General features: G+C 41.9%; 1 protein-coding gene across 1 annotated transcript; it reads right to left on the bottom strand.

Moving 5' to 3' along the window:
• Positions 1-33,204: 33,204 nt before the first annotated feature.
• On the bottom strand, positions 33,205-101,098 carry RNF130 (ring finger protein 130). The gene is given in 11 exon segments (XM_050961594.1): positions 33,205-33,475; positions 35,424-35,517; positions 37,701-37,905; positions 38,958-39,054; positions 51,929-52,011; positions 53,988-54,059; positions 65,308-65,558; positions 85,288-85,482; positions 100,614-100,881; positions 100,883-100,989; positions 100,992-101,098. Coding segments are annotated over 11 exon segments (1,467 nt in total). The 5' UTR covers positions 101,035-101,098; the 3' UTR covers positions 33,205-33,423.
• Positions 101,099-102,094: the final 996 nt, after the last annotated feature.

The raw sequence follows: 102,094 nt of genomic DNA, 5'->3' as shown, positions 1-102,094 counted from the left end.
CGTGCCGCAGAGACCCCCCCCGTAACGGACCCTCCAGTGCCGCAGAGACCTTCCCCCCGCCCCGGGGAACGGACCCCCCCCCCCGTGCCGCAGAGACCACCCGGGGAGCGGATCCCCCAGTGCCGCAGAGACCTTCCCCCCGCCCCGGGGAACGGACCCCTTCGTGCCACAGAGACACCCCCGCCCCCGGGGAACGGAACCCCCCCCGTGCCGCAGAGACCCCCCGGGGAGCGGATCCCCCAGTGCCGCAGAGACCTTCCCCCCGCCCCGGGGAACGGACCCCCCCTGTGCCACAGAGACCCCCCCGGGGAGCGGATCCCCCGTGCCGCAGAGACCCCCCCGGGGAACGGACCCCCCGTGCCACAGAGACCCCCCCGGGGAGCGGATCCCCCAGTGCCGCAGAGACCCTCCCCCCGTCCCTGGGGAACGGACCCCCCTAGGAAAGGACCCCCCCATGCCACAGAGACCCCCCTGGGGAATGGACCCCCCCGTGCCGCAGAGACCCCCCCGGGAACGGACCCCCCAGTGCCACAGAGACCCCCCAACCCTGGGGAACAGACCCCCCGCCCGTGCTGCAGAAACCCCCCCTCACCCCAGGGAATGGACCCCCCATGCCACAGAGACCCATCCCCCAGGGAACAGACCCCCCCCCATTGCCACAGAGACAGGGCCAGTGCAACCATTTAGGCGGACTAGGCGGTTGCCTAGAGCGCCGAGACTTGGGGGTGCCAAAAAGCCCCCCCAATTTTTTTTTAAATGGTTGAGCAGCCGCTGCTGCTGGGACAGAGGGAGTCTGAGCTGCCGGCAGCAGCCGGCAGCCCAGGGTATCCCCTGGGTCAGGGCGCCGCCGCGGCAGCCGGCAGTCCAAGGTGTCCCCTGGGTCAGGGCGCCACCGCGGCAGCCGGCAGCCCAGGGTGTCCCCCGGGTCAGGGTGCCGCCACGGCAGCCGGCAGTCCAGGGTGTCCCCTGGGTCAGGGCGCCGCCACGGCAGCCGGCAGTCCAAGGTGTCCCCCGGGCCAGGGCGCCGCCACGGCAGCCGGCAGTCCAAGGTGTCCCCCGGGTCAGGGCGCCGCCGCGGCAGCCGGCAGTCCAAGGTGTCCCCCGGGTCAGGGTGCCGCCACGGCAGCCCGCAGTCCAGGGTGTCCCCTGGGTCAGGGCGCCTCTGCGGCAGCCCGCAGTCCAGGGTGTCCCCTGGGTCAGGGCGCCGCCACGGCAGCCGGCAGTCCAAGGTGTCCCCTGGGCCAGGGCGCCGCCACGGCAGCCGGCAGTCCAAGGTGTCCCCCGGGTCAGGGCGCCGCCGCGGCAGCCGGCAGTCCAAGGTGTCCCCCGGGTCAGGGTGCCGCCACGGCAGCCAGCAGTCCAGGGTGTCCCCTGGGTCAGGGCGCCGCCGGGGAGCTGCTGCAGTGGTGCCTGCGGAGGGTTCGTTGGTCCGCGGCTCCGGTGGAGCTGCCGCAGTCGTGCCTGCAGACGGTCGGCTGCTTGCGCGGCTCTGGTGGACCTCCCGCAGACACCACTGCGGCAGCTCCACCGGAGCCGTGGGACCAGCAGGCGGGGCGGCGAAATTGCTGTCCGCCTAGGGCGCTTAAAACCCTAGCGCCGGTCCTGCACAGAGACCCTCCTGCAGGGAACAGCCCTTGTGCCCTGTGACACAGACACCATCCTCCCACCCCTTAGGGGGAATGGCCCGTCCCTAATGCCAAGACAGAGATCACCCTCAGAGGAATAGCCTCCAAAGTGCCACACAGAGATTGCCCCCTCCTTCCTCCATCCGCTTACAGGGGAATATCCCTTCCCCCAGTGCCACAACAGAGGTCACCCATGGTTGTGCCAGCTCCACCTTCCCCTCCCCCCCGAGAATAGGGAGTCCCCTACACAGCCTCCAGCTCCTAAGCTCCCTCCTTCCTCCCCTGCTTAATGTTGCCTAAGCACTCAAATACTATGATTTAGCCCCCCCCAATCATTAATGTTGTTCATAAAATAATCAGGGTCCTTTATACAGTATTTACATTCTGGTGCCTGAACCTGGAGCTGGGCCTTCAAGCAAAACACCAAATATTGTGAGACTCATGCCAACATGAGAGTTGGCACCACTGGAATAGGACACACCCTCCTTCCCAGTGCTCCACTCCCCCTGCCGAAGAGCAGGGAGAGCCTTTCCCTCCTCCTGGGGAAACGGGAGTATGCTCTGCACCAAATATAACCCTACTCCCAGGAAATGACCCTCTGGGAATGGGGGTAATGCTGCCTACCACAGACAAGGAGCATCACTTTTGTGCCACCTGCAGACTCTGGGCAACAAGAAACAGTTCCCATGTCCCAGCCCTCTTTGGTAAAGGAACCCCTGAGAACGTAGCTTGGAAGGGAACCCTCTGCGTTCCACCTACCCCTACAAAGGGATTAGGGAGGGCTCCTCCTCATGCTTTCTTCACCCAGATGGGCCACAGAAAGTGTGCTTCCCTCCAAAACAAACAAAAGTCTCATCTTCCTGTGAGAACAGGTGGTGGTGTTCCTTCCCGTATTTGCCAGATTATGGAAAGTATGCATCTTCCCCCATGCCCAGGCCCTTAGGAACATGAAAAAGTATTTGCCCAAACATCTCCTGTGCCCCTGAGGAAACAGGAAGCATCTCTTCTCTGTCCCCCCTAGTGAGGTTGTGCTATCTCCATCATTGGAGATTTTTAAGAGCAGATTAGACAAACGCCTGTCAGGAATGGTCTAGATCAGGGGTAGGCAACCTATAGCACACGTGCCAAAGGCGGCACTCGAGCTGATTTTCAGTGGCACTCACGTTGCCTGGGTCCTGGCCACCAGTCCAGGAGACTCTGCATTTTAATTTAATTTTAAATGAAGCTTCTTAAACATTTTGAAAACCTTATTTACTTTACATACAACAATAGTTTAGTTATAGACTTATAGAAAGAGACCTTCTAAAAACATTAAAATGTATTACTGGCACGCAAAACCTTAAATTAGAGTGAATAAAGAAAGACTCGGCACACTACTTCTGAAAGGTTGCCGATCCCTGGTCTAGATAATACTTAGCCCTGCCACGAGTGCACAGGACTGGACTAGATGACCTCTCAAGGTCCCTTCCAGTGCTATGATTCTATTTTGGACTTCTGTTCTCAGGCTAATGGCTCATGACGGTAGTCTAAGGACGATGCTTAGAGAGGCACAAAGATGGTGATAACTCCTTATGTGCATTTGAAGGAAAGGGTCAAAGAGGAGATGGCCAAACAGGTTATGTGGGATAGGAGAGAGCAGCCCCAAACTGGTTTGAGATGGTTTAACTGAGTGCCTGGAAGGATTGATAAAGCACAGTTACCATGGACTAGAGGGACAACTTGGTGGGGCAGTATGGAGACCAAAAGGCTGACATCTGCTGAGGTAGAGACAAGAGGGACAGAGGGAAGGTTTTCCATCACTCAGTGTCCCTGGTTCCTGGCCTCCTTCCCCTCACATCTACCATCTAGAGCAAGGATTGTCTCCTATTATAGCTCCCTCATTCAGTAGCTGGAAGAACAGGGATAGGACCAATAAGCCCTTCAGCCCAGAGGAACAGGAATCATTGCCCTAATTTTTCTCTCCAGTCATGTCTCCCCTGGAGCAACCAGGATCAGCCTCTTTGCTCAGTTGACCCCCAAAGCTATCAGGGAAGGAGCCAACAGCAGCTTCATTGCTAGAGTGAGGTTATTTTATATTCATATTTTGGCAAGCTAATTCTGAAAACATGCGTGCCCTTCCCCCCCCAGTCTTGTTCCTTTCATTTGTGGAGTCAGCCTACACAATATGGTTGCAGCAAGTTTCTTTACAAAAGGCATTTGCTGAGCTCATGCCGATTTCCTCTTTTGCACTTGAATGTCCTTTCCAGCAGAACTATAATTTGCCAGAGAAATGCACTTCTATGGTAAAATTTCCGGCAGCCCCCTTGGGGTCCACTGAAGCTGACATTAACTACCACTGGTTTAAATGCTCTTTCCCGTTGTCCGCACTGCTACTTAATGGCAGGGAACATCAAAAGCAGTGTTGTAAGTGGCAAAGGCCTTCTTGTCAAACTCCCACTCCCAGCATTTATTCTCGTCCCTTCTCTTGTTTTCATAGAGCGGCTAGTAAACAGGAGCATGTTCAGTTTCTTCTTGGCTGTGTGGAATGGGTTCAGAGCCACTGCAAAACCTGGACTCTAGGGCAGCCAGCTTTCCCATTGCAGTATCTAACCCAGAAATTCAGAGTTCACATTGTGTGGGCCTTTCTTAGAATTTATTATACAGGTCTAGATTATTCCTGTATCAGCCTTTATCTGCCCCACTGAGCATGTAGGAAGATATTTTATACTTCTATCTGAAAGGTACACATACCACCTCCACTCTAGCCCTTCAACTTTGACATGCCAACCTTTTTAGAACTGTTACGCACCTGGTCAGGCCTGTGGAGCTTTCATCCTAACTCCAACCATTTTCATGTGTTAAGGCATTTCTGGCAACAACACCGTGAAGGACAATCTTTGTTTCAAAGCAGGAAAGGTGATTAGGATAGATTGATATTTCCCCTCTGTTATCTGCAGAGAACTTTCATGCTCAGTTGAGTTTCCCTTCATATTTTTATAACTGTTACTTGAGAGAATTTCTTCAGATTCCAAAAGTGGCATGAAGGAAAAACACTGGCAATTACTTTCTCACACTCTCACTAGCAAAACACACAAGAAGGCGGCAGTGGCATAGCTTCTTTCGGCAATGTTATGTCTTCAAGGCAGGGATCATTTATTTTCTGTGTTCATATAGCTACCCATGACAAAAAATATTTATTAATATTAGAAATAAGCTAGCCTAAGCCTAGACCCTAGTATTGCACTGGAATAGAATGAAGAGGATTCTGTATGTTGGCATGTGCATGAGTACATTAAGGAACCTGTTTTGCCTCAATTCCTTTATTTTTGGGTGAAAGGTGCCAAATCGATGGTGCTGGAAACCAAAATCCTCTATTTATTCACAGCACTGTGCAGGCTTCTCCCATCCTGCCCCACCAAACTGCTTCAACCCTGACCTAGAAGGATAAGCTCTTGGGTTAATACTGATGCAGTTCCACCAGTGCAAGCAATAGTGGAATGGGTAGTCTTGCAGCCAGCATTTAACCACCACATCTTCTAACCCTGCTTATTGATAACCCTTCTAAGCACCTGCTCTGGCACCTTGTCTACACTAGCGCTCTCACTGCTGCTGTTACTAACAGAGCTGAACCTGTGATAGCAATAGAGGGAAATTTCTGGCCAAAAAAGCAGATAAAATCTTGGTGTTGAAGGGTATGCTTGTGTTCATTTTGGATAAAATGTGGTTTGCAGGGTGCTTATGCATAGGGAAGCATGCTGTGGCTCCCCAGCCTAGGAACATTCTAGAGAAGGCCAGGGGGAGAGGGGTGAGCTCAGCATGTGGAATGGAGAACTATGAGCATGTGAGAAACAAACCCATATATGGAAAGGTTAACTCTGATTGGTTAGATGTTCACATTATGTAACTTGTTATGCAAGTGCCATGTGCTATAACATAGCAAGGGGAGGGGCTCCTTGCTGGAGGGACTCTGCCTGATTTTTCCTACCAGGGGCTCTCCTTGTGCACATATTGAATAAAGCCTTGTTGAACTGAATTGTATCGAATCGAAGTCCCTTGATTCTACCCAGCATCAGACTCACTGGGAACCACAAAATCCCAAGAGTGTGAATGGAGGGTTCATTCTCTCATTTAGTCCTTAGCCTCTACTTAAAATGTCAGCAATTTGTGACAAATGAAATGGCTTTGTGAAGTGGCTAGGGATCAGCAGCCTGCTTCACAGTCAACCCCATAGAGATTTTTGTATTGGAGCAGGATTTACAGAAGCCATGAAAGGATTAAAATAAAATAGAAGCTAACAGGCAGTTCAGGAGAGCCCTTTCAAAGGAAACATTCTGCCGTCATTTAAAACAAAAACAAGATTTAAGGTCCCAAACACCTAGCAGAACATGTGTAGATTTTGCAAGTTGGGGCCACTCAATGCTTCATAGGAGAAGTTTAGTGCCTTGCCCCATTGCCCAGAGAGACTGAGATTTCACTGCCCTTAAAGCAGGTGATTTTGGTTAGGCCACGTTTAAACTGTTCTGATACTAAAATATTATATATTTAGGTATATGGATATATTAAATATATTTTAAAAACCCACTTTGCCTGTAAGTCTTAGGAAAGTTTGGACTATAAGGGCCTGATCCAAAGCCCATGCAAGTCAATGGGAGTCTTTCCATTGTCTTGTGTTGGCTTTGGATCAGAACTGCCAAAAATGTGGTCAAACATGAGACTGTAAAGGTTTGATTTACTTTGAAAGTTGCTCAAAGTAACCTCCTCCCCCTCCCCCACAAAAGGAAAAAGGACCTCCATTTATAAAGAATGTTTGCTTTTCTTGGAACATTGCATTGTAATCCACTTTTCATGCTGGACAGCCAATGGTAATGGTAGCTGTATTCACTGGCAGAATGAATATATATATATATATATAAATATAAAACAGTATTTACAGAAGCCCTAACTAATCTAGAACCAGTAGTGCCAATTTTATACTCTGCCATTTAGCTACAGAGAACAGTCAGGAAGATGCTTTTTAAAATGACACAGTCCAAGCTGCTATGCAGTGGAGACTGCTAGTTTTAGGAGCTGTGGCACCTGAGAGTGCAGGAAGCACCATCAGCAAGAGTTATGTTCCTTTTAAAAATGGGGAAAGACACAAATGACTATGCTGATTCAACTGTACTGTTGAACTTCCAGCATGCTCTTTTTTGGAGATGAAAGCAAGAACTAATTCCTCTTCCCTCCTTACTACAGGTACCCCTTGATCTGTATCTCAATCACCAGTAGTGATCCCCCACCTCAAACCCCCACCAAGTAAAGAATGGAGAAATAAATGGAGTGTAAACAACAGTAGGATTTATTAGAATGACTCGGTAGTTAACACAAATTCGGCATGAACTCAGGGCCCCAAACTATAAGTGGATTAAAAAGATAAAACTGTACATCACCATGTTCACAAAGACACAAGGGAACAGAGACACCAACAGGACTGGGATCACGACTGGACCAGAAACAGGAGAAGACACTGATCGGGAATACCACAGACAGGATTACGAGGATCAGGAACAACCAGGAACAGAATGAGGACCACATTCGGGAACAGATAAGTCAATCTTCTTAATGATATGGCAGGCACTGGGCTGCCACTGGGGCGGATAGCGATCTTCATGGCACGCAGGGATTTTATACTCTCCTGTTACCAGGCAGATTATCCCTAAGTCACATGACACAATTTTCCCGCTCTAACTGAAAACGTTGATGAACAAGAAGCGGGGGGGGGGGGGGGGGAGACAGGGAGAAACAACAACAATGCAGACAAAATGGTGAAAACCAAAACAAGCCCTACATTAGCAGATGTGCCAGGGTTTTTAACTTGTTTCACAGGGACCAAGTAAAATTTACTAGAAAAAATGTGAAACCATCAATTGTTTGACAGTGACATGTTATTACCTTTACAGCACCTATTGCCTTGGCAGCCAATTGCTGTGATACAGACTATTAACATCATACGACTAACACAGTGCTGCCCACAACGGGCAGAGAAACTTTCCTTGCACTCTGGATCAGCTAATTTCAATCACAGAGCAATTTTTGCAGGGGCTCTACGTGGTCTGATAATGACTAGACAAGTGCTGAACTGTGATTACTGGCACTGATTAGCTTAAAATTGCATGCACAGCTAGTCTGTGCTAAAACATCCCATATTTGTTACTTTCAGCTTCCCCCCTCACTGCCTGCTTATTTGCCTCATCAACCTGTAATGTCTAGTCTTTTAGATTGTAAACTCTTTGGGGATAGGGACTACCATTTCTATATATTCATACTTCACTTAGACCAGTGGAGCTTGAGATTTATAGCATAATCACAATATAACAAAACAATAATTTCCTATACAGAGAATAAAACCAATTCTGCTAGTGGATCTTCAACAAAGATATGTCAGACTGTTCCATAAACTGCTGGGACTCCTGTCCAAGGGTAACGATCTCATCCTCCCAACATGCATATGTACACACCTTTCTGAAAGACGCTAAGCTGACACCATTTGTATTTTAAATAGCTTTTTATTGAAATGTATTACATTAGCAAATCCTAAATTATAGATATACACTATTAACATATTGGCATATACCACACAGCTACAATACAGTATTATATTTGCATCAAAATATGTAGACCAAAAGGTTTTGCTGCTGTTGAGCTACACTTTCACAAGGGCTTGAAGGATCTGATTGTCAAGAGGCTAACATACCACCTCATCATGCCAAGGTTCTAAACAAGGCCATGGTCCATTTCACTTCGCAAAACCTGTGGTAGTTTGCTTGCAATTTTAGAATATATATTCATACCGATACAAACCACCCTGTGGCAAACAAATTGAAATGCATAGAACCTGCCTTTTTATTTCACGCATACACAAATCATTAATTTTTTTCTTACTACTTTCAGTCCCCAGATCCAAAAGAGTTTTCCTCTCTGTTGTTACAACGAAATAATTCCCACTCAGCTGGTTCTGTGCATAGTTAGCCCTAGCCTATAACAGGTGATCCCCATAGAGTCAGGGACACAAAAGTTATTAATTATTTTTTATTATTCTAACTGCTGCAGGTTCGACTAGACAATCGGATTAGAAATCATTTCACTTCACTTGTGTACATGGCTAACATGACGGGTCTCATCATCGTGACTTATGTATAAATGCATAAGATAATCACCAGGTGGGATGTTTCTGCTTTGGTTGTGACATTTCTCTTTTGGCATCCAAGCATGGGCTTTCCACATGTTCCTTCCAGTGTGCATACACACAAGGATCTGGATCATTTGTCAGGGAAGGATGGGGAGAGCACTTCTTCCACTGGCTATTATCATCTAGCTAGCCATCTCTGAAGCAGATGCTATTAGAGTATTCCAAGAATCTGCACATATCAAGTCTCTCTTTCCCAGAACTGCAGGGATGCTGTTCCCATATGTACTGTGCTAACCTTTACTGGCCTTGGAAGCAAGTGAGCCAAGGTCATTTCCAAACCCCACTTTCCAGTGCTGGAGTATGAAGTAGTTGCCAAGACACTCAGCTGGCTAAGCGGAGTCTATATTCCCTAACACAGTGCAACCTCATTAATTCACATGCTGGTCATTTGCAAACTTGACAGTCTGCAATGACTTTGGATCAATGCACCGTTTACTGTCTGACACATCCTGGCATTGTCCCCGGTTCATCCTCAGGATACAGAAGAGGAATTTTTTTTTTGCAATCAATTAATTAATTACATTTAGCATCATTCAACTGTTGACAAAGTTCAGTAATTAGCAAACCGGCTTCCAGTCTTGGGTGAGGATCTACTGCGTCCAGTGTTGTGAATATTCCAAAAGAGTTAGTCTAGAACAACCAGAGCCAAGCAACAAAAGTGACAGAACACGCAGAAAGCAGCAAAGAAAGGCAAACTGTACATCAGAGTAAACAGATAAAACAGATCACAAGTCATAGCTAAAATTGATCATGGCTCCTGAGTGGCCAAAGTGTAAAGTAGGCTTAGGACAGATGAAAAAAGATAAGCAAATAGGTTGTGACCTGTTCCACCAAGCGCAAATGACAAATAAATCTATGCACTTATACAGCACCTTCCATGCAAGGAGTTCAATGCACTTTACAGATATTACTGAAATAAGCCTCACACTGTCCCGTGAGGTAGCTATCACCCCCATTTTACAGATAGGGAAACTGAGATACAAAGTATGATTTGCCCCCGAAGTCTGAGAGAGTCAGGAATTTCTGCTTACACAACTCTTGGCTTCTAGGCTGATGCCCTAATCATATGATTATCTTCTTGTTTCTCATTGATGAAAAGAATCTAGGTCCCTACCATACCTCACACCTTACAGCCAGACTGGTGTACTGCAGGGCAACGTGCCAATACAAATCGTGCCAAGATTAGCAGTCTCAGTACACAGGAAGTTCTATTCCAGGTGGATTATTATTAAACTTTGGTTTGAGGAGCCTTTTTTTAGTTGCAAGGTTCCAGATGCTATCTAATGTTTCACTACAGAGCCCTCAACTGTGCCTGCCGCTAGGGAAAGTTTCTGCACAAGAGCCATGCCTACTCTATTTAGATTATAATCTTCTGGGGGCAGGAACTCTCTTGTATTATATACATGTCCAGTACCTAGCACAATGGAGCCCCTGTCACAGCTGGGTACTATTCCAGATACTACAATAATACAAATAAAATGTTAACTCAGCTACGCAACAAAACTCCTCTGCAGTCTCTAAACAGTCACAATTGAATACATCAAAATTAAAAGTTCATTCTTACATTGTAAACTCTTTGGGGCAAAGACTACCTTTCTGCTCTGTGTTTGTATAGTGCCTAGCAAAATAGAGTCCTGCTCCAGGAGTAGGGCTGGCAGGTACTACCACAATGCAAAATTTTCAAATGTATTATTTGTAATCTTAAACTTCAAATCCCATTCTATTGTAGTATTCATTTTGGGTTCCTCTGAGATCAGAAGGAAAAGTGAAAGGGTAATAATCTGCATAAATGAGTGTCTTGCAAATCTGGGTCACATTATCCATTTAATAACTTAACAGAGAATGACAAGGGATCACTCTACCTTCCACTGCACCAGTATTGCTGTTTCCACATGGAGGGTTAATTTTCTTTAGAGAGAGCAGGCAGTGCGGGGAAGGGAGCCAGCAGGGGATAAGCCAGGCTGAGAGAAACCTGACAAAGCTTGTTAGATAAAATAGCTGATTGGGAGGAATGCATATGGATTGTTTCACTAAATACCCAATGTCAGACATGGCTAAATCTGTTTGTCAGATCTGAACAGTCCTGGCATCAGACTGACAGAGAACTGAGTGAATGGTGCCTTTATTGTCCTAACAAGCAGGGGGGGAATATAAATAGAGAAGCTTCTTATCGGACCTTGGGAGTTGACTCACTCTGCCCTCCCCACTAGATGTCACTGCACGCAACTGAAAATTCACTACAGCTTCATTTGGTGAGCCAGACCCCACAGGTCAGGAAGAGGCTGCAGTTGTCTTTTCTCTCCTTTTGAATCATCCTGCAGGCTGCTCAGATGGCAGTAAAAGAAAGCAGCCTTGCTGACAGTAAAGGGTTTCTCAGAATGACGATGGGAACTCAGGTATCCAGACCTAGCAGCCTTTGTTACTGCAGACACGGCAGAAGTAACATGCTTGTCCAGTCACTGACAATGAAATACCCCAGGAGCAGCAAGCACAGGCTCCAGGAGGCAGATCCAGACCCACTTCAGCTGCCAAATAGGCAGTACATGTTCTGAGCACAAGAAGTGGCTCTGTCATCAGAAAGTCATTGAGGGGCAGAGACTGTAGTAGTTGACATATGTCCAAAAGGAGGCAGAATGATCCTCTCATCTGTCGGAGAGGTCAGGTTTCCTCTCCAGACTTCCATCTTGGATGTCTTTCCCCACTCTATTGTCTCTTTAGTTTGGGGTTATTTTTAGTTGTATTAGGTTTTATTTCCTTCTGACAAAACACAGTGAAACAGCAGTCACTGGAATCAGTTGATATTGACCACTGCCATGTGATGGGGTAGTCATCTTTTGTAACCTTAACCCATGACAGATGACGGGGGCCAGGAAGTGAAGTCCAGTCCCTTATTAGTTCTTCTACTTGTCACAGCTTCATTACAGACTTCTCCATTTTGCAGGAGAAAGACTATGGGTAACATTTTCAGAAGAGCATAAGGAGGCTTAAGTCCCATTGCAAGTCTAGTCTCTTTGGCACTTTTAAAAAACTTTACCAATTTCTCTGAAGAGGAAGAGGAAGCAGCAAGTGGCAACCGACAGAGAGCTTATGCATTCTTGATTCTTCCCATGGAGACACAGCGGCAGAACTAAGGACAAATCCAGTCCCTGGCCCCTCATCTAGCCATTAGTAAGTATGAGAGAGGAGTTTTCTTTTGATTTTACAAGACATACTGACTCTGCATCACACTCACTCCCCACCCTACAAACATTTTTTCTTTATAATCTGACATTTTCTGCATATATTAAATAGGAGCATTATACATATGCACAAAGCTTAATCTTTTATATTCCTCTTTAAAACACTTACGGTGAAAAAATAACACACCTGGTGTATGGTGATCAAAGCCCATGGGGCCAAGGTTTCACCCTGAATGAATTTAAAAGATGTATTTCCTCAATCCTCTCTCATACAATAGTAGTCCCCACTTTACTAAACCCAGCATTGAAGAAAAATGGCAAGGTTATTTAAAAAAAAAAGTGTGTGTGTAAACTCTCTTTTCAGTTACCACCAATTCTTCTGTACTAATAGGTTGGAAATTAAGAAACACATGGGAGTTATAACAAGAGAGGGTAAAAACCTACAGTTAAAGCTTCACCTGGTATGTTTAATTTCCATTTTACCAGGACGTGTAGTTCAGAGGAACACATCGTTTATTTACTCAAATTCTAAGGCTACACATTGCCCCGCAAGCTGATTGACTGTATGAATAAGTAACATCTAAAGGAAAGTTTTGACAAAACACATTCCCCACTCCACTTTTCTGTGGGAAAGTAGTTTTCTTGCCTCCCTAGCTCTAAATGCTTTCCTCTCTTTCTGTAAACACATCAGCAGGGGCAGAGAACCCCACCCACAGTGGATTAGAGCCTAGCATATACATTCATTACTTGGCACCAAATGACTTGGTTTCTGAGATGCCACATGACTTCTTTGGTTTTAAAAGCACACAAAGTACTCTCTAAGCAAAAAATTCACAGGTCCCACCATTAACTGTACCCACTCACCAGCAAGCAGATTGCACAGAGCTGCCTTAGGGAAACTTCAGCTAGATTTCTCTGCTCTTGCATCCCAACTCCATCCTCAGGCACAGAGTGGTGATATAGCCTCAAACACAGATTATGGTTAAGGGCATACCAGAGTGTTAACTTTGCCCCTGGAGCACCCTTGCTGCAGCATATTAGAGTAGCTGTCCCTGTGTCTAAACTTTGTGGTTAAAGACATTTGTTCTCCCACGCTTTTGAAATGGTTTAAATGAGCACTGCTGTTTTGATCACCTCATTTTATCAGATGCTTCTTGCAGAAGTGTAGGTTACATCCATTTTTTTGTAAAGCACAAGGGGATGCTCAGACAGCCAGTCAGATCACTTAGCTAAGTCTTTGGTACTGAAGAGAGATGTTGACTTGCCCAACGAAATGGGTCAGACTACTCCAGTGTTGTTTAAACAAGGAAGAAAACACATAAAAGTGTCTCATAATATATTCATAAGCACAGTGTGCATTTCTTTCACTATTACACAATTGTTTCAGTTTCCACTTAGCCAAGGCGGTGCAGTCTTCTGACATTACAGAATCATAGAAATGTAGGGCTGGAAGGGACTTCGAAAAGTCATCAAGTCCAGCCTCCTGCTCTGAGGAAGGACCAAGTAAACCTAGACCATCCCTGATAAGCGTTTGTTCAACCTGTTCTTAGAAATCTCCAGTGATGGGATTCCACAACCTCCCTTGGAAGCCTATTCCAGAGCTGAACTCCCCTTACAGTTCTGAAGTTTTTCCTAACATCTAACCTAAATCTCCCTTGCTGCAGATTAAGCCCATTACTACTTGTCCTACCCTTGAGTGGATGTGCAGAACAATCAATCCCCATTCTCTTTGTAACAGCCCTTAACATATTTGAAGACTGTTATCAGTCGTCTTCTCTCAAGACGAAACCTGCCCAGTTTTTAGTTTTTCCTCATAGTACACGTTTTCTAAACCTTTTATAATTTTTGTTGCTGTCCTCTGGAGACACTTAAATTTACTTACAGTTTTTTTTAAAAGTGTGGTGCCCAAACTGGACATCATACTGGCCTCATACCAGTGCCAAGTAGAGCAGGACAATTAGCTCCCCGTCTTTATATATAACACTCCTGTTAATATATCCCATGGTATTAGCCTTTTTCATAAATGCAGCACACAGGTGACTCATTCTCAGTTTGTGATCCACTATAATCCTCAGATCCTTTTCAGCAGTACTGCCACACAGTCAGTTATTCCCCATTTTGTAATTGTGCATTTGATTTTTGCTTCCTAGGTGTAGTACTTTGCACTTGGCTTTAGTGAATTTCATCTTGTTGATTTCAAACTAATTCTCGAATTTGTCGAGATAGTTTTAAATTCTAATCCTGTTCTCCACAGTGCTTGCAACCCCTCCCAACTTGGTGTCATCTGCAAATTTTATAAGCATACTCTCCACTGCACTATCCAAGTCATTAATGGAAATATTGAGTACTACCAAACCCAGGACAGACCCCTGCAGGATCGCACTAGATAAATTCCCCGTTTGACACAGAGCCATTGATAATTACAGTAACTCCTCACTTAACGTAGTTATGTTCCTGAAAAATGCATTTAAGTAAAATGATGTTAAACAAATCCAAATTTTCTTTGTCATGAAAGTGCAATTTACATATGTAGATTTTTTGTTACATAACTGCACTCAAAAACAAAACAATGTAAAACTTCAGAGCCTACAAATCCCCTCAGTCCTACTTCTTGTTCAGCCAATCACTAAGACAAAAACAAATTTATGTCAGCATGAGCTTTCCTGAGCTACAGCTCACTTCTTCGGATGCATAGAACGGAACACACAGACAGGAGATATTTATACATACAGAGAACATGAAAAGGTGGAAGTATGCACACCAACAGGAAGAATCTAATCAATTGAGATGAGCTATCATCAGCAGGAGAAAAAAAAAAACTTTTGAAGTGATAATTAAGATGACCCATAGAAGGTGTGAGGAGAACTTAACATAGGGAAATAGATTCAATTAGTGTAATGACCCAACCATTCCCAGGCCATGGCTACACTAGAGAGTTGCAGTGCTGGTGAGGGGGTTACAGCGCTGCAACTTAGGATGTGGCCACACTTGCAAAGCACGGCCAGCGCTGCAACTCCCTGGTTGCAGCGCTGGTTGTACACCCGGTCGAGCCTCGGGTGTAGCGATTCCAGCGCTGGTGATCCAGCGCTGGTCAGCAAGTGTGGACCCCACCAGTGCTTTTATTGACCTCCGGGGTATAAGGAGGTATCCCAGAATTCCTGTCCACAACAAACCGGAAGAAAGGGAGAGCTCGGAGTTCAGCCAAACTGCTTATTTAAAAAACAAACACAGCTCCTGTTTGCTGAGCGAGCGGAGGCAGGCAGGGGAATTACTTTGGAATGTTCACAGCTGTTTGCTTGAAGAGAGAAACAGCACGCTCACACGGCAGAGGGGGAGGGGTTGCTTATCTGGTCTGACGGGTATTTAGGAGTACATAATTTGCATTTAGTGAATGAGAGAGGAGTGGGGGAGGGGAGTCAGAAATTTTAAAATGATTGAAGGTAGGCACTGTGTGTCTTCCAGTCCTTAGAACTTGCAAGGCAGGGAGCTGAGAACAGTGTCAACTCCAAATATCCATTCTGTCTGTCTCCTCCACGCTCCCTGTCACATTCCACCCCACCCCCCTCTTTTGAAAAGCACATTGCAGCCACTTGAATGCTGGGATAGCTGCCCACAATGCACCACTCCCAACAGCGCTGCAAATGCTGCAAATGTGGTCACACTGCAGCGCTGGCAGCTGTCAGTGTGGCCACACTGCAGCGCTGGCCCTACACAGCTGTAACTACCAGCGCTGCAGAACTAAGTGTAGCCATCAGTCTCTGTTTAGGCCTGAGTTAATTGTATCTAATTTGCATATTAATTCGAGTTCAGCAGTCTCTCTTTGGAGTCTGTTTTTGAAGTTTTTTTGTTGTAAAATTGCCACCTTCAAGTCTGTCACTGAGTGGTTAGAGAGGTTGAAGTGTTCTCCCACTGGTTTTTGAATGTACGTTGGCCAAACCAGACCGTCTCTATGCGAAAGAATAAATGGACATAGATCTGACATCAAGAATCATAACATTCAAAAACCAGTGGGAGAACACTTCAACCTCTCTAACCACTCAGTGACAGACTTGAAGGTGGCAATTTTACAACAAAAAAACTTCAAAAACAGACTCCAAAGAGAGACTGCTGAACTCGAATTAATATGCAAATTAGATACAATTAACTCAGGCCTAAACAGAGACTGGGAATGGTTGGGTCATTACACTAATTGAATCTATTTCCCTATGTTAAGTTCTCCTCACACCTTCTATGGGTCATCTTAATTATCACTTCAAAAGTTTTTTTTCTCCTGCTGATGATAGCTCATCTCAATTGATTAGACTCTTCCTGTTGGTGTGCATACTTCCACCTTTTCATGTTCTCTGTATGTATAAATATCTCCTGTCTGTGTGTTCCGTTCTATGCATCCGAAGAAGTGAGCTGTAGCTCAGGAAAGCTCATGCTGACATAAACTTGTTAGTCTCTAAGGTGCCACGAGTACTCCTGTTCTTTTTGCGGACACAGACTAACACGGCTGCTACTCTGAAATAAGACAAACAAGTTTGTTTACACTGACAGGAGATAATGCTGCCCTCTTCTTATTTACAATGTCACCAGAAACTAAGAACACGCATTTGCATGGCACTTTTGTAGCAGGTGTTGCAAGACATTTAGGTGCCAGATATGCTAAACAATCGTATGGCCCTTTACGCTTCGGCCACCATTTGAAAGGACATGCTTCCATGCTGATGATGCTTGTTAAAAAAATAATGCATTAATTAAATATGTCACTGAATTCTTGGGGGAGAATTGTATGGCCCCTGCTCTGTTTTACCCACGTTCTGCAATATATTTCATGTTATAGCAGTCTTGGATTATGACCCAGCTCATGTTTGTTTTAAGAACACTTTCAAAGCAGATTTGACAAAATGAAAAGAAGGTACCAATGTGAGATTGCTAACGGACCCAAGGTTTAAGAATCTGAAGTGCCATCCAAAATTTGAGAGGGACGAGGTGTGGAGCATGCTTTCAGAAGTCTTAAAAGAGCAACACTCTGATGCGGAAACTACAGAACCCGAACCATCAAAAAAGAAAACCAACCTTCTGCTGGTGGCATTCGACTCAAAATGAATGTGCTTCGGTTCACATTGCTTTGGATTGTTATTGAGTAGAACCAGTCATCAGCATGGACACACGTTCCCTGGAATGGTGGTTGAAGCATGAAGGGACCTCTGAATCTTTAGCGCGTCTGGCACATAAAAACCTTGCGATGCCAGCTACAACAGTGCCATGCGAACACTTGTTCTCACTTTCAGGTAAACAAGAAGTGGGCAGCATTATCTCCTGCAAATGTTAACAAACTAGTTTGTCTTAGCAATTGGCTGAATAAGAAGTAGGACTGAGTGGACTGGCAGGCTCTACAATTTTATGTTTTGTTTTGTTTTTGAATGCAGTTTTTTTTGTACCTAATTCTACATTTGCAAGTTCAACTTTCATGATAAAGAGATTGCACTACATTACTTGTATTACGTGAATTGAAAAATATTATTTATTTTGGTTTTTTATAGTGCAAATACTTGTAATCAAAAATAAATATGAAGTGAGCACTGTACACTTTTTATTCTGTTGTAATTAAAATCAGTATATTTGAAAATGTACAAAATATCTAAAATATTTAAATAAATGGTATTCTATTATTGACACTGCAATTAATCATGCGATTCATCGCAATTAGTTTTTTTAATAGCTTGACAACCCTACTAAATTTTTTTTTAACCTTTTATTTCCCTATTTTGATTTGTGATTCTTTTACTTTGTTGTTAATATTAATTGTGTTAAGTAGCTGGTCACAATTAAGCCACACAAATTATACTAACACTATGACACTCCTTTTTAAAAGCAAGAAATATTGTGAGGTCAGATATTAAAATTCAAAGGCTCTTTTTTCCCCTCACAACAGGTTTTATGCATACAAATCCTAGTCCGGTAACCTCATATTCCCTTATCAGTGAGGCTCTAAACATCTTGGTGGGGAAAGGCCACACCAGTGGAGTCTATTTATTGATGATCAGTAATGCATTAGCTTGTTCTATCTGTAATATTCTCTTCTTGGCACTTGTGCAGCTTTGCACTGAAAGCCTGCAAAAGCGTTGTTGAAAAGGCTTCTGATCATTGCATTTCTCTTACAATGGTAATAAAACTATGAAATATTTTGCCTACTATAATTCTACCCTAAAGTAGTAAAATGTACCCTCTCCTAGGGTCTGATCCTATGAGATGCTTAGCAGCCTTTTATTACCACTGACTCAGTGTATTCAATTTTAGGCTCCAGTCAGAACTCACTGCATAAGCATTTCCTACTTGTCTTTTCTACCCTAGTCCTGCTGTAGCATTAAAGTGATTGAATACCCTAGGGGAAGAATTTGAGGGGCATATTCTCAATTGTATAGACAATGACTCAGCCACAAAGCTCTCCTTAGGAAGAGTAACAAGTAGTTGTTTAAGCCCAGCACGTCAAGGGAGAGAACACACCATAAAGTTGTTCTGTTTACCTGGTGTCTTTATAGACTTCTTTAGCAAGGGTTGATATTATTTTCCATATACAGAATCTTGTACAGGAAGAATTTGATTCCTGCCACTTGTCCTTTGAAAGAATGTTTGTAATTATTTCCTAGGCATGCTGATTATATTTTTATAAGAGTGACATTGTCCAGTAGTTTGGGCCTAAACTCAGGATTTGTTTTTTAATACACATTTATAAAACCCATTATTTTAATGATTTCTTTTCAGTTTTCTATTTGAATGTAAACATTGTAACATTATGCTAGAAGGGGAGGTAAAAGTGAAACTGACAAATCAGCTCTTTAGGGCAGAAACTGTCATATATTGTGTTCATAAAGCACCTAACACAGTATGACCCAACCTGATTGTGGCTTTTAGGTGCTACCACAATATAAATGTTAAAGTTTTCATTGTCCAAGCTTAATGAAGCAAAGAAACATGGATGTTGCAAAGTACATTAGATTTTAAGGTGTTTTAAGTTGTAATAATTTATTTTATTGTTGGTAACATACGTAAGAAACATGTTCAGAGGTTGTTTTTATCTTGAGAATATCCCTTGGAGAACACAAGTAAATCCTAATTTTACAAACATCTTGGGGGATGCAAAACTTCCATATAATTAGGAGCTGGGTAAAAATTGAGGGAAATACTATAGACTAACTGGGGAATGTAGGATTTGGGATAAAAAGGATTTAAATAAAATTCATAAAATTGGTGGAGTAGCTATCAGGCCTTTATTTGCTTTAAAAATATTACTTCAAGTAACTGGCACTCGCAGTGCTACATTTTACTTCTGCAAAGTGACAACCACCTGCGGTGTCACTACAGTAGAAAAAGGACAATGATGCTGGCATCTAGTTCCTTTTAATATTAAAAAGGAAACCCCAAAACTAAGAATGCTTCTCTGAAAAATCAGCCATGTTCCCTACACTGTCTCTTTCACATCCTTAATACGACCAAGTATAAGGACTCCCAATACCACATGTCAGAGCATGCATTCATGGATCAGTTTGAACTGACATTTAGCTTTCCTCACAGCACTGGAGTTTCCAAATGAGGAAGTGTCATTTACAAGTGTTAAACTTCAACCCATCCCTCAACTCACTTATTTTACTAGCTACAGCACCAGTAGATTCTTACAGTAGTATTGCCATCCCCAAGTTTTCAAAAATCATGCACCAGGCCCCCAAAAGTCATGATTGGCTTAAAAAAAAAATCAAGAGATTTAGTAATATAATCTTTAAAATTGTACTGAAGTTTTTATTTGCCCTCTGAGCCTTTAGGATTTATTTTTGCCAGATTTTTTCCACAACCATGAGGCTTAGAAACATTAGAAGCAGATCCTTGGCTGGTGTAAACGGTCATAGCTAGAGCAAAAGATCTGCTTCCTTCATTTAAAAAAAGAGTAAGCTGAGATTTTTCACATACTCACATGACTCCAGCAGCTGGAGCTTTAAGAAAAAGCAGCAAATATCACAAGAGTTAGCAACATTGTCAAATTTATCCAAAACATAAAAAGTTAGTGCAAGTTTTAATTAATCTATGGAATCAGAGCAAAGAAACTGACTTAGCAAAAGGAAAGATAGCACTGATTGGAATTCAGAATTAGTGATCACTGGACTCAGAGGATCAATATTACTTTGAAAAAAACCTGTTCCTGTGAGTGCTGATGAATTTGCCTCTTGTTTTATTGTTCTCTGGGGTACTGGGTTTTAAAAGCTAGAATTGGAAATAGAATTGTTTTCAAACCTATGGAGTTCTCTCTCGAGTGTTGCTCAGGCTGCCTTGTCTACACAGGAAATTTGCCCCAGTTACAGCTGTCAGTGACCAGCTCTGATACAGCTGCACTGAGGCAACCCCTAGAGCAAGACATGCAAAGATGCTGTATAAACTAGGATTTGCACAGTGGATTTTAATCCTGCTTAAAATCAGAGTAAATTGTACCAGTGCAAATAATAGTTCATAGCAGCTTTGCCTGCCTACGTTTTGTACTGCTGCAGCTACACTGGGCTGGACTCTCCTGCATAGTCAAGACCTTAGATGCAGGTAAAGAATATTACAGCTTGTGAGAGTGCCTACTTAGAGCCAATTGTAACCTGCCTGCCCTGCCTTGCTATTACAAGCCCTGCTAAAAGTCACTCTGTCCTTGAAAGATGGGAATTTTATTTCTTTGCCTGGTTTGGGAAGCTCGCTGTTTTTGCAGATCTGCATGTAATGATCACTCAGCTACAATGATGAAAACTAGGATTGCCCAATCAGCCCTTCTCGCTCCACTGTGCCTGAACTCAGTCAGACTCGAAAGAGTCTTAAGCCTGGTCTACACTGGGAGGGTAGGGGATGAAATCAATCTAAGTTATGCAACTTCAGTTACATGCATAACGTAGCTGAAGCCGATGTACTTAGGCCTGCTCACCGTGGGGTCTTCACTGCCGTGAGTCAACTGCTGCTGCTCCCATTGACTCTGCCTGCGCCTCTCATGGCACTGGAGTACAGGAGTCGATGGGAGAGCGTTTGGGGGTTGATTTATTGCGTCTAGTCCAGACGCAATAAATCAACCCCCACTGGCGGGTAGTGTAGACATACCCTTAGTTCAAGGAGTTTGGGGCTCAGGTGACCAGCTTCAGGACTGTTCACACACTAAATATCTGCTCTACTTCTCAGATTTAAAAGAGGAACAAATGCTGATTGTGGGCCTCTTTTACTTGAGTAACAGTGCTGACATCGTCCACCAACCTTCAGTTTCATATCCTCAATGCTGTGTGCGTTAAAACTGTGCTTCTTAAAAAGTTTTTTAAAAATGTTTCTCAAGTTAGCTGACTACAGTAAAATCTGTCAAATATAAACAAAGTGCTGTAAAAGGTAAAACACTTTAAACTCTGCACCACCCAGTCTAGAATTATCAGATTAAATTCAACTCAGCAACAGCCAAAGTTTGCTCTGCTAGAAGCTCACTTCCTCACTTTAGAGTTCTCTTTTGTTTTTAACATCTGCGTTAATGTCGCAGCTGCGCACACTTCAAGTCAGAATACATGCCAAGATGACTGATTGCTTTATAAAAAGAAGGCAAGTTTCCCCATCTACAGCAGAAGCTGTTTAGATTCAAAGTTAGCAGGCCATTTATGTTTCTTTTCAGTTTGCCATTTGTTCTAAATCACAATTTCTATATAGAGTGAAGATTTTGTTCACATTACAAAGGACACAAATGCATTTCTACATCTACAGTTACTCAGACTGCAATGGAGAAAATAATTACACAGCATTCAGTAGGAAAAGGTGCATTAGAGACACTGACTTACTCTCCAGAGCTGCTTTTAAAAGGAACGCTACTGAATCCTTAAAAAAAATCTTGTTTTCTATTTCGACATTACCCTTTTAGAAGCTTTAGGACAATATTCATTTCCCAGCCACTTTTTGTCACAAAAAACTGTTTTTTTTTCCTCCAAGTGTCAAAGCATGGGTGCTTTCCTTAATTCTTCTGCTTTCTGCATTCACATTACTGATGGCAGCAGGAAAGAACACAGCATTGAGAAAGTGTTTGTCACTTAACTGTTGCAGGTTTCATTGGGAGAACAGGGTAGGAAATTTACATTTTGTTCTGTGTACAATACCAACATGTTGGCTTCTCAAAAATCTTGGTAAAAAAAACTGGTGGATTTAAAAAAAAAAAATCAAAAGATAGCTAGCTAGATACCTGCACATTTCTCAAGAAGTCTAATGATTTTAAGGAAGATCAAATGGTGCGCCCATGAACATCAGCAGCATCCCTGTTGTCAAGAGATTCACTTGGGAGGAGGGCTAGGAATGGCTGAAGTTGCATTCTGTATAGGAAACCTTTATCCAGCTTCAGTGTAAACTGAAAAATTGAAGCATTGGGTTACTTCAAACCTTTCCTGGATACTCCAGACACAGCTCCTGTCTGAAGCTCTAATGCCAACCTGTTTTGCCATTACCCAGAGTTAAATGGGCAATAGGAAAATCAGTGCATTTCTACAGGTTCCCCTCAGACAGGGGACATGTCACAATAAGCTCATGAGGAGACTGAAAAAAAAAAAATGGGGTTCCTTTACCCCACTGGAAATTGGAATCGCCTCTACCACCAGGTATCTTGTCTGATAGTCCAGCAAACATGTGCATGATTAAAACAGTGGGAAGATCACATGCTTATTTAAGATGCACCTTTTCAATACAAACGTACTCTGGATCAGGGCAAGCCCTCTTTTGTACAGACTCGGCTGGACTGACAAACCTAACTTGCACTCCAATTCTGCAACTTATAACGGCCCATTTTGTGTATGCACATTGTTGTCCCAGAGATGGCATCCTTGGAGACAACCATAGTTGAGCTTCACCTTTGTCACTTGGAAGCCAGGCTTGTATTCTGGGAAAAGCAGCTCTTCTTTAGACAAAAGGACACCCATGGAAGGAGTACACAACAACAGGAATGAGAAACGAAAAAGGAAGAAACCAACACCACAACGCACATTCCTTTCAGGTTTTGTTCTCATCGTACATGTCCAAGGCAGGTTGGATTGTTGAGAATTCACTCTCATAGACCAGGCTCCGAGGAGACAAAGAATTGTGGTGAAAGAAGTGACCACCTACAAGAGGCAGAACAAAGAAACAACTCCGTTAGGAATTTGTACATATGGCTATAAAACGGGGGGACTGAGCATGCAAGGTCTTGTTTGTGGTTACCTATTCTCTTGCCCCTGCCCCAGTTCTAATAAAAACATACATATTCCTAAAAATTAACTTTCCTTTCAAAGTAAACCTGTTACAGTTTGTAGTATGAAGTGGCAGAGGAGACAAGTGTGAGGAAACCCAACCTTTGCTGCATCATCATTATTTTAGGATGCATGTGGATAGGGAGGGAAATATTTATACCTCAGTGTCAGAGCTGCAGGTGTGGTCCTCTTGTAATTCAAGTGTTCTCATGCTACTTTCCTTCTGCTCAGGACCATGGTCTATGCTGTGTGTAAGAAGGTAAACAGCTGTCCATTGAGGATTGGCCTATGGCCAAACTAATTTTCTCCATTAGGAGATAACGGACCAAACACGCCTCTTAACAAGTCCCGCCCCCTTTTGGTATTAAAAAGAAAAAGCTAGTTTTGCAAGCTCATCTGGGAAGACATTTTCTTTAAGAGCTGAAATGAGCAAGAATTGTGTGCTTATCAAAATGAAGGCCTAATAACAGTATTGGCTGGAGCCAGAAATAACGTGGACTGGCGCCATGGGAGCTTCCTCTTCCACAGCTCTGACAATACACCACAATCTTGATCTGCAGCAGCCTTGCTAGTTCTAGTCCTGAGACCATGGTGCTGAACTGCTCTGTGGTTTTGTGACGAAGACAAACATCTACTAAGGAATACAGCAGATTGAGACTGTCAAACATTCCCCTCCACTTCTGACTTAAATCACAGTCAGTCCCAGGTCTTCACTTGCTAGTATATTAATCCATTAAATTTGAAGGTGAATGCTCCTGATAAACGGGGGAAAAGGTGTTTGTGAATAATCTAATACCTCAATCTGCTGCAGTGAGTGTGAAACAAACTGTTAAATTCCACAGGGTCAAGTTGCTGACTCTGCCAATAAAGCATATACCCACAAACACACACAAAACGCCCCCCACACTGTGCTGGAAGAGGGACAGACCAGTCAATATGATAATTGAATTATTAGTGCTCAGTTTGTGGATTTGAATTCTATCCCAGACTTAAGCTTTCTGGAACTGTGCAATGCTGTAGTAAAAAGACAGATGTATTTATTTATATAGATCTGCATAGGCTGACAAATCCCAAAGAGATCACTCTCCAAACAAACCTGAACTCCACTATGAAATGCCTACTTAGGAACCACTAGGGATAAATTTGATATCCGAAGTCTCCTGCATTATGTGCCTGGCCCAATGTCACTATGCATCAGGTGCATTTAGATCTTGAGAATGCTGAATCCCATGTTACCCTGCTGCTGAAATGAGCAATGAGTAATGAATGCTTCATTTCCTCTCTCCTCCCACTGAAGTGTTACATATTGTACAAGCAACACAGAAGCAACACAAAGGGACTCTAAAGACTGAATGCTGCTCCTATTTGTTTTTATTGCACCAAATCAAAAAAGGAATTAGGAAGCAGACACCCTAGGCAATCAGTCTGCGAGAGAGAGAGAACGAACCTTTTCAATACAAAATTTGATGGAGAAATTTTAAACAGGCATAAGACCATAAACGTTTCACCTAACAGATTTTTCTTTTTTAATTACCAGTAAACTGAAAGCAGACACTGCATTCAGCATCTCTAAAATTCTTTGCTACTTTAAATGTCTTATCAAGAAGCAAGGAAACACAGAACCTGCCCTCCTCCAAAGAAGTGGTGTGTTTATATACAGGTACAGCCGACTGGTCAGCTTCAATAGCGCTCCTGGAACTCATATTTCATTCTCTTTCTAATGCTTCCTATTCAAATATCAGTTACACCAAACAGTATTTTTCAAATTCTTCCCTGCTTAGAGGGATTGTTTGTTCACCAGATACAGCCCCTAAGGATATCATTATTTTGAAAGACGAGATATTGCAAACTCTCTCCCCCAGATGCACACAACTAGATGGGAGCTCCCTTCCTTCTCTTTTCACCAGTCCCTTAAGCTGGAAGTTGTTGCTGTTTACCACGATTTCACAACCCCCCCCAAAAAACAGCACACCAGTCATTGTTAATCTTGTCTCAGAACTGAACTCTGTGTTTTCACACAACACTATGCAGCATTCCACCTGGACAGACGAGCCTAAGGAATGTTCAAAAGAGTAAACACATGGAGTGCTTAAAAGAGAGACTCTGCACTAAGTCATATCAGAGGAGATACTCAGTCTTATATCACCCAGCTCTCACATAGTGCTTTCATCAGTAGATCTGAAAGTGCTTTACAAAAGGAGGTCAGTATCATTATCTCCATTTTCCAGATGGGGAACTGAAGCATAGAGAGGTGAATGACTTGCCCAGGTCCCTCAGTAGGCTAGTAACAGAGCCAGAAATAGGACCCCAGTCTTCTGAGTGCCAGTCCAGTCTCTGTCCACTATGCCGCAAAGCATCTTCTTCCGGTCAGAAGCTATTTTGGAGGCTTCAATTTGACAAGCTACGTTTACATACTGTAAGGATACCAGAGCTTGAAAAGCAAAGCTCAGGCTTGTTTTGGTTTGTAGGAATACTTAGTTGTGTTAAAGGTTTAAAAGAATTACCGGCACCTTGACAGACGTGTTTCTTCCCCCCAATGCAGAAAACTGCCAGCTTTGTTTACAACCGTGGCATAAACACTCTTTGTAAACCCATTGCCATGTCAGGCATGAATATGTCTTGGCAGCAAGCAGCAACATGCACAGTTACAGACACACACCAGTGAAAACTTATGAGCTTGCTCTCCCTATTCTGCAGCTACTGATGAAATCGGGGAGATGGGCTGAAATGAGGTTTCCGCACTTTCAGTTCGGAAAGCAAACTGGAGAAACACACTTCAGGTTCAACAGATCAAAAACACGTATACAAGTCATACTTGCCATTATATTTCATTAGACTGAACCACTCTACTAACCTAATTATATTAAGCTAGGACATAAACCTCAGCCTGAAGTCTAAAATATCCCCACCATTATGGGTATGCTGCAGGAACGGGTACAGTACAAAACGGTCAATTGAAAAGTCTCTGCGTTGCTTTGACAAACTAGTTGCACAAACAACAAGTGCTATCCCGCAGTCCCTTTTTAATATTTATACTACAATAGCACTCGGAGATACTAATCAGTGCTTCATTGTGCTGGGTGCTCTGCAAGCACACATGGATACATAGTCTCTGCTCTGAAGAGCCTACTCTACAATCCCTTCCGAGACTTTTCTCTTGACACTGAGATACGGTCCGGTGCTCCCTAGGCTGTTTCCACTGTGTAATCTATTTGGATACTGGGACGGTGTAAAGCAGCATGAGAGCCAAATCTAGCACAGCGGAGGAAAAAACCACTCTAAATAGTGAAATTATTTCATAAAGGGTCCTTTACACAAAGCATGCTGTTTAACACCATGTTGTTGCTCCCATCTGAGCAGTACAGTATTACAGCATTATGTCTCCCAGTCGCTGCGGCAACATTTGGAAAAAAGGAAAAACAGGCTGTTGAAGGGCATGCTTCTTTATTTACTTGTGCACAGTCTCAACAATGAAATTAGCTGATGTGCTCTTGCTCCAAACACTTACACCGGAAAAGGCGGCAAACAACTCTGGAATTTGCTTCTCCTGTTTGTTCAGAGTAAACAAATGTGTTGACATTCACAAGATGGTGTAAAGTTCATTTGAGGGGATAATAGTAAGATATTTTTATCTTTAGTTTCAGCTTGGGGTTGAGGCCCCTGTAATTTCTGATTGACATCTGTCAACTAGTTTCTCTATTTTTTAATGGATGCAATTGTTAAAAGAGACAAAAACAATGCAAAGTGTGGAGGAAACTGGACCCTGGGTGGCCAAAGTTCCCAACAGAGGGGCAGGAACTAGAAACTGCTCCTGTTAACAGTTAAAAGGTTACTTTTCACCACTGTGCTGCTGCTCTGTATAAGAGACATGAAACAGACCTGTTTTGGGGAAAAAAGTTTACTCACCTTCTGGTAACTGTTGTTCTTCGAGATGTGTTGTTCATGTCCATTCCAATCAGGTGTGAGTGCGCAGTGTGCATGGTTGTTGGAAATTTTTTCCCTTAGCAGCTCCTATCGCGTCGTCTGGGGAGCCTCTTGGAGTGGTGCTCAATATATGACCCTGCTGACTACCCCCCTTCAGTTCCTTCTTGCTGGCTACTCTGACAGAGGGGAAGGTGGGTGGGTATTGGAATGGACGAGAACACATCTCGAAGAACAGTTAGTTATGAGAAGGTGAGTAACCGGTTTTATTTCAAGTGTTTGTTCACGTCAATTCCAATCAGGTGACTCCCAAGCTCTCCCCCGGAGGTGGGGTCGGAGTTAAGGAATCACTGACTGGTGAACCACTCTGCTGAAAGCTGCATCCTCTCTAGCATGCTGCGTGATGGCATAGTGAGTGGTAAACATGTGCACGGAAGACCAGGTTACTGGTCTGCAGATCTCCTGGATAGGCACCTGGGCCAGGAAGGTGGCTGATAAGGTTTGAGCTCTTGTTGAGGGGCCGTAATAGCTGGGGCTGGGACCTTGACTAGCTCGTAGCAGGTACAGATGCAGGCCATGATCCAGGAAGAAATGCGTTGTGAGGAGACAGGAAGCCCTTTTATCTGGTCTGTAGCTGATACAAACGGTGCAATTTCCAAGCCCTTCAGGAAATGCCCTATCATGGGGTTGGCAAACACAGAGCCCAGCACTGCCCCAGTGAATTCTATTCTTTGGGTCAGGGACAGCATCAACTTGTTAACACTGAGGATGAGTCCTAGTCTCTCAAAGATGGCTCTGACCAACCAGACCTGGGACTCCACCCGCTCCCTGGAGTGCCCCCACAGCAGCCAGCTGTACCTTCCTCTTGCGGAGAAAAGCTGCAACAACCGACATGCACTTGGTGAACACTCAGGGGGCTGTCAATAGACTGAATGGGAGCACTGTGAACTGATAGTGTTTGTTGTCGACCACAAATCTCAGGAAATGTCTGTGGGCTGGACAAATGGCTATGTGGAAGTACGTATCTTTCATGTCGAGGGCAGCGTAACAGTGTCCTGGATCCAAGGAAGATATGATCGTGCTCAGGGAGACCACGTGGAACTTCAACTTCACCATGAACTGGTTGAGTCTTCGCAGGTCTAGAATGGGTTTGAGACCCCTCTTCCCCCCTTTGCCTCGGGGATAAGGAAGTATCAGGAGTAGAATCCCTTGCCCCATAGCTCCTGAGGAACCTCCTCCATTGCCCCTATGGTGATGAGCGATTGCACATCCTGTTTAAGGAGTTGCTCGTGAGAAGGGTCCTTGGAGATGCACAGGGAAGGCGGGGGGGAGGGAGGGAGGGAGGGAGGGGAGGAGCAGAACTGGAGAGAATATCCCACTTCTACCGTGCGAAGCCATCTAGCAGCCTGATGTTATTTGTGATCAAGCACAGTAGAAGTGGGACAGATGGTTCAGGAAGCACGGGGAAGAATCCGGGATAGTGGCGGGTACACCGTCTTCGGGCGTCCCTTCAAAAGCCTTGTTTGGAGCCCAATGGTGGCTTGGTCGGGCCCTGTCCCTGCCCTGAAGGCAGGGTTGAAAGCCCGCCCCAGTTATTTCTGTTCCTATGGCAGTAGGAGTCCTGCCTTGGGTGGGGATGAGATTTGAAATGCTTGCACTGGGTAGCCATCATGTGCATCCCCAGTGACTTCAGAGTTGCCCTCAAGTCTTTCAGGTTGTGCAGCCTAGAGTCAGTCTGGTCTGAGAACATTCCTGCGCCCTTGAAGGGAAGGTCCTGCAAGATCCGCTGAACTTCCAGAGGTAACCCAGAGGATTAGAAGTTCTCCTCATGACCACCCCCGAGGAGATGGTATGGGCCACTGAAATCAGGTAAGTCGAGGGAGGCCTGGAGGGAGGTCCTCGCTACCGCCTTCCCTTCCTCAACCATGGCGGAAAATTCCACCCTTGATTCTGTGGGGAGCAACTCCTTGTCCTTGGACACAGAGTCCCAAGAATTAAAGTTACACCTGCTGAGGATAGCCTTCTGGTTGGCTATCCTCAGCTGGAGGCCTCCTACAGCATAGATTTTCCTGCCATGCATTTGGCCTCCTTAGCCTTGGGGGCCATTGCGCCTGTTGCCCCAATGCTCCTTCTCATTCACTGCTGAGACCACCAGGGAGCAAAGGTGTGGGTGAGAGAATACGTTCTCATATCCCTGAGATGGGACAAAGTATTTCCTCTCCATGCCCCTGGTGGTGGGCAGATTTGAGGGAGTCTGCCACAGGGTTTTATTACTTTGTATGGTCTTTATCAGCGGTAACACCACCCAGGAAGGACTTTCTGGTGCAAGAATGTCTACCATTGGGTCCTCCGCCTGCAGGCCCATGTTGCAGGCAATGCAGCAGAGCAGGTCTTGGCACATCCTGTGGTTGATGGGTGGGGGATCTGAAACTGACACTCCTGCCACCTCCTCATTGGGCAAGGACAATGATGTGGCAAGTGGAGGCACAGGGTCCTCATGGCCCTCTAGCTGCCCAAGTTGCTCCTGGACTGAACTAGGCTCCTCTACTAGCTCATCAGGGGCAGATGTCTCCTGGGCTATAGGTAAGTCCCGGGCTGGTACTGTCGACACCTCTGTAGTCTGAGAAGGCGGTCTGGAGAGGGCAGCTTCCACTCCCTGAGGGGCATGGCTATCTTTAGGTGACCAGGAAAAAATGGCATCCTGAGGTCACAGACCTAGAAGCTCTAGAAAGGGTACCCTGGGCCGGATGGTAAGCCCAGGGGGTCCAAAAGGGCCATCGTGTGGAGGGTGGCCACTATGGCTGCCAGGCCACCTGCACATCCCTTCAGCACCTACCAGGCCTATGCTGACTGTGCCGTGAATAGCATGAGTCTACATCAGACTCCGAGGATCCCGCGGGCGATGACCACAGCAGTGTCGAAGATGCCTGTGCTGGTGCTCAGTGCTGCATAGAGGAGGTAGGGGACTGGTGTCATGAATCAGTGCAGCTATCTCGTGACAGAGACCGGTGCCGTAGGTGTGGTGCCAGTCCCGTGAGGGTATTATGGAACAGTGCCGACCCCTCGTTGCTAGGGAGATAGATCGCCATGCCCCTGGTGCCATGCACGTTCTCGGTGAAGCCAGTGCCAGGGAATGGTGGTGTGGTGATGCGGACCTGTTGTGGTGCCGGTATGGAGACTGGGAGCTCTGCATCATGGTGGGCTTGCCTCGGGACAGTACCAATCTTGACAGTATGAAGGCTTGTCTCTAATGGTCATCTCAATGAGATTTCCTGCGGCCTCAAAAGTGTCTGGAGTGGAGGCTGGCTCCAACACCTCCATCTGGCACTGCCCGGATGGAGAGTCGCTGTGAGCCGGATTCGACGGTGTCTTGTGGGGCACCAGAGTCAACGGCATGGACTCTTGTTGCCTGGGAGCTGGGTCCTTCCTCTGGTGTAGCAAGGCATTCCCGGCAGTCCCGTAGCTCTCTGAGGAGAGCTGCCCTCTGTCAGCCCTTTTGCACTTGTGGGGCACTGGAGAAGTAGAGCAGCGCCAGGCATCGCCGGTGCTGAGGATCTCTTGCACTAGTGTCCTTCCTTGGCACCAATTCACGGACCGATGCAGGAGCGCTCTGCACCAATGTGCTCAAGCCTGGGCCTTGGTGGTCGGGGCCGCTGGATGGAGTGCAGCTTCCCTGAGCAGCTGCTTTAAATGGAAACCCCTTCTTTTTAGTCCTGGGCTTGAAAGCCCTGCAGATCTTGCAGCACTCGGACTGATATACCTTCCCCAGACAATTGAGGTAAGAGTCGTGGGGGTTGCTATTTGGCATGGGCTTGTGGCATACATTGCATGACTTAAAGCCATGCGCTTGCAGCATGCCCCGGAGCCCAAGAAGGGGTGAGGGGATAGGGACAATCCTGCTTACCAACATCTATGCTGACTATACTAATCTACACTAATGACAACTACTATACAAGAAACAAAGAGAGAACTAGATAACTAAGCTAGGAGAGCACTTGCAAGGCAAACAAGATGCAGTTTCAACGGAAGGAAACTGAAGGAATTGAAGGGGGGGAGGGGTTGGGTCAGCAGGGTCATACACTGAGTGCCAGGAAGGTGCCACTCCAGGGGCTCCCCAGCCAACCCAACGGGAGCTGCTAAGGGAAAAAGTTTCCAACGATGGTGCATGCGGCGCGCGCATACCTGATTGGAATCGACGTGAACAAGCACTCGAAGAAGAATCTGCTTTCTAGAGCCACACAGGTTTTCCCCAGCTAGCTCTCCACAGTATCTTTGAAAAGAGGTTTAAGACCATGATCCCAGCAGGTATAGGTGTTATTTGATTTAAAGCCATTTCAGTTGCCTTATGCTTTTAGGAAGTTGGTGAAAAATGTAATCCCCTTACTGTATAGTCTGTGCTTTACATCATACTGCACATCATTCATCCATCTTGGCAACAACATTCAGCTGATAAAACACTGATTCTAAAATGAGCCAATCCCGGAGCACAACAAGTAGGAGTTTTTTCCTCCACAAATCCATCCAACAAGATTTCCCAGATTTTTCAAAACAGATTCACTGCTCTCTTCATTGACTGCATTCATGTTTTTACAAAATTTCACAAAGACACTTTAAAAAAACCCTATTAACATTATTGAAACTATCAAACATACATTTCATTTCTAAAAGCTGCCTTCTCAGCTGAAGGCTCCTTGACAGCTACAAATTAAGTAAGTATTTTAATGCAGATTTTGGCTGCCTTCCTGAATTCCAAAAGTGCCTATACCTAAAAAAATTCCCTACTCCAAGTACATTTGAAAATCTAAATCCTATCATAGTTTAATAAAATGGTTCTCTTTGATAGCTGGAAATAACTGGTATATTTTAATTATAGTGTTAGATTTTGGATGTCTGTTAAATCTTGATACCAGAGAAAACTCTCAACAGATTTTAACTCTGATCAGCTTATAACGTTTTTTCCCCTCTTCAACTGATCTGCCCACTTCACCATCCAATCTCATTAACTCAGACATTAGCCTTTGGCTGGGAATCAGAGCTCAGCAGCTGTACAGACAATACTAAAGACTGTATGCATTTTTGAAGTGAATGTTAGGTTATTTCTTACTGTCTAGTTGGATAAATAAGCCTGTGTGAAAATGAAAATCCCCAGCAAAGAATGGCAGGAAAGGACACAATCAGAGTTACCATATTACAGTAAAGATCATTATCAATCTTTCCATCTTGCATAATCACCTATGAGGTGACATTAACCAGCACCATTATTCAGTAAGCTCACTGATCTGTGAGGAGAGTCAGCAACAGAAAGAGGAGGGGAAAACCACCTCTTCATGCAGCATTAGGTAGGAAGAGGTGGTGGGGGAATGACAAGGAAGATTAATCTTCCAATGCATTATGAAGAAGGAAAACAGAACTGCAAACTTTCTGTGGGGACTGGACTGAAAACAAGAGATCATAGGTAATGTGTCCCAAGGAAACACAAAAGAATATTTTAGTTCAAAACATGTAAAAAGGTCAAGAAAAAAGTCTGATATTTACAAACATTGGGACCAGTTATGTGACTAACTATAACAAAGTGCAGTTTCCAGTAATGCTGTCATTAATCACTATGCAAGTGGTGGGTGTCATGCTTATTTCTGTCCCAGAGTAAAAAGAGAAGCATAAAAATCTAGCAAAGATGAAGCCATTTGTGACAGGAGGTTAGACAATAAACACAGTGCAATAATATCTCACACACAAAACACTAGAGATAGAGAGTACTCAATGCAGAAGGTTCATGGAAAATAAAATTCAACTACAGAAAATTTTTTCATAATTAAAGTTTATTTCTTCTTTTTTTCTTAATACAAAGCTTTGGCATTAGCAAACTTTAATGAAAAATAAATGTACTAAATATAACTGCGTATGCTGCATGATCAAGAAATGATGCAAAAAAATAGGTGTCTCTCCAAGGCAAATCTGTCAGAGTGTGTTTCTTCAATACCATTCTGCTCTGTGGGGTAAGAAAGAGGACAAAATATTTATATTAGTTAAAGTTAATACTGAATGTTTAACTAAAAACTGTCAAAAGTCAGTGAGAAAATTATACAGGGCTAAAAATGGTGAATGCGGTCTGTGTTCCCCACATCATTGCTTACTATAATGAGCGAAGAATATCTGTTACTAGAATTCTTCACAACACTGCCGTAGGTTTGAGTCTTGCTTCTAAACCACTGGGAAATTACTGCCCAATGCCAGGAGCCTCTGGACTATGCAATGCGGTTGTGCAGTTGCTTTTGGGAGGCCAGTCTCAGGTTATTTCTGGTGATATAGAACAAAACTTGCTTATTATCTAAATAATTAACAGGCAAGGCAGTTGTGAAGTCAGACCAGTTCCTGGAAGTCTCCTAGGAATATCATGAGATGTTTTAAGGCCAAGTGAAAACAGCCATTTAATGAAGTGCCCCTTATCGTTATTCCCTTCTTATCATTATTATAAAAATGGTCATAGTTGTCTGGAGCTGTTTATCTTTTGTATATGCACAGGAACACAGCAACTAATGCCTTAAATCAATCTGTTTGAACAGTGGGGGGAGACAAAAGAGGAAGCAAGCAGCAGAGAATGTTCCCTGGAAGGGTTTCACTGACTGAGAAATGCTCTCTGAGAATTCCATCACAAAATGCTTAGCATCTTCCACTTGCTTGGTTTACTACTACTTCTCCTTCCTGCTTGTTTCATCTTCCAAGAGGAAAATGAAGTCCCTACCTTCATGTTTAATTATTGTTCACTGATTGCATGGACACTGTCAACATTCATTTTTATAGGGAGAACTGGGAAGTAAAAAGCTTTTCTGCTTTTCCTCCTTTCTTGCATCTATACTAGTGTGGCATTTCATGGAAATCACAACAGAGTCATGACGTATCTGCCAAATTGACCAACATAAGAGAAAACTTTTTGCCTGACATACTTTGCACATTAGGCAGCAGTGAAGCAATCAATCAAAAAATAGTTGAATGCATACACAGGGGGCAGGCCTAAACCAGGTAGCCTAACTTAGCAGCAGAGTCAGAGGTTGCTTAGACTCCAGTGAAATCCAGTGGGGAAGCCACGGAGGTCGGGAAGCTGCAGCAGGTACTGAAGTTCCGTGAAGAAAGGGGCAAATTTTTGCCACTCCTCTTTCTGTACTCTTTCGATCTTCACTAGTCTATTTCACTTTCTTTTTAAAAAAAAAAATATAGTGTTTTTAATATACTGACTAAGCTTTCAGTTCTACCACTGTTGCTGATAGTTCACATGACAATGATGCAGTCTTTGCCGGTGTCACTTAAATACTTTCCTGAACAAATTCCCTGAATGCAGTAGCTGGATGCAGAGTTGGTGTGAAATTTAACGCAATACTTCCTGCTGCTTACTAAAAGAAAGAACCGCAACCAACAGAGCATCAACAGGAAGACAAGATGAGGAACTGAAGGGGAAATGCCAGAAATTTAACTGGTTCTGCTTCTGAGTGTACATTGACTGAGTGTTCTCTAGCCTCTTCCTAATGCAGGTGGCAGTGCCAAGAAATGTAGAAATTGCTTTTCACAGGCACATGTACACAACTCCTAACAACTTCACTCCCTAGCCAGTTCCTCTGGCTATTTTTCACAGCCGCTGACTGTCTTAAGTATGGAGGTCACCATCTCTAATTTTGCCAACTCCCTGATAACTAGCTGCAATTTGATAGCTATAAAGCAAGAAGCAGCAGTGCAAGCTTCCCATTACTGCTCTGAAAGGAGCTCCTCTAGTGATGTAACATTCATATCCTTCCTCCTCTGTGAAAAGGAGTTCCAACAGTGAAAATGGGCTTTCTGAGCTGAAATCTGAGAAACAAACAGACTGAAGCTGCCAGAAAGCCACCAGATGGTAACAACTACTGGTCCCCAACAGGCAGAGTCTGGCCTGGTGGACTAAAGGTATAATCTTACTATTTAAATGTATCAGCTGATTAAATGCTAATTCAAAAACTACAGGGTCTAACCAGGCTCTATGATACCCCACTCTTTTTTTTTTTTTGCACTTCCCCTTTGTGGGGAGCTATTTTAGGCAAATCTAGCTACATGTGCATTAACAATTTCTAGTAAAGACTTTTACATAGAGAAGGCACTCACACTTTGAAAAACTTCCTCATTTCTCCCATTCTTCCCCTCCTGCCACTTCTTCACAGTGTTGCCTGTGACACAAGCACCAAAAACAAATATATAGACGCATATCTAAATATTTACTTACTCGTCAGCATTCAAGCTAGCTGTAGCTTTGATGATCATGTAGCAGAGTGTGAGGGCGCTGAGGAGGCCAAAACTGGCAATAATAAACCATTCTTCTGTTGATAAAGGAAAGGGAGGAAATCACTCGTGGGAGAAGGCTTATGTCAAATCGATGTGAACATTTCCCTCAAACGCCTCTGGCAGAAGGCGACAGGGTTCTAAGCCATGACTGGCACCAGGAAGTAAAGCAGAAGGAAGTTAGCCACAGAGTTACTGGTTGGAGAAGGCTAGCAAAGAAGAAGTGGAGAGAAGGTGTGGAAAAGAAGCCTGGCACAACAATATCTCCTGGCTGAGCCCCAGGGTTAGCAATCAAGAAGGAGCATTTAACAAAGTAAAGTGAAATGCAAGTCAAGAAAAATGTAAATGAAGGCTCTCTTCTCCTCCTGGTTAATATGGATATTGTCAGGGTTGGTTTGTAGCCCAAAATGTGACTTCATATACATGTGTATATAGACAAATATTTATAAAAAAAATTAAATTATTTTGTAAAAGCAAATACTTTAGTGCTATTTTTATTTAAACAAAGTTTGTGCTTGGCAACTGGCACTAAGCCACAACTCTAACAATTTTTCCACATAACGGAAGGATGTGATATTTGGAAAAGAAACAGATTTCAATTTCAATTGATTATAAAAATGTACAAATGCTTTAAAATAAGAAATATTTTGCTATGATCTTTTTAAAAAGGCATTCAATATCAAAGGCATTATTAAACAGACAATATGCTCTCTCTTCTCCTGAGAAGTTCTGCATTTGCAAATAGGTTTAATTACAAATATTCTGGTTTACTGAGATATATTTTAGGCTTTACTTGAGTGTGCCAGAGACACGTGTGTTATACAGAAAGTTAAAACCTGAAAAACTTTTTTAAAGAAACTTTATTTTATAACCACTATCAGTATGAACTGGTGCTTATATTTCTCTTTTCTTTACCATGGTGTTCCCTGTTGGAGTACCTGCCTTTCAAAGATGGAACAGACAGTCAACACACCGGCCTTCAAGGAAGTTGAGCAGTTAGCCTGGTTTAACTGCAAACTTCTCTCTCCTGGACGGGAACATTTTGAACTTTAAAAATTGTTACCAGATTTAGTCTGTGTTTGGGAGAGCTAAATAAGGAGTGGATTAGTAATGACAGATGCTGGACAAAGTGACGACTTGGTTTTGTGAACGAACTAGATTTGAAGTTTGGATTTGCCTTTCTCAGGCCAGCACACTAATGGATATTGGTAAATTTGGAGGAAAGGTGGGAAAAGTGGAAAAAGGAAAGTTTTCTATCACAAGTTTGCTTTGTTGTGGCATCATAAGAAATGTTCCATAATGCACTGTATTTAGAAGCTTTTTTTTAGTAACTCTGCTTATTAACATAGGTAAGAATACAAGCAGTATCCCTTGAGTTTATGAGATTGGGTGAATAGATATGAGTGAAGAAAGTATGAGAAAATCAACTGCCTCCAGCATGGATTTGAGTTCTGTAATGCAGTGGGAAACAAACACTTATCCATACATCAAATCATTAGCCTAAAACATTTAGAAAATGATGCAATGCTATGCATACTGTATTCTCAGGGTCTCTCTTTATACACCAGAAACCCCAGGTGGAATCTACTCAGTGGAATTTCCTCCCGTTTTTCCTTTGAAGAGAGCCTTGCAAATAGTTTGCTAACACTGTCCTACAATATCATACCACCACAAAACATCCAGATTACGCTGGGTTCCAAGACCTTCACGTCAAACACAAAAATTGTATGTTATAAAGGCAGACATGACAAATACTAGGGCTAATCCCTTAGATCTCTGCTCCTGGGCCTTGGGGTTCCAAATGCAATATACTAATTGAGAAAGCGTCTAAGTAACCATGATAGTACCTATAACCAACTTAGTAACTACTAATCAGTTAAATAATAGTCTTGCAGTATATTTTTGCTGTGTAAAAATAGTAGGTGCCTTTTTGCCAACCATGCTTCCCACACTGGTTACCAAATTAATTTTCTTCTTGAAGTTCACCTAATAATTGTATGCAGTTCTAAATGAATTTACCATTAATAAAGGAAGTGTTTGCAACAGTCCCTGAAGTTATCAGTTTCAATAAAAAACATGTAAGTTTCTTACATTGAGAGAAGTCACCTTTGTCTCTATAGGGAAAGCTTTCACTGTTGCCCTGCTGTGCAGAACCACAGCAAAACAGACACCACACAACAGGGAAACCATGAAACTATAATAAAAAACAAATAATGCTTACTTGTTACGGCAATGTTGATCTCCCCTGTCCTTGGAGTTATTTCCCCGTCCTGTGGAAGCTGTGACATCCCAGAAGTGCGCAGGGGCTCCAGGTTTAGTGAGTTGTCATTGGCAAAGTCACCAAGTGCTGATCGTCTATTGGCTGGCTGGCCTCTGGTGAGCCTTTCCATATCAAAGGCTACGTTATCTGTACATGGCACACTTGGCTGGAAAAACATTATTTCCATATTAAAATGTTAATTATTCTATACACAGACAACCTGCAAAAGTCTCCCTTGCTTAAGTTTTTTTTTTTTTTTTAAATAAAGACGACACTGAATATGTACAAAAGCCTATCTCTATCAGAGAGAGACAGGGTGGGTGAGGTAATATCTTATTTAACTAACTTCTGTTGGTGAAAACAAATGTTTGGCTCTTTAGGTCACTGTGTGTGGCTCAAAAGCTTATGACTTACCTCACCCACCTTGTCTCTCTAATATCCTGGGACCAATAAGGCTACAACAACAAGGCTAAAAACCCTTCTGTACATAGATCAGAAAATATCATTATGATTCAGAAGAGGGAGTTGAATATGTTGGTGTCCTATACACAACAGTAAAGAAATTTGTTACCATGGGCCATAAAAGCTGATTTCTTTGTACTCTACATCAATAGTGAGAGGTATTAGACAAGGCATGTCAAATTACATTGTTTCCTCCTTTACCAACTCAGGTATGTTAATTACAGAAGTAGCTTGCCCACAATATGTTATCTGCTGTTATTTCTAGAAAGTTTGTGCAGTTTGACACAGCTAGGAATGTGGGCCTGATTTCTCCCTTGCTGTGCTTGACCTGATGGTTACTATAGATGTGGCATAAGCTTTTCATTCCCCTTTATATGGAGGACATAATCTGTCTGAGAATCACCCTGCACTCAGAACTTCTCCCCAGACAGGAAAATGGGACAAATATCTCCTTTGAGACCATCCTCTAATGTCTCTTGGTTAATCAGCTAGCATACTGTATTCTGGTATTTGCGAATGGATTCTCTGAGCACTCAACCTCTCTATATGCATTTGAGGTCCTATGGCTGAAAAGACACAGATCAGAGGCCACACTCAAACCACATGAAGAAGGAATCCAACATGGCTGGGCAATATGCTCTTGCCAACCCACCATGCCTGCTGTGATGGATTTCTTATTATGAGATACTTTGTGTGAAGAAATTACTTGAACTGTCGTATCAGTTATGTAATAAAGGTCACAAATATGCAACTTACTACAATTCCCAGAGCCTTCAAAATGTTCAGTTTACACATAGGACAGGTACAGTGTTCGCTAAGCCAAGGATCCACACAGGCTTTGTGGAAAACGTGCCTAAAAAAGAATACACGGGCGCATACAATTTATAAACCTGCACAGAGAGTTTCACAGTGTACAGCATGAACAGTCTCACACTCAGATGAGATTTCAGAAATGAAACTTTCAATAAAACAATTTAGAAGCTTGCAGCACAAACTAAAAAAGAGACAAAGAAAATAACATCATGGACCTAACTGCAGAATTCATCCCTCTTACTGTTCTGTGCTGTCTGGACCAAGGAAATCTAAAGTTCTGCTTTCCTTTGCTATCAGTTAATTATGATTCATTTAGGAAAAATAGGATTTAAAGCCCTGGCTCTGCACTTGGGCCTGCACACGCAGACCCTTGGCACCTGCTGAAGCCTCAGTAACAGGATCAGTTTATAATGTGAACTACAGAATCTATATAGAACCACAACCTTGTCTTTAATGGATGTAAAACTGTGACATACTGAATATGTAGGCATTCCACCAAATAACAGTGCTAATAACTTTACACACCCACCTGTAGCAATAAATAACCTGTGATGCCTTTTAAGTATACTTCAGATTTTTGCAATACTTATATATTTTTTATTACTGATAATATATCATTTAGCTAAATATCAGGTATACAAATGAAGATCCTAATCCCACAATTGGATCATTGCAGGATTATTTTCTGCATATTATGTTCGGTTCTTCTGGATGTAACCACAGTACAAACTGCAGGGTAAAATTTACATGTATGTTTTCTTTTAGTACATGGTGCTAGTTAAGGCCCTGTATCTGTGTCAGACGATAATCCTTAATTTTAAACATTTTAAAAGGGGATATGTATAACAATTTATAAAAGTACCTTTGCAACAGTATTTAGGCACTGGCTCGATCTCAAATAGGGACCTGCCCCATTAAAATTGTTCAAATATGCTAGCTGGGTTATTAAGTAGTCAAAACAGGGCCAGAAACATTACAACGGAGAATAACTAATAATGGACACTGTCACCCCAACTTCCACCATCTCCTCTACCTTGACATAATAGTACTGTAATCAACTTTGGTGATTTTGCTGCTGCCTCTCCCAAGCAGAGGGCTAGCCTTTTTACTGCTTCTGTGCTCATCAAGAGGGATAGCTGCCACCTCTCTACTTTCCATCAGTTTAAATGGCTTGTGTGGGCACTGGCCAACCTGCTGACACTGACACCTTGAGGGAGCTTTCTCTTGCAGGTTCAGAAGATGACAACTTGCAGCAGCATCAGTGTCTTCCCTTTCCTGGTTGAACTACATTGGCTGTCTCCCTCCCCATGCAGTTGTAGCTGCTGGGACACTTTGTGGCTTCCCCATGCTGGATTCTTGGGATAGGGGAGCGACTCCCCTAAATACAGCTGGGTTGCTGAAATACAGCCCTGAGCAGCAGCAGCACCTCTCTGCAGCAGCTGCTTTCACACAAGTTTCTGCTTTCCTCCTCCTCCTTCCATGTCATTAAGCTCCATCCAGGACTTATTCTCAATTAAGTGGCAAGAGCACAGTCCCATTAGAAGTCAAGTTTGAACTAAAAATCAATTGTCTTATTACAATTAAAAGCAAACCAAACGTATTATGGATTAATTCTTTGCAGGCTTTTATAATTGGCAAAGATATGTCAAAGGGAGGAGAAACATTTAGAAGCTTTACCCTATCATACACACCTTGTGAGAACTGGAAAAACAGGTTAATCATCTTATATCGTAAAAACAAATCTAAAGATGAGAAAGCACAATGAGCTTCTACTTGCACAGCATGTTAATTTGAATTAGACAAGAGATTTGTATCGCCACCCATGTGGCTTGCAAAGACATGCTTTCAGACAGATTGATTTTGATATAAACTTAACAACAGTAAAGGACTGTACAAGGATAGTAACACCACACTCAGGCAAAGGAAGATGATTGGCCTTTCTTGACCTGTCACTTTACCTGTAGAACATTTTTGACAATGAGTAGTCGGGGAAGGTAATGGTATCAGTAGATTATCTACCTTAATACAACACAGCCATGCACTAAAATACTTAGTCTACACTGAAAAGTTGTACTGGCATAACTATGTCATTCAGGGGTGAAAAAAACCACACCCCTTGACCAACAGTTATGCCAACAAAATCTCCAATGTAGATGCAGCTATGTTGATGGCATAGAGCCTCCACTGATGTAGCTAATATCGTTCAGGAAGGTGATGGTCCTACATGAGAAGAAAAACTCCTCTTGGTGTAGGCTGTGTGGCTAGGTGGGTATAGCTAGCTGAGAAACAGCTTTGTTCTGACATATCTGAGAGAATGTAAAGTGCACCATCTATTCCAGGCTACCGAGCAACCCATAGCTGGCTATCAGAGCAGCTCAGAATCAGGGAAGTGCAGTGGCACTGTATAGCTGCCTTTACTTCTGCCTTCTATTCTGTGCCCTCTGAGATGCTGAGCATGGCACGTGTCCCCGAGTTCTAAAATCAAAGTAATACTGCTCATTCTTCCTTCTCTACCATATGAGACATTAAAAGCAGAACAGAGGAAACATGTTGCCAGGAAGTTACTAAGTCTCCAGGTTGACTTCCTGGAGAACAGCTCCTGAAAAAGTTTGTTAGTAAAAATGGAAAGTAGTGCATGTACAATAAAAATTTTATGTCCACAGGTATTAAGCTGGTGGCAATACTCAAGTGCATCAATGTAATTATGTTTAATCAGTAGTACTTGTTCAAACCAACTAAGGTGAGTGGGGATGTACAGGTGCAATTAAGAGTCTACTCTGGTCTGCAGAACCTTTACTACTGGTGATGATGCACAAGGAAAGATTTCAGCTTGACATTAATAATCAAGGTTGAGTTTGCACACGTGGCAGTTAGGAAAAAATAATTTTATTGGCAATAGGAGTACATCTGATATCTGCAATTTTCCAAAATATTAGATTGTGAATGTGTCTCACTCTAAAAGCCAGATTAGAGTTTTAAAAAGAAATTTAAGAGACGAAAAGCAATAAGTTGCCACCCTAAAGCAACAACAACATAATTTTATACACCACTGAAATGGAAGCCATTTAAAAATGAAGAGAAATATGGAACTCCACTAAGCTGGGGGGAGAGGTAGATACGCTGGAGGGTAGGGATAGGATCCAGAGTGACTAGACAAATTGGAGGATTGGGCCAAAAGAAATCTGATGAGGTTCAACAAGGGCAAGTGCAGAGTCCTTCACTTAGGACAGAAGAATTCCATCCACTGCTAAAGGCTCGGGACTGACTGGCTAGGCAGCAATTCTGCAGAAAAGGACTTGGGGATTACAGTGGCTGAGAAGCTGGATATGAGTCAGCAGTGTGCCCTTGTTGCCAAGATGGCTAGTGGCATATTGGGCTGCATTAGTAGGAGCATTGCCAGCAGATAGAGGGAAGCGATTATTCCCTTCTATTCAGCACTGGTGAGGCCACATATGGAGTATTGCATCCAGTTTTGGTCCCGTTACTACAGAAAGGATGTGGACAAATTGGAGAGTCCAGTGGAGGGCAATGGAAATGATATGGGGCTGGGGCACATGACTTAACAGGAGAGACTGAGGGAACTGGGCTTGTTTAGTCTGCAGAAGAGAAGAGTGGGGGGGGATTTGATAGCAGCCTTCAACTATCTGAAGGGGGGTTCCAAAGAGGATGGAGCTGGCTGTTCTCCGTGGTGGCAGATGACAGAACAAGGAGCAATGGTCTCAAGTTGCAGTGGGGGAGGTCTCGGTTGGATATTAGGAAACACTATTTCACTAGGAGGGTGATGAAGCACTGGAATGGGTTACCTAGTGAGGTGGTGGAATCTCCATCTGTCACGGAGTGGGGGAAATCAGGGCCCTGCACCCCTCTTCCTGCGATTCACCGTGACTCTCAGCCAGCCAGTAAAACAGAAGGTTTATCAGACAACAGGAACACAGTCCCAAGCAGAACTTGTAGGTACAACCAGGACCCTTCAGTCAAGTCTTTCTTGGGGGGAGGAGGGGGGGCGGGAGTTTATGGAGCTTAGACCCCAGCTCTGGGATTCCCTGCATTTCACCACCCAGCACAAAACTGAAAGGAAAAAAAACCCTCTAGCCATCTCTCTCTCCCTTTCCCCAGCTCCTCCCCTCCCTTTGTCCAGTTTCCCGGGCAAAGGTGTCACCTGGCACCAGCCCCGTCCTGGCTCCGGTTACAAGCTCGGGTAACTCAAGTAAAATCATCCCCTGCTATCCCATCCCCAGTGCAGACAGTCCCAGCAAAACCAGATGACATTCCCAGGTCAATCTGCTCCGCTCCCTACTGCGTAACATCATCCTTAAGAGGTTTTTAAGGCCCGGCTTGACAAAGCCCTGGCTGGGATAATTTAGTTGGTGTTGGTCCTGCTTTGAGTAGGGGGTTGAACTAGTTGATCTCCTGAGGTCTCTTCCAACCCTAATCTTCTATGATCATATTTTTACAGCCACTTTTGACATCAGAACTATACTCTACTGCATTCATGGGCTGGTTTGACATGGCATGGCATGGCTATCTGGCACGGAGAACTGTATTAACCAAGCTACAAATGTACTGCTGAATATGCTGGATTGTTTAATCAAGAAAATGTAAGAATCTCCATTAACCAGCCTGCTGATGTCCTTCCTTCATTCTAGAATCTTTATTAAGGCAATGAATGTGGGACAAACATAAGTGTGAAAAATGGGATAGGTACTCTGCTTATCCTTCCTGAGCAACTACATAAATAACTCCCCTCCACTCCCTATTTCCTTATTTCTGCTGTCAATAGTTATTAACTTTTTATTTGTATCACTCATGAGAGCACAGAAAAGATTATTCAGCTGTCCTCTGAGGTAGAAGTGAGCTTGCAATCCCATGGTCTATATAATGATGTTACTGTGTTGTGTTACATATTTTAATGCTTTTAGTCACTCGTATTTCTTTTTAAAACTCCACAGTCTAGATTTTAGAGTGGGACATGCATTTACAACAATCTAATATTTTGTGAAACAGCAGACATCAAGACTCCACATAAGTATGAAAACAGCTTTAATATGCTGTTATCAGCTAATCAGAGCTCAGTGCTATAAAACCACTCAGATCAAATCAGGCACTGAATGATATGGATTCCAGTGTGTACCTAGTAAATATTATGAGATTATTTTAAAGGGATATTAGTGTCTGATAAGGCGTTTCTGTGCATTTAAAACCTAACTACTTTTCTGATATTTTCCTTCTTTGCTATTGATTCTTAAACCTCTTGAACTCTGGGAAACCTTATAAATGTTTTCCAAAATTTACAACTCCCCCCAGAAATTTTAATTTTAATCAACATATTTTTGCCTGCTATTTCTCCCGCCCCTAAATATCCTACTGGCCTTGATATGGGGGCTCTTGATCTGTCCAGGTTTTTCTGTATTTCCAGGGGTTGAACAGCAGATACAAACTAATAAGACGATAATGCACAAGTATGAGTAATTTATAAAGTTGAGCTTGAAAGAGGAAATCCTTGTATCCACATCAGAGACCTTTTCCTCCCCCAAAAATACATGTGAATTAGTCCAATACGGAGCATTCCAAAGGGGGCAAACCTGAGTAGTTCTGAGGGAGCTGCTCTAACTCACATTAGCTTACTATGGTCTCCTAGAAACCTTATACCAGCAGGGGATAACTGGGTGCAGTGTGCTCCAGCCCTGTTCCTCCTCCTGTGCAGGGTGCTGCAGGAAAGGAGGCACAGAAGTCAGCTCTGTGGCAGCAAAGGACGCCCCCATGCTGGCAGAATTTCCAGCAAGTGACTTTTAATTAGTTTTGTTTTCCGTAGAATGCCTGAGCAAGTCAGCCTCTGCATGTGGGTATGTAAACAGTGACTGGATTCTATTGTACAATGTGATCTCTTTGAGGGGCAGCAAGCCTCACAGCCTCGGTTGACAGATTCAGGCTAGTGGGGCTCAGGTTAGCACTCTAAAAATAGCTGTATGGACAGCATTTGAAGCTGCTGTTTGGGCTAGAGTTCAGGCTTTGAAGCCCTGGGCTCCAGGCTGAGCTGTAACTTCAAAGGACAGTACTGTTGACCTGGGCTGGGAGGCTTTCTGCCACAGGCTGTATAGACATACCCTTTATGCCATTCCAGAAAGAGGAAGTAGGCCTAAACATCCCCCACAAAATAGCCTCATTATAGGGAGATTCTTTGGCTGGTGTAATGGTTCCCTACCATTCCCTGGTAAAGGGAGCTTGGGTGGAATGCAGTATACTCCAAACTATGTTGCTCCAGCATAACAGTCCAATAGATGGTTGGTACAAGCCATCTCAATTTACAGTAGCACCAGAATAAGGCAGGCACAGATATGGCTAGTCATCTTTGTCACCCTCTCCATTCCTGCACCTCAGACTCAGACTCTAGGACTGGAAGGGACCTCGAGAGGTCATCGAGTCCAGTCCCCTGCCCTCATGGCAGGACCAAATACTGTCTAGACCATCCCTAATAGACATTTATCTAACCTACTCTTAAATATCTCCAGAAATGGAGATTCCACAACTTCCCTAGGCAATCTATTCCAGTGTTTAACTACCCTGACAGTTAGGAACTTTTTCCTAATGTCCAACCTAAATCTCCCCTGCTGCAGTTTAAGCCCATTGCTTCTTGTTCTATCATTGGCATCACCTAGCGCAAAGGAAAATTAAGAAGCTGGCCCAAAATGTGTACGTACTTTATTTTAGCAGCAAAGAGTCCTGTGGCACCTTACAGACTAACAGACATATTGGAGCATGAGCTTTCGTGGGTGAATACCCAGTTCGTCGGATGTATGCTGTATTTTACTATATCTGATTGGCATTCAACCTTATAATAATATATTTTAAAAATTTGCTGCGTTGCTTTTGTTCTTCCTTTCCTTCCTCTCTTTTTGCTCTGTTTCTCAGTATCTGTTCCCTCTCTCCCTCTGTCCACTCTTCCCCTGCCTCTGGTGTCTCCCTCCTTTCCCTCTTCCTGACTTATTTTCAATTCCCGTCTTCCCTTCTCATTTTCTTTTCCAATCTGATTTCCTCAAACTCCTCTCTCCTCACTTCTAAAGCCATCTCCTTAGCTTCTCCTTCCTTTTTTTTCCACACCACTCATTACATCAACAACTTGCTACTTCCTCATCACCCTATCCCCACTCTGGTCTCCCTTCTTTTTCCTAGCCTCAATGCTGTGATGGAAAAGTGAAGAGGAATCGGAGTGGAAAAGTTATTTAAGAGATTTGTCTTTTGTTAGTGTCTTTTTGATGCATTTGTTTCATTGCTTGTTTTTAAAACTTATATAATAAGATAATACAATAGAAAAATTTTAAATAAATGCTCACAAGTCTAAACATGATGTCACCCTGTGTTGAGGGAGGTTGGGTAGAAATGGAGGCTCTTATGTCCTCTTAGCGCAAAATTCCAACAGCCATGTTTACAGGCTCTGAATATTGAAAACATTTCAGCTCCTGGAGCACGGAGATGGTGTAGGAGACCATGGCTTTAACTACAATATGCACAAGTAATACTATATTGTTTATATTAGTCATTTTCATATTTAATTAAAAAAAGTACATTCAGTAAAATTCTCCTTATCTGCCACAAAGCTCAACACCAAGGTGCACCAGAAACCTAGAGTCTTGCCACAGAATTTAGGTCCAACTTGCTACTTTAAACAGCAGAGCACAATTATAGCAGCTAGCAAAAGGAAATGCTACATTCACAATGGGCTATAAGAAGCAAACTGCATTGGTGTCATGTGTCATTGAAACCCACTGTCCAATGCTTACAGCTTCCTTAAAAGACGGAGGCCAACTCTTTCATTTGGTATTTCTTGGTCAAAATACAGCTCTATCCATTTTTCTCAACATTCTCTTGCAAGACATTTCTTCATGTCTTGCTTATTGACTGTACTGTTTTTATTGCTTTCTTACCGATGACAAATATGGTATGAAAATTAGAAGATGGAGTGGCAGGGAGAAGAGAGTGGAAAGGAAGAGATTAAGATCCTATAAAGGTATTTATTAGTACACCCAGTTCCTTACCTGTTCAGATCAAACAAGTCTAGAAAAGCCTATTATCTAAAGAATTCTGTTCAGTGCTTTTGTAATTTAATACGATTTTTGAACGTACTACGTAAAGAATGTGCAATCTTGTTAGTGATATGAGGGGGAAAATGCAAGCAAAACTGCACCCTAATAATATTACTATGCCACTGACATACCATTCTTTGTAATGCTTTCTTTTTTCAGAGATCAGTAAAAAATTTTTGTTACTACATGTAGCTGATTAATATGAGATCAATCTTTTACTATAACAATGTTCCATCAGGAAAAAATTAAAAATGAGCCAGTCAAGATACTTAAGTGATCTGAGAGCTGCACAAGCAAGATTTAAAGATAAAGTGAGAAGGGACCATTACGGTCATTTAGTCTGACCTCCAAAGATAACCACTTAATTGCAGAGAATCCTAATTGTGTTTGGCTGATCAGCAGGCAATTTTATACTCTATTTATATACAAAATATTCCCAGGCAAAAAAATTAGAAACATTCAGTCTAATTTTTGCAAAAACAACAGGAGTACTTGTGGCACCTCCTGTTCTTTTTGCGGATACAGACTAACACGGCTGCTACTCTGAAACCAGTCTCATTTTTGTATTTATTATTACATCTATATTACTGTAGATGAAAAAGGTAGTGAAACATTCTTTCAGATTGCTTTGTGTATTCGACAGCAGTTTCATAGTATCATTTGTGTGGATTTAAGGTTTTCATATAGCTCCAGAGAAGAAAAATGTTTAAACAGAGAAGCTAGGGTTGCAAGACAAAAATTTGTAGGGGGACCAATGATGGGTGAGGTAAAGTAATATTTTGTTGAAGTTGATATGATTCTAATTAAGAGTCACTACCAAATGTCCACAATACATTATATTTTACCCTCCATTGTTAAATGTTGTCTTATAAGCTCAGAAATAAATTTTTCCATGATCATTTTTTCTTCTGCCATCTGATAAACATGAGTTATCTTTTTGTTAGTGCCTTAGAGGCCAACACGGTAACCGATGATTTACTTCTGTCTGTGCACTAGGATTTTATGCTGACCTGTAGCTATTTTAACACTTTAGAAGCAATTTTGAGGGAGTTTCACTCAGCGTGTATATGCATGTGCAGTGTTCTGCTGAAAAGGAGGGTAGGATTCTGGCAGGGATGCAGAACTAGTTGGGGACTCCTGAAAGAGGCAGTCCAAACTGGTGAAAGACAGTTTAGCTTGTCTGGCCTTTCTTCTGTCTACTACTATAATCCTTGATACACACAGTTAGGCTGGGATCCAGAAGTAGGAAAACATGAATTATGAGAGGAGATCAATCTGGGAGGAACGGGCATGGAGCCAGTAGAAGCTCTATCAGGCTTTTGGGGCATGATACTCTATGCCTGCTTTATTGTTTGGGGATGGGAAGGACTAAGGAGGCTGGGAAGCACTTAGTTCGAGATGCAGAGCAAAGCTGAGGGAAAGCAATCTATTTTACTTTGTTCTGCTCCCTCCAACTAAGTCAAGTTTACTTTTCTTAGGGCTCTAAGTGTTAATGTCAGCAGGAATAGTTCTGGGAATTGAACCTGCACAGTATCAAACAACTGCCATCCACTTCATTCATTGTGTCCCTTCTGCAGCAAGATGAAATACATTATTGATTCATTAGTTGCTTAAGGTGAATAATACTGTGGATACCTTTTTATTTCTCTCTGGGACCAGGGGTGGCTCCAAGCATCAGCAAAGCAAGTGCATGCCTGCGGTGGCAAGCCACGGTGGGCAGCCTGCTGGTTGCTGTGAGGGTGGCAGTCAGGCAGGTTCAGCAGCCTGCCTGCGGGAGGTCTGCCGGTCCTGGGGCTTTGGCAGCAGGTACGCTGAAGGCGCGAGACTGGCAGATCACCAGAAGAAATGCCGCTGAATCTGCGTCCCCAGCGAACCGCCCGCAGGGATGCCGCTGAAGGCTGCCTGACTGCCGTGCTTGGGGCGGCAAAAAACCTGGAGCTGCCCCTATTTGGGATCAAAGCAGATTTAGGAAATTCATAGACAATTTATCACCATTTAAGAGGTCAGGGGTTAAGCCTAACTTGGTTGATATTCATTTCAACACAGTAACACTTGTTTAAGTTTACAGACCCTATATTTTGAAACCCAATAAATAAAACCAAGTTCTTCTCAGAATTAGATGTACTCCTTATTCCCTTCAGATGCCCTTTACATTCCATGTGTTGAAGTCTGTTGGTTTTCAAGACTAGCTAGAAACAAGTCTCAGAAAAGCACACCTCAAATAAAATCCCTGCTTCTACAGTGAAATAAGAGAACACATTTCATGGACAGATCATCTGACACCGTTTGGCTCTCAGTATTAAGCCATAATCTAATTATTGCAAACTGATATAAAAGAAATCTGAAAATACTTGTACTCAAACTTTGATGACTTTAGATCAAGGTAATTACACATGAAAAATCGTTAGAACACAAACTTTCTAGGATAATGGCATACATGTGAAGATGAGCATGAATCACTCAAAGAACAGCTAAATAAAAGTTTTAATGACAGGAGGGAAAGAAGTGGGAGAGTCTGGAGTCTCTAGATAATCTTCTCTAACCTGGACCCAAAATTAGTGTTTCTGTGATGTAATTGAAGGTTCTTGAACTATACCCTGAAATTACAGAGAATCAAACAGTCTCTGAAATCTCTATCCAGCAGCTAATAATAATTTATAGGGTCCTTGAGCACAGAATATTGTTGCGTAAGAAAAAATAAAAACTAGTGCATTTTTTAAAAAGTGTAATTAAAATTTGGGTAAAAAAATTAAATTTTGTAAAAACAAACCTTTACAACATCAAAGACCAAGAAAAATGCCCCCAAGTGGTGTTTTTTTAAACACCACATTTCAATGGAAATAGGTTCTAAACAAACATGGCTCTGCAGTGTTTGTTACCCAAGCACTGCAGCACCGAAAACCTAAAAATGAGACATTTCATTGATTTTCAATGTCCAAGACACACACAAAAAAGCAAGTAAATGAAGAATACAGGGAAAGTGAATTGATTTATAAAATCTTCCTGCCCCAGTAAAGAAAGGTGTTAACAGAATCATTCATGGTAAAGACGTTTTTATTTACTATATACAAATTATAATTTGAGATTGTTTCTTTAATCTTATAATAGCAAAAATTCATTATGCATTAGAAGAAAAAATTTCCAGCTATCTAGAACAGCTTGCAGGAGGATTTAGAAGACTGATAATGAGCTGCAATATGCCCCTCAGGAACATGGGACTGATGCCTGGTTCCAACACTGTGACTTAGTTGTTTCTTAGTGTATCATGCATATAGCTATTTATATACCAAACATAGGCCAAGTTGCTGGATCTTGGCTGCATGTATGCATAATAATGTAAGTATTTCTCTTTTGGAGGGGGGAAGAGGAGAAGAGAAATGTGTTATAAAATGAAAGGGAAAGATATCCTTGGTAACAGTCAAAGCTACCACAAATTATTAGATAATTCTTCCAAAAATATTCACCACACTAAAAAAGCAGTTAAATTGAAAATCTGCTACAGAAATAATGTCACATAGCTCTAAATCAAGATCTTTGGGATGGAGGAGAAATGGGAAGACCGAGGCAAGAGCGCAAGGATAGAGTTTGGTTGCTACACTTTAAGTGCCAGTACAGGATAGCCGAAACGATTTTCTTACATAGTCCTTGATGTCAACACTAAGGTGGAGATGAGGGATGGCAGCATTTTTAGTAACTGGGAAATGCTTGAGCAAGCTGGAATTGCTTAGACCTCTGGTTCTCACCTTTTTGGTCTCAGGACAGCCTATCGCAATCCAAATACCCCAAACTCAAAAACACTAAATACCTTTAGTAAAAGAAATGTCTGGCTTACTAAATATTTCTTACCCACATAATATACACACTTACATAGTAAGTACTAAATAAGTACACCATGAGTACCATAAAGGCAGGTCCTGCAGCTTCTGTCCCACAGTGCTCCATGCTCTGGGAATTGTGATCTCTAGGGTTGCAGTACTGCTCATGTTTGGTGGAGGCCAGACAGGTCAAATTTGTGAGAGTGGTGTTGTAACCTGGTGCATGCTGTCACTGAGCCAGTCAAATCTGGCCTGTCTGGTCCCTCATCATCATGACGGAGAGGTGGCTGGGCCAAATCTAAGCAGTGCTGTGACCCTGTATATCATGATGCAACACCTGGAGCAGACAAGTCAAGCCTAGTCAGCCTCATGGCACTGGAACCACAGAATGCAGGGTGGGCTCTGCAACCCCTGCCAACTCCCCTTACCTCAGTGGGCAGAATCCCTCCCACCCTAACCCACAGGTCTCCCATCTAACCCTTTGACACATTCTGGCAGCATAATTTTTGGTTGAGACCCACAGGCATAGCAGGATACCAGGCTGCAGTATCCACTGTGTGAAATTTTGCTTCTATACTTTAGTTTACTATAATTAATGCAAGTACTGGATCTGCCCAATCTTCAATCCTTAAAGCTCTCTCTCACTCTCTCCCAATTTTGTGCCTTTTTCATGGTCTTCACATCCCTTAAAAAAATTACTTCCTACTTCCCATACGCCAATCACCTGCCATTCCTCCAGACCCTCCTCTTCTTGCATAGTCTCCATTGTCAATAACTCTGCCAGCTCCCACCTTCACACCTAATTGTATTGTATTAATCTTATTTAGACTGCATGCTCCTAGGACAAGGGACTTGTCTAAACTAGGTATGTGTAAAATATTATGCACACCTATGTTGGCATATAAAAGGAAAGAGCAAATGCTAGATAAAATGAAACAAAGGGATGTAAACAAGAATCAGCATAAACATTTCTTAGGAAAAAAATCCATTACCAAGGGAAGAGAAATTGCTAGCTTACTTGCATGGCAGAATACGGACAACATCATTCTGCTTGTAACACTCGATACAGACAGCACAATGATCAAAGTCTGGGTCTGTTTCCTAAAATGAAGAGCACGAAAACTCAAGTCAAGAGTTAAGACTAAATTAAAAGGCAAAGTAGACATGATTAGTAAACAGGAATTCTACTGTGGCAGTGAGGATCCTGTGTCTATGGACAGGAAGAGGCAGAAAAGGGTGAAAAGGTTATTAAATAAATTCAAATATGCCTCACAAAGAAGATACAACACACACTTCACATGCATATCAAAAAGTCATCATCTAATTTAAAACTAGTATTTGTGTATATCTTAAATTTAAACTAGAATAAGCCAGCTATAATTCATTTGTATAAATAGTACTTTTCATATTGACTCAAAAGATGATATTTCCACAGGACTTTATTTCAGTTATAATCTAGTCTACATCATCATTACTTCATAAAATATAATTTATATTATAATAAAGCAGAATTCTTTCATCTCTTCCTATAATCAGAGCTAAAAAACTGCTTTATTTCACACTTCAGAAAGTTCAGTGTTTCCTACTCCTCAGACCCAAGAATTACTGATGTCATTCCTATATAGACATGCAGCTCAAGATCACTTGCTGGCTATACTTTGTTATAAAGGTTACAGTCTGATTACTGTTTCTAAAGGGATAAAAATAACTTCACATATTTTAAGTTTCCCTTTGAAGAAAGGCAGATTTCATGTAGATAAAGCCATGGCATTGGTAGTATACACTAAAATCTGTGGGCTACACAGACACACAGGCTGTGCTTTATTCCAAAAATCACACAATTCTTTTCAACACCAGCAAAGTACAGAAGGACATCAAAAACCACAGCAAGACAAAATTAACAACTCCACTGTTGGAAACAGGCAGTCAATATTTCATGCAGAGAACCCTGATGGCTGCACTGATGAATGGCAGGTTTATTCCTGTATTCCTTTCAACTACATACATGTCCCCACTGCCTGTTCTGCAACCTCCATATCACTTAATCTTGTGTCTATGTTGTGAGGAAAGCAGCATCTTCCCTTGTAGTATTAAGTTCTAAATATACACACATCAGCAAAGATCTACTGCAGAACATTCTTGTAACAAAATTGCCTAGAAACAAAAAAGCAAAGGCTTAGGAAAAGCCTTTTTCTCATATTTCTCTTCAGAGAAGCAAATTCAGGTGGCTTATCGTACTTCTGTTGCATTGGTAGGAAAGATGATGAGAGAGAGTCAGTGGAAGAACCAAAGGGAAATGTTTTTCTTTTTAAAAAGAAAAACCATAATCAGAATACCATTTAATTATAATCGGGTCTGTGCATTTTGCAAAAGGAAAGGGAAAAGTGAGCAAGGCTATAAATAAATATTACAGCCTGATAAAGAACTGATGAGTACTTGCAGCTTTTTAATTCACAGTTCATGATCAATTATTCTCTGACAGCCAAATACAGTTCCCCGTAGCTCAAGACTTCAAACTCAGGTATTTCAACTCAAATGAATACCCCTCCCCTAACCCAAGAGACTAATTTATAAAAGTGAATTCTCACAAGGACTCTTCTGCTTAGCCCCTCTATTTTTATTTTGCACAACATATATGCAACATTTCAAGTTTACAGTGTTCCACTTAACTAACACTAACCGTGGCTTTCTCTAGTAATGACAATTTATACAGAGTTATTAGGAGCATAGCAAATGAAATGTTGTCATGAAGGCTCAATACAAAGCCTTCTGCACTCCTGCCTGCAGAAATACTCAACCACTTAGCACAGAACAGCACTCACAATCAGAGTTACCAGATGGAGCTCAACTAGTCCCTAAGCAAGAGAAATTATCCTTCAGGGGAGCAAAGGCTACAGTATATAGAAAAGCTCTAGATATCACACTGAAATACTGTAGCAAAAGATGAACTCCTCAGCAAGTAAACCAGCATCAAAGATGAGAGAAGAAAGAAAAACAAATCAGATAAGTGAATTGTTTTTCCTACCAAAACAAGCCATGAGATTCAAGTATACTTTCCTGAAGTCTTATTACTATACCTTATCACCCTTCTTTACTGTCCTGGTTGTCAATTTGCTGATGGCTTTCTTCGCAGCATCTCCAAGACGACGCTATTAAATTTACAGAGAAAAGAACACAGGGATTAATGCTTAGAGTCTAACAATTTTTCTTTTAAAATGACTTAGTTTGACTAAATATTAATGCTACAATATTCTGCTATAATTGGCTAATATTCAAAGTACAGAGGATGTAGCAACGACAATCAGATAACCTGCACATAAGATCGGAGAGAAAATTCAACTGCAGACCATGTACATGCAGTCAAGGTAATCATCTACTATGGCAGAAGTCTCATAGGCTGTCTGAGCTGTTTTTTTAAAGCCACATCTACAAGCCATTAAAACACATACACTGGGATATAAATAGAGGCTCATGCCCTTCCATTAATTCCCACTGTACTCTGCTCTAATTACTTTTTATTCAATGAGCTGTATATCATCACTTGTTCTCTTCATAAGTTTTCTATTTGGGGCTTCCTTGAGTAGGGAATAAACCTGAAATTACCTCTAAAGGCAGACAACTCACACCCAAGCCTAATATTTATCTCAATACAACATAAAACCAACCAGTATCTACACATGCCAGAAAATAATTTAACGGCCATAAAATCAAAATTCAGTCAATACAGACTATACGTGAATAAAGCTCACATGAATACTGATTCCAAGACAAACCTGTTTGGTTGCAAAGGGTCAAGTTGTTTTTAATGGGCATCAGCGTTAGTTGGAAACAGCCATTTCTAGGCTTAAAGTGCTGATTCCAACTGCAATGCTCTGATCCAAGCCAATTAAGAATGGCAAGCTGCCAGTTAGTTCACAGATTTCAGGGCCAGGTCACTTTGAGCTGAACAAAGCTCACGTTTCCTTGTTTCAGTAACCACAACGCCCCACAGAAACAGGACGAGGTTTACATTGGATTGAGAGGAAAAAAGTTACTTAATTTTTTCGTTTAAAAATTCTGTAGTCCCACATACAATTATTGTGAACATTCTACCGTTACCACTTGTAAGGATAACTTGTAAGGAAAGATTTTATTTTCAAGCTTTCCTTTACTACTAGTGTTGGGGATGTGTCTTAAGCCACTCCTGTGAAAATCCACCCAAATTTGGCCAGTTTATAAACCTTAGAAAAATTGCTGTTTGCACATGCTCAGGAGAGACATGTTTACAGCAAAAGTAGTTGTTGAATATGTACTGAGCATGCTCCTCTCAGGGGTAGGACTTTGCTGCAGCTGTTTCTCCTGGCTGCTGCTCTGACACTGAACAGAGAGAACTCCCCCATTTTCAATGCTCCCCCTTGCTGGAAACCAGGCAGGGAAGAGTAGAAGAAAGTAACCTGACTGGAATGCAGAGAGGTCAGATATGGCGGGGATAGGATCTGGGATGAGGATTGACCCAGAAGAGGCAGGAGGAAGAGTGTTGCAGACAGAAGCACAGAGAGGTAGGGGCAGAAGGGTCTTTCCTCTAGAGCACACTCTCCTTCAGAACCTGGAAATGAACCCAGGAGTCCTGGGTCTCCACATTACTTTGCTATCAGCAAATAACTATGAAGCCCACTGGCAGAGTGTGTGTCCCATCTTCCTTCTAATGACTGGTCAATATAGAGGATAACAGCTTATGACTTTGATCAGTTCAAGTGGTAGACCTTGTGCTATAAATCTTAAGGTCCAATGCCAACTTTATGACTCATGTTTGGAGTTGGAGATCCATATGGTTCTGCATTACAGAATTTTTTATTTTAACTGGGCAATACACCGAAAAATTACATTAAAAGGACATTAAGATTGCAGAGTCAAGCACTCAAAAGTTAGGAAGTGCCAGAATTAATATTGCCCTGGAAACCTTTGTCCAGTCCCATTATGCATGTAACTTTGCATCCTAAATAACTTTCTTTGAATCTAGACTTTTGTATGTAATTATATGTTTTGGTATTACTGTGACTCTAAGCACCCCTGTATTCACACCTTACACACTACTGTAACCTTTGTATAAAATATGCCTTGTATCATTTGAAAATGAATTCACTGATTAATATTCTTGCATGAGATGCGTACACAGTGTGTATTAAGAGTTATGGATATATACTAGGGTTGTAACTAGAATGTGTTTAAACCAGGCATGTCAAGGGGAATTGGTAAATAGGTCTGCCCTGGACAAAGGAATGTATTTGCTGCTCTACCCAGCCTGGTCAGGAGGCAGAGACAAAGAAGGTACGTTTACATATAAGCAGTAAACAGGGTTATCACGCTAACAAGGAGTGGGTAGATTGCAGGAAACAGAATGATTTGCATTTTAGCAAATACCAGCTAGGGATGAAAGAGCATGGAGTTTCCTTCACCACCAGACTCCATGTCACCTTCCTCAGAGCTTGAAAAAGAAACTTTGAGAGTTGATCCTGAAAAGAATCAATTTCAAAGGGTTACCAGTCTATAAAGAAGTGGGGCTGAACCTTAAGTAATAAATAACAATAAACTGATTGTGTACAATATTACTGTATTATAGAAGTGTACAGAGTGAGGCCTTTTCTGAAAGCTAATGACACTGGTGATTAATATTGTGAAATGTATGTACACCTCTACCCTGATATAACACAACCTGATATAACAAATTCGGATATAATGCGGTAAAGCAGTGCTCCGGGGGAGGGGGCCAGGGAGGGGGAGGGCTGCGCACTCCAGTGGATCAAAGCAAGTTCGATATAATGCAGAAAGATTTTTTGGCTCCTGAGGACAGTATTATATCGAGGTAGAGGTGTATTAACACAGTGAGGAAATATTATGCTTTAAAATCTGTGGCCAATCATGTTCCCTCCCAACAAGGAGAAAAAGCAGCTATGTAAATTAAGCATGGTGAAATCAAAACAATGGAAGCCCTATTTATATACAGATGGATGGAAAGTCCACAGGAAGAGAAGAACATGAGGCCATCCTATTCTTGAAACAAAGTCATTTCATTTTGGAGGAAAGCAGCAAGGGCAGAAGACATATTTGGCAACCATCACTGGACAGACAAGAGATCAGAGCTCTTGCTAGCTGAGAAAGATGGGTCCTTCAACCACAGAAGGGTTTGAAGTCTCTGGAAACTAAATATGGTGAGAAACCTGCCTACGCAAAGATTTTTCACTTAGGAAGACAAAGGAAGCCAGCATCTTGTACTTCTGTAGAAGGTCCTGAAAGGGAAAGTCAGCTAGGGCTGGAAAGAATGAATGAATGGTGGGAGAAAGCATCTTGAACAAAGCCTGTACCTTACTAGATGAAGTTTTAGACGAGTGGTTTCACTTGTGTTCCCTTTCTAACCCTATTCCTTTTACTTGGCATCACTTAACCTATATACTGTTAATAAATGTGTTTTATTTTTACTATAAACCAACTCAGTACTGTGTTTTCTGGGTAGGGTGTATTTACCCCTGGTAAGTTAATAAACATTGATGTGCTTTTGTCTCTTTAAAGGAACAAGCAACCTTATTTTTTCTCTGAACTGTCTAGGAAAGGGCTGGACATTGCAGAGCACAGAGTTTTGGGAAACTTCTGGAGTGTGTTGGAGTCACCTTGCCGGTTGTAACCAAGGTTGGTGGAAGCCAGAGAGGGGCTGTAGATCAAAGCTGTTGAAACAGGGCTGTCTAGTGCACAGACACTTTGGATGTGACCTGAAGGCTTGTCAGCTGGTGCCAGGTTGTGAGCTACAACAGTGGGGCATTTCAGGCACCCAAGGTTACAGGGCAGGCAGTGACAACCTCTCACTGATGTGTATTGGATCTTCAAACTGTGTGACAACAACATATGTACCTGTGCTGAAAGTTATATTGTATGTATAAGAGTTCATTTTCTTTTGGAAATGTTAATATTTAACTTGGACACCTACAAAATTAACAGAGCAAGCTTGATCATTTAACTATCTTGTAACTCTAATAGCTGTTTGGAGATCTCATTAAGTTTCAGGGGTTGTATACTTTAGGGTTTATACCAATGTGAAAACAAACAGCATAGATGTGCTGCACTAGTGAGACTTATTCCAATTTGAAACCAGTGTAAACAGTACCAGTGCAGAGTATCTACACTTTTGATTTTCACTCATGTACTTACACTGATGCAAAAATTCCTAATGTAGACAAGCCCTCTGATGAACCAATATCCTGTGCGTCCCAGTCTTGCTATTTGTACCGTGGGTAGATGGAATTTTTGCTTTTAGACTTATGACTGATACTAACTTAAGGAAAAAGACATCACTAACTGGCAAACTGAATAACCACAAAAGGTGTTCAATGATTTTGGCCTAGTGGAAGTGCACGAGGTTAACGGTAAGGCACCTGTAACATACAGTTCTACCGATTTTTTATTTAAGAAACACAGCATCTGTTTTCAATGATTTCTGTAGAAAGGCTAGCGTGCTTCTACACACAATAGCTTAAAACTTGCACCGTTCGGAAATTAGCTGTTACTGCATCACTAAAAGCTCTGGCTTCTCCTTTACAATACATCAGTTCTAGCTGCTGTCACCTCCTTATTAAACTTTAATAAGCTACGCTTTTTAAACCACATAAAAATTTCATCAAGTTTCTCCTGACCTTTGAAAAAAAATCTAAAGAAAGTAAAAAAGGTCATAAGAGCACTTTCCTCACAGAGCCGCTGTTTTAAAGTATCTGCATTGGGAAGACGCCTACAGCAATATATGGGATGCAAGGGGAATAATTTGTCACTCAAGGAATATCCAAGGAGTACTAATTATATTTAACCTTTTAACATCCAAAGGGACCATGATGAGTAGCAGTTACAATGTGGGCACCTAAATATGATTATCCCAGGAAAACTTGCAGGGTCTGCATAGGACCTACCACACCGCAACCACTATTACTGGGAACAACTGAGAAGGAAATCTTTAGTCAGACTTTGTCTACACTTGCAAGTTCAGAGATGTTAAAAACACCTCAAAACCCCCCCCACCCCCCGAAAACAAAAGTTTTGTTGACGACAAGAGCCAGTGTGAACAGCGCTTTGAGCTCTCCTGCCGACAATGCTGACGCCACTTGGCGGGTGTGGAAGATGTGTGTCAGCAGGAGAGCTCTTTCCTGCCAACAAACAGCAGCTACTTGGTGCGCCTTACAGCGGCACAGTTGTAGTGACACAACCATGTCCTTAAAAGATATGTAGTGCAGACAGCCTCACTTTTGAAGCTTTAAAAAGCTTTGCATGCGTTAGGCACTGTCCAAGTAGCATTGAGCAGAGCTGTTAGAGCTTCAAAAGGAGCCATGAGTACTCATTTTTTTAACGGAACATATCCAAAGGGGCATCACAGAGCAAGTTACCACAGATGGACTTTAATGACTCTTGAAAATAATTAAGCAGTGATTATAGCCAAACAAATTTGAGTTTCAGAACAAACTGAGGACCTACAGAGGCTGCAAATTCTATCCTCAGCTTGGAGAATAAAAGAATGTCGAGAAGAATGCACGCAGGATTTGTTGACGCTTGTTAATCCTTCCCCATAAAAGAAATGGCACAGTATATGGGAACAGAAGCAGGAAGAGAATGAAGAAAAATTAGGCCATTAGACCCATGTCCATTTAACAAAGCTGTCACTTTCAGAGTCCAATTAATATCTGAGTAAGTGTCATGAGTGACTAAAGAATTTTTTTTTTCCAGTGGAGCCATATTTAGACAGAGAACTATAGACAAAATATTGGTGAAAGACAAAGTGATAGCACAATAAAGTTCAAAAAGACTGGCTAAGTTGGTTCATGGAGTTTTGTAGTACCAAGAGTCAGAGGCATTCTGCACCGTTAAATGGCATGAAGTCTACATGAGAATCCTTCTCTGCATTGACATCAGCCAGGTTTGCAATATTTTCCTTGGTTCTTTAGAATCCCCATCACTATAAGGAAGCCCTAACAGACAGGGCAATATAGTGGTTAAAGCATAGGACTGGGAGAATCAGGATATTTGTGTACTACTTCGGGCTTTCCCAAAGGTATCACACAAGAAATTACTGCAAATCACTTAGTCTCTCTGTGCTTCAGTTTCTTAATCTAGAAAATGGGGATATTTATTTAACTCACAGGAGCATTACAGGATTAATTCCTTAGGGCTTGTCTACATCAGAAAGTTGCAGCGCTGGTGAGGGAGTTACAGCGCTGCAACTTAGGAGGTGTACACATCTGCAGGGCACCAACAGCGCTGCAACTCCCTGTTTGCAGCGCTGGCCGTACTCCCGTTTTGTCTCGGGTGTAGAGGATCCAGCGCTGGTGATCCAGCGCTGGTAATCAAATATAGACACTTACCAGCGCTTTTCTTGACCTCCGTGGAATAAGGAGGTATCCCAGCATACCTGAGGAAGCCTCTGGTAATCAAGCTGGTCTCCTTCCCCGGTTTGCTCTCGCGTTCCCCGAACCCCGAGCAAGCAGGTCTCCTTCCCTGAGGTTTGCTGGGTGGTTCCGGGAACGCGAGAGCAAACCGGGAAAGGAGACCAGCTTCGCCGCGGTTTGCTCTCGCGTTTCCCGGAACCACCCTGCAAACCGCAGGGAAGGAGACCTGCTTGTTCGGGGAACGCGAGAGCAAACCGCGGCGAAGCTGGTCTCCTTTCCCGGGTTTGCTCTCGCGTTCCCCGAACCACCCAGCAAACCGCAGGGAAGGAGACCTGCTTGTTCGGGGGTTCGGGGAATGAGAGAGCAAACCCGGGAAAGGAGACCAGCTTCGCCGTGGTTTGCTCTCGCGTTCCCCGAACCTCCCTTGAAGCCGCCCAACAGCACTGCAGTGTGGCCACATCTAACACCACTTGCAGCGCTGGTTGCTGTAAGTGTGGCCACTCTGCAGCGCTGGCCCTATACAGCTGTACTAATACAGCTGTAACAACCAGCGCTGCAAAATTTTAGATGTAGACATGGCCATTGTGTTTGGAGTGCACTTTGACAATCTATATAGAGTACACTGTAGAAGTTTAATCAGTTCTCAGTCCACTAACTAGGATAGTAAATAAGGGCTACATTTTCTTAAAAATAATGGCCTGTTTCAGGATCAGCTTTTTGGAACTATAGAAAATCACTGTCAGGTGCTGAGTACAGGGTCCAATGAAGTTAGTAAAAGCTGAAGGCACTCAACTCCTCAGTGGATTGGACCTTTAATGACTCATTTCTTGGTCTGAATGTCCTCAGGCAGCTTTCAGAATGTCAAGCCAGACACTGAGCCTACATAATTGCATCTCTCAATGATGGGGGCAGTAAATTCTGTTTTTAATTTACCAACTGCCATCATTCTTCAAGTCACTCTGTAGGGGTTAATGTAGAAAATTCTGTCCAGCTGCATCTCTGCCTTCCCACACAAAGGTACTGTACTTTTAAGTCCAGTAGAACTATGGTCTCAAAACTTTTTCATAAGAAGGATAACATCTTACAGTGTCTCATGAATTACTGACCACTCTATTTGCAATCTCATAACAGCTCTGTGGCATCACCAGCAATTGCTTACAGGGAAGAATAATATTAGAAAAGCAATACCGTTTTGCTATTTTTTTAAAAAAGCTATTTAGCAGTTGCAAATGAGGAGAGTGTGCTATGTGACTATCAGGCCTGAAATGACCCTACAATAGCTCAGCAGATGACCAGCAATCCTTAGAACCAAGGAACTTCTTGGGAACTTCTATTTCAGTCAAATGTAGCATATGTGTACTAGACCACCATGCTAACTTGATGAGATGCACTGAAATCAGATGAAATTAGCTAGTGCTCTTAGGGAAGTATCAGGTCTTGATTTTCAATTGAACCTCAACTCATTTTCTGCTTAAGCATGTGTAACTGCAGGTACACATACTGGATGAGAAAAATCCATCCTGTGTATACACAGGTCCTAGTGCACCAGAAGAGCTCAAGCATATATGGAGACTATCTGATGAAAATTAACCCCTTAGTGTCTTAGATTAGATCACATTTCATCCAAGTGCATGATGATGTGATCCTACCAGTCTGTGCTTGTGGCCCTGTTCCAGAAGTGCTGGTCTACAAAGGGGGCATCAGCAGCTATAGAGTGTCATGAACAGCATCAGACAGTTTGAGTCTACCATGCCTCGGTACGCCTCCTCCTCCTCCATCATAAGGTATGTCAAGTGCCTTCAGTGGGTTAGAAAACACTGTGGAAACATCCACCAGCATGTCACAGAAGCTCTGCCTGTTTCATGACACAAGGGTGAAAGCTCAATCAAGGAAAATTCTTCAAGAGGCACCTCCTCTATGTTGCTCGCTCTGGTAGCTGGAAGCACACACGGCAAAGTGATTGCTCAGCAGTATGTGCTGGCAGGCTGTTCAAATTTCCTGAAACATGCAGCATGGGCAGTAAAGTTTTCCACTATGCACCATGGTCAAAGGGCTTGAATGGTCACATTTCAGGAGAGTGTTTGGGAGTCTGGAATATGGTTGGTTTGACTCAGGCCTGCATGCTGCTGTGTGGATGCGAGAGTCCCAGGTTCGAGCCCGGGTTAGAAAATTCTGAACACAGGGTTAACAATTAGCACAGATGCTCAAGTCCTGGGTTTTCTAACACAGGTCAGCGGATTCCAGTCCCACTAACCCTGGGCTTACAATGTGAAGTAGACATACGCAAAGGGAGACTGTGGAATCCCTATCACTGGAAACTTTTAGGAACAGCTTAGACAAACAACTGTCTGGGATAGTCTAGGTATACTTGGTCCTGTCTCAGTGCAGGGGACTAGACAATGATCTCTCTAGGTCCCTTTCAGTCCTATATTTCTTTCTATGATTCTGAGGCCTATTTAGAGCATGCCAAATATTTTTAATTCTCTTTTTGACTGTGACCACATTATTAGACCATTACTATTGCCACACACTTTCAAGAGGGTGACTCAAATGTAGGGCTGGATGTGAAATGGTGCTGGGGCCTTCTGAGTTAACCACATGCACAATATTTGAATTGGGAAGTGGGTAGGAGAAGAGAAACTGTCTTTTGCTGGGAAGGAAATTTTTTTGTTGGCCTGCTTACATGTTGGCAGGACGGATGTGGGGGTCTGCCATATGATTTTGGCAGGGTCCAAGAGTGCCTCATTAATACGAAGGACTACTCTGGACAAGGCAGAAGAATGTAAGATGTCCAATAGTTTGTGGTGTGACTCGGTCACCTCCTGTAGTGCCTCTGCCACCCGCTGGGCCAGGTCCTGAAATAGTTTAAAGTCATCTGCCATCGATGGTGGAGGGATCACCATCATCTCACCTGTGATGACAGTGAGAAATTAGCCTGAGGGGTAACTTCCTCCTTGGCTTCAGCCTCTTGTTCCTCCTTCGTCATTTCAGGGGCTCAGATGCCCTCGATGCAGAAGCTGAAGAAGGATGTTTCCTCAGTTGCTGATAGACATGTCTTTGAGCCTGTCAGGGAGGAGCCAGGTGGTTGGTACCAAGGCTGTCCATACAAGGGAGGCTGTGGATCAGGTGGATGGTATGGTTGTGTCCATGGTGGAATTGGGCACAATATGGAGGGTGAGAGGAGCAATGGGAGATCAAGTCCTCTTGCTCACTTTCTGACTCAGTGGATGAGAAGGGTAGTGCATGACATGAGGTTGTCAGTGAGTCAGGAGCTCTGGGTGAACTTGGTAGCGGGGCCCCAGTACTGACCGGAGGCGAATCCAGCACATGCGACACCAAGAGGTCCATCGCACAGCAGAAGCCTGGTAGTGCCGAAGGCATCGGTAACCAGTGGTGGTTGTTGGTACTGAGATGCCTGCACCAAAGGAGTCAGTAATGTGGACCTGGTAGTATAGTCTGTTCATGCCTGGCATGCCACAGGCAGTATGATGTTTAGGTCCATACCACAGAAGCCTTCCCCAGGCTGGATTTTCTGTGTTTGTCGCACCAGACAGTATCGATGGTTCCTTGCTTGTGCCCATTGTGTTCTTAGGCAACCCCACATGCTCTGTTGGGGCAGTACCATGAGAGCCCTGGGTACTGAATTTAGAAAGCTTTGGTGCAGTCAGTACAGACAGACAATCAAGCCAGAGATAGTCTGCGCCTCAATCAGGGGTCACTGTGGGGACTCATGGCCCTTTTCTTAGAGGCCTTCTGTGAGTGGCTCCTGGACATCTCTTTGGGCTCACCTCCTTTAGAAGTAGAAAGTTGTGGTGAGGTTTTCAGGCATCTGGGGTACTCGGATGATTGAAGGGCTGCCTCTGTGAGCAGGAGTTTCAGCCTCAGTTCTCCATCCTTTCTGGATCTGGGCTTCAGTTGCTGGCACAAGCCACACTTCTGTAGGATGTGCTCCTCTCCCAGGCAGCAGACGCCCTGAGAGTGTCCATCAGTCACTGGAATAGATTCCTTGCACCTGAGACACTTCTTGAAGCCTGGAGAGCCGGAAATACCCTGTCCAAGGCGGGGTCCCCAGACAGGGGGTTGAGGAAAAAATTAAGTCTTTTTTGTTTTGGGCAACAGCCAAATAAAAGATAAATGGAGTAAAGAAAGAAAAGAAGCTTAAAAAAAAGCTAAAGATTAGCAATTCTAAAGAGATTAATGATCCACTAACAAATAGCTAACGCTCCATCTCTAGCCAGGGGCAGTTGAAAAGGAACAGAGGCGGATTTGCCTGCACAGTGCTGGTTTGCCTCGTGGGGCGGGGGCAGCACATGCCCAGGCTGAACGGACACTGCTACCAAAGTTCTCCGATCAGCAGTGCAGGGTCGCAGATACAACTACAGTAGAGCACCCATAGGGACACTACTTGAAGATACAGCAGAAAATATTTTATTGCATTGCACAACAGTTTATAACGCTGGGTCATTTTTGTTTAGAGTTCTTAAGGAAGGAATTTCTCACTTTAAATAACCCCATATACATTAATGAGCAGATTCAAAAAACTAAAGAACAATCATAAGGAGATACATTCTTTCTTCAGGATTTTCATTATATCCTGTTACACACAGCACTTGAGCAGTTAACTTTAAATTTCTCAGGCTAGGAGTGATGGATATCTAAAAACCCAGGATCTACTTGTTCAGACTAATAATTTGAAAAAAAGTCAATCACACTTCACTCTGTGCCCCATCAATAAAGAACATGCTACGACAATTAACTAGAATAACTTATAGTATCAAATAGTATTCCTTCCTGTTATTTGTATGGAGATTTTCTATGACTGTTACTCATCATAGCAAGCATCTGCTAGATAAAATTTTCCTCCATTGGTATACAGTCTTTCGGAATACAGGGTTCATTGTTAATAGCATAGTATAATTACTTCATATATGATCTGACAGTTAACTACAGCAATATATAAAAATAAAAACATCTAAATAGAGAGAAGCAAGGGGCATCTTACCTGGTTCCTGTCACGTGCATTTGTGTATCTGATCTTCTGGATGAAGTAAAATATTAACCATGCTGATGAAATTATCATCAAAACGATGAATGATATTGACACAAAAACTAGAGAGCCACGACTAAAATTCTTTGGAGGAACACGGGCTCCAACTGCTATTGCCATCAGGACAGAGATGTTCTTTTCCAAGTAATTTAGGATCTCCTTTACCTTGGACTCTGTAATCATGACAGCAACAATGTCTCCAGTTCCTACAAAAAAGACAGGTAAAAGAAAAACCCACTCACTTTACATCTCCAATTAACATGGCACGCTGTTCACACCAAAATTTCATTACACAGATGTTTGATGACTTGTCTCAAAGGATGCACCTAGCCCTCCTCAACACCTTGCGGCTGTTTAGCATTCATGGCTTGTACTGAAGACAGATCTCTGAACTGTGATGTTAGGTTTCCACAGTGCTACCATGTATTTGAATGCTACCAATTTACAGACTGTCAATGGGTGCTGTTTTTTTAAACTGTGTGTGTACTGAACTAGTGTAAAAAAGGTACATTTCTTATCTATGTATGATACCCTGAAAGCTTCAGCCATGAGACCAGGGCAGATATTTATTCTCCTGAAACTTAAATACTATCCCACAGAAATCCCACTAGAAATTTTCACTTCTACAGGAAATAAATGGCATTTATTAGGATTGTTGTTTTGTTACAGAACTTCATGGGTCTCATCCATGTACAGTGCAATGTGTTTTAAGGAATAATTACATCTCTTAGGAAGCCAAGTAATTAAGGGAGAAAAAGTTATTCTCCGTTTTCCCCTTCAGGAGGCACCACAGTGTCAAGTGGGGCAGCAATCTGTTGGGGGCCTATAAACTATCTGAAGAGGGAGGGAAGCAGCATAGGTTTCTACAAGTACATGCAATTAACTACCAAGTTGTAGCCCTATAAATTTTAACTAACACAGAGAATATGGTAAACTCCCCCTGCAGTGTCAATGAATCAGATTAAATGACTGACAGATTAAATGAGCAACTAAATGTTGCTCATTTGAGCAGGAAGTAGACAAGCTCCCAGCTCAAATGAGCAACAAAGTTTCCAGTCAAAGAACTAAATCTAGATATGAAGCTGTTGTTCTGTTACCTCATGGGAAAGGCCTTTAGTAGACTACTATAGTTATCAAAAGATAAAGGTCAGAAAGCCTAGAAATTCAAATTTAAGGTCATAGTTAATCAACCCAAACATTGTGTATTTTCATATTTTGTAACTGAAGTTACTCGGACAACCACAATTCTGCCCCTGTATCTCTATCTACAGAGGAACCAAAAACTATGAAACAATTCTATCCATGCAAATAAAAAATGCTATTGCAGTAGCTAGTGCGTAAGTTCTACCTCACATGGCTACTAATGAACACATTGTCTCCAATCTCTTCCCAGAATAACCCATTACAGTGATTTTCACAATTAAGCAACCAGGAAGCAGGAGGTAAACAATTACACAATTCGCCACCGCCCATAAAGAGAGCACTGTCTCTTTGTAATCTGACTGAATATTTCTAGACCAGGAAAAGCCATGGAGTGAAGAGAAAGACAGACCAAGATTACCAATAAGTAATTTTCTCATCATCATCTGCTTTATCTCTTTGCCATGTTACAGCATAAGGTAGAAAGCCTAGGAAATCAGCCATGACCTTTCAAACTTCATAATGTGTGGAACAGTTTGGTGATCTGCATAAAAGGGACCTTAGAAGAGGGGTGAGAATCTTTAGGAATGATGGATTATTCTTGGTGTGGTCCATCTGAAGGAGTAGCTAAGGAATAAAGAATTACCCTTTAATGGCCTTGACTGCCTTGAGGTACCAAGTCCTTTTCTCTGTGTGCCCTTTGGAAATAGTTTTAGGATCACTCTGACTAGTCTAGGGAATCCAGTACCATGAGGCTTCTGTTGACTGCTAAGGAATTAGTCCTGATAGAGATTGCCTTAGTGTACACAGAGTTGAGTGGCAGCTGCTTTGGAAAGATGCAGGGTTCCCCTAAAATGGTTTGACTTCTTTGGTGACCCTAGGTAAGCCACTGCAAGAGGAAGGACAGAGAGCTATGGAAGGTGGGGACTCCACTAGTGAAGCAGCAAAAGGAAGTTTCTGGCCAGGTCACTCTGGAGTAAGGGAAAGCAAGGAATAAAGTTTGGATGAGGGGGGGGAGAACAAATGTCAAGATTCAGCAGAAAGCAGAGGATTGAATGCAGGGCCTGTCAGCTGTACAATCAGAGCTGCTGGCTCAGATTAGACAGAGCCCCTAGATGTGGTGGAAGCAGCTAAAGAAAGAGCAGGAAACAGAGCTCCTATAAAGAAAAAAGCCCAGCAGAAAAGGTGGTGGGGGTCAGAGTAAGTAAATTAGGAGGCTCAAAATTGCCTCCCCAACAACAGTCTGGGAAGCTGTGTAAAGGATGGAAGAGGCGGGGGGGGAGGGGGAAGAGGGAGGAATGTTAGAGAGCCCAGAGGGACAGCATGAGGGAAGTACACTTACCTGTCAAGAACCTCTACAAATTGAGAGAATACATGGCTCAGATGGAGAGAGCCATGTGTTTAAAAGAGAACTAGATACATTCACAGAGGTACGTGCATTAATGACTATTAGCCAGGATGGGTAAGGAATACTGTCCTTAGCCTCTGTTTGTCTGAGGGTGGAGATGGATGGCAGGAGAGAGATCACTTGATCATTACCTGTTAGGTTCACTCCCTCGGGGCACCTGGCATTGGCCACTGTCGGTAGACAAGATACTGGGCTAGATGGACCTTTGGTCTGACCAAGTACGGCCATTCTTATGTTCCGAACAGCTTCTCTTCACCCATATCTTTTTTGTCTCCCTTTCTTCTTGTAGAAAAGGAGAAAAGCAGGGGAACATTTTTTTATACCAGTATGAAGGAGGAAGGGCTTGCCTTAGATAAGAAAAGTGCAATCTTTTTACCTCCTGCTTTCTGGTTGGAAGAGAGAACATGTAATGTTTCTCTACAGAATGGAGCACAGAGAACACATTTAACAACTCTCCTAAACCCTGAACTCCCTATTATGAAAACCAGCCATTGAACAGGGAAGTGTAATGATGGCTCATGCTTAGACTCACTATGTACAGCTCTCAAATAAATTGTCCTAATGAGCTCCTCAGTGTCATAAGCATAGTTGACAGAATGGTACCTGTCCCCAGTTTCAGAAGAGAAGAAAAGCCCTACCATCAGAATTGATATACATGGTAATTACTTGAAAACAAATTCCGTAGCCCATCAAGAACAAACAAGAGGGGTTCCCCACCAAAAACAAAAACAAAAAACCGCCCCATATACCCACAAGACCTAATTGCTTAACAGTTTATAGTATTTTAAATGAGTAGGGTGGAAAGAATGTAATCAAACCATCACATTTAAAAGAGCAAGTGTAAAATAGGCAAAATCCAGTATTTCATTCGGAACGGAGTATTTTTAAAGAAAAGTAGACATAACTCATCTGAAGCTTTAAACAAACCGAAACCAACGTAAGTTACAGAAAATTAATTTGAATAGTAGAGCACCAGAGATTCACAGAAGATCCACTGTAGATTGTTGATGTACAGGCATTCCCTCAATGCTTGCGGAAGATTGGGTGTTTCAGTTTCACATGAAAATGTAGGAACTATTTGCTGTGATATTTACTAGATGATAGGGGTTGAAGAAATTGAGATCAGAAAGCCCAAACCCTCTATTTCAGTATCTCCATTCTCAGTCAGCACCTTAACTCCATAATTCTATTAACAGGGCATTAGTTGGCTTCCTACTCTGTACAGGAGTGGCCCAGTACCTGCAGCTGAGAGGAGTACAAGACAAGAGCCATCTGTCCCTTGGCTGAGGAAACCTCTGTTAACACATCAGTGCTGCATATACTAAGCATTTCTGAAACCCTGAACAGTATGGCTCATAGGTGACACGTGATGATCAAGAGCAGACCATTTATTTATGCTCAGTGTTTTCCCTAGAACAGCAGGTCTCATACTTTATTGGTTCATAAACTACCTTCTGAAAGAGTTGTTGTGAAGAGAGTTGATGGAACATTAAACTCATGTACCACAATTTGGGAACCCTTGCCCGAGTACCCTGTCTTGCTATGAATCCCAATTAGTTACATACTGCCATCCTTGAATCCCTTTAGTGCAGGGGTCCCCAACGCTGTGCCTGTGGGTGCCATGGCACCCGCGGGGGCATCTAAATGCGCCCGCATCCTGGCCTGCGGTGGAGCATCCGCTGAAATGCAGCCGAATTTCTGCGGCATTTTGGCAGCGATGCCTCTCGATGACGTCACTTGTCAGCAGCAAGCGGCGTCATTGAGAGGCGTCGCCGCCGAAACGCTGCAGAAATTTGGTGGCATTTCAGCGGATGCTTCACCGCCGCCACGGTCCTTTGTCTGGCACCCGCCAGACGAAAAGGTTGGGGACCACTGCTCTAGTGCATCAGAATATCAGCCAGCAATAGCCAAATCAGTGTTCCAATACAAAAGTTATTTATGGAGCCATCAGCAAAGCACAACTGACTAAGAGCTCAGTAGCTTACCCCGTTTCTTTCTCAATCAACTGCAGAAGCCTTTATTTTGTCATAATTTTGGGGCAAAGACCATCTGTCTTGGTCATGTGTTTGTACAATGCCTAGCACAAGGAGTCTGGTCCATAACTGGGATTCCTTGCCACTTCTGCAATATAATTTTAACCTGGAAGGATTCAAAGGTAAACAGACAGAAACCACTTCTACTGCTTCTGACTCTACAAAGCCCCCCAAAAAAAACCTAAGGAAAAAAAGGAACACAGATTGTGTACCTATGAGTGAAAATTTTCTGTATGTTTAATCAGTGGAAATTGTAAGATGGAAAGTTCTTTAGTATGCTAACACTAACAAAGCCGATTAACCAAATACCCATGGAGAAGGGGAGAAAAAGTCTATCAAATGCTTCACATCTTACAAAAGAGGAAAAAAACCCTCTGAAATACTGAACATAAAATTTTGAAAGTATCTATAGAAATAAGAGTATGCATTAACAGTGAAGTCACATCCCAAAATGCTAATGAGAGAAAACATTTCAGTCAGCCAAGAACAAAGCTATTCTCCAGGAAAAAGACAACTAGATTTTCACTAAAATCAGCCACACGCTGTGAACTAAAGACAGACACTAGATCTAGGATGCAACACTCACAGAGGCTAACATTTAATTTAAATGATTCTCATATTTCCTATTAGTGTAGCTTTTCCTATATTAAATACAAGTCAGCAGGCCTGGCTGTAAATGTATGGGGTTAATGCTTTGCTGAATATCATTACACAATTTTTAATTATTATTTGATAGAGGGGAAACAAATCAAAAGGTGATAAAAGGAACTAAAGAAAGGGAAGAACTGAAAAGCAATGGGGTGAGGAGGAAGGAAAAAGCGATAAGGAAGATAGTGAAGAAATAGTGGAACTCAGACCAAGAATTTCCCCCCCCCCATACTAAATTATGTGAGATTAAAGTTTTGTCGACTACCAAAATTTTATATTTTGTTAGCTCCTTGGATTATCACAGAGTGACTGTGTTCACTCCTAGTTAAATCTAAACAAGATTAAGAAAATGGGAGACAGCTATTCAAAAAAGAATCCTCATTTTCTCTCATATATTCCACTGTTCCAGCAGCAGTCTCAGGTTTATTCCCTCCTACTTTTACTTTCTTCTAAGGCTACTGAATCTTCTTCCAAAATTTATTGGATTGGCCACTGCAGGAATCAGGCTACTGTATTAGACAGACCATGGGTCAGATTTAATCCAGTATCGCAATTTTTATGTCCCTATGTTAGTGCTAGCATTAACATTAGAGTTCTGACACCAAAGGAGAGCTAGTAGACGTCTACTGTGTGACAAATTCTCAGCCAGCATCCCGGAGTGTCCACAAGCATCTGATTGAACAAGTCGGTGTCTGGTGAGGACATGATGAGAGGCACATAAATGTTTTGTGAGTATCTGACTCTTGCAAAATCCATTTGAAAAAAAGAGTAGGCTGACACCATTTAAGTCTGGTGACAACAGTCCTTCTATGGCAGTAACTTAATAAAAACAACCTGTAAAGTTAGTGTGTGTTACAATGGATTTTAAAAGGGGAACATTCATCTATTTAGTCTTGTTCTTTGAAATAAGCATTCTACAGTTTTAAAGAGTGGCCATTACTTGCCACCCTAATTACCTGGTGGCAATTTGTCATCAGGGCATTTGCACCGAAAACCTCCTGACACAGCTTCCCTCCCGATCCCACCCTACTTATACCACTGTAAAATGGGCAGAGTTTATTTCAATTATCAGAGTAGGAAAACATATATAGTGTAGAAAAATGAGGCCCTGAAACATAAACCCTTACATCCGAGACCTGGTATGAGGCCTAAGGCCTGACGTAATGGTGAAGACTTTACTAGCAAAGCAAAGTTAAGCTGTGAGCCAGAGGCAGGCCCTGCTCACAGAAGCTGGCAAGGAAAGGGCTGATGCTGCGAAAAGATACATACCTAAGAGGTACTGGACACTAGATATCAGAACATTTGGATACTTGCACATTCCACACGGACAACAAGGAACAAGCTGACCCATACTAAAGACAGGGTCAAAAGGGTAATGTGATGGATAGAGTTGTTTTGTTCGAACCAACATGTACAAGGTGAGAGGTGGAAACTTACTGAGTAGAAGAGTTGTACCGTACTACATAGGGGGATTGCACCTCAATACGTCAGGAGCGATGTGTAACTTGTACCTATGTATAAGAATACATCCCTGAGGCAGTCTCTTTGTCTGGCCTAGGGGGCAAATATTCGTAGTATGTCCTGTACAATCTGCGGGGAACTATTACTGTGCTTCATTTGACAATAAACCTGGCTGGATGCCTTCATAGCTTATTAGAATCTGTGGTTATTGGGAGTTCTCTCAGGGGTCTGCTGTGTCAGCTATCTGCGCAGAGCTGGGGCAGCCTACAGATGGAACACACGCACACAGCTGACTTATCGAACAAGAGCAGAGCACCACACCGGTGGCCATCTGACAACATATAGTAGCAGATGTAATTGTCATAATGAAGTTTTCAATACTAGGAAACAGTGAGCTTTGGAATGAGATGGACAGTCTTTACAGAAGCCAGATTTCTCCATTCTTGCATTACAACAGCAAAAAATCCGACACTTACACGGTCATGTGAGTACTTCTGAAAGCATTTCAATACATATGAAAATAATGACACACACTATGCACTGTCTGTGGGAGGATCAATCCTTGATTGTGAAGGACAGATTTCTGAACTAGCATTATACCACTCAGAACAGAGCACAAACACAGCTGTTGAGCTGAGGGGGTAGAAAATGAATTTGTTCAGGTAATATGAAAGGGTATTACAGATTTAGAGAGAGCAATCACAGATGCTTTAAACATGCAAAGTAAATCTTATTTGCACAAGCATGAAGGCTTGCCTGGGACTTAACTATCTTGAGTAGTTTTGTATCATCTGCAAATTTTGCCACCTCACCATTAACCCCTTTTTCCAGATCATTTATGAATGTTAAATAGGACTGGGCCCAGTATAGATCCCTGAGGGACATCATTATTTACCTCTCCATTCTAAGAACAGACCATTTCTTCCTACCTTTTGTTTCCTATCTTTTAACCAGAAACCAATCCATGAGAGAACTTTCCCTCTTATCCCATGACTGCTCATTTTGCTTAAGAGCCTTTGGTGAGGGACCTTGCCAAAGGCTTTCTGAAAATTTGAATACACTATATCCACTGGATCTCCTTTGTCTGCACGCTTATTGACGTCCTCAAAGAATTCTAGTAGATTGGTCATACTTTGACACTAATGTCTAGGTCTGACAGATGTACCCATTTAGATTACCTTTTGTGCAACTGAAGAGTAGATATACTGTGCATACTATTTTTAAAAACATTCTATTGCTAAATCTTGTTTAAACAGGGGTTTACTTCATGCAAAACATCCTGAAAGAGAAGGAAAAAATCCTAAATTTCCATAAGATCGTTGAAGAAACTTGTTGGCATCTACCACATTTAGTATTCTCAGTCAAAAGGGTACAGACTAATGGGTTTTACCCCATAAGGTGTGTTTTCAGGGCTGCAGTTCTAAGAACATTTAGGAAATACTAATTAACCATCTGCATTTCACAGGCTCATGAAATCATAAGCTGGATACCACAGTTTATTATTCCAGTCAGGCATCAACAGTGAGGTGGCAAAATTTGCAGATGATACAAAACTACTCAAGATAGTTAAGTCCCAGGCAGGATGCTGTGAGCCCCGACCCCTGTACACAAGGGGTCCTGGCCCTGCCACCCACAGTGTTTTGGTCTTAATTTAAAAGCAGTGAGAAAAGGTAAATTCATTTTAAGCAATAGGGTTTATATTTAGTATTTAACAGTGTTAAATATCAAAAATGTGTTTTTAATTTTTAAGGGGGATGTCGCACCCAGAGGTTCAGTGTTCGAAAGGGGTCATCAATACAGAAAGTTTGAGAACCTCTGATTTTGACTTTACCACAGCATTCATCTTATGTGATTGCTCTTTTTCTGAAACATATACAGTAGTCTGTTAACATCTGACTTTCAAGTGATGCATTCCTTTTTGAGAACCAGTTTAAGTCAGGCAGATCACTTTTACAGTGAATGAGGTCTCTCTGAGAAGAACATACATTTTAAAAAGTTTGAAACAGATTGCTGAGAGTGCTCTATAGAAGATGGAGGAGAGTTCTTAGAGGAAGCATTTCTTTTCCTATCTGTTGCTCAAACCTCTTTTGCCTAGGAATTTTGTAGCCCTGGAGATATACTCACTTCCTGTGATCTTCCAAAGTGGATTTTAATATATGTTTATATGAAGACAGCTAAAGCTGCTTTGACAGCCCCTTTCCATGCTTGTTTCCCCTAGTACCACTAACATCCCTATTAACATTTCAAGCATGTCTGAATGATAGCTCTGGTTGCCTCCAGAATAAAAAGGAACTCAAACTCGGGTGTGTTCAGAAGAAAATGCATCCAGGGGACAAGGAACTAAAAGAGAAGTTTCACAGGAGGACAATGCCATTTAATCATGCAGCTCTCATCAATAAGAGTCATGTCCATGTACTGATTTGAAAGCTTGCCTCTAAGTATTTGCATCTTAGCTAGTGGTCACCTTTTAAGAAAAATATTTAAAGAACTTTTGCATTGTAGCACACCACGGTTTATCAAGTGAGTTAACATGGTTACCATGACAAAAGTATAAGTTAAGAAATGGAAAGTGTTCCTTTAACTAAAGCAACTGATAAAGGAAAAGAGGTTAATAAATCTAAAAGAAATTGTTCAGGAGATCTAGTTTGCATGTTTATTTACAAACAAGGCACTACATGAGCCATCATGAATGATGAATAGCTGGTTGGCCTTGGGAGAAGCAGAAGCTCTCACTTTGCTCTCTTATTCAGAGGGAAAAAAAAACCCATGATAGATCTTTCTTTTTCCCTCCCCCCCATTTTGCATCTATATTTACCACCTTTGTTTGCACAAATTTTATTGGATATTTCATAGCAAAAACATTTGGAATGAACTTGCATTAGGACTGAAAATGTAGTTTCTACTGCTGGAAAGTAAGCAAAGCTAACAATCAGGGAATGAAAAATGTTAATGACACAGAAAACCCTGAGCAAATATAAATTTTGATGTCAGAATAGCTTATTAAGAATGAATGCATTTCGGTCAGCTACAAATGAAAATGGAAAAATGATCAATGCTAAAAATCTACTCACTACTAAATCCTATTTAAAACTCAACAAAGTAAACTAAATAAAAAAGTGGTGTGCCCTAACTGATTGACATGCAAATCAAAATATTTTGGGATTCAGTGGTCCTGAGGAAAACACTAGTACTCAGGACATTTCTATATAATGCCTTCAAGGAGCAAGGAACCTACAATAGAAACAGATATTCTTCAAGCTGACCACCACATTCAATATTATGTTTCTAATTATCTAGGTATTTATATCATACAACAGTATGGTAGGTTAACCAGTTCAGCTCACCAGTCTATCTTCAATGGACAAACAGCTCTCTTACACTTCCCTAGATAAAGAGGAACAGTAGCAATGCCAAAGTTAAGGTTGCAGTCAATCCAACAAGAATTTTATACCTTATTTTTAAGAAATGTTGCAAGAATGGCAAACAAATTAAAATTCACATAGTTGAATTTTTCATGTTGATTTGGTATGATATGGTATAGATGGGGTTAATTATACATAGAATAACAACATGTCAGACATGTCTACTTAAAAATATTTGAAAGGGAAGTCACCTTTTTGGCATCCATTTTGACATCTGGGACCTGATTTTTGCTTCTGTATATGCTGATCAGGACAATATCGCTTTGAAGCGTGTCCCCATTCTTTTTTGGGGGTGGTTCCTGCAGTTAAGTTACTGCTTATAAATACATCAACATGATGGGAGGGAGGGGAGAGAGAAAGCTATCGATCAAATAGCCCGTATTCTAGAGCAAGTTACATGAGTTGAAAAAGAGGAAACCCTGTGTTCATATCTCACTTCTAGTGATTACTATATTTCTAGGCATTTTACCATCTCTGTTGATCAAGGCTGAAATCCCCTATACAAGAAAGCACTCAAATGTGAGCAACCATACTTCCTTTTACACACAAGTTAATGGAAAAGTTATAATTAAGGCTACGATTTTGTCATGAACATTTTTAGTAAAAGTCATGGACAGGTCACGGGCAATGAACAAAAATTCATTGAAGCTGTGACCTGTCCTTTACTTTTAGTAAAAATATCCCTGACAAAATGGAGAGGGAGGAGGGTCCTGCACCCTGCCCCACTGCATGCAGCGTCAGGGAGCTGTGGCCCCCCTGCTGCCGGTGGGGGCTGGGCTGCTGCAGCACTCCAATGTCACTGAGATCTCTAGAAGTCACGGATTTCGTTACTTCTGTGACCTCCATGACATACTCGTAGCCTTAGTTATAATGCTACAACTCCACCTCCTACAGATACCGAAAATAAGCTCCCAATTTCAAACGCACAAAATTTTAACCATAACCTCAGCAATGTTAAGGCACCGTTCACTGACCGCCTAGAATTTGTGCCAGTCAGATATGATAGTCTGTTATTACAAGAGAGTATGAGGTCACTTAAGATTTTGCATTTAGAGCAAACAGATGGCAGTCTGGATCCACAAGGTTACGGATACAGAAATGAGCTAACACAAGAGAAGACTTCAATTGAAAGGTTATTAGCAAATATTTCAAACAAACAATTTTATCTTCAGCACAGTAGAACACGTCTGGAGATAAGTTACAATAGCAGGCCACCACTGCAAGGAACATCTTCAATATTTGCTTCATTTGCTCTCTGCAGTTCACTAGCAACTACAAAAACTCATTTCAAAAGATTGAGAATAATCAGTGGGTCTCCTCACACTAGCCCACACACTTCTTCATTTTCTGTTACATTAGCATTACTTCTTGTTCAGCTTTCATCTCTGTGACTAACAGCAACATCCCTTGCTTACATAGTTGAATTTTCCAGCCAATCCAGTGCTCACCAGACAAGAAGTGGAGTGTCTTGAGTTTATGGCACAAGATCAAATCAGGAGAGCTGGGATCTAGTCCTAGAACTGCCATTGAGCATGTGTGGCCTTGGACAAGTCATTTAACCACATATGTTAAAGAAAGATAATACTTGCATACCTGCCGAACAGGAGCAATGCAAGGATTAGTTATAAGATTTGTAAAGTGCTTTATACGTTTAAAGTGCTATGTGTTAAGTATTTACTAGTTCAACAGCATTTTCTGGATGTCTTCTAACAGTGATTTCAGTATTGTGCTTATCACAATCTACATTCTGACCTAATGTAGCGTAGCCAGGGTAGAATATAATGAACACAGAAAGTAAGGCATGGGGGAGAAAAACAGATCTTAAAAATAAAACCACAATGAATACTTGCATTCTGTTTCTTAATAATCCCCACTTCTGTGTCGTAAAAAGTTTACCAGTCTTTAAAGAAATGCCAAAGGGCAGGAAGAGTGATACGACAAGATTAATAGACAAACTTTTTAAATGTACCATGAAACTCTAAAAACTGGATCTGTGTTCAGACATAGGGTAGTACAAAGTGTTAAGATCTTTAGTTTTGAACCAAGGAGGAAGATAACCTTGTCATTGGGCAGAATAAGGAAGCTAAATAAGGCAGCTATCACTATCAATTAAACTCATGCCTCTGTTCTCATCAACTAACTTCACTATTTTATGTGAAACATTTTTTCCTATTTCATAAGAAGTTCATATTCATATTTTAAAGCTTTTTTTTTTTTGGTAGAATTGTCAATAGAACAGTGTCCAAAAGTTATAGCCTTGGGGCCTATAATTATTGTTACATCTAAAATTTGCTTTAAAAAAATCTATAATCTTGATAAATCAAAATATTAGCTTAATGCAGGACATAGGAGAACAGATTCTTACCAAGGTGTTTTTAGTTTGATAACCAAATATTTAATTTAATTCATCCCATAACAGTGAGGTGATGCTAGCAGCCAACACCATCTTTGCTACTTCTGGATAGCGGGTTCGATTTTCTCCAAATGATTTTGGAGCCAGAAAATAATGGATTCCTATTGGAGATATTTTTTTTCTTGTAGGCAATATATCCCCACAGAGAAACTTCAATCTAAGAGTCCTCTCAAATAAATATAGCTAAGTCTACAATAGGAATGGCAAGAGAACAACCTTATCTGAATCTGAAATTGCTACAAAACCATGTGACAAACAAACCCAAGGAACTGGGGGGCACTCTACTGCTGGAGGTTTAGTCTGTGGATAAGAAACAATATTAGGCTGCTTATGGTTATTAACAATCTCCTGGGCCTTTTCACAACGGTAAGAGGATGTAACTTCTCCATCCTCTGAAAACAAACCAGTTCTACCAGTGGCTACAGGTATTTCAGTGTTGGCTGAAATACACAGCACATGAAAAGCACTTTGGCAGTGTCCCAGATTGCTTTCCCAGTCTCCTTAATACTATGGAACAGACATTCTCGCTTGTCTTAGAATGAGACGATAGCTCCTTTATGCTCCAAGGTGTGTGCTTCAAACACACTCCTGTTTGGGACCCATTATCTGGTCAGACAACTCCATCTACTGCATGATAGATTTTGATTATGTGCGTCCAAGAGATACAGTGAGAAGACTGCTTAACGCCAATCCCATTCTTCATATTCCACTGGCAGCCTGAAAAGCCAGCCATATCTCTGACTGTCATCCTGCATCATTTAAGACTCACAAGATTATATATAAAGAAAGTCAGACCGACCGCATGGCCTTAAAATCATGTTATCTAACTTCAACAAGTAAAAACACGTTGATGCGAGCTAAATTTTAAGATGACACAATCTGAACCACTAGCTTTTTGTTTGATTTTTGCATAAGCCTGGCAGGCTAGAGTAAAATTCACTTTGAATTTGGGAATGCATGGGTGGAATTCTCACTGATCCGGGGGGTGGGGGAGGAAGGCTTTGGTCTGAGTCAATGGACTGTTTATGCTCAAGTGGGTTTAATGGGCATTAGCAACCCCTAAACTTATTTTTCTTGTTGATCTGCCATTATTCTACTGGCTTTGGATACTCCAGATCTACAATAAGATAAATTGGAGTGCTTAAGACCTATGCAGCTTTCTACCAACATGTTTGCACATCCTTTTAAGAATAAATTTTGATGCCTGAGTGGAATAATAAACAACAGTATAGCAAGAACAGATCTGGTTCAAGCTTCTCTTAATTGTTGCACCAATATCCCTGAATCCTGACTTGAAATCACCACTTTTCTGGAGAGAGGATAGTTCTCCTTCTATATCCATTCCCCTTCTTGATGTCCAAGTGCCTGCCAACAAGCATTACCATGGCAACTACAGTGGCAGCATGAACTTTAGAGACCTGTCACCTCTGAACTTGACTGAGATCCCTCAGCAGCCATTAGTGAGCTGAAGTCATTGTCATCCACTGCCCGTTTTGCCTTTGAACCAGTAACCAAGAACACACCCATCTTCTCTGAGCGCATTTCAAAACAAACATGAATTTTCCTCCATCAACCATTATTCTTTTATCAGAGAACAGAATCTGATTTTTATATATTTTCCCCTTTATCTGTAATTTACACTTCCCTGGTTTGGGAGGGATGGGGTGGGGTGTAAGATTCATCCTCTAAAAAGCTACAGTCTTAATTCTAAAAGCAGAATGAAAAGAGTCAATCGTATATCACTGAATGGATATTCTCTCTCTCAAGAAGGGAGGCATTACTTCTCCAAGGGTGCAATGAAGCAGTGAGCTTGTTCTGATTACTTTAAAGGCTTAATCCAAAGTCTACATTGGATGTAAAGATGTAATGCTAGATTTAGTGTTAAGACTTAAGGAAAAAATTTCCGTAACTTTGGCAACAATGAATCAGTAATCAATGGAATTTAGTAATTTTATTTTGGTGCTTTAGTTCTCATTTAAATAAATTTTATTTTAAGACGCAAAACAGTTAAGAGCCATGCTGCAGGTAGCCCTCATCTTGAAAAAGCTGAGGGAGCATCAACTGAGATGGTTGGGTCATATGAGACAATGATATGTAGGAGGTGGTCGTCAGAGTACAAGATCTAGTAGTCACAGGACAGAGACCATGACAGAGACCCAGAAAAACGTGCTTCAAGTTGCTCAAGGACGACATGAAGAACGTCGATGTCAGCTTGGAAGAAACACTTGGTCTTCAAGAGTTCCTGTCAAGACGAAGAGCCAACTTCCCCAACTAACAAGGCGAAGACGATAAAGTAGATGAAAAGGACAGAAGCTGTGCTAATCTCAAATTTAAGATTACAGCACTTCTACATAGATTTAAAATTACAAAAAAAATTCAAGATTTACCTGAACTTGAGAATAAATCAGTGATTTAGTAACACTTAAATTTAAGTTTCTACTACACAAGCACATTTAAAAAATAATAATATTAACACTACTTTTATTCTACCTGCATTTCCTTCCTATTCCCATTACTGACTATAAAGAGACAGCTACTAAATATTTTCCCCTGCCACATATTCTCTCTGTGCATTAGATATTATTTGTTCTGCTTGAATAAAAGCAGCAAGCAAAACCACTGATAAAGCTGCCTTCCTGCCAGTAATGTCCCAACCTTTCTAATATAAACTGCTCTGGGAAAGATGTCCTTCATTTACCCAAGAGAGGTCATTTACCAGGATATGTGGAGATATATATATATAAAAACATATTACCAGAGGGATATAGATATGGAAGAGACAACAAAAACACCTATTGTAACTAAGCTTAGCAGTTTTTTGTTAGTGGATACAAGCTCACTGAGGTCAATACCTCTTTCGCTAGTTGGCTCTGGGAGACAGTGTAGCATTAAAACCTGAACGTCAGAGACTTAATATACTACCAGAGCATATAAAATCAAACAGCTTTTGCTGTAAAAGATGTCAGTTGTTTTAATTTAATATGAAGAAAATATTGATTGGAGAGTGACAATTGATATCTGGCCATCAAAAAAGATTTGTACTTTGTTGGAGAAGTATATTGAGAAAGTGCATATACATGCATTTCCATAGATTTCAAACGTTTAAATCTATATTCAGTATGAAATGGAAAGAAAGAATGAGTTGGATGAAATATTTTTCACCATGCCAAAAAAAACTGACCTAAGGGAGGATTGTTTGCTGAAATCCACAAGGGGACAGGTACCCTTCAAAAAGCACCAAAACATTCAAGGTAAATCTTTATGGACTCTGTTTTTATGTGCAAGATTTGTGTATCCAAGCCTCAAATGGTTTGGTTCCCAAGTACCCAAGAAACTACCTCTCCTCACAAGATACCACAGCAGTTGAGATAATCTGAGGTGGGAAATGCAACGGGTCCCCTGGCTGCTGTGGAATTTGTTTCAGTGACTGGATGTGGCTATTTTCAGTACATGCTATTAGACCTACATATTTAGTCTCTTTATACATATTTGTCAAGGCTTTTCTTTGGAAAGAGTTGATAGGGAGAAGGTAACAATTGAGGCTACAGGGCAAACTGGACTCAGAGTTGCCATTATGAGTTAGAAAGATACTGGTCTGTGGGCCTAGTTGGAGAATCAGGGGTACCATTTAGGTCAAATGAGCTGCCCCATGACACATATGCTCCTTTGCAAAGAATTCACTACACCAAACACATCTTACAGGATATTTAGCTATAAGGAGTAACATGTAAAATATCTACAGAAAGCTCATAACTTTTCAAGATTTATAAATGTTTCAAGCTGTATGCATGGGTAATATTTAAGGAATAATCTATTTATATTGAAAGTATGCTTTATGGACTTGGAGTAGAAAGTAGTCACCAGGGGACGTGACACAATGCAAGGCTCAGTTGTATAGTTTTGTGCAATACTAAGACTTTCAGGGGAGAGCCATGAGTAGCAACTTCAAACAACTGAACTTAAAGGTTAAAAAAAAAAACAAAAACAAAAACAAACACCATTACAACAAGACAGGAGTTCACTCTGCCAGTGCATAGAATCAAATGATTTTCAATGTAACAGAGGAGTGAGGTCCTGTGGATCTTTTCACTCAGGAGACACCTGGAGGAACACTGTGATCTCATGAAAAACTAGATCCTGGTTCTTGTGAAGCCAGCCAGTTCTGCAACTGCCAGATCATGGGGCAGGGGAAGGGGATGTACTTTATTAGATAGGGAAGGTAACTATTAAGTGTAGATAGCGTTTTGCATTTTATGATTTTATTTTGTTTTGTATTGTAACCATTTGTTGCCACCACTCTCATTTCTAGTTAAATCTTTAGTCTTTCTTAAATAAATCTACTTTTGTTTTATTATAAGGGCTTACCAGTGCTGTGTGATTTACAGCAGTGGTTCTCAATCTTTCCAAACTACAGCACCCCTTTCAGGAGTCTGATTTGTCTTGCATATCCCCAAGGTACATCTCACTTGGAAACTACTTGCTTACAAAAAGTGTCAAAAATACAGATGTGTTGCAGCACTATTACTGAAAAATTGCTTACTCTCTCATTTTTACCACATAATTTATATTCTGATTGATTTATTTTATACTGTACATGCATTTCAGTATACAGAGCAGCATAAACAAGTCATTGCCTGTATGAAATTTTAGTTTATACTGACTTCACCAGTGCATTTTATGTACCCTGTGGTAAAACTAAGCAAATATCTAGATGAGTTGATGTACCCCCCTGGAAGACCTCTGCGTACCCCTTGTTGAGAACCACTGGTTTACAGGAGTGGTGGTTTAAGGTAAAACTAGTAAACTGGGGCACACTGCTCCTCCAGGGGCAGAGGATCTGGAATTTCTGTACGTTGCCAATTAAACGGGCTGGATATCTCAGTGGAACACTTCAAAAGGACTTAGGGAGAGGGGCGCATCTATTGTTAGCCTGCAAGATGAAAACAGGGCTGGCCTCCCCTAGAGGAGAGAGTTCGAGCGAGAGCCTGAGAAAGGCTGGTGGTGTAAAGGAGCTGACATCCAACAAGGCATAGGCAAGACTCCCTCATGACGAAGGCAGGGGGTAATGACATGATTCACAGTACTTGGTACCCCAAGAATCATCTTGATTTTTTAGTATGGCTTTTGATATCTTACATCTACTGGTTCCTTCCCTGCAAATCCAGTAGGCCAGTAATCCTGTCAAAGTAGTAAATTAGATTGGTTTGACATGGATTTGTTTTTGCAAATCCATACTGGATATTCCTTACAACCCTATTTCCTCTAAGTGCTTACAAACTGATTGTTTAACAATCTGTTCCGCTATCTTTCCAGGTATTGAAGTTAAGCTGACCGGACTACTGTTCCCTGGGTTTTCTTTGTTCCCTTTTTTAACTATAGGTACTGTGTTTGCCCTTTTCCAGTCCTTTGAGACCTTACCCAACTTCAATGAGTTCTCAAAAAAAACGGCTAACAGTTGCAAGATTGCTTCAATTAGTTCTTTAAGTACCCTAGAATGAATTTCATCAGGTCCTGCTGAAGTGCATACATCTAAATAGTCTTTAAATCTGTTCTTTCCCTATTTTGCCTTGCATTCCTTCCCCCTTGTTATTACTATTAATTGAGTTGAATATCTAGTCACCATTAACCTTTCTAGTGAACCTGAAACAAAATAGGCATTAAACACCACGGCCTTCTTCATGTCACCAGTTATTAGCTCTCCTTCCCTGCTAAGCAGAGGACCTATAGTTCCTTTGTCTGTCTCTTGTTCTTAATGTATTTAAAGACCTTCTTACCACCTTTTATGTTCCCTGATACACTTAACTCATTTTATGCCTTAGTCTTTCTGATTTTGCCCCTACACGGCTGTGCTACTCTTTTGTACTCCTTACCAATTTGTCCAAGTTTGCTTCGTAACAGTAATGTATCATACTGTATGACTGCATTGCCACTTGTGTAAAGGCTAAAAGATTTATACATCAAGGCTGTGGGATCAGTAATATTTTACTGTATTTCTCTTGGGTGTTCTGAACTTTGCTTTAAAGACTTGAAAATTAGGTTTTATTGGTATTGGGTTTGCATGCAAAGGTTTTTAGCTTAGCTTTAAAAGTTGCCTATTTGCCCTATGTTGTTAATTTTGTTGTAATAAATCTATATGTACTGTTAAAAATACAGGAACTAATCAAAACAAATGCTCCAAAAATAGACATTTTCTCTTTCAAAAAAATCCAAGTGATTCAACCCCTGCTTGGAAGTTACCTCCTCATCCCAAAATCTGAAGTGCCACCCCTGTGGGACATGGGACAATACATCTCTACCCCGATATAACACAACCCAATATGAGACAAATTCGGATATAATGCGGTAAAGCAGTGCTCTGGAGGGGCGGGGCTGCGCACTCCGGTGGATCAAGGCAAGTTCGATGTAATACAGTTTCACCTATAACGCAGTAAGATTTTTTGGCCCCTGAGGACAGCGTTATATCGAGGTAGAGGTGTATTTTAATAAAGTTACATAACTACATAAACGATGCCGACAACCTGAGATATACAGCATGAATAAACCTATGCTTTTTATTTTGACCCAAACCCTGTTTTTTTGATGTGTAGTATCTATTTCGCCAATGTTGTCCCAATTCCACATGTTAATATGGATCAGTGGGTCTTCTTCCTATTGCTTACCAGGTAGCAGTGTATTCTGTTTTGCTAGGGAAGCACAGCAAGTAAAACAGAAGCTGCCCAGGATGAAGTGCTTCTGTGGGCCATATGCATGATCTCAGGGCGGTATGGGTCCCAACACCAACCTAGGAATGCTTGTGCCAAAAAAACAAAAAACAAAAAACAAAAACAAAAAACAAAACAAAACAGGAGCACACCCCCAGCCTTCAAAACTCCACTATAAGTCCCATTACTATAAAAATTCTTCACTCTCAGATGTTTCGTATAAAGTTACAGCTCTTCACTGTTATACACTGTTTTGTTTTCTGCCTCTCCAATAAGCAATAGCTCTAAGATTTGAAACAAAAGTGATAGCTCTAAGATCCCAAAAAAGGGAAAGAAAAGAAGTTACTCAGTGGATAAGAGTATTCCTCTGGAGGTTTAAAAATAATAATAAAAAAAAAAAAACAGTTCCAGATGTATTCATTGTATTTCACTATATTGTGTACTTGCTCATATTTGCAAAGAACCAAGGGTACAAACACTTAAGAAGTAGTTGTATACTATGTCAACAACAGGGCTTTGGAGCGGAGCCCAGAGCTGGAGCGCAGAGCAGCTCTGGAGCAATGGAGCTGCAGGTTTTTGCCTGAAGCTGGAGCGAAGCTGGAGCACAGCTCCAAAGCCTGGTCAACAGTGCTTTAAAAATAGTTTATATGGCAGAAAAATATCCAGAGGGCAAAGCGGACAAAAGAGAAACAGACTTCATACTATTTACCTTGATGAGTCATAGTGACAGGTTCCTCACTGGATATATTGTTGTAAATGACCACAGCTGTGGCATTATGTGAAGCTGCTCGCAATATTTTCTCTCTAAATGTACAGTTTCCTCGTTGCAGCAAGGCAATCCACTGCTTGGTATTTGGAGGAACATGGAAACGTGTTCGAGGATCACAGCCCAGACGATCCACCACTAAAAAGGAGAAATTTATACATCAGGGATTTATTCAAACCGGCAAAAAAGTTAGAAGGAAAACAAAAAGAAACATTTGCCAAAGAATTCAGTTGTCTTATACTTGATAGTTATTACTCTCTGGCTACCAAAGCCTAAAACAAGTTGCATGCTTAAAGGGAAAGTTCCCTTCAAAAATAGTTTTAAAACCTCATACTCATTAGGAGCTGTGAATATATACATCTGAGAATTAATTTAGTGACCACAAAGATATTTGTAACTCCACAATGAATTAATATTTGAATCAATTACTCACTCAGGGGGAAAAACAACATTAAAATATGGTTTATGTGCCATAGGCATTACCAAGCATCTGTTTCTCAGCCACACAGGGTTTTCTCCCTTTTAATGCAGTTATAAATATCATTCCAGCGTGAAGTATGGCTAAACAAAGGAGGATGTGAAAACAAGCTTTTAAACCAGTTCAATCAAGTACATACTAGTGTTAATAATTGTCACTGGTCTATCTTAAGAACATTGTGGTGCAACTAATTAACCAAGTTAACAGGTTTCTACTACAGAATTAATAAACTGTCAGAATAAAAAAAAATCAGTTATACTTAATTTCAAGACCTCTGTCAGAGCCTTCCTGTAGTACCCCTCACTCAGCCTATAGTTAAAGTGCAAGTGTCATACAATTTCTCCCGGGACACTGAGAAACCAACCCACCATACAAAAGGGACAAAAAACAAGGTACAATACATCACTTGTGGTACAACAGCTGACACCAGTGAAAAATGGTTCTGTTTGCACATGGCTGGAAACTTACTTCTTAGACAGAGAAACTAATGCTTGTTTCATTCAAGAAACTGTAGCATTATTAAATTGTAACTTCCAAGAGAGCAAAGTGGTAACAATTTATAGTATTTAAAAAAGAGTCAATGTTATGCCCTTCAACTGCCAAAAAGTAAAAACATCACTAGCTACCAATAAGGTTAAAACAGTGGTTTTGTTTAAACGCAGTAAGGCTTCCGAAAGCTTTTCAGATAGCACTTAATAAAAAAACATTAAGTCAAGTATGCTATAACTTTGTGACCTTTAAAAGGGTAATAAAATGTGCTTCTCTATGGCAACCTGCATTTTCTGGACAAGTCTATTTGTGATATTTACTACACTACCATCTAGCCTACTACATGTAACAAAGAATCCAAACAGAAGGCCTTTATAAGCATTGTCCGGCTATGCTGGAAGGACAGCAGACACTGGATACGCTTTAATTATGCTGAAACTTTATTTCTACATGACTAGGAGAATCTGGCAGATAAAATTGTTCAGTGCAGGTAATTCCATACTCATCTACATATACCCAGGGAGCTGCTTTCCCAATCCATTTTATCTGATCACCATATCCATTCCCTATGAAGCACCTGTATTGGACATCCGTCCCAAGCGTACATAATCACAGCCTAACTCCTGTCCTTTTTGATCTTTGTCCCCCATTAAGCCCTCAACCTGCTATGGGGAAGGCAAGCAAATCCACCTTGTCTTGGTCAATCTGATGGTAAGGGAAAAGATCCTTCCTAACCCCCAAGAAAAGGGGAGACTAGCATAATGCTCACAGTTGATCATGATGAAATCTGGCATTTCAACTACTTCCGTGAGTGGGAAAGTGGGCACTGCTTAGCCTGGTCCAGGTGAGAAAAAGAGGGCTTTTACTGCATAGATGTGGGCATAAACAGTTCTCTTCTCTTCTGGTAACCTAGCGTCCCCACGCTGACCTGGTATGAAGCTGTCTCCACACAGCAGGTAACACTCTAGCTGCCATTAAAGGGGCAATACAACCTTCAACAAGCCAGACAAAGGTCCCCATTGTTTAACATGCAGTGAAGTGACTCTATCCAGGAGTAGGAGAATGTGACAAATGGGGCTTTCAAATGGTTAAAAGATCTCTTCTGAAATTTTAAAGATTACTATCCATCCTCGTTTCATTTGGGTGGACGAACCTGTATTAGGGACATCTTTACAAAAAAAAGTGTTTGATCACTTGCCTGGGACAAGTAATTTGACAGGAAATTAAGTTTTCCCATCAACATTGTAAGAATTAGCTAAGTAAGTTATATGCATCTTCATGGTGGTTCTGCAAGGTTAGATTAGAATACTTCAGGCATTGTTATAAAAGCTATTTAACTGAATTCTTAAATCTGAATTTCATTTCTTTTCTGAACTCTGTATACAACAAAACTCTGAAATCTAGAAGTTTGAAACTGGAATCTCTTGCTTTAAAGTCAGGTGTTTTCTTCCATTACATTGACAGACAACCCCTCTATTTTAAGATTTATGGTAACCATTAATCTCTGGCTCTGAGTCACAAAAAAGTATTTTAGGAGCACTGATACTGTATCAGGTTATGATAGTCATAAGAGTACTTTGTGTATTGTGTGTGTTTTTATTTAAAAGTACAACAAACCAGTTACAAAAGCAGAAGTAGCACATGTATTTATTTTAAAAATCCCTCAAATTACATTGGACTCTGCAAAAGGGACAAAAAAGTATGTCAAGCTTTGGACATACCAACCTTGACTATCTACATTTAGATAAAGCTGTTTACTATTTAATAAATACTTCCCACTTGTTCAGAGCAGTAGTCTATGAACTGGAAAACACAGAATATCATAAGCAGGGCAAAAAACCATCAAAATTCCCAGGGCCAAAGGCATATATATTTTTCTTCAGCAAAATCAGATTCCAATAACTGTGGCATAGCATACACACATCCAAAGATGAAGCTCAGTGTAAAAGCAGAATTTCACACAAACTCCTTGGCTTAACAATGAGAACTCACAGGATATTTTACTATCTCTAATTTCCTATTTTTAACTTAGCTTCTGCTTTGAGCTGCAATAGTTATATCCAATATTATTAAGTTTGCATTTTCTTCTAAAAGCAAATGCATGCAAATTTTATCCTGGGATAATAGTTTAATCAGATTATGAGATTACTTTTTTCATTGCAATCATTATCAAGACTAAGAAGTATTGGGAGCAAAGATGGGCAATATGCAAGAGGCAAGACAAAGTAATTATGACAGGAAACAAAGACATCAGAAGATTAACATTAAACAGATGAGGTAAGAAAGTTTGACAATTGCTCCATTTTTAATACATTCCATTGTAACTAGATACTATACTATCTAGGATGTGAAGATCACCCAGTGCTGCCAGGCCCACTGAAACTAGAATGGAAGCCTAAAAGTCTTCTTATTACAAGAAATTTTATAGTTAGACTCTCATTCCAGAATTTTGAAACTGTGTGAAAATTGTAGCCATACATCTTTTACATTAAGTCAAATCACTATCCCTTCACACATCACTCAAATTTAGCAAAAAATAATAATAATAATAATAATAATAATAATAATAATAAAAAAAGGTATTATAAACCTTACACTATTTTATAATGGAATAGAACTAGTACCTACAGCAATAGAAAATACTATTTGTTGTTAGTTACCACTTCAAGGCTAGTTTTATCTTTTGTTCAGATAAGGATAAGAAAAAAAAGTCATAAAACTTGATTTGTATGTCGCTTTATTAATGGTTTGATGGGATCACTGTATTTTGTTATTCCCTCAGTAATTATAGAATATTCAGAAAGGAAAATTCAGCCAACATATTAGCAATTTAGCTTTGTGGTGTGCCCTCGTGGTGTGGGCCCACAGGCAATCGCCCGGCTTGCTACCCTTAGCGCCGGCCCTAGCTTTCACATGCAGAAAACTAGTTGTGGCACAGGTGGGCCACGGAGTTTTTATAGCGTGGGGGGGTTTCCAGAAGGAAAAAGGTTGAGAACCCCTGGTTTAAATGAATTATCACTCAAAGTTCTGTATCAATATGCCTAGTAAGGAATCTATTTGTCAAAAAACATTTCCTGAATCTGTGTTGTCTTTATTGTTACAAATTTGTTGACAGGTATTTTAAAATATGCAGAATTTAATATTGGTGCGCAGAATTTATATTTTTTGGTGCATAATTCCCCCAGGAGTAACTCATGCAGGATCTATTACCAGTACTGGAGCTATGTAAGAGAGAAAGAAAAGGATCTCTCTCACACACTAGATGCTTCTGACTAAGCTTTATGAAGAGAAGAATGAGGGGGGATTTGATAGCTGCTTTCAACTACCTGAAATGGGGTTCCAAAGAGGAGGGATCTAGACTGTTCTCAGTGGTACCTGATGACAGAATAAGGAGTAATGGTCTCAAGTTGCAGTAGGGGAGGCTTAGGTTGGATATTAGGAAAAACTTTTTCACTCAGAAAGTGGTGAAGTACTGGAATGGGTTACCTAGGGAGGTGGTGGAATCTCCTTTCTTGGAGGTTTTTAAGGTCAGGCTTGACAAAGCCCTGGCTGGGATGATTTAGTTGGGAATTGGTCCTGCTTTGAGCAGGGGGTTGGACTAGATGACCTACTGAGGTCCCTTCCAACCCTGATAGCTCTACTTTTTCCAAAAAGAAAGAGCACGTTAGAAGCAGAAACCCAATTGTGCAAACCAGTGCTTCTGAGACATTCTAGACTTTATGTATCAGAGGGGTGCTAGCCGTGTTAGTCTGGATCTGTCCCATGCATCTGACGAAGCGGGTATTCACCCACGAAAGCTCATGCTCCAATACATCTGTTAGCCTATAAGGTGCCACAGGACTCTTTGTTGCTTTATTCTAGACTTTGTACTTCAGAAACACAGAAATCTGGAGAAGCAGGGGGAAAAATATAAAAGTTCCCAGAACTGAGAGCCTAAGGTATGACAGCACAATAAATACAGCAGTCCATGTGAGGGACAACTAAGTACTACAAAAAGCTGTTGTAGCATTTCTCGCTAGAAGCTTGGAATAAACTGCTGCAACTTACTGATTCAGTTAGGTGGCCTTCCTACAGAAGAGGCAACAAGCCTGACAAAAGTTTTTTTGACCAATATTGGAAACATCTAAGTCAGATATCTGAGACAGTACTTCAGGCATGTCAGTTGTAATAAAACTGACAAAAGCTCTGATCAAGTAGAGAGGATATAATCATCCACATCAGATCCAGCTGTGTTGGTAAGGACAGTAGATTGCGTGAAAGCCTTTACCAACCCCTACTAAGCAACTGTGGGAAGATTATAGCCAAATTCTCTATTAAAGGGAGCCTGAAGAAAAAGACCTAAACCAGCAGAAAAACTCCACTTGTAGTTTAACCAGAAACTTGATTTATTTAAACACTACTTATGCCCTAGACAATATATATCCTACAAATATTAGACAAGTTATAATCTCTAGCAAAAAATTAATTTTGAAGTCATGAAACTTAGAGGTACAAGAATATCCAAAATACAAAAGAGGAGGGGGACAAAATGTAGCATAGCAATCCTGTAAGAAACACTTAATGACCAAAACCAGAAATTACAAGTGGTAAAAATTAAAAAAACTATACTAAGGTGCACAGTCTCCTGTAACAGTCAAAACATATTAAGGAATAGTATTCAAACTGATCATGAGAAGACAGGGTCTCAAAAATTTAAGAAATGAGAATAATAGAATTTTATTATAGGTATATCCTTGTTTGAGATAAAGTACCACTACTCATTATAACATCTTTAAATTCACCATTCTATGTACGTAGCATAAGTTCCATAAAGTCTGTTATTGCTGACAACTGCACAGTGTACAGGGAACACTAATGGAAAGTCAGTACTTTTTAGTGGGTTTTTTGTTTTAATATGGTTTTTAATACACTCCAGAGGATCTAAGTCTTACAGTGAATCACTCCCCCTTCTTATAGAATTTATAAAATATCTACTATACACCAGTACTGAGCATATCAATCAGCACTGTAAGGGACAGATAACCGAACTAAGTCAGCAAGTTTAACTGTCAATAGTTGTCCATTATCATCCGTCATCTATGCTCATTATTCAGATGCCTTTTGGAATGTACAATATTTTTCACAAGCCTAGGACTTGAATATATCAGCTGGATGGTCTCCATGACATAATGAAAAGCAATTTAAGAGTAATTTAAATGATTGCTAATACAAATCACTTACATATGAAGAGATCTGATCAGAAGTCATTTATGTCATTTCATTATTGTAGAAAAAGTATCAATAAACAGAAAGCTATTTTTGTACTTTTCACTATAGATGCAAGTGCAATTATGTGGGCTAACTCAAAGTGATCTGTTACCAGCATATAGGTCCATCTTAGGACTGGCACAGTCAGTATTTGGCCCAAATCCCCTTCCCTACATTTTCTGTTGTACTGTGAACTTGTTGGGTGATGCAGTTTGGACATTCTTCTCACAGATTATAGCACAGCCAATTTAGCAAACTACCATTTAATAACTAGTGGGATCTAATGTTTAGCCACAAAACATCTCAACTTCTGTTTCAATTAATCTGCATATAACAAGTCTATTGACTGAAGTGATCATGAGCCACTGGCACAAAGGGGTGCATCACTATCCATAAGCAATTTCCATAGCCAAAAATAAGGATCTTCACTACCTCATTAAGGGAATTACACTTAATTCAAGAAAGTAACTATGGGCACTTCTGTCTCCTTATGCAGAACATAATAAAAACAAAACTTCCTTCAACATAAAGATCAATTCTGATCCCAGTTCACAACAGAAAATACTCTACCAAGGAATGGCCAGTCTGAACTTACTATTTGTACAAAAGGACTTTTCCAGTAAGTACAGATAAGAAATATTCCTTTTCATTGTCTAAGGTCTACATCGGTTATAATGGTCTTTTATTAGCAATGTGAACCCAGTTAAAAGCAGATATATTACAATTATGTACACATTTTTACATGCACACAAGGTCACAGTACAGCTCCTCTCAAAAGGAAGATCAGACAACATTTCAATGTCCTGGTTACAGAATTGGAAAATGTGTGAAAAGACAATTACATGGCCATCACCTTCAAGTTCCCCTAACCTTGGCTAATTCTGATGAAATGATGCCTTGATCCTATGATGGGATCCTTAAGGTGCATCCTGGGACTGGGGAACTGCTGAGCCCTTTGTCTCACCAACCTGGGCTCCCTCTCACATTGTGATGCTGTAACAAGCTGCAAACCACTCCAAGTACTGCACTTACACAGCCATCCACACGCAAGGACACACCCAGCTGAGTTACGTGAATACTTTCACCAGCCACTCATGAACCAACAATTCAGAGGCTCGAGCCGATTCCCCACAGCTCCCCGGCTTAGGGCCTCAGAGTTGTACTGTCCTGCCCTGGTCAGAAGCCTGACCAATGTAAGTTTACTGCCCAGTCCGCCCCTCCCTCAATGGACATGCACCAGTTTTTGTTCTTGATCAGATTTCTCAAGCTCTTCAAGCAAAACACAATTTTAGATATAAAAATAGGTTTATTAACTACAGAAAGATATAGATTTAAAGTGATAAGTAATAAGCATGCAGACCAAAGTTGATTACCTAAGAAATAAAAGTAAATCTGAGTTCTATAAACTAGACAGGATTTAAATCAAACAGTGTCTCACCCTGATGGTATAATTCCTTAATACACAGGCTGGGATTCTTCTTTCTAGCCTGGAACCACTTCCCCAGTTCACTGTTTGTCCTCCAGACGTGTTTCCAGACGTTGAGTTTGGAAGAGGGGGAGGGGAGGAAATATGGCCAAATGATGATGTCACTTCCCCTCCTTTATAGGTTCCTCCAGCTTGCTGGAAAGATCTTTTGTTATGATAAGAGTCAAGCAGTCTCCATTGTCTATGTGCTTTCTCTGAGAGGTCTCCATTGTATACAGTTCCTGGGTTAGTCCTCATGTGAATGATTCCCCTTAATGGGCCATTATCAGTGTCTGGCTGCACCATTTCTGTACCTGAAAGGCTGGTTGTGGGTGTTTCCAACGTCACAACATATTTTAGTAACACACACAGAGCAAACTTCATAACTTCACATACAATGATAGCACATGCAATCCAACAGGATAGTAATATTAAATAGATCAAGACTTAAAATGATACCTAACAAGGCATACTTTGTACAAAATATATCAATTATATTGACAGTGGTGAATATGGAGGTGCCAGGGTGTTGCTCTGGGGTACAGAGCGTCACAGATCCCTAAACCAGTGCTTGACCACATCATGAAATAAGCCATATTGGATGTCTTCCTTGAGATCAAACACAGTGACCATATCAGTTTATCCTCTTACAGTCAATTCTTCTCACATCAGGCAGCTAGTTCAAGCCTGTCTAGCTCTCGGTGCAAGACTGGCCCTTGTGACAACAGGCAGGTCCCTTTGTAGTAGAAATACGGGTAGATCTACTTGCCATGTTGAATAGTTCTCCTCAACAAGTAGTGGTGCTGGAAGTGTGTTTTCCTTCCAATCTCTTAACCATTTGAGGAGTGGCTGCTGGCCAAGTTCATGAACCCTCCTCCTGAAAAGCTAGACACTAGCTAGACACTGTGTGGTTGCAAGAAAAAGCTAACAGGTCCATTGCCTTGGTGTTGTGGGTCTTTGTTTTTCTTCCCAGTGCCCAGCCTCACTGTGGTGGTATTCAGCTTTCCCTTATTATGTATGGCACATACTGGTAACAGGTTTGCTCTGCCCAAGACATCAACAGTTGTGTCTTTCTGGAAAGATGAAGATGTGGTAATACTTCATTTTGTCTACATAGGCCATGGCAGAGATGTGGTCTGTCATTACAAGACTATGGAAAATGCACAGAAGGAATCTATGCTGTGAACCCTTACTGGATGGCCCTGACCTCTAGCCAGTTTATATTGTGCCTCTTCTCTTCCTGGGATCAGGTCTCTGATCTTTGTTCTTCAGTGAGTACTCCACTCTCCTAGATTGGCACTGGTCATTATGACTGCTCCATCTTCCTCCTGTACAAGGAATCCTTTTGTAAGTCTGTCCTTCAATCACCAGAAGATGAACATGGTAGCAGTTTGGGGAGAGAGAGATTCATTACTAAACAAGACAGCAGAGTGTATGGAAAAAACAGAACCTCTGAAGAAGCCTCATGTAGACTCAGGCCCTTACTGGCATATCTATGCATGACATTCTTGAGAGACAGAGACTGAGGTCTCTGAAGTTGTAGATTTCTCCTGTGAGTGCCCTTAACTTACCTTGCCTCTCCTATGACACTAACACTTTATACTGTAGGTGGTGTCTCAATTTTTAATCTCAATCAATATTTGTCTCTTTAGATGCAACATGAAGACATAATACTCCAGAAACCAGGTTGCATGCTGGGTATCCATTGTTGCTTTGTCTGTAAATGGGACCCTCATTAACAAGTTGTCCAGGGAGAGATAGGGGTCTTTTGCTGTCTGAGGGCTGCTACTAGGAATGCAAGAACTTTTATGAAAGCTGTAGAAACTGAACAACCTAGAAGAAAAAGGATCTGCTTTGAAGAAATATGTAGAGTCCTGCATGGATACACAAATGTGTATCCACATCTAATCTGCAGAAATTATCTGCAGATGTGGATATTCGTGGATTTGAAGGGCTCTACACTGGGGGCTGGATTGAGACTCTGAGGCACCCCCCGCCTCTGCAGCCGGTCGGGGAGAGGTGTGCTGGCAGCTGTTGGGAGCCACGATGGACCCTCCACTTGCCCTGGGCACGGTGCCCGAGCAGCCCACGGCCCTTGCCCCCCAACTCCCTGCATCCCTGTCCCTTAGCCCGCTCACTCAGGGCAGGTGGAGATACTCAGGTTCCCCACAGCTCCTAGTGCGGCTCTCCCTGACCCAGCTCCGGCCGGGGAAGGGGGTGGCTCAGAGCCGCAGCCCAGCTACGGTAGGAGCTGGCAGACCGCTGGGGGGAGCCATGGCGGACCCTCCACCTGCCCTGGGTGTGGGACTCGAGCAACCCCTGGCTCCTGTCCCTGCCCGTCAGGCCCTCCGCCCAGGGCAGGTGGAGGATCCGCACCACGGTTCCTCACAGCTGCTCACCCACTCTTTCCAAGCAGGGCTGTGATAGATACAAAATTTGTACCCGTATCCACGCTGGTATCCTCATAAATGGTCTACAGATATCCTCATCCCTGGAAGTGGACATCCGCGGATACCCGCTATTTGCAGGGCTACAGAAATATGGATTTGTTAACATGAGCAAGTTCAAAACAAGCTGTGCCACAGGGCCATCAATGCCTGGCAGCTCTTCCAAAAGTTGTCTAACTTAAGTAACATTCAAACATGCAGGTTTGTGCAGCAAAAGACTTATGCATTAGAATTGAGAGGACAGAACTCCAGCTGGAAGAATTAATGGCAGAAAAGCAGCAGTCACCTTACTTCGTCCTATTTTAAAGAGGCAGTATCGGTTCTGTCATGTGTGTGATAGTCTTTTAAAAAGCAGTGCTTGTACAAAATCTGACATAGTCAACAGTTTTAAAAAACTATCAGAGTTTATATAAAAGAGCATTTTAGCTACAAAAGGTAGCGTTTTGGATTTAACTAAATTGATTAGGAGAAGCACTTTGAAATGAGAATTAATCTGTTTTTTTTCTTGGTGGCTCAATAGAAAAATTTAATTACAACTGTAAACCCCAGTACAGTTTTAGTCTAGCTATATCTCCTAATCCCTATTGTCCGACATGATATAGGCTATATGCATCCACACCCATCTCTGCCACAACCCTTTCCTCACAATGCTCTCCCTGCTCCTGTTTGTTGGTTTAGTCACCAGTCACATATTGTCTAAATCTCAAGATTGTGAATAATCTGGGGCAGGCATTATGTTTTATTTGTACACTCCTAGTATAGCGCAGCCCAAACAGGCTCCATAGGTGCTGTCATAATAAAAAATAATAAAACAGTACTACGCAACAGTATGTGGTTGACTGGGATTTGCAAAAATAGCATATTCAGCCCCTAGAGAAGGACATGCCTTATTTTGCTCAATAGTTTCTTTTTCACACAAAGAAGGAACAAGTATTCAGAAAAGTCTCACCCATCTGCCTCCAACAGAAAATGGCTGAAAAACAAGAGGTTTCAAGGTGTTCACATATTAAGACAAGGAAATTACAGGATGGGAGTACACCATTTCTAACACTGATGCTAAGCATCTCTGGGAAAAACAAGTTACAATAGCCAAATTCCTATGGTTTAGTTACCTTGGTTGATTTTATAAGTCTGTTTTAAATCCCTGGATTGTACACATACACAAGTGATCATGGGTTAAATACTGACCACTACAAAGTTCCCAATTCCCAAGATTTTTCACTTTGGAAAAAAAATATACTCCATAAAATACTTAGTTCCTTTTTAAAAAACATCTTCCAGAGAAAATTTCAAAGGTAGAGCAAGCAATAAGAATCCACTCTAAACACAGTAATGGTCACTGGGATCATTACAAAAAGATCCCTTAGAAAACTATATTGTCAGAGTCTTACCGATATTGAAATAAGGAGTTAATTTTGCTCATTTAAAGTGACAGAATAATCTTTAAAAATGGTAACTACCAACTGTACCTATAGTCCTAGAGAAGCTGGTAACAGACCTATAAAAAAATTCTTTCATCATAATTATTCAGTACTGATGTCAAAGTAATCTGTGGTTTCCCCATTAGTACTTATTTTATGATCATCTCTATTTTTAGAAATTACATATTCTCAGGATAAAAATTAAGTACTTGGTTTTGAATAATTAAAAAAAAAACAACTATAGTTTTTGGGGTAATGAGAAAAGGAACCAAAACATATGTAAGTGGAGAACACAAGAATAGATGAGCTATTCAGCCTTTATATTATCATACTTATAAAAGGTATACATTTATTTATGCTATATTTCCATTTTAGGGTAACTGTGCCATAGCCATACCATTCAAGTTACACTAGCAATTTATATTCACAGAATCACTTTTGCGAATTACCATCTAATCAAGTACAGTTTCTTTGGGTGGAATACAGCTTTTGAAACCTGATATTGAGTTCACACAAGTTTGAGCAAGGCATAGAGAAATCAAATTGTCTTAATGTGCATACTAACAGGACAGAGTAATAAACTGGAAGTATTTCAGCTACATATGTGGACAGGAGAGAAGGGAAAAATGCACAAGTGTAAAAAAACTGCAGCATGATGCAATCACATCTTTAACATCTGGGAAAACCACCACATAATTGCAGGGGACTACAGTATCTTAAAAATTTGTTTTAATAGCATATAAAAATATTGAGTAAACAAAGAGCCACATCATGAAAACTACCTAGTACCAAGAGTTGTCCCATTACGGCAGTTAAGCATCTTCAGGATTGGTCCTAATGCCACTAATGTGTGAAAGTAATTTACTTCTCTATATGCAATGAACAAGAGACTACAGTGCACTGAAGTAACATTTGCACACAAAGAGGGGTATTTCAGGTCCTCAACACATGGATGCTCTCAGTATATGCATAAGCAGAGTCATCATGCTGAGCACCCAGGTTCACGAAAATTCCATGCAAGATAGTGATTGAGTGGGCTGCTACCAAGCCCTAACTTCACTATCAGTAAATCTGCCTATACAATATCACAATACAAGGTCTTTTCTGCTCAGCCTAAGTGACAGGTAAAGAGTCGATGTACAGCAAAGGACTGCACTAGTTATTCTGGTTTAAGAGTTATTAATTATCTTCTAAAACTCTTGCAGCAAGTTAAACAGACAATGATAAAGGTATTAGGGCAACTGCTAGTAGCAGGAAGGCATTAAGGCTCGCTTATCAAATACAGCAATACAACCAACAGAAAACCATTAAGACTATTTATAAGTGTGCAAACAAGTATGTTAGTTATAGCTTGTGAAATAAATATTTCAATATTCTCTACACTAAATGAATTGTGTGATACTATTATTTTTACCTGTCGGAAAATTGTCTTTGCACAAATAAAGCAAAATATGCAAGGTTTTAAACAGAGCAGTACAAAGCACTTCATAAAAGGGATTAAAGGAAGAGTGGAAGACAGTTAGGTCTACCTTTATAGGCTTCTCTTGACAAGCTGAAGGACAGAACTGAACTTGTTGAGCAAGTGATGACATACCAAACATTAGTGATTACAGCATGTCAAAACCGCAATAATTCAGGTCTGCAATTTCATGATTCACCATGCTGCTTAGCTGAAATTATTTCTCATGTTATACTTTTAAGGCTGTTTATGGACTTGCTAAGGGTTTATTTAGCTTTTCTCGTTATTCCAGTGAAAATACCATCGTCCTTTGACAAATACTTCCACTAACTCTTTGGAGATGACTATCAGAATAGAAAGGAAAAGACTGCTAAAATAAACTTAAGGATTGTTTCATCAATAATTCTTATTGATAAAAAATGCAGCACTTTGCAGTAAAGGAAATCCAGATGTTAGACTCTTTCATATACTAAAAACAATATGTGTTAAAGAGATACCTATCATCTATAAGACATTGTTTTGCATCTCCTTCCACTTCACCAAGACAGCATCTTCATTTCATGTCAAGTTTTCGGGGGGTGAGGAAGGAGAGGGGAAGTGGGAGAGAATAGAGACTCAAAAAAAATGAGGTCAACTGCCACTGGAGGGCCTTTATTTGAATTCCAAATCCATCCTTCCTAAGTGCCCTTAGGGAACAATCATTCTATGGTTTTATTTTGATTATGATAAAAAAAATGTCTTTTTCAGAATGTGTTATTCTAGCATGGTCTAAGTAACACTTCTAAAAACTCTAGTGAAGCTCAGGGCTTTAACTAGACCAGCAAGCATGTGCTAAAATACAACTTGCCTTGACACTACACTAGACTTTTAACATATTACCATATCCCAAAAAACAGACAAAAATTCCACTCATATTTTAGCCTAGTCAAGGCAAATCCTATAAGTGGCCTTCAACATCAAAACATAATATTGTGATGTTAGGATTTGTGACAGGTAATTATGACAATTCAAAAGATGTTTTCAATTCTTTTAAAAATGTACACTTTGCCCCCCCCCCCAAATACCAGCTATTAGTTTCTGGGTTTACATTACAAGCAGTAGAAGATTGATTTATTTTATATTCTCCTCTCTCTCTGCAGAAGTACAGCATCCAGAAGACATGCTAGGAGCCAGATATGATCCATCAAGTAAGCCCATATCCAAGAAAGGTAGCAGCCTGCAAACCCTGTGATACATTATTTAATTCAAGAAATACCATTTAAAATTTTTACTATTTTGACTTGCTTAAGTACTCCTAGTTAATGGCTTTAATTCCAGCCCTGACAAGATTAGTATCATTAAGAGAACAACATGAATAGGTTAATAGTCTCTCAAAGAATCTCACATTTTATTTATCAGATTGCAATCAACAAAAAAGTTAAAGCTATTATATTCACATTTTATTTAAAATGCTAATATCATACTAGTTACAAAAACAGTGCACAGATTAATAAGAGATGAAATCTAGGTAAGGCGTAATTACAGAGCCACATATGTGGTGTATTGCTTGTATCAGATGCAAGCATATTGTGGGTGTCTGACACACACAAGGATGCAAGCTTAGTGACTTCAACCATCCTGTAACTGCAAATATATAGAAATAAGGTAAAATGTATAACTGACTATGCTATCAAGTAGTTTCATGCAGTTAGACACATCAAATTCTCCTGATAAATATCTAGTATGGAAGTTCTGAAAAGGGACAGTTTAGCAATTTTGACATTGGAGATAGTGCATTAAACAAAGTAATGTATCAAAAATACCTAATATCTAAACACTGCCATTAATTCAGAAAGAATGCATGAGTCTCGACATGACTAACACTTGCTGAACCCTGTACAATTGCTCAGTACTAGCACACTCAGAAACAGATTATGAATATTCTAGCAAGGGAAAGTCCTCCCTCCTCTTCTTTGCCAGAGATAACAATGAAAATCTGCAAGCCTGACACACAGAGATATCTTGTTGACAGAGCAGTTACCAGATAGCAAGTGAATGATTTACTCTAAGATCAGATTAGATTGTTTAGTACTCACCACAGCACAAGACAGCATCGGCCAAGTTTATTTTGTTCGTAGCTGGGTTTATTTTGTGTGTGCTACCCAACACAATCTTACTCAATAATCAAGCATACCATCCAAAACCCATAAAAAGATCTGGGACACTTTCAAGGCACAGCCCTTCCATTCACCATAAAGGAAAAGAGGTGGTCAACGATATTTACCTCCGTTGATAGGCACTGGGGCCAGAAGCAGGCCTTTGACCTCCACTTTGGGGGAATCCTGCCCGTAGCGTCCACGATCGATCCTGAGTAAGGTAGGGCTGACTCGGTCGGGGTTCAACACAGTCACATTGATGAGGGCGGTGTAATACGCCTGACTGGTATTATCCGCGCTCGCCAGCAAGACACAACAGTTAACCAGGACCAAGGCTGGCAAGGAAGAGAGACGCTTCCAACACTGGCAAGTCCGCTTCGCGAGCATCATCTTCAGCCCAGGTCGAACGAGCACAGATGTCAAGTGTCTTCCCAGGCCAAGGCGCCTCCTCCAGCCCAGCGCGCGCGTTTATTCCCCCGCCCGCAGAGCGGGGCCGCGGACTCTAGCACGGGAGGCGGCAGGGAAGCCCTCGGGCCCCAGGCAGTCCATCCACGGGCCAGCGGCACTGCAGGGGGCCCCAGTGAGCTACCGACGAACCCCCCCGACACCGGACTCACAGGCGCGGGCGGCTCCTGCGCATCCCGCCACAGCCCGGCCTGGGGTGTGAGCGCAGGGCTGGCGCGGCTCGAGGCAGCGCCCCGCTCCCCGGGCGGAGAGCCCCGCTCTGTGCCCGCGCTGCTACGGAGCGCGGGCGGCAGCCAGTGGCCCCAGCCGCCTGCCCCCGCTGCGGGTCACCGGGCTGGGCGCGCAGCGGGCGTCCGCCGGGGCGGCAGGTCTCCTCCCCGCGCGCTTCGGACTCCGTCGGGAGCTCGCAGCCCCTCCCCCCTCGCTTCAGGAGCCCCCTCAGACTCGCAGCCCCCCCACCCCTGGCGGGGATCCGCTCGGTGCCGCGGGGGCTGCCCCGTCTGCCCGGCCGCTCCCGCTGACGGCTACCGCGCCATGTCCGGCTCCGGGCCCCTCCCCGGGCCGGGGCTCCAGGAGGCGCTGACCCGCCCCCCGCTTCTCAGGCAAACCCCGAGTCCGCGCTCGGCGCACCGAGCCCAACAACAACCGACCCCTACGTCCCCGCCTGCTGCGCAGGCGCACTAAGCCCCACCTCCGCCCATCGCCATGAGGGGGAGCGGGGCTCTGGGGAGTCACACCCACTTGGGGGGCGGGTTAATACGGGAGGGGGCGGTCCTTCAGGGAGTCACACCCACCCCGGGGCGAGGCTACCTAGAAAGGAGATGCCTGTTACACTGAGGGGAGGTGCCTCCAAGTGGGGTGGGGCTAGTCAGGGAAAGGGGTGGAGCTAGCAGCAGTCTGCTGCACCCACACTCAAAGAGAGTGGGAGTGGAGGAGCTGGGGAGAAGGGGTGTTTCCTACTAGGATCCTAGCTACTTCCTCTGAGGGAATGCAGTGGCTCCTTCCCAGCTGGGAATGCTCGGAGCTGCACCTTCTGATGGGGACGGACGGACTGAACCCACAGATTTGGCTGCCCCAGGGGAGCAGGGGTGACAAAGCTGAGCAAGGCCTAAGGGAGGGAGGTGCAATGAGTCTCTTTGTCAGT

The sequence above is a fragment of the Gopherus flavomarginatus genome, chromosome 7, assembly GCF_025201925.1.
Source record: "Gopherus flavomarginatus isolate rGopFla2 chromosome 7, rGopFla2.mat.asm, whole genome shotgun sequence".
In the NCBI taxonomy this organism is placed as follows: Eukaryota; Metazoa; Chordata; order Testudines; family Testudinidae; genus Gopherus; species Gopherus flavomarginatus.
The sequence above is the reverse complement of the archived record's forward strand: the minus strand, read 5'-3'. Positions and strand labels throughout refer to the sequence as shown.